Genomic DNA, 121,896 nt, shown 5'->3' with positions numbered 1-121,896 from the left:
CTTCCTTTTGCAAACCCTGCTTTCCAGCGGTTTCCTCCCCAAAACGCTCCTCGACAAAACTTCAGCCCCAACCATCACCCGCAGCAGAGCCTGCCCGGCCGGGGCCCAGCCCCGCACACCCCCCTGCACCCACGTGCTCCTTCAGGCACATGCAGGGTAACACAGGTCCCTATTAAAAACACTTTTGGGGTTTATAAACTGCCCAGATATGTGAGCGCCCCGTGCCTGGGGCTTTCAAACCCACCGAGTCCCTCTCGCACCAGCGGCTCAGGTGGTTCCCACCCTGCCCGCAGCAGGTCCCACCCAAACCACTAAGGATGAATTTTTTTCCCCTTCTTTTGGCCCCAAGGCGGTCAATGCGGAGCTGAAAACTTCCATGGGAGAAAACTGTCCTGGCTCATCCGAAATTTCACGCTGCCGGAGCGAGCCAGGTCATTCCCTACCTTGAAACAGGCTGCGGGGAGCGGAGCGGGGGCCCTGCACAGAGCAGCCGGCTCGAGCAAACCGTGCCATGGGATCTTGCCAACCTGACAGCCAGGCTGAAGGCTGCACCCATCCAGCTGAAAAAGCACCATCTCCAGCTGAAAAAGGAGCTTTTCCGTGGGTCCTTTCTGCGCTTTGGTAGTTTTTATAGTCCGTTTCATTGTTCACCTGCCTCCCGTCCCTGACAGAAGGAGGAGGACGGCAACAACCTCTGCAGAATTCAAGGTTGGACAAAGGAGGCTATAAAATTTTTTTCCAAATCAGCAGGATGAGAGCACCCTCCAGAACCAACCTACAAAACCATTCCAGGCAGGGTACAAACATTAGATGTTCCTCCCCAAACAGGGGTGAGGACCAAGCCACCTCTGACATCTCACCGTGCCCACGAAGACCATCGCCCTCGGCAGAGACCACCCTGCTTGCTCCACTCGCGTCCAGCCTTGAAATAAAAGCTCTGGACCTTTTCCACGCCCGAACAGCAGATCAAGCCCTTCCTTCCCCTTACACCTAGATGTGAAGGAACTCTAGGAACAGCTTTATTTTAGACGGATTTCAGGAGAAGGCTGTTAACTACAGTTAACCTTGGGATCTTCTCCAGCACTATTAGCCGCAGGCTGGCGCTGACCACGCTCCAGCTCCCCTGCCTGTCTTGGAGCATGGAGAGGTGGAGAAGAGCCGGGAAGGCTGCAGAGCATCTGCCACTTCATGGCAGAGCCGACCCCACCGCTCCTGCGGGTGCAGATCGATAGCGGGGTCTTGTGCAGCCACAGCTGACACCAAGCACATCAGCGTGACACGCTGGTGTCCCACCAGCCTGTCCCACACCCCGCAGCACGTTTCCTCCGTCATTTCAGCTGCTGCAGACAGGCCCCAAGCCTTGCTGCTGGCCTCAATTTGGGGAGGGCTGCTGCCGGGGACAGGGTTCAGGTAACAGCGGAAGCACCGGCAGGCTGTTGGGAGAAATCCTCCCAAGGACAGTGCCAGCCGCCCACATACACGAAATTCAAGTATTGCCCCTAAAGTCTGGCTGCTTCTTCAACAGCTCCGAAAGCCGCAGAGCCACCCCATCCACCCTGGCGGGGAGCTCCGGGGGCGGGCAGGGAGCTCCCCGGCGGGGCAGGGGATGGAGCGGTGCAGGACGGCTCTCCTGACCCACCGCAGAGCAGGGGTGTGCGTTTTCACCCCAGGCAAGCCCAGCATCAGCAGGACGGGCTTTGCACCAATTCCCAGTGCCTGGCCAGCATCAGTTTTCCCTGGTCTGCTCTCCAGGTCGGCTGCTTTCCCTTCCCAAACCCAGCCTGCTCCTCTCCATCCCAGAACGGGGAAGGAAAGAGTGAAAATGCTGTCACTACCATCACACTAGGGAGAGGACCGGCTTCTCCCCGGCTTCGGCAAGGGGAGACTCGCAGCTCCCCCATTTCACGCATCCCGCAGGCCATCACCTCTCCTCACACCCCGGCCCACGCCATCGTATCCTTGCCCCCGGGGCCTCTTTTTGGAGAGAGGCTTGACAGGAGAGCCTTCTTCACGGGCACGGAGCTGGGCACTGCAGGCATCAGACCAGGCTTGGCTCTCGGGAAGGTTTTCCCTTCCAGCATACGGATAAGTTGGAAGATTCCAATCTTCAGCACATGGACAGCCGAGATGCAGCAGGATATTCGAGTTTCACCCGCACAAGTACAGATGCTTTTTTCCGCCCCCCGGCATTCGCCCAACGTGCTGCGCGTTTTAGTCGGAGCAGATGCATTTATTCGCAGCTCCGCTGGTAACGGTGCGAGCTGCAGGTCTACAGCCGAGGGGAGGGAGCGCAGCAGCGGCTGTGGAGGGGAGAACGCTGGTCCCCGCGCGGAGGGGACAGGGTGGCTGTGGACTAGATCAGCTCCAATTTCACCACGGGTCGGGATATGCTGTTCAGCACCTCTCGGGGCAGCTCCTCCTTCCTGATAACCACTGCCCCGACAATGCAACACAAAGTCAGTAGTGAGTAGTGTCCGATGAGGTATTTCTACAGATTTTGAAGCTTAGTTATTAGTTTCATCTGGCAGCCAGATCCTTTTTAAAAAACATACTTTCTCTCCAAGACCAAAACTGAGGCCAGAGGTGATGGTGAAGAAAGGGAGGGCAGGATTTGTTAGCACCCTTCGTAGCAACGCTTGGCAGAGGCAGACAATCAGAATTTTTCCAGGCTGCTTTAAGATCCGCACGACTGTGTCCAATTCAAGGACACAGATCATTCTGCAGGGCAGGACCAAAGTCCTAGCAGCTCCTGAGTGACTGCGGCCAGCTCACAGGGCACCCGCCTCAGATCCGGAGACCCGGGCCACACGCAACGTCGCATTTTCAGACCACCCTGCGCAGGATGGAGCGTTTCCTTCGCTCGGGTTGAGAGCACAGGAACGCTTGCTCGTTTAAATACAGGAGGAAAGATGCTTCTCCAGACTTCCCAGCATCACTTCGGGCAAACTTTAAACTTCACCATGAAATGCAAACTCTTTGCAGTTGCTGCAGTGGATGAAACAGCAGACCAGCATTTGAAGGGGGGGGGGCAATATTTCAGCCCGTGCCAAGCCCAGAAACACAGCAAGAGCTCCCACCTCTCTTGGCTTTACTGTTTCTGAACTGCTGTGGTTCCATGGACATCCCAGGAAGAGGAGGAAGCAGCAAGCAAGCTCGAAGATATCAGATGCTGTTCCAGAAGAACCCTCAGTTATCTGTTTCTTGCTCCAAGTCGCCCCAAAGGTGCCTCTTAATGCCCCAGCGACTCCTGGTCAGGATCCTTCACAGCTCTACAGAAAGCCTCTTCATTCACAGCTTCTGGACGCAGCCAGAGAAAGGCTAAAAGTGCATGGCCCACGGCTCTGAAAGACTGAGATCACTATAGCAAGTACCTTTGGTCCATGGACTGCTGGAACAGCTACAGCAACAGCTTTGCCACCTTCCTTCCACGTATCGCAGAGGTTCAGCGAAATCTTCCAGTGTTTGCTAAGGGAACAACGCCTCCTCAGAGGAGCAGCCCTTGCTCCCCAGTGCAGCAGCAACCATTCCCTTTGGCAGAAGGCTCCAGGACATCCAAATGGCTCACGTGCTCCTCCTTCCTCGGACCCAACTTAAAAGCATATAGGACCATCCTGCAAATCCAGTTGCAAAGCTCAGCTGCCCAAGACTAGGTTCGGTCCTCTTCTCCCAAATCCTAGAAAGCAGGGGAGCTGTGCAGCTGCCCGCTGTTCAGAGCTCCATGCTCCCCAGAGGTTATTCCATGTAGCTGCACCTGATTCTGGCTCCGTCTGCCTCCAAGCAGCTCTCCGGCCGCATCCCCTCTTGGTGAGGGCCAACGAACAGTCTTGCCATATTGCCCGGAGCAGATGATCTTCCTAGAGTCCCCTTCTCTCTCTGTCTCTCCCCACCTTGAAGTTTCCAAGGGAGGATAATAAAATTCAGCTGATCATAAGACAGTATTTCTCATGCTGAAAATAAAAAAAAAAAAGACATCAAAAATAAAACTTTCAAAAAATTGTAAATAGTGCCATGACATTCTTTGTTCCGCAAGGAGCCTGCGAGCTGGGCTCAGCTGTCTCCGAGACCCCTCTCCCTCAGCCAGGAGCCGAGGCTCTCGTTCCCGTTCTGCTGGGCTTCTTAGGAGTCTTGAACCCTCTTCTCTGTACAAAAGAGCTTGAGAGCAGAAGCGGCACCGCAGAAGCAGGCGTCGCCGTCGCGTGCCTCCTTCCCACCACAGCCTGACTCGGGCAACAGGATGGCAACAATCAAATTCCTAGTGGGGAAGAGAGAAGGGAGAGGGATCAAACAGCCCGCTTGGTGCGGCAGGATCTGCCCCAGACTGCAGCCGGTTCGGCACAAGAGTGAGCACAGGCTTGTGTGGGCACAAATACGCACGAGAAAGCAACAGAAGCCTTGCTCCCCTCCCCAAGGAAAGCTGGGCCATGGTAAAAGACAACGGAGTGAACAGCCACGGTTTCTTCAGGAGGGTTTTGTGTTTTCTTTGCAAATCAGAGCGATTTACGTTTGACCCCACGGGACGGCGCGTGGACCAGCAGCACACACGTACCATCAGTGACAGCAACAAGGGCGAGGCAGCCTCGCTACGTGGAGGATTCGGTCTCCTGCTTCTGTTTGGAGATGAGCTGAGCCTCCTTCAGCGACAGATAGACCTCCTCCTGTGGGTCGTAGTAGTAGAACTTGCGGATGTAGGAGATCAGGGGCCTGGGAAGGTACGGGCAGAAGCTTTAACCCTGAGCCACAACCATGCGAATCTCTGCAAAGGACAACCAGAACCTCTCCCCCAGCCCAGTCACCTCCCGCAGCAACGGGAGCCTGTACCCCAAGGCTGTGGCACCGGCAGATAACACCTCGCTCCTGAGCTGGTCACCACTCCCGCATGCATCCCTGCACACCACAGGACATTTATCTCCCTGTCCCAAGGCTGAAGAAGTCAACTACTCCCCCCCAGAGCCCTTGCTGCAGATACAGACGCCTTCTCGCTGCCTGCTGCGGCGAGGGTCGGGGAGGAAACCAGAGAGACTCGTCCCCAGGCCAGTCCTCGAGACTTACTTGGGCAGCGGGAGCTCGGGGATGTGGTCTATTCGGACCAACTGCCTGATCCGAAAGCGGCAAAGGTGCTGAAGGGATTTGACGTTGCTGAACCTGGAGACTGGATACAGGAGCTGGACAGGCGTTGGAGGGAGACCTTGGGGAAAAAAAAAAGCAATCTTGGTGACAATAGAAAAGAAGGGCTACCGATTCAGAAAGGAAAAGCTGGCTCTTGGGAACCGGAGCTCTCTGCAAGGCTGCGTCCGACAGCAGATCTCCCCAGGAGCCCACCGCTTTGGAGTCGCTTGGGACTGGGGAGCCAAACCTTCCAGGGGCGATACCCCTTTGGGTGCAAAACATCTCCAGCCTTCCTCACAAGGCAACAACAGGGCTGATGTTACGGGGTGGCTGGGGAAAAGCAGAGCCTGGGACACCGCGAGCTCCTAACCACCCCCCTCTCCCAGGAGCAGTAGACGAAGCGTCACTTTATACAGAGAAGCAACAGGGTTTTGAAAGGATGCAGAAGAAAGCCAAAGGAGAAGGCAGGCAGCATGACCGGCACGTAGGCTTGGCTCTGCATAACCCTCTGGGTAGTTCTAGCAAGGCATTAAAAAGCTGGGGGATTTGGTCAGCTCAAGCTGCGCCAGAGTTGCTCATTCTTGGGGTCACGAGGCTGGGCACAAAGGCAGAGGCGGCGGCAGCTTCGCTCGAGCCAGCTCCCCGCACAGGGAGCAACCTCGCAGGGCTGGAAGCGAGTTGCATCCAGCCGCCCCCCGCCCCACAACCTCCTCCTCCCCCAAAGTTAAGAGCAACAATCGAGCCCACAGAACCGAGAGGTCGGCAGGAGCACTAGGGAGGATATTTGGGAGCTGGGTTCATTCACAGCACAAGGTTTTATCTGTCTTTACAGAAGGATTCAAAGCTAGTTACACTCTAACCCCCTCCTGCTGGCTTGCCTGTGAGGGCAACGGAGTGAAAGGAGAAAAGGGAAAGCTCTTCACACTAAGATGGGCTCAAAACTGCTCCAGGCAGCTCAGGAAGCTGCGAGCCAGCTTTTCAGAAAGCGAAGAACAGCAATCAATTGAAGGCTGGATTCTCCCCCCGCTTCTTATTCTCCCACCAAAAAGGAATTAGCCTCTGGGAGCTCAGCCAGCGACTACAGGGACGCAGCACGAGCTCCGCACACTCTGCGAGCCACACGCCTCGCTGCCAGGGCCAGATGCGAGCTGGAAACGGCCCCCTCCTCTGAGCAGCAGTTAACATTTCAGCAGGGGGACAGCACTAACGAGCACACCGGGGAGATGCAGATCCTACATATTCCCCCACTAAAAATCAGGCACCAGTGTGAGACTTTGTTTTTCAAGGATCAAGGCACAGCGACTCCAAGAAGCGGCCAGGTCCCGCGCTGCCGCCAGACGGGGAGGTGCAGGACCCGGGGCCAGCAGCCCAGCGGGGACCAGGCGGCAAGGGACTCCTCAGCAGGGGCACAGCGCTCTTTGGGGAGCATATTTTCTTTTTCAAGGATATTTTTCTAGATCAAGTCCTTTCCAAGGTACTTGCCTGGAGTCCTAAGCCCACAAGCCCTATTCTCGAGAGGAAGAGATCTCAGGATCAGGAAGGTAAAGTACCTTTAACTTGAAAGGATTTTTTGAAGGCAGGGTACATTGCAAAACCAGCTTTACATCCCTCTTCTCCCCAAAGCATGGCCATGTTATAAATCAGCTTTCCAGTTATTGGCGGTGTCTGCAGCAGAGGGCAACACTGAACAGATCTGGGCTGTGACGGCAGCGCTGCCGGGAACCCTGAGGAGGGAACATCCCAGCCCTCCTCCCCTCCAGCCTCTCTAGACCAGAAACTCTTTGGGCCGAATCCTCTCCATGCTGCAGAGCCACGGAGAGGTCGCCGTCATCATCAGGGCCTGCAGGCAGGACGGCAATAGGGACAGGGAGCAAATTTACTATAATTTCACCTGCAATCCTCACACTCTTCCCAGTCCTGCCCCTCTCCGCTGCACGGCCGCCACCCCTCTCACCATGGCAGCCTTCCCACTCCTGCTCTGTTCTGTTCAGAGCATCACTGCTCACCCGCCCTCCAAATTCTGTCCCCCACTGTTGCTCTCTCACAAGTAAGGGGCATATTTGCCTATTTGGCAGACTCTTCCCTTCCTTTCACATTGGATTTTTTGGCTAGCTTTCTGGTACACCAGGAAAAAAAATAGATACTGGTCCAGTTGCCTGCCCAGATTTAGCAGGAGGGAGATGTGAACCCATTTAAGGAAGCAGAGTTTGATGGAAGGGGAAACTAGCACTCTGCAATCCCAACAGCAAGCGTTTAAACATGCTTCAACAAAGCTTCGCTCACACTCCCTCCTTCCTTGCAAGCTCCTGCCTGTCGATGGGCTCTGGCACCACGGCCCCCCCAGGGACTCCGAATCTACAGTATCTATCGCCTGAGGCTCACTTTGAGCTCACACTTGGAAACGCTCCCACACGCTCAGCTTCACGTCTCTCCCCTCGACAGCCCCAGGTGGGTCTCAGCTAAGGGAGAACTGGGAACTGCAAAGCATGGAGCGGTTCATAAGAACAGAACTGAGACGGGGGGAGGGAAGAAAGCGGAGTTTTAGTAGCCAAATAATTGCTTGTTGAGGGAGTAGCTTTCCAGTCTCCAGCTACATTTGTCATGGTGTGAGATGGCACCACGTTCCCCTGCTCCTGGAAAGAAAGATTTGGGAAGTCTCCTTACCACCACGAGTAAGTGGTGCAGCTGCTGGGCGAGAGATCTGCTCCTCAGGATCCTTCCGAGAAGTCAGTGGGCAAGGACGCAGACCAGGGCGCTGAGCGCAGCAGAGCAAAGCCACGTTAAAGTGGCTCTCTGGGACAGACCAGCAGCTAATCACAGAGCAAAACATCCCCAGACTCAGAGCGGGAGACTCACCTGGAACCCTGGATCGGAGGAAGTAGAGAAACTTCCCGTTTTTGGAGTGCATGATCGCTCTCTTTATGAACTCCACCACAGACTGGCAGCGGTCTTCAAACTTGGGATGGCACCACAGGCTGAAGGTCCCTTCCAACAGAACAGAAAAGGTTGCACGTTATAGGAGCACTGGTGGCAAGAGGAGACATTTAGTCACGAGTCTGATGTTCTCAAGGACCAGGTGAACGCCCCAGGCTAACGACTTCTCGTAGAGCTGGGACAAGGCAGGGCACTAAGAGGAAACACCAGTGGCACCAGCTTGCAAGGATGCTGTTCCACTGGAACCAGTGCTCTCCAAGAGTTGAGGATACGCAGAAAGACACGACAACGAGACCGCTGTAACCCAAGCGTGGCCACAAGTCACGCTTGCCTGAACCTGTAAACAGCCTGCAACGACTGCTGGGTCTAAAACAAACTATCAAAACATATTTTAACAGGGCGTTAGCAGATGCCCCTGCTCCTCCGCAGTATCCCATCAGCAGCACTCCCAAAGAAAGCTAGCGCATCAGAGCGGTTAAGCCCACACACAGAGGTATGCAAAAACAGTGATCCAGGTGCTGAAGCCCTCTTCTGCCAGCCCGCTGGCTGTCAAGGACCACTTATTTCAAAGCAGGCACGGGAGCAGCTTCATGTTCTTGCCAGCTGTTTCAAACACCTTAATTCAAATTACTGTCAAGCTAGAACCAGGGTCAAGATACACCGACAGAGTCCTCCCTACGCTGCCGCCCGACACGACGTACGCACTGAGCTCGAGCGGCAAACAATGAAACTGGAGATGGGCAACACAGGGAAAGCAGGCCCTCTAACCTGTTTACAGGTCTCTAAATAGGTTAAGTTTAAGCCTCAAGTCAGACCAGTCTCACGGCCTCTTTGTGCTGCAGCCTGCTAAACATCCAGCAAGCACAAAAATAAGTAATTCTTCTTGGGAACCTCGGATCCGAACGAGCCCTTAGAAGCGGCCAGTAGATGCAAAGGACAAAGCACAAACACCAGCCTCCCCGGCCCGCTTAAAAAGAGACAAAGAAATTCTGGTTTCTTCCTCTCATCTACCTGAAACCTGAAGGTCAAGCATTTATCTCTTACCATTCCCCCAGCCTCACCATTTGTCATCATCATTGGTTCATCAAAGTGCTCAGGTCTGCAGTTTTCCTCGGTGCCGCAGCACATTCAGCACAAGGCAGCCAGTCCTGGGGGGAGCACGGGGCTGCCGACGCAGACCGAAGCACTGCACCCACAAATGAAATCCTTGATGCGGTGCCGCGGCTGCTCTAGGGAAGGTGGCAGCACCAACCTCCACCCACGCAGCAAGAGGGACAGCTTGAGGGAAGAGAAGGACACCTGGCTAAGGAAGCTCCGAGCACGGATGTATCCCGGCCCCAAAATAAGAAACCAGACCAGCAGCAAGAGAAGTTTGCTCCAGAACTCAATTATGAAAAAGTATCCACTGTGCAGGCAGCCTCACATCTCCTCCAGCCGCAAGAGCTTCTCGTAATTTCTGTAAGGACAGGGTGATGAAAATCCTTCCTTCTTACGCAATGGTTGGGGACAGGGGAACTGGCTCTAAACGGGCTGGAATTAATGCTGGGGCATCTTTCCATCAGGGGGGCTCGAGACCAGAAGTGCTGCCAGGTTTCACTCGAGGTGGAAGAAGACAACAGCAGCATCCCTGGGGCAAGAGCAAAACGGAGAAAAAGACGAGCTTTGCTCTGAAAGGTTGCAAACCACTGTTTTCTCCAGCAGGTTGGCTGGGAAGACTCCGAACCCATTATTTGCAGGCATATTTAATGACAAGGCTCTCTAGGCAGCTGTTATTAAAGCTCGTCCACTGGGCAGCTTCCCCCCGCCCCGTGCGCGGAGCCTCTCGGGCATTTTACTCGGCCTGAGGACAGCTGTCTGCACCGGGGTGCAATGCAGAAAACCACGCGGAAGATGAGCAGACAAAGCGTGTGGGCGAGGTGAGAAGCAGCTCACGCAGGAGGGGGAGCGCGGCAGGAAGAAAGGCTGTGAACAGCGGGCCAGGAGTTCTCGGAATAAAGACCCGCCACAGCGGAGCTAAAGCCTGAGCCTGGGACCGACTGCAGCTGGTGCCCCCCCCGAGCATCCCTCGGGCAGGGGGGGAACAAAGCAAGGGGACGAGCCACGACATCAAGAGATCGCTTCTCGTTTCACAGGGAAACGAGCTTCATTTTGGGAAGGACTGACAGCTACAAATGGTGACTCTTGCTGTACATCACACCTCAGCGACGCGGGATCTCAAAAACCCCACCATCATCATTTTCGAGTCCAGTTTTCCAACGCAAGGCCTGAGGACAGGCTCAGGGAACTCTTGTATTCCCCAATTTTTCAGAGTTGTAAGGAGAGTCGCTGCTTAAGGCACAAGAAACAAAGTCAAATGCAGCTTCTGAGGCCTCTTGCAGAACCTCAACACAAGAGCGAGGACACATTGCTGCTGCTCCCCCTCTTCCGCCAGCTCTGCCCAGAGCGCTGCTTTGGGACCTGGTCATCAGACTGGTCCCCAGCCTCCCTCCGCTGTCAGCAGCAGCCCCAGAACCGCCCGTGGCTCTTACCTCTGTAGTGCTCCATCCTGGTGTGGTGGGTGATGCCCTGCGACCGAAAGCTGAGGCTCAGGATGTAACGGGGGTCGGAACTGTCTCGGACCAGAAAGGACCCATCCGGCTTCCCCTTCAGCTTCATCTCTGCGTCCTCCCAGTTCATCGGTCCCCAGTACCACCCGCACTACGAAAAGAGACAGCCAGAACGTCAGCAGATACTAGCACGAAAGATTTTTATCAGCACCCAAACACAATAGGATTTGCTTATTGTTAATTCCCTTTAAATGCCAAAATGGAAGTGTCTGGTTGTATCCACCCAGGAGTATGGATGGTCGGGACTCGTTGCTCCTGGATGAGAGCACACCATCACATCCCTCACCAGCCAGAAGTGGCGAAAGAACAGATGAGACTACGACGTCCCTTCCACGCACAACAAAATGCTTTTCTGGACTCACTGGGAGAAAGGCAGGAGGTCTTTTTTTCAGTCCTATCCTAATCTTATGCTCCCAAGTCTGTAAAAGGGATGGTCAGTCCCCAAAACCAGGGCCTAGACCTGCAGCCCTCTCCTTCTGGCTGCCCACACCGTTACCTTCTCCAGCTCTCGCAAGCTGGCTGCAAAGCTGCTGGAGTCCGGGCGATAGAGCGGACACTGCAGGTGCGGGGCGGGCTGGCCGGGCATCGCCTCCGTCGGCCGCAGCGGGACAATCCGTGGGAAGGCGTCTGCAGAGGGAGAGACAGCCCGGGCCACGGTCACCCACGGGGAGCTCACCCCAAGGACGAGTCGCCCCGTCCCCCTCGCATGGCTCTGGAGATCAGGGCGGGGGGGCAGAGCTGCAGCGTGGAGGAGGAAGCTGGGCTGACCGACGGAAGGACGACGTCCTTGTGAAGGACACAGCGGGAGTCACGGCCTGGCTCTTCCAAGGTGACTAACCCAGTGCCTTCTCCTGCTAATTCCTTATGCTAGCTCGGGGGGAAGGCAGGGGAAGGCCCGGCGGCACAGGCTGGAAGGAATCAGCAGGCATCCTGAAAAAGGGGCAGTTAAAGCCCTCTGGGTCCTGAAGGAAACCAAAAGCAAAAGGGGTAAATGCAGAGGAAACATCCTCGTGTGCTGTTCAGTGGGACCGCGCGCCAGGCTGGCTGTCAGAGCCGGGGCTCCGGCACTGAGCCCTGCTCCCACGGCTCTTTTCCGACATCGCTGACGCTCATTAACACGTTATGTGACGCAGCACAAGTCGGGGCGGGCTGCGCTTCTGCTGAACCCAAGAGGAACCAGAGAAAACGGGAGATGCTGAACTGCGGATAAAGCTGGTGCAATCACCAGCTTCAGCAAAACTACCGTGGGCAAGAAGAGCCACACCACGCGGAAACCAGAGCCTTGACACAACAGTGCTGAGCACTCAGCAGCGCAGGACCGCACCTCCCCGAGCGGGCAATGCAGGCAGCACCCTTGCTGTTAAAGCCCAAAGCGCAGCCTTTAAAGTTGACCAAGAGACCCCCCAACGTCCAGATGCCTGAAGGGAAAGCCAGAGCCTTGCTGCTAAAGCTAAGCTGACCTGGGGCATGGGGCGGAGGAGGCGGAGGCAGAGGGAAAGACTGCAGGGAGGAGCCCATTGGACCCACTAGGACAGACGTAGGCAGCGTCCCACTGATATCATCTAGGAGAGAACAGAGGCAAGAGAGATTCAGAGAACAGGAAAGCCAGCGAGCGCCTGACAACGCAGCCCGAGCAAACCGGCACTCGGCGCTGCCCGGAGAAGCCAAGACGGAGCTTCCCGCCGGCAGCTCAGCATCCTCTCCTCTCGCTTCTGAGCGCGAGTGGCTGCTGCCGCTTCACACCGGCTCGGAGCCTCGCGCGCACACGGGCACGCTCACAGGCGCTCCTGGAGCGGAGGAGTCCGTTCTCCAGCCCAGCGAGCTCCTCGCACGCAGCTTGCGGCACGAGACAGGCTTTTACAGATTTCACAGACGCACGAGGGACGTGCGGTTTAAGGTGCTGCCCACTAAGGCTGATTTTACCCCCCCAAGCTGCTCCTGCTCAGAGGAACCTCCTGCAGAGGAGGATGCAGAGCAGCTAAGCCAGGCTCCTGGCGCAGCAGCCTCCCAGGGAGCCTCCACTCCCACCGACTGGAGAGCACAGGGTGGAACCGGCCTCACTGGGCGATGGGTAGGAAGGGAGGAAAGTTTCCGAAAGCAGCAGAAATGCTATGAAACCAGCACGTTACCTCCCACCTCACATTGCTCCACCACCGCCCTCCCCTCCTGGCTGACCTAAGAGAAACACCGAAGCTTTCAACAAACAGCAAAAAATCCTCTGCCAGGGAAGGGCGAGCAGGCCCGTTACGGGTCAGACGAGCGGGCAGCGACCCTCGGGATGCTCCTCCGCCATCCCTGCAAGGGCAGAGGGGCAGCTCCTAAGCTCCCGTAGGGACGCACGGCAGGGGATGCTCTCCAGGACGGTACCTAGCAGGCTGAGGCTTCTTCGTGGTGGAGGTGGTGGAGTCGGAGGGTGAGGGGAGGTCAGTCCTCGCTGAGAGATGTCCACGTCCACTAGTGACACTGTTTCACCTGAAGGTTGGTGGAGCAAGACTGTTAGTATTGCGCCTTCTCCGGGGCATGCAGAGGCGGAGCGCGGGGAGGCAGGGGGAGAGGGAAGGGGCAGGAACCTCTGCAGGGTTTGGAGGACGATCTCATTAGCTGTTTTCAAATCAAGTTTCCCTGCTGCACCGCTTTCGAGACATTGATCAGCTCTGCAGCTCAAAGGTCAGGCAGAAGGGAACGACGGACACCCGTACATGTGCCTGAGCCCCCCGAGGCCAGGAGGACGTGATGAGGAAGGCACGGCGAGACCTTTTCAGCACCGAGCTCACGTATCAAGCAGAGCTCATCAATGGTGCACAGCGCTGGCACTTTATATAGTCTTGGGAAATGGTTTCACAGGTCTACGTGGCACCCACCGGCACAGGACTCTGCTATAATGCTCCTGTTAACACCTTAGATGATCAAACAGAAATACCTTCTACCCTAAAGGCCATGAGGGTACCAGATCTTACAATTAATATAAGGGAGCTGGACAGGCTTTTATACTAAATAGCTGGAATTCACTGAAGCCCAAAGGCTCTGGATCCAGGATACCGCTTGGAGAAAATAATGACACAAACTAAGATGTCTAACTTAAAACCAGAGAAGCTTAAAATCAGTCAAAAATCATGGGAGAGAAATGAAGGCATCAAATCAAGGTCAAAGCCATCAAATCAAGGCCAGTATTGGACTGATACAGAGTCAAAAGGAAAACACCTAAATCCCAAAGAGAGACCCTAAGTGCTGTTACCACAGCCAAGGCATTTTTTTTTTTTTCCCAAAAAAATCAGTCTAACCAGGTTCTGATGAACCACCAACATAAACCAAATCACCCCGAACACCTGAACCATGGTCTCAAGGACAAGGAAATCTGGCTGCCTTAGATTTTAATTCCTGTGGGCAGGGAACTCCTCTTCTGCTCCAGATACCGTACACGGCGTCACTCGCCTCTTGGTAAGTACCTGACAATGTATTTACCCCACATTACACAGGACAATATTGACTCAGCTTCCTTCGGCTTTCAAAACTCCTATCTATTAATAAGCAATGTTAAGAGGAGTATTTAGGGTTGTTTATTATCCGAGGTACCTTCTCCCTGGGGGACTTATGGGTGTGAGCGCACACGCATGCACACAGCCACTTTTCATTTCCACGCCCTGAAAATAAAGTGGCCGTGTAGGTTGGGCTGCGTTCGCCTCGTACAAACAAAACCAAAAGACGACCAGACTAAGAGGGGTTGCAGTAACTCAGCTTTCAAATCCTCCCCAAGGCAGCAGGAGCTGCAGTGGCAGGAGTGCAATGGCAGCACTTCCAGAGGTGCCCGAGGAGCGGCGAGAAAGGCGAGGGCAGCCTTCCCAAAGACCTTCGCTCGCCCCACACGCTAACCTGAAGGCAAATCACCAAGAAAACCACGCGAGTCGGGCCAGACATTTGAATTCTGTCCCACTTTGGTGGTCCCAGACTCAGAAAATCACCTCTACAGCAGCCATTAAAGAAACCAAGTCCTCAGCTGCATAAGACTGGAGAAGTCAACAACAAACCAGAGCGATTAAAATCCAGACATTCACTCTGGGGACGCTTCAAGGGTCTTCTGCAGAGGAAAAGCTCCTACGAGGGCACTGCCAGTATTCCACCAACTGGCAAAAATTGACATAAGTCATTTTAAAAACAGTTAACATGATAAGCTAGCATTTAATCAAATCAATTTCCCAAATTTAAAGCAAAAACTTGTCAACTCCTGCAGTTTCTCTGGAGGGAAAGCAGCTCTGCACACACATCCACGTGCCCCCGTCACCAGCACGCAGAATTACAGAGTTTATACTCACCACTTCCCCCAGCAACAGCTGACAAAGCAGCAGAAGGAGCTTTTGCTTTCACCAGCCTTAATTTGCTAAATAAACGCACATGACGCTTGCAGGAAGCCAGCGGGGCTGGCACGAGGAGCACGTCCTCTGCACGCTGCCCCGCTCTCAGGACATCAGCTGAAGGGATGCGGGAATGGAGAAGAGGACAAGCAGCACCACAGCTGAATTACCCCCAAGTGACTCCACTTCTGCAAGAGCTCAATGAGCTACACGAAACCGCAGGAGCAGATCAGCAGCTTCCAGTTTCAGGCAAGTCAAACGAATGCTCTGCCTTGAAGATCACTTCTCTGAAATTTCAACCAGTTCTCAGAAAGCCCTCACCGCTGCTCTCCAAAGAGGGCTTCACCCTACCCAGGAACAAAAAAACAAACACCAGCTCCTGCACCGAGCGCTCCGGCCGCTCTCTGCTGCCAAACACCTGCACCAGCAGCAAGAGGAGGCTTTCAGCTCTACCCACCGCTCCTCCTAAGGCAGCTATCACCACACAATCATAGTTTGATTCCTTTGCCCTGCAGTAAGACCCTCAACATGGATTTATTTCGAATCTGACCTTCATAACAAGCCACATAAAACCCCACACAGCTGACAAATACTCACTTGTGACCTTCGATTCCTAATCACGCAAGTCTTGAGACGGGATTCTCCCAAGGAAGCCCCAAGCCCTGTGGCTAGGACTGTTTTGACTATGAGCCCCCACCACAGGAGGCACATGACCATGACTAGGAGCTTTTCAGTACTACAGCTTGCAGCCACCAGCAGAGCAGACTTCCCCTTCGCACCATTTATAAACCAGCCAACTTCCCCCCCCAGCAGAAAAGGGAAGGTCAGAAACCAGCAGGATGCGGGGAGAAGGGGGAAACATGCAGAAGAAGGTGGCGGTGCTCCACAAAAGAGGTTTCAATTCTCGTAGCTGTCACGCAGCAGAGCCGCTGACGTGGGTGCGCGGTCCGGGTGGGAAGCGCGGCTTGGTCTACAAACCACGGGAGGGGAGCACCGAACTGCACTTGCTCTATAGGGGATTTTCCAAACCACTTGGATGCAAACAGCCCTGCGCAGACCTTCACCTCCGAAAACGCAACTCAAACTTGCGTTTCAACAGGAGGAATTGCAAAACGCTGACGTGCAACAGCCACGTTCTTTACAGCTCCTCTTGTTCAGGGTTTGAGGCCAAGCAGGACACAGAGACTCTTCACAGAGACCCCAGTTTGCACGTGGAGGCGACATTCAGCGTCTACCGTTAAGCACACGCTGCTCTTTTCATGGCAAAATGAAACGCCATACTGTAAATCTTTCAAATCCTTACCTGTGAAGAGGGGGCTGAACACAACCGGGGAAAAGGCACTTTGAGTTCTTGTCAGTCTGTGTTTCCTATTGGAAATAAGAAAAACATTGTTAGTAGAGAGGAGGAGACTCGCTGCATCCCGCCAGAAGAAAACATCGTTTGACCTTCTCAAACCAGGAGAACTTCACCGTTCCTTACAGAAGCGCGAGACAGCTCAACGCTGCGTGTTTATTCGACTCCTAGAGCAGTGCTTTGGCCTAAGTAGGGCAGTCAACCAGTAAAGCTAGGTCTCCGTCCTGCTATGAAGCAAACCTCTAACTAGGTAATTAATAAAGTCTTTGGAAAGAAAAACCCCAAGCAAGTATGGTAACCGGAGCCAAGAAGCTCTTTCACAACAGACGTCACGCTATTTCTCTGGATCAGGCATTGCCAAATGCCTTCGACAAACAGGTTGGGTCCCTGCGCAATCAGGGGTTGTGCCTAGAGCCAGCGCGTCCAATGCCCTCGCGCTGCGTTTGCAGGACACCGTCTCCCCAAAGGGTTTCAAAATGCAGGGGAAGGGGAGGCGAGCTAAACCCAGAGCCCTTGAGATGGATGGAAACAGCCAAAAACGCACCTCTGATAAGGACCCCGGAATGCCAGCAATTCCCGCGAAGCCTGCTTTCCAAACCAGCGGTTTTATAACAACGCTGTAGCCAGCCCTGTGCTCTCCCCACACAAAACCACTCCTTCCAGCGCCTTCCCTACTGCAATGCTAAAGGGTTTTACCCAGATCCAGCTGGTAAACTGAGGCACAGAGTATGGCACCCCCAGGACTTGAATCTGTGGTTGAGGGGAGCAGAGAAATGCGTCCCTGGTGCCAGAACCTCACCCCCACCTAAGAGGAGAGCACAAGAACAAAGCTGAGCACCAGCGCAGCCCTCTCGTGCCGCAGCTTTGACAAAGGTCTTTCCAGCACCCACAGTCCGTCGCGCAACGCCCATCCCAGCACTGGGCAGTCCCTATCGGTCTGCAGGTCTGTCCTGGGTCAGACAAGGCTACTCCAAGGTAAATAGCGCAACTGCACTGTGCTGGCCAGAGAAACTGGTCCTGTTGCATCCACCAAGATCTACAGGAGCTCAGAGACCAGCTCTACTCACCACCCAGAACCCCACTTCCACTGCAAGCAGGCTGTTACAGCGCTGACACTCTTCCTCCTGGACGTCTTCCTCACCCTCCAACCTCCTCCCAGCAAGCGGTTGAACCCTGAACCTGTCTCGGGCTTCAGACCCCAGCTCTGCCCGCAGCCTCCTGCGAAACCTGGGCAAAGCTTCAGATGAAACCAGCTCTGAGCAAGGACCGCCACCCTTCAGGAAGGATTGCACCGAGCAGATGCAACTCAGCCGCCCGACAGGGAGAAGAAACCCGAGCTCCCGTCTCGTATTGCCGTGCAGAGCAGACGGGCGCACCCGCATCTTCTCACGGGGCAGACCAAATGCTCCTCTTGTTTGTGTCCAGACACATCACTGCGTCACACAGCTGTGAATAAATGTGTCATACTGTAAGTCTGCAAATCAACATACTAAGAACACTCATCATCCTGATATATAAAGTCCCATTAAAATGTTCGGAAGTGTTTTCATTTTAAGCCTCTCTTCATTTTAACCCTCTTACCTATTTGAGGGTTGGATTTTTTCCCTGAAGGAGAACAATTCACCAATTATCAGCCACACATGCACATACAAAATTACACTTCTGGACTAATATCAACTAACCTCATAATGTAGTAACAGCTCTCTTCCCACCCACTAGGCCAGACAGAAAGGAGCATTGCTGGCATTTTGCTGTTACCAAACCAGCTACATTTTATGCCAGCATTTTACAGCCATCAGTTTCTGAGATCTCTCATTTCTAGCAAGCTCACATCAGCAGCAGGGCAAGAGCAAGAAACGATTCACATGGACTGAATCCTCCGCTTCCCAACTCAATCTCCACCAAAACAACGTACTTCCATACTTCCTCCTCCCGCCCCCAGGTTCTGCAGCCATCTCCAAACGACGCTGAAACCCACGGAGAAGTAATTACGTGTCACCAGTACCTGAACGCTGCTGCATTGGATCAGCCCAGCCCTGCAAAGCTGGAAAAAGCCAAAGGTGGACATTGCCATTCAGGAACGCCACGGACAGATTCTGCAAGGATTCATGCACACAAAACTGGGAAACCCCGCAGGTTCCAGCAAATAAGGATTTTTAGGGTCCGTTACCCACCAGTTCTGCAATAGCTGTGGCTACTGCCTTAGCGGCCGGCACTTCCTTCGCTCGTCCCAAATCGCTGTCCTGTTAACACTGAGGCAAGTCTTACCCAGCCACCCAGGCCGGCTACGTGCTACTTTATGCATGTAATAATACAGAGACATGTTAAAAAAACCCAGGGTCGGCCACACAGCTAACTTGCAAGACTTGGGTACCAGCCTGGCAAGCGACTTGCAGCAGATGCCGGCTGCCGCCCAGGTATGGCTGCACCCATCCGTCTGCAGAACGGGCGCCTAACCCTGTCCCCCTTCCCTCCGATTACCTCTGCAGCACAAAGTGCTTAAAAAAAAAAAAAGCCGTTTCACTGATGCAACCTTTAAATATCACCACTCGGGCCCTGGGTGCAGCTCAGCAGAGCCCAACTATTGATTTTAGATAATGGGGCTGGTTTCCTTCCTAACTGCTGCTGCGGGCGGGAGGCAAAGCTGCACCCTGCTGCCTCCAGGACCGGCAGCACGATGGGAAGCTTGGGCAGCAACTCCAAATACCAGGAATTCTGCTTCTTGCGGATGTTTAAAAAAAGAGTCGGACTAGATAACACCCACCGCAGAGCAAGGGAGCACCCTTCACCGCCAGCCCGCAGAGAGACTTGCGAGTCAGGAACAAGAGCTCGACAGCAAGCAGAGCCATGAATTAACCCAAAAGTTACCCTGAGCCCACCTTGTCAGCCACGAGCGACTGCAGCAGCGGCTCACGGTGAATGCCAGATCCATCCTATATTGATGGGGGTTACAGGTTGGGAGGCAACAGCCTCCAGCTCTTAGCAGAACCAAGGAAAGCTTTTTTTCCCTCCCCAATCAACCAACGAAGACGGGCGCAAAGTAGCAGACAGCATTCACCAGCGTGGTATTACGTCTAGCAAAGACCACGGCAGAAAATCGAGTCACTGCAGTACTTATCTCTGAACTGGGGGACCAGGGCAACCAGGAGAGGAGAGGAAAAGAAAAGCAGCATCTGCTGAGGCCAAACGTTCACTTCCCAGCAAGCCCAGCTTAGCTAAACTGCATCTAACCTGCTCATGAGAGCGTGGGCATCCCAAACCACTCGTCCTCGCTGACGAGAGCAGGGCCAGGCCTCCGGGGCCAGCAGGGACGGTCCCGGCAACGCGCAGCCTCGGGCAGGAGAGATGCCGGCCCCGAGCACACCCGCCCCGCATCCCACCAGCGCAGGAGCTGTGCTCCACAGGAGCAAAAAGCATCGTTCAAATAATCCCTCGTCAGCAGGAGGGGACTCCTGGAACTGGAAGCAGCAAAGTCATCCCTGAACCACAAGAGTTGCTGCATCAGGCACCTTGAAGTAACCTTTGTTAAAATGCCGCCTAATTAGTGCGGCGGAGTTGCACGACGCCGGAGCACAAGAAGTGACCATTAAACTCCCCCACCAAAGGGAAGACCCGGGCAGCGATACGGTGCTCCTCTGCTCCCAACCTGCTAGGACACCGCTGCCAACTCTCCACCGCCTAATCCCAGCGCTGGGAGGTCCTGAGGACTCCTCGCTCTCATCAAGCACAAGGACCGAATAAACCACAAGCCCATTAGCAAAACATTATGTCATTACAGGCAACTCAGCTGGCTACCGTTTGAGGCCCTTTTAGTCATTTGTGGGGAATGAAGCCGTTGTACAAAACTGCTTCACCGCCCCACATGCAAAAGTGAGGCTCCCCGCGGGCACACGAGCTCTAGGGAGGACTCAAACACCCCGACCAGCTGCAGGGCTGGGAGCTGACACGGGAGCTGAGGCCGCCCCATCTCAGAAGCCATCCTCTGCTCCAAAGGGGAGGTAATTTTGGCCTCCGCTACAGCCTGGCTGCCTTTTGGGCTGCCGAAGTGCCCAGTCACCACAAGCCAGTGCTGCAGGTCGCACCTGACCCAAGGTCAGCATCTTCAGAGCAAGGCTGGAGAAAGTTTCCTGCTCGCCCATCAACAGGTCTTCAGCTGCACTGAGGAGACAACACACCCCAAAAACCTTACATGAGGTTAATTAACCCCACGGGGCAAGGACTGTGCTGTAATACTCAGAGTCCATTCAATTATTTAATGCTGCTCCCGGGCTGGCTGCACAGACCTTGGGCAGGCTCTCCCTGCGCCCTCCACGAGGAATTTCAGTTCTGCTGCTGGAAACACTACAGAAAGTGGTTTCTGGAGCACAGGAGGCCCACCCCTACCGGAGCCTGGCCCTGATCAGCCCTGTACGCTGCCCAGCTGGTATCAAGCAGCTCGTGTCTTCTGCTGAAACACGAGGCTGGGGCAGGGCGAGCAGCCGAGGAGTGCCGGAGCTGATGGAACAGGGCTGAGGAACAGGGCGGGTGCGCAGGGTCCCACACCAGCAGGTCCCAGGATTTGTCCCTCCAGCCTAACGCACGACCCAGCCAACCTCTGGCTGCCAACGCTTCCTCCAGCTATGCCCTGCCACGGAGCACCAGGAGAACATCGGGAGAGCAGAGCCCCCTTGGCAGCACCCACCACCACCAAGGCTGGAGCCCAACTGCAACGCTCGCGAGCCTCAGGAAATCATTCTGCAAGACGCAGGAGGGCGAGAGGAAACACCAGTCCCTTGGGTCTCAGCGCAGAGTCACCAGAGACCGCTCCCGGGGCACACCACTTCCTCGCTCGGCCGGCGCCTGCAGCATCCCGGGGCTCCAGCGGCTCCTCCGAGCCATGCACCGCCTCACCAGTCCTGCTCCCAGACGTTTTTCCGCCATCCCCTTTGCAGATGCAGGGCCCGGAGCGATGTGTTCCTCCTCCGCCTGCCCCTCCTGGGCTCCAGCTGTGCTCGCTGACCCCGTGTGAAAGACGAAGCCTCGGCAGCTGCTCAGAAGAGGCCTGAGCCCAGCTCGGAGCCGATGGACGGGCAAGGTGCCCAGCTGCGGGATGGCACCCGAGCCTCGCGGTCACCCTCCAGCAAGGCGTCACGGCACCAGCACCCCTTCTCCCCCTGCACCATGGGGACATGACGCACGCCCGGCTTTCGCACCCTGCCTGCCGCCAACCCCAAGATCTCCCTGGCTGCCATCAACGCAGGCGGCTGCTCCCCGCAACCCCCGACTGCCCCAAAACCACCCACCCCCGGGCGCCCCCAGGCCGGGGGGGCAGCCCCCCCCCCCCCCCGGCCGCCCAGCTCAGGATCCCCCCGTACCTGCCCGCCTCCTGCTCTCGGCCGCGGGCCCCGCAGACGTCGGTCAGGCTACCGGCCGAGACAGGCAGCTCCCCGGTGCGCCGGCCCTCGGTGGCGGCGGCGGCGTCCCCGGTGGCCGAGCCGCCGCTGCAGCTCTTGGTGCGGAAGAGGCGGCTGAGGCGGATCTTCAGCGAGCCCTTCCTGGCGCCGGGGCCGGCTCCCCCGGGGGCGGCGGGCGGCGGCGCGGAGCCGGTGCCGGTGGCTCCTCTCCCGGCGGCGCGGGCGGCCCCGCGGCCGGGGGAACCCGGCTCCTCCTCGGAGCAGCTCCCGGCCTCGTCGGGCTCCAGCGCCTCCAGCACCAGCAGCGCGTCGCTGGTCTCCTCGGCGGCGGGCCCGGCGGGCGGCGGCGGGCCGAGGCAGGGGCAGGGGCAGCCCGCCGGCCCCTTCGCGCCCAGCCCGGGCGGCCGCAGCCCCAGCGCCGCCAGCTGCAGCTCCAGCCCGCCCGGCGGCGCGGCCCCCCACCTCGCCGCCGCCTTGGGCTCCAGGGCGCAGCGGTGCCGCGGGCAGAGCAGCTCGCCGCCGCCGCCGCCCGCCGGGCCCCCGCCGCCGCCGCCGCCGCCTCCCACCGCCGGGCCGCCCTCCTCGCCGGGCCGCCCCTCCGCCGCGTTGCGGAACACCATCAGCTGCGGCGGCGGCCGCGGGCCCCGCAGCGCCCCGCCGCCCGGCAACGCCGCCGCCGGCAGCCGCCCGCCGCCGGGGCCCAACGGCCCCGCGCCCGCCGCGCCGGTAACGGCGCCGCCCGCCGCGCCCGCCTCCGGCCCGGCCCCATAGCCCAGCAGGCGGCTGAGCACCCGGTAGGAGGCCGCGGCGGCCGCCGCCGCCTCCCCCTCCCGCAGCTCGGCGCGCTGCATGGCTACGGCCGCCGCATGGCTCGCCGGGACCGGGCCGGGCCGGGCCGGGCCGGGCCGCCGCCGCCCTCACACGGCCACGGCCGCCGCCGCCACGGCTCCCTCCCTCCTCCGCGGCGACGGCCGCGCTGCCGCCACGCCCCCCCACTTCCGCCGCCGGCCCCGGCCACGCCCCTTGCCCCTAGCCACGCCTTCCCACTGCTGTAGCCACGCCCAGTGTTGAGGCCCCGCCCCCTCGCCCCCCCTCCACGTGGAGCGCGGCCGCCGGGACCCGCTCCGAGCCCCCGGCACCCACGGGCGGGGGGACACGGCTGGGGGGGCCGGTGGGCAGCGGTGGCGGCCGGGGCCCCTGGAGATGCAGCCCCGGCCGCGACCCAGGGGACTCTTCCCCCCCGGGACAGCGGGGTGTGGTAGGGGAAACTGAGGCACGGGCGCCCGGCACCTTTGTATTGCGAACCCTGCACTGCTCTGCACGGCTATGCACGGCTGCAGCACAGCTCTTGCACGGCTCTTGCACAGCCCTTGCATGGCTCTTGCAGGTAGCACGCCCCACTGGAGGAGAGGGGATGGGGACCAGCTCCCCCCACACCTGCCTGGAGGCCGGTGAAGAGGGAAATCATCGTTGCCTCAGGCCGGGAGGGGGGCTGAGCAGCCTCCCGTGCCTCAGTTTCCCCTCTGCAACCAGTGCAGTGGTGCGTGGGACCCAGGACATCATCCTGCAGCTTTGGGGAGTGAGCGTCAGGCCCTGCCGCGGGGACCGTGCTCGCGCCCAGCCCCATACCGCACTTGTCACCCTCAGCCCCACAGGGACATCGTGTGCGTGTGCTGTCCCCCCCCCGTTTCCATCCCATGGCCGGGGGGGCCAGGCACTGCGGGATTGAAGTCCGGTACCATATGGGGAACCAGCGGGCGAACTTCTCCCCCCGGCTGCCGAGGGGGCCATGGGGAGGGGGATGCCGGGAGGAAAATTCCCAGCCCCGTTGCCATGGCTTCCCATCAGGATGCGCTTGCATCATGGCCAGCCCGAGGGGGCCGGGGTGCGGGGGTCCCCACGGGGCTCAGGGCGGGGGGGCTCCCCGGCAGCGTGGCCTGCCCCAGCAGGAGCGCGGGGGCGGGCGGGGGGGCTCTGGGCAGGCAGCGCCAGCGGATCAACATGTTTTGGAGCCGGTGACGTCTGCTCCGGCATCGCCGAGGGAGGAAAACAGGCGGCAGAGCGCGAGTCCGGCCCCACGGAGCAGAGCAGGCTCCCGGCTGGCTCGGTCACCGTGCCCATCATGCTGGCCCCGGGCCGGCCAGTGGGGCCGCAGGGGGCCGGGGGGCTCCGCTGAGCCCCAGCCATGGGGCTGTGGCTGCTCTGGTGCTTGCATGCGGCACTGGTCCATGGCACCATCCTTGCGGGGGGCCAGCGCCTGCAGGAGAGACCCCCCCAGCCGACGGGATGGTCCCCGGTCCCGTCATCCTCCCGGGCGCCCACACTGGAGCCCAGAGCGTCGGGGGACCCCGAGGGCTCAGCGGTGGCGCTGGCATTCCTGCAGACAGGCGATGCGCAGCGGCTGGCCCGGGTCAACTGCAGCCGGGGTGTCACGGCGGGGGCACCCGGCCCCGGCCCCCCCCCGGCGCTGCGTGCCGCTCTGCGTGCCGCCCCCGAGGCGCTGGCCCACGCCGCCAACTTCCTCAACATGCTCTTCCAGACCAACGACATCCGCGAAGCCAGCGTGGCCGAGGACGTGGAGTGGTACCAGGCGCTGGTCCGCAGCCTGGCGGAGGGGCACCCATGGGTGCGCCGGGCGGTGCTCGCCCTCGACGCCCACCCACTGGCCGCCAAGCCCCGGCTGATGCTGCAGGCCACCAAGGGGGACGGCGAGATCCTGCTGCAGGACGTCTCCGCCGCCGCCCCCAGCCTCGGCAACCTCAGCTGGGACAACGAGTGGTTCAACGCCCTCAAGTCCCAGCGGACCCCCCTCCTCCGCAAGCGCGTGCTCAGCAATGACCTGCGCAGCATGGAGACCCCCAAGTGGCAGCGGGGCGACAGCTACGTGGGGGAGCCGGCCCACGTGCGGTGGTCCCCGCCGTTCCTCGAGTGCCGGGACGGCAGGTTCCTGCCCGCGTGGGCAGTCACGCTCTCCTCCGCCTTCTACGGGCTCAAGCCGGACCTCAGCCCTGAGTTCAAGTAAGTGGTACCTGGAGGGGCTGGGGGGGTGTAAGGGGGTTGGGGGGTGCCCCATGTGCATGCTGGAGGGGTGCAGCGGGAGGCATCACCCCCGGGTGCGGGCAGTGGGTTGCAAGGTGTGTGCCAGCCCCCCTGCAGCGTGCCAGCCCCCTGCCTGCGTCCCTCTGCCTGTGTGTGCACATGCATGCGCGTGTGCATGGGTATTTGCACATCCCCAGGCATGGAGCTGCCTCCCGTCCCCCCTCGGTCGTCCCCGTGCTGCCCACCTCAGGCTGCCACCCCCAGAGCCCCCTGCTCCGGCCGCACTGGGGGTGGGTGAGCTGGGCTGGGGCCCCTCCTGGGATCTGGGGGGCATCCCCGGGCTGGTGGGTCCCTGCTGCACCCCCAGAACCCCCCATGCAAGGAGCCACAATGGGAGGTGCTGGGGAGGGAAGGGCGCAGCCGGGCTTAGCCTCGGAGAGGAGACAGGGGGAAGCCCCGTCCCCCTCGGAGCACCCAGGGAAGAGGGTCGGTCCCGCAGGGTGAGGGGCGGCACGCAGGGGCCACCCCAGCCGCTCCTGTTTCCCGATCGGTTGCGTTAAAGCCCCTCTTGAGAGACAGAATCCACAGCCAGGAGCTGCTGCCCCTGCCCCAGCTCCAACCTCCCCCAGACGCGGCTCTGAGGGGGGACATCCCTGGCTGGGGGTCTGGGGACATTGCTGTCCCACCAGCCCATGCACCGGCACCAGCCACCCCTGTGGCTGCCTCCCCAGAGGCAGCGGTGGGGCACGGCCACGCTGGGTGGGGGCCACGAGGTGGGCACAGGGACCCCCTGGGGCCGACCCCGTCCCTCTGCGCAGGGGCGTCGTGCGGGTGGACATCGAGCTGCGGGACGTGGCCATCGACCAGTGCGCCAGCGGGCCGGGCTGGTTTGCGGATACGCACCGCTGCGACCTCAACAGCACCCAGGTATCGGCTGCCGGCACCCAGCACCTTGCACCCCATCCCCTCGCCTGGCAGGGCTGGGGGTCCCCCGCACCAAACCGTCCCCGTCCCCCCCGGCCGGGCTGTCCCTGCCGCGTGTCCCTCCCTCCAGGCTGAGCTTTATCCTCTCCCGGCCGATCCATCTGCTTCGTTCAGCTGCTCTCAGGGCCGGGTTTATTGTGCAAATCTTCCTTCCCCGCTGCCAGCAGCAGCGTGTGACCCGGCTGCTCCCTGCCCGGGGCCGCGGGGCCGGCCGGGCTCCGGGGGCTGGCGGCCGGCGGGTGAAGCACCCCGACCAGAGCCCTCTGGCGATGCCCACCCGGGCGAGACGGTGATGCCCGAGCGTGTTTCAGGGCTCGACACGACCGGCAGCATCCCCAACCGGGACAAACCCCGCAGCCCCCCAGCTCAGTGTGGATCGGGGTCCCACCCCGAAGGCAAAAAGCCGTTCCCAAGTGGGAAAGGCGTCACCAGCTTCTCCTTCCTGCCAGCGATGCCCTCCGGAGGGACGGGCTCTGCCGCCGGGCATCTCTCCAGAATACAACAATACCCAGAAAAACTGCCAGCCCGGCCCGTTCGGGGCAGGATCCGGCCGTGCCGCCCCGCAGGGGCCGGGGGGGATTAGGGCAGCGGTGCCCTGCCTGCCGCTGCCGTCACGGCCGGGCAGGATTAGTGCGCTCTGCTGCATTAGGTGTCCATTTAGGTTTTAGGGAGGGATTTGGGGGCCAAGCTTTGGCTTTTAATTCTTAAATGTTTAACCACTGATTCCTCCCAGGCGCGGGGGAGGACAGCGTGGGGGCGGGTACCTGCGAGCCGGGGGCTGCTGGAGCCCTTGGTGCAGGGGGGGATGCAGGGCCGGGGGGAGCATACGGGGTGCGGGATGAGCCCTCGCCCTTCCATGTGTCTCAGCCTGTCTCCCTCAGTGTGTCCCCCAGGAGAGCCGTGGCTTCGTCCTCGGGAGGTACCTGTGCCGGTGCAAGCCGGGCTTTTACGGGGCCGGCGGAGCGGCCAGCGGTGCCCGGGCAGGTGGGTGCCGTGCCTGGCCCTGGGGTTCCCCGTTTCACCCTGTGGCACATGGCTACAGCAGTGGGGCTGGGGGGGGGGCTTTGGGAAGCCCGAGCACGTGCCCCGGCAAGGAAAGCACCGCATCCACGATGCGGTGGCCTCACCTGGCCGTCGCTCTGTCCCCAGGCGCGGGGGGGTCCCGGCTGGCGTGCCGGCCCTGCCGCCCGGGCTGTGCCACCTGCGAGGACGACGCGCCCTGCCTGATCCAGGAGGACCGGGCGCTGCGGGCGGCCGTCCTCTCCTGCCAGGCCTGCTGCATGCTGGCCGTCTTCCTCAGCATGCCCGTCTCCTACCACTTCCGACGGAGCAAGGCAAGGTGTCCCCAGGTCCTCCCCCTCCGCCCGTCACCCCCACCCTGCTCCCCTCCCACCCCCAATGCCACGGCCTTGGGGGGCTCTCGGGGGGGATGTCACAACATCGGGAAGGATGTCACGGCCCCAAAACACCCCGGCACGCTTGGGGGGATCTCCCTGCCCTGGCTCCATCCCCTCCGGGCACTGGTGAGGCTCCCGACGCACCCTCATGCCTCTGTCCCTGCAGAGGATCCGGGCGTCGGGAGTCGTCCTCCTGGAGATGATCCTCTTCGGGTCCCTCCTCCTCTACTTCCCCGTGAGTATCCAGCCGGCCGCGGGGCTGGGAACCTCTGGGCTGGGCTTTAAGAGCGTTTGCAGCCTGGCCGGCTGCCCCCCGGGAGAGGGCGTCGAGCTGGCCCCGAGCAGGGCACGGGCACAGCTCTGCCTAATTGTTAATTTTGCTGGCGCAGCCCCAACGGCTGCGGTATAAACCCTCTCAGGAAACCAAATCCCTTTTCTCCCGCTGGCCACGGGTATTAATCCCTGCCCAAATCCCCTCTCCCTCCCGCAAGAGCTGCGGCGGATGCTGTAGAGCCGAGGGGGAAGGGAGGCGGCGGGGCTGGCCCGAAAGCGGGTGGTGTCCAAGTCTCCGGCATTGCCTGCCCCCCCCGGCAGACGGGATCCGGCCCCGCGCCGCCCGCCGACCCCCCTCTCCCACCGCCCCAGGTGTTCATCCTGTACTTCAAGCCGAGCACCTTCCGCTGCATCGTCCTGCGCTGGGTGCGCATGCTCGGCTTCGCCATCGTCTACGGCACCATCACCCTCAAGCTGTACAGGTAGCCGGGACGGGGGGGCTGGATGCTTGGGACCCCCGCAGCGGGGACCGGCTGGGGGCTCACCCCTCCGCGCCTCGCAGGGTGCTGAAGGTGTTCCTGTCCCGCACGGCCCAGCGGGTGCCCTACGTGTCGAGCGGGCGGGTGCTGAAGATGCTGGGGTTGATCCTGCTCCTGGTGCTGTGGTTCCTGGCGGCCTGGACCATCGGGATGCTGGAGAATGTCGACAAGAACATCCCGCTGGTGATCCGCACCCAGACCGCCCGCGGGCTCCACTTCTACATCTGCGGCCACGACCGCTGGGACTACATGATGGTCATCGGTGAGACCAGCCCCCACGGTGTCCTGGGGGGTCCCCACAGCCCCAGGACCCCATCCCGTAAATGCAGCACGTGGGGTTTTAATTTCCTTCTCCATTTAATCTGCCTGGAGCCTGCAAGCAGGGCTGGGGCACCCGAGCGGCCTCCCACCCTCTCCTCTGAGCATCCCCAGGACTCGCCCTGGCGCAGGGCAAATCACTTGGCGCAGGGGCGAGTCCCGGTGGCCTTCGGGCAGGCTGTGCCGGAGGATGCTCTGCACCGGACCTGGCTCCGGCCACGGCACGTGCCGACGGCAGCCACGGTGAACGTGCTGGGCTGGATGTGCCCCAGGGCAGGGAGATCCCAGCAGGCAGCAGCACCCACCCCGCAGCTCAGCACCCATCGGTGCCACCCAGGAAAACACGCCGACGGCAGCAGGGTGACGGGGCTGGATGCTCAGCATCGCTCCCCCCTCTCTCCCACAGCCGAAATGCTGTTCCTGCTGTGGGGCAGCTTCCTGTGCTACGCCACGCGCGCCGTGCCCTCCGCCTTCCACGAGCCCCGCTACATGGGCATCGCGCTCCACAACGAGCTCATGATCTCGGCCACCTTCCACGTGGTCAGGTAGGGCACGGGGCCGTGAGGGGGCTGGGAACCGGGATTCCCTTTCCACGGCGATGCGGAGAAACCGCGGCAAATCCCTGAAGCCAGCGGGTTCACTGCGTGGGTGCCCGGGCAGGCTGGAGGCTGCGGGGTCCAGAGGTGGGGAGGGGGCTGCGGGCGCCTCGGTGGGACCCGGCGCTGCCCTCCTCGCCCCTTCCAGGTTCGTCATGGTCCCCTCGCTGCACCCCGACTGGACCCTGCTGCTCTTCTTCGCTCACACCCACGGCACCATCACCATGACCCTGGCGCTGCTCTTCATCCCCAAGGTAACGCTCGGCCCAGGGACTCGGGGAGACGGGGCTGGGGTTCCCCGGCGTTTCAGGGACCCCTCGCTGAGCTCGCCCCTCGCCCCCCCCAGTTCCTGCACGCCGGCTCGCCGCTGCGGGAGGAGATCGCAGCCGAGGTCTACGAGGACGAGCTGGACATGCGGCGCTCAGGCTCCTGCCTGAACAGCAGCATCGCGTCCGCCTGGAGCGAGCACAGTCTCGACCCCGATGACATTCGGGTGGGTGGCACACTCAGGACCTTCTTTTGACGCTAGCTATGCAGCCCCGCGCAGAGTAAGAGGTGCCTTTTGCAATCTTTCTTCTGATGCAAAGCAGAGGGGGGGGAGAAGGGGGTGCAGGGTGAACCGCCACCGGCCACGGGTGGGGAATCCTGCTGTGTCCCCTGGGTTGGAGGGACGGGCAGCACGGGGGGCGTGGGGACGTGGGGACAGCCTGGCCCGGGGGGCCAAGCTGGGGCTTTGCGGGGTCGTCCCAGCCGCAGCCCCCATGCGGTCCCATTGTACGTGCCCTCCTCTCTCCCCTCTCTCTGCCGCGTCCCCCCGCCCGCGGCGCGCAGGAGGAGCTGAAGAAGCTTTACGCGCAGCTGGAGGTGCACAAGACGTGGAGGATGGCGTCCAACAACCCCCACCTCCCCAAGAAGCGCAGCTCCCGCCGCAGCCTGGGCCGCTCCATCGCACGCCGCGTCGCCGAGCTGCCCGAGGCCGTGGCACGCTGGAGCAGCGGGGGTGAGCGGGTGGGCACCCCGGCACGCCGCGGCTCCTCGGCCAAGCGGCTCCTTGACGCCGGCGGTGCCAGCCTGCGGATGCGGGGTGACGGCTCCCGGCGCCGCGCCGCAGCCCTGCGCAAGTCCCGCAGCACTGAGGGTCCCACGCGGGAGCACCGGGGAGGCTCGCCCACCCCCGGTCCCCCCGGGGAGCCTGCGCCGGGGAGGAAGACAATGGTGACGATGGCCTCGGAGCAATCCGACAGCGAGTCCCTCGACGCCGCCCCACTCGTGTGCAAGTCGGCCAGCGCCCACAACCTGGCGGGGCACGGGCAGCCCCCCCTGCCCCGCACAGCCCCCTTGCAGAGGTCGCTCAGCGTCGTCTCCGGTGCACGGGAAGAGGCCCTGCTCACCGCCAGCCGAGCTGCGCAGGAGGAGTGGCACCCGTCCGCCCCGTCCTCAGAGCACCCCACGGGCCAGGGACCCCCCAAGGAAGCCGGGAAGCCCCGAAGCCCCGGTGCAGCTGATGCCCTCCCGCCAGCCGGCTCCAGCCCCACCGAGGGGTGCTCCCAGGAGGACGCGTTCCCCCCGGGCGATGGCAAGGTGCAGAAACACGTCACCTACGCACCCATCAAGAGCATCAGCATCGACAGCTCCCACCTCCCGGGGCGGGTGCGGGTGGCGGTGAGGAAGACCCCGCCGCCGCCCCCCGTCCGCTACCAGAGCCTGGTGCAGCACGCCGCGCCGGCCGGGGACAGCCCAGAGCCAGCGCAGCCGCCCGCGGACCCCCCGGCACGGGCGGGAGAGCCAGAGAGGACACCGGAGGGGCCTGCGGAGGGAGAGCCGGGGCACGCGTCCCCCCCGGCGAGGAAGGGCAGGCTGCGGACCGCAGCCTCCATCCCTGCCCCTGTCTGCCCCTGGGAGCCGGTGCAGGAGGAGGTCCTGAGCCAGAAGCAAAAAGCCACCAAAGCAGCAGACTCGGGGACCCCTGGTGACGCAGCGGCCACCACCCCCAGCCTCAAGCCGCCCTCCCAGAAGATCTCCCTCCGGGGCCTGGGACTCGCCCTCAGAGCCTTCAACCGCTCCCGGGGGAAAAGCATCCTGAAGGGGAAGAGAGAGGGCGAGGGCAGCCTCAGGAAGAGGGGGCACGAGCGGGAGCGGGGCAGCAGGAGGGGGAGGCCCAGCCTGGCGGAGACGTCGGCCGTGTCCCTTGGGGGGATCGGCCGAGACCCCGCCGCCAAAAGCCCCGAGCGGAGCAGGCAGAGGCCCGGCAGCGAGCCCACCGCCCGCCGGTGGCGGGGGGAGACGGTCCCCTGCCAGCACAACAGCAATGCCGGCGCCGCCTGGGAAGCCGCAGGCTGGGGGTCCGGCAGGGAAGAGGCAGGAGGACAGCGGGACAGCCCAGCCCCGGGGACAGGCGACGGTGGGAAACTGGCAGAGGAACCCAGTGCTCCCCGGGGGGACGTGGATGCTGGCAGGGGCCCAGGGCCACCCTCGGGGGTGCACAAGATCCCACCCAGTGCTGGCCACCAAGAAGGAGCCGAACGTCCCCATGAAACCCCAGCGGTGGCCAGCAGCGGGAAAGCACAGATATGTCCCCGGCAAGGGGCCGAGGCCCCCGTGGTGGAGCCGGGGAAGGATGCTCCTGCAGCCATCGTGAGGCCGATCACACCGAAGGAAGGGGTGGCCGGGCTGGCCGAAGGGCTCGAGGGGGGCAGCAGGTCCATCCGACCCCAGGACCACGCGGAGGTGGAGCAGCCACGTGCAAAACCCGTCGCAGGCAGCCCCCACCCGCCCACCGCCGCAGTGTGGAGAGCAGCTGCTGAGAAACCGGGGGCTGAGGTTTGTCCCGGGGGAGCCCCGGGCATCCCAGCAGGAAAAGGAGCCTTGCTGCGCCAGGAGGCGATTGCTTCCCAGGAGGACAGCGGGGTCCCACCGGGCAGGGAGAGCCCGGCCAAGGCGCTGGAGAAGGTGGGCAGCCAGCCCGAGCCCCTCGGTCCTGGGGGGAGCCGGGGCACTGAGAGGGTCCCCGCAAAGAGCCGGAGCGTGGAGGTGACCCCGGCTGCAGCGGGGAAAGCCGGCAGCACGGCAGGCAGGCAGGCAGAGGTCTGTCCTGGGGAAACCCAGGCAGATTCCAGCACTAAAATAGAAATTCGCCCCTGGGAGGAGAGCGGGGGCGGGCGCTGGGGGCCAGGCAGAGCCCCGGGGAAGGGCGGCAGCGAGGGGGATCCCGGCCGCCCCGGGGAAGAGCCGGGCACGGAGAAACCACCAGCAAAAACCCCAGAGCTGCCCAAAGCGGCTTCGGAGACAGCGGGCAGCGCGGAGGGCAGGACGACTGAGGTTTGTCCGTGGGAGACTGGGGAAGGGGGAAGGACCGGCAGAGCAGAAATCTGCCCCTGGGACGTGGAGGGGGCTCAGCCGGAGCGAGGGAGGCAGGAAGGAGAGAGGAGGCGGCTGCCCGGGTGGGTCAAGAGCATCAGACCAAAATCCCTGGGTTTGCTGAGAGCGCAGCAGAGTGGGAGCAGCCTGCAAGCGCCCGGCCAGCCCTGGGGCAGCACCGACAGCGAGGGACCCCCACCGAAACCTGCTCCCAGAAGCTCTGAGCTGCCAGAAGCGACCTCGAGGAGCCCGGCGAGCGCACGGGCTTCGGTTTGTCCCTGGGAAGCGGCTGGAGCTGACAGTGATGCAGAAGTTTGCCCTTGGGAAAGGGGAACAGCCTTATCCAATGCAGGAAAATTAGATGACAGTGAAATTTCCCAAGTGAAAAATGGGATTTCCCCGCAGAGAGCAGCCCCGAGGGGCACGGGAGAGATGGCTCCGGCTGCAGACAAGGGGAGCAGCCAGCGAGGATCCCCCAGCCCCAGGGAAGGTGCGGAGCAGCCCAGCACAGGGCTCGTGGGAAAACACCCAGCTCTGCCCAAAACGTCATCTAAGCAAGCAGAAACCATCGATAGCAAAAAGGCCGACGTTTGCCCATGGGAAGCGGAGGATGAGCCGCTTCCTAAAACTGAAATCTGCCCTTGGGAAGAGCCTGCGGCTCCATCAGGGAAGGAAAGACCAAGTCAGGACACACATGGGACTTCCAAGGGGGAAAACAAATCCAGAGGACTTGAAGATATCAAAGCAAAGCTGTCAGAGCTGGGTGGCCGTCAGCCAGAGCGCAGGGACACCGGGATCTTTGCAAAGCTCGTTGGGAAAAGCCTGGAGTGCTCAAAAGCGGAGTCGAAGAAATGGGAGAGAGTGGAGAGCACAAAGGAGGAGGTTTGTCCCTGGGAGAGCCCGGGCTCGGAGCAGCCCCCAGAACAACCTCGTGCCAGGAGCCCAGCGCTGCCCAAATCGCCTTCGAGGAAATCCCAGAGCGCGGAGGCCCTGAAGGCGGAGGTCTGTCCTTGGGAGGCTCCGGAGGTCGAAGCCACTGATAAAGCAGAAATCTGCCCCTGGGAGGCGGCTGCACCTCCCCCTGATCAACCAAAGGCGAAGCAGGGTCCTGGGGGGGCTTCAAAGGGGGACAAGCGCATCACGCGCCAGGCAGCGCTGGCCAGCCCGGTGAGATCCCTGGAGCAGGGCAGCAGCGAGCGAGAGGCCGTCTGTCCCTGGGAGAGCCTGGGCATGGAGCAGCCCCCAGCAAAACCCCGCGCCGGGAGCCCAGCGCTGCCCAAATCGCCTTCGAGGAAATCCCAGAGCGCGGAGGGCCTGAAGGCGGAGGTCTGTCCTTGGGAGGCTCCGGAGGTCGAAGCCACTGATAAAGCAGAAATCTGCCCCTGGGAGGCGGCTGCTCCACCATCAAATAAAGAGAAATCAAGACAGGACAAAGATGCTCCGTCCCTAGTGAGCAAAAGCCCTTCTACAGGTCAAGGTCTCCGCAAAGAGACTGGAGATAGCACATCTGGAAAGGAGAAAGCAAGCAGAGACCGTGAGTCCATCTGCCCCTGGGAGAGCACGGACACAGAGGGTCCCTCCACGGGGCATGGCACAAGGAGCGCAGAGCTGCTGGAAGCCACCACCAAGAAATGGGAGAGCACGGGGAGCGTGAAGGCTGAGGTCTGTCCCTGGGAGAGCCTGGGCTCGGAGCAGCCCCCAGCAAAACCCCGTGCCGGGAGCCCAGCGCTGCCCAAATCGCCTTCAAAGAAATCCCAGAGCGCGGAGGGCCTGAAGGCGGAGGTCTGTCCTTGGGAGCTCGAAGCCACTGATAAAGCAGAAATCTGCCCCTGGGAGGTGGCTGCACCTCTGCCGGAGAAAGGAGCACCCCCGGGCAAGGCGAGCCTCCCACCAGGAAAAGCGGGAGCCTCCGAAGCACTGGAGAAGAGGAATAGCGAGCGCGAGGCCATCTGCCCCTGGGAGAGCCTGGGCACGGAGGAGCCCTCCCTGAAAACTACAATGGGAAAAGAGCCGTCCAAGTCTGACAGCACGGAGAGCAGGAAACCTGATATTTGCCCCTGGGAAGCAGCAGAGCCCACCGGCTTGGAGAAGGAAAGCTTTAAATCAGGCGTGCACCGACAGGGAGATGACAGAGCATCCCCCACGGGGACGGGAAAGTCAAAGCCGGTGGCAGGCGCCGGTGCCGTGCCTCCAACAGCCCTGCTGAAAAAATCCAAGGGCAGATCTGACGGGGGGGCTGAGCACAAGCCCCTGTGCCGCATCCTGCCGGGCATCCAGCCCCCGCGGGGCCCCAGGGCAGAGCCACTGCCTCGGGGAGCGAGCACGGCTCCCGCGGCAGGCAGCAGCCCCAGCCCAGGCACCAGCATAGCCGAGGTTTGTCCCTGGGAAGCAGAAAAGGCTCCGCCAGCATCTGACAAGACCAACACAGACACGAGGAAAACCTCCGAAGCGTGTCCGTGGGAGGTGGAGAGCGTGGATCCCACCCCGACCCTCCGCAGGCAGGACAGAGCCGGGGCGAGCCCCCAGGACAGAGCCAGGGGTGCGACTGAAACCAAACCCCACGTCTGCCCGTGGGACCACGAGTAGCTCCCTCCTCTGTCTGGGTGCAGACACGGCTTTCGTGATCAGGAAGGCTGCTGCCCACCTGCACAGCCCCCACGGGGACAGAAGCGTCCACCAAGTGGCACGGCCGCACTCCCAGGTGGTGGCCATCCACCAGCCAGGCTTGGGGACTAACGCAGCAAGGGGACATCTCCTGCCTTCATCGAAGCACCCGAGCCAGGCAGTAGCCTGCAAACGCCCCCCATCATTTACCCACAGGTACCCGGCCTGGCGCAGGGCCCCCTTGCTCCAAGCAGGGCACCTGAGTACATTAAAACACCCGTGGTGCCAGCCTCGCTCGCCCCCACCAACACAGCAGACACCAAGCTGCGGCTTGCTGGCTAGGGAGGCTCAACCGCAAGCTCTCCAGCGGTTGAATGTTCTCCTACCAGATGGGGAGGTTTGTGCCTCCGGCACAGCAAGGAACGGCTTCCCTGGCACCCCGAAATAGGCAGTCCCGCAGCCTCAGCAAGCTGGACACTCGGAGGACCAGGCGGCAAGCTCTCCATCCTAAGCCAAGTCAAACCAGGGGCAGCTAAATGATGTAACTGGGGAGGAAAGCAGCTTTCCAGGGTTTTTCCACTGCTGTCACCTCCATTTTAAGCCACCGCTAGGACCGGGCAGGTTCTGAAGCCTGGGATAAAGAGCCGTTGTTCCCAGCCAGCCCCACACAGCTTCCCTGACACAAAGTCATTTATTTTTAAACATCCTCTGAAGTCACCGAGCCAGCCACAGGGCTTCCACACACACCAAGCAAAACTTTCTGCTCCGTTTTGGTCCAGCGACGCCGGCCCGGTGCTTGAACGCTGCACTTTGGCAATGCCCACCACCACCTCTCTTCCCAGATGCCTTTGCCTATCGCTCGACCTGGGTGGGATAAAACCAGCCTTCAGGCCACCCCCCTGCTCTGCTTTTAGAAACCTCCGCATCCACGAAAGCCGGGATGGGTGTTCCCGCTATTAACCTCCGCTCTGATGTAACTTTACGGCACTGCTACACTTCTAATTCTTGCAGCAACTCGGCTGTAAAGGTGTTTGTCTTAACTAACAATGCCACCAACTTTTCAAAGTACTTTGTTGTTACTGGTTTCTTCTTCACTTGCACCGTGCGTGCAAACACGTCCAGCGCTCCCCTTCCCACCACAGGAGAGTTTTTTCCATCAGCATTTCCACTGTCCCTAGCAAGCCTTCACTTTTACAGCCCACCTGTAGACGCCCTGGATGCCTTTAACATCCCACATTTCAACTTCTCCCTGTATTTGCAAGACCCATTCCTTTGGGCAGAGATGCAAATAGACCCTGTCTGACAGAGAAGATGCTGAGACCACGGAGGCACCACGATCTCCAGAGCACCAGACAGGGCTCCCGGCTTTGCCATTACGCCAGCCCACCCGCTCGCAAATGCACAAGGGAAGGGACGCGGCCACACGCATGGGGAGAAGCCTCAGGGTCAGGAAGGCAGCAGCTGGGAAACAACACAGCCTCCAGTCTCCTCGGGTTTGTCCCTCTGCTCCACTTAGGTGGAACCAAATAAAAACAGAGACAGCAGAAGCGAAGGTTTCGGTTCTCCCTCTGATCCCCGCGAGGGCTGGGGCTCGTGGCTCGTCCTGCCTTTCCTTTGTCATTTACTTCCACTCTCCTTAGAAAGTGGCGTTGCTGTAGCGTGCTCTCTGTGGTCTTCAGCGCTGAACGTCAAACGATCATCCAATTGTGTAAGTAAGTGTACAGACAGAGAATAAAAAGTATTAACTACAGTGCACACTTAGTAGCTGATTTATGGGGTGTGGGCAAGATACTAAATATGCTCAAGGAAGAGATACCTCAGAAAGCAGCAAGGCTGTGAAGGAAACCCGGGAACAGAAGTGGTTTAGTTGCAGAGGTTTGAGTATTGGCAAAGGAGAAGGGGAGCCACACGCTGCTACACTGGAAGGAAAGGCCATTCTCCCAGAAAAACCAGCCACTCCACTGGAAAACACGCTTTTCATTCCGAGCCAAAGCTGAAGAACCTTGTCTGTTGGTCTTGGTTGAGGAGTCACGTCCATACCTGCTTGTAAGCTGCCTGAGTCACACCAGACACAAACCAGGCAGCTGACACTAATTTATTGTAGCTCCCAGCCCAGCTCGCGTATGCTGGAGCACTTCAGCTCATGAATGAAGCGTAGGCAGAAGGCTCAATATAGTAGGTTCTTTCAGGAAAGGCAGACAGATTGTGACACCCCTCTGATTTCCAAAAAGATGAAAGGGATTCCATCGCTGGCTCCTCTCCCAACAGAGCATAAAGATGATATTCTGCCCTTTCAAAGGAACATCATTCACAAGAAACACTGAACGACTCTGCAAGCATAAGGAGCCATAACTCTTTCACTGCATTCTCTGTAAAATCTCTTTCAAGGAAGAAGAAAAAATGCACTTAACTCTCACAAGCTCTGGAAAATGGCCAAGTTAAAAAGCAAGACAAGGTTGAAAAAGAAAATGTTCTGTTGTTTGATGACTACTGAATGTTTTGCTCTGTGACTAGGAGTAAATGGAACTTACCTGAGCAAAACAGAGCAAGAACAGATTAGCAGAGTGCAATGGTTTACTCCCAGTCACGGAAAAAGCTAACCTCTGGGTACGTGTTTTCCTGACCCACAGAGCCTGCAACACCAGGGGACCTGATGCGAATGTCATCATGTCCACAGGATGGTGCCAGCCACTCACTAACAACATCCCGTTGCCGAATTCATGAATGTCTGTAACAAACGCACCAAAACTCATCAGCTATGAGAAATGCTGCCTTTCAAGAAGGCAGTGGTTAACACAAACGCTGACCTTAGGAGTCAAAACATTTTATTAAATCATCAGCGCTGGGCTGCAGCCCCTTTGGGAAGCTTGGCCATCAACAAGCACCCGTCCAGCAGGAGTCCAATTGCAGTACCCTCTTAGGAGAATTTGATTTAAAGTGTGCTTGCTGCTCTTCCCCGTTTTCTGTTAAAAAAAGAAGCCGGGGAATCAGTACAGAGAGGGAAAGAGGACGGGAAAAGAAAGTGCCAACACCTACGGCTGCAAGTTTTAATGAAAGCCCACCAGGTCTATGACACTTCCCATGGAAGTGCCGAACATCCCATGTCTGGACAGCCTTCTGCTGCCAAGGGCTCTCACGATGCACGTTCAGGACAGAGGGAGCAGACCCGAAGAGAACTTCTCGTCTTCACAGAAACACAGAGAGGGTTAGGCTGCAGCACACTAAATCTACTTGGACAGAGTAAAGCTCTTCTCAGAGCTCGTCCGAATCCCTCTCCCGAGCCCCTCTCACTCCTTTAAAGGCAAATTCTTAGTGACTGGAGTCCATTTCTGAAGCCGCTTTGTTTGTTGACTGCTCACTGGAAAGGCCCAGGCATATCCAACCCCCTAGCTCCACAGACATTCTCCACTTCTCCCCTCCAGAGCGGTTTGCACTGCTGTCTCTGTACAGGCTCTGGAACTTCCTACTTCATTTCTTCAAACTCTTTTGAGGGATCCAAGGTTGGGCCAGGAATCATCACAGTCTGAAAAAGGAAGGAACAAAATCAGCACGACACAGAGCAGCTCTGAACTGCTGTAACAGGAATTTTTCATGTTACAGAGCATGAGAAAAGGTGAGCAGGGGGTTCTGGCAAAGCAAAGGCCTTGCAGAGGAAGATGACCAGATGGCAGCAGCCACGTGGGGCAGGACACAGAGGGGGAATGGGATGACATGCCTTGTACTACGCTATAGTTCTCACCTCCTTCCTCTCTAGGACCTGTTTTTAGTAACACAGGAAGACAGAGCACCTGCATCACTTTGCCAGGCTATGTTCAGGGAGCGGTAACCCTCTAAATTACCACATACGTGTCAAATACCATCAGCCTCCTATTACAGCTTCCAGGTGCTAGAGGCTGATAATCCCACATGAATAAATAGGTCTGCTTGCAGACTAATACACCACCTTCCCGCTACAGGAAGCTCAGCTTTGGTTTTGTCCAGGATTAACTAGGGACCTATGTTTCACAGACACAGGCCACGCTGGTGCCTTCTCCTTGTGGCATTACCTTAACAATGGGCTCCTTCGGTGGTGCCCACTCTGGAACGATCTTGCCGTGCATCCTCCATGTGCCGTATGGGTTGACCAAGTACCTCTCAAACACGACATACTCCAAAACATCCTTGGGCACCTGCTCCCCGCCATACATCAGGCGCCCAAAGCGATCATAGATTGCCAGAATCTGTAAACAGAGCCAAGAAACTTATGTCGGGCTGGCAGCTGGTTGGAGTCAGCTGGGAAACGCAAGGGGATGTACCTGCCGCGTGTGCATCCGCACCGTCACCTGGCCGTACAGGTTGCCTCGATTCACAATGCTGTCGCATCGAACGTGAACCACTCTTGGAGGCTCCAGCGACTCCACAAAACTCCACCGGATGGTCTTGTACCTGTTCCCACGGACCATTTCCTATAAGGAAAAATAAGCACCCACTTAATTAGGATGTGAATTGAATGACAAGCAAACTACTATATATAATGAAGCATTTAATCATTAGCTATTACTTAGACTTGTGCTTCTCCTCCCAGCTCTCTTTACCGTATCCAGAAAAAATGAGACAGAGGATCAGGTTTAGAGAGCCTTAAGAGACCACGGAAGGCATCAAGGACACGCTACATCCAGATAAACACTTACCGGGTAGCAGCGCTCTGTCACCAGGGAGTGAAGTTTCTGCTTGTTAAAACTGCAAGTGACACACAACCAGTTACTTGAATACACGTTGTAAAGAGACTTACTCACAATTCCTGCTTCCCCAGAAGACACACAATCTACTGGCAAAACAGAAAAAACTAAATTCTCAGCTGTGATCTCAGCACGAAATCAGAACATGAACGTGAGCTGGTTGACAAGACTTCAGGGAAAGACACAACATCCTTTGGAAGCCAGTTATGACCTAAATGTTTTATTGATGTTTGGAATTGTAACCAAGAATGATGCAGTTTTGAAATCCGTTCTATTCCTGGAAAGTGGAGCAAGCCAGTGGAGTATCATTTCGTATCCAAACAATTCCCTGCAGCGTGATCCTGAACAGCACCAACCACCCACTCATCTGCTGATAACACTAGTGGTGCAACAGCTCATCTCCTTTGCAGGTCAGGTCGAGATGAATTTTCTGCAACCTGCTTTTCATTATCAAAAGCAAGAGGACACTGACCGAATCTGCAACACTCTGCTCTTCACAGAGGTGGGGGCAGGAAAAGATAACGTACTCGTTGCAGAGGAGGTACAAGGATTAGAAGGACAAGGAAGAACCAGAGCAGATAAGCAAAGAGAAGCAGGTCCTACAGAACGGCATCAGTCAGAGAAGGGGTCTTACTTTGCCAGGTAATTGTTAGCTTCGATAAATATCTCCTGCGCCTTCTCCGGGAAGGTTTTAATGCTGAAATCCGGATCATGATCTTTTATCTTCCGCAGACTGAAAAGACAAGAAAAGCTCTACTGTGAGTAAAGAACAACTCAGAACCGTCTTGCACGTTTCAGATGATGACAGCGATCTTATCCGGTCCCAGCCCAGCTTTTACCAGGGAGCAACTGAGAACTGGAGACTCCCCACTAAGACATAACCTCTAGGTGCTCGTAAAACAAACACAGTGCTGCAAACCCAAAGAATCCTCAAGAAAATGAGTGCACACTGTATCCATTCACGCCAGGAGAGGTGCCTTGCGTTCGTTCTCATACCAGGGACTCCTGGTTAAGTGGTACAACAGCAACAATGGAAGCAGCGAGTAGAAAACAAAACACACCATCTCACCACTGCAAGACAGAACCGAGCAAAACTTCTGCTAATTAATTAGTCCACAGACTAATTAAAAAGGAGGTACGTACGCTAGCTGAGAGGCAGCAGTCTGCTTCAGCTTCTCCATCTTTTGCTTCAGCCCATCTTTGGATAGGGAAGTCAAGCGGGCATCGCCCTCAGGAGGGACGTAAGGGTCTATAATATCAGCTGCAGGAGAGAGAAGAAAGGTCAGGAGGAGGCTCAAAAACAGCAAAATGAAAGAAAAAGAGGCAGCACCCTGGCTGCCGGGGGCTGGAGTAGCAGGATTCCTCCCTGAAAACGTTTGTAAGACAAAATATGAGTAGGCAAACAATTGCTATTCTAACACAGCTTGTCAGCAGTGACGGGTGCCTGCTCTCTGCTCTCCTTTTCCATACAGCCCAGGATAGGAGGAGAAGACACATTCAGCAGCAGGGAACATGACCTCCCTTGCTATTCCTTGTTCCTAGGTACGAAGGGGCCAACAGTTTGACACGCTTCGGAGGTAAAGCAAGACAGCTCCTACCCCTCACCAGGAGGCAGAGTGTGTAATTCAGTCTGTTGCAGACAGACGCTCTCTGTCAGCATGGTCATACCGCTTAGGCTAATTGCTCCATGCTGCTACTTTGCATTAGTTTTGCCCTTGAGAAGAGACCAAAGCAAGCTTTCCACCACCTGTGCAGGCCAAGTAGAAAGTCCGTTCTATATGTTCCTCAGGAAATACTGTCCCCGAAGACTTGAGTCTCTTCTCCTTCTCTTCAGGAGACAGTTCTCTGGCCCATTCGGGGACAGAAAACCTCTTCTTTGTTCTCACTGGGACAAGACAGGCTGGAGCCGCTCCAGCAGGACGGAGCACAGACTCTGCAGTCTAAGGAAGAGAAATAACAAGGCAGTGGAGCCCAATGGCCAAGAAACAACACCAACATCTTGATTTATTTCCCTTCACGTCTCCCAAACACAGAGCAGCTGTAAATACACCTCACGCCACTCCTTGTAGCCCTCCTTGTCCCATGGCCCTCCCCATCTTCCCTCGTCCCTGACTCCCCCCATCCCTTATCCCGTGGCTCCTCAGCACCTCCCCACAACCCATAGCTCCTCAGCCCCTCACAGCCCCTCAGCCCGTGTCCCTCTGTCCCTCCTGCCGGCCCCCCCAGCCCCGCTCCCGGGCCCCACCTGCCAGCACACCCGCAGGCCCAGCCGGCCCAGGCCCGCCTTCATGGCGGCCGCCATCTTCCCGCCGCACAGCCCGCCGGGACGTGGGCGGAGCCGAAGCGGAGAGGGGTGGGGCCGAGGGGGCGCGCGCGGAGGGGGCGGGGCCGGCGGGAGCCCGCGCCGCGGCGGCGAGTGGAAAATTCCATCGGCTGCGGGGGCGGGCGGGGGCCGGGGGAGGCTCCGCCCCGAGCGCGCGACGGGGGGGACCCCGGTGCGGGGTGCGGCGCGGGGGGGGGGGTCCTGCAGCGTGCGGCAGCGCCCCGGTGCACCGAGAAAGGGGGTGCGGGGGTCCCACCCCGCCACGCGCAACAGGCGAGGGACCCCCCCGCACCGCCCCATGGCCCCCCGGACCTGCAGAGCCCCCCCCCAGCCGCCCCGGGGGCCTGTGCGGCGCCCCCCCCCCCACCCGCAGCTCAGCTCGGCTCCGGGCGCAGCAGCAGTCGGTGCCTGATGCTCTTGGCATTTCAAATCGCAGCAACACTCGGGGCTGCCGGCGGAGGGGGGGCTCGGGGGCAAGGGTCCCGCCCGAATGTCCCACGGGGCAGCCTGGCACGCCGGGATGCAGCAACCCCGATGCCCTAAAGCAAACCACGCTTCTCCCAAAACCCTTTCCCTTGAAATTCCAGCTCCAGGGAGCCCCAGGGACACCCTGGGGATGCTCAGCACCCGCCCACAGCTGCAGGGTGAGGCCTTGGTCCATTTTGCGGACCCAAAAGCAAACACAACATGGGGGTGCGAACCCCGGGGCGGCCCCGCGGGAGCGGGGGGCTCGTCGGGAGGCTCCGGGGTGTGCTCGCTCCGCCTGGCCGTGCTCCCAGTTTGCTTTGGGGACTGTTGATCTTGGCTACGAGGAAGCGTTGCTCCATCGGACAGCTGGTTAATGTGTAGTGACGGCTCCGCTGTGCTGGAGACCGTTGATCCCAGCCCACGCTGTTATCTGTGCTGGCGCGAGTGGGGCGAGCCGGGAACGGCCTGCGGGGCTGTGCCGGGGGGCACGGGGGGAACCAGACACCCGTGGGTGGGGGGATTGCATCTGCATCCCAGCAGCGGCTCTGAAAGACTGGCATGATGCTCATGGGGGCTCAAAAATAGGAGAGGGGGGATCCTCCCCGCTGCAATCCTGATGGGAAAACTGCAGCCGGTTTCCCCTCTGGAAAACAGGGCTGAAGCCCCGGGGCCACGGAGCCGGTCCTGGAGCAACAAGGGCTGAGTCACCGGCCCCAGCGCCCCATGGCCCCGGCACTTTCCCACAGCTCAGGACTCGTGGGGCTGGATTTTCCCAGCCTGTCTGGCTTTCCTGGCTGCAGAGCTGCCCTGTGATGCCATCTCAGCCGGTTTTACCACCGTGGGCAACCGTTTCAGGGCTCTGGCACCCCCCTGGGGCCACATCCTCGCCATGGGGGGCTGCTGGGGAGCACGGCCCTGGAGCAGCCCTGCCTGCTGCGGTGCGGGCCGGGGCTCGCCCCAGCAGCGGTGGCCTCTGGGGACGCCGCTTGACGGTGCCCCCAGCCCACACGTCACCTTTCCCTGTGGAAAACTACCACGCTGGGATTTGCCCCATCAGAGAGCGGGATCAGGGCTGGGATTTGGAAGGACCTGAGCATCAACACAAGTGGGACGTGCTCAGCACCCGCCCAAAGCTGAGCTGTCCCCAGCAGCTCCAGGCAGGGGCTCGGCCACATTTGCCTCCGTCCTTGTGCAACTTGCCCCAGGTACACGGTGAGGCAGGAGGGCGACGGGCAGATCCGCACGCATGCATCGCCACGCAGCGAGAAAGGGAAGCGATGCAAAACGCCTCCCAGCCCCCCAGGAACAGCCTGCGGAGCAAGAGGCCCCGGGAGCCACTTTGCAGCTTTGAGCACGCCGTTGTCCCCCTGCTCCCGAATACCAGAGATTCCTGCCCTAAGCCGCCAGCCCAGACCTGCGAGGCAGGATTAGCCGGTGCCCTCCGGCTGCTCCCGCTCTCGGCAGGAACAGCAAAAACTCCAGCAAAAGAGAGAAGGAAAGAAAAGCCTCTCTTGGGATCTTTCTTTTTCTTTTCTTTCCCTTGTTTTCTTAATTAAAATGGTGCAGCACTGACAGCGGTTGGTGGCTGCAGAGACTCTGGGCTAATTAGAGCTCCTGGCTGCCACCCCGTCCGTTTGTCCCCGGACCCTCCCCAGTCTGGCACTGCAGGAGAACCCGGTTTGGTCAGGACATGGCAGAGGAGGCGGCTTCCCCCCGGCTTTCTCGGCGGAGGCTCTTTCTTTCTTCCTTTCTTTCTTTCTGGATTCTTGCTGACAGCAGCATCTGTCATCTAACAATATCTCCCGTGCGGCCCAGCAGCCGCAGAAGGCACCCGGAGCCCTTTGCCGAGCACAAGCCCTGTAGCCGGTGTGGCCACCGAGCCCTCTCGCTGCCCCCAGCACCGGGCGCACACCGGGAGGGCACCCAGTGACCCGCGTAGCCATCGGGGGCAGGAATTAAAGCTCAGAAGAGACAATCCCCTCCGCCTCCCTCCCGCAGCGGCCAGCAGCTCTGCTCCAGGAATAGGTTTATCCTGCCCTTGACCTTGCGGCTCTGCCCGGGGAGTCACCCGTGGCCACGAGCTGCACCGGGGCATCGAAAGCAGAGGCGAGGCAGGAGGAGAGGGACTTTTTGCTCTGGTGAGGTCTCTCAGCGCGACCGTGGCACGGCTGGGCTGAGTCCTCCTCTGTCCAGCCTGGCTGCAAATCACGCACGGCGGCTCCCACCCAACCCACGCTGAACCGCGGGGTCACCGCCCCAGCCCTTCCCTCGCTGCGGGGCAGACGGGACTTTCTCCCCAGCGCCCCGCTGGCATCGCAGGCGTGAGCTCACTTGCAAGAACAAGGATGAAACTCTCCCTGGTCCCAGGTCCCAGCACCGACATGTCCCCACCGACACCGTCCGTGTCCGATGGGGCTTCGCACCCCACCAAGGCGGCAGGAGGGGATGGTGGCAGGAGCAAGGGGAGGGCGGCAGCGGCCCGACCTCCCCGCGCGGCTCCAGCTGTTTCCTTGTCTCCCTTCCTCTCCTCGGGGCTCTGCAGCACAATGCGGCCCCACAGAAACCCCAGATGAACCCAGGCTCATCAGCCATTTGGTTTTTATAACGACGTGCTAAGAGCTGTCTGTACTTTCTCCGTGCCCCAGTTCGTGCTGGCGGCTCCTCCAGGTCTCGGCGAATCCCCGCTCCCTCTCTCGCTCGGCGCTAACTTATATTTTAAACAGCGAGGTACCACTTTTAGCAAAAATAAATCTCTTTGGGGAGTGGGGGTAAGAAAAATAGGAGCAATTGCAGTTTCTAGTGGTGGAAGGCAATTAATGATTTCCTGCCTCTGCCAGCTTTGCTTCCTTCTTAAAACGAGGGAGGTTGTGGCACCCACAAAGACGCAGCACGCTTCCTTTCGGGGGCTGAGACTCAGTCAGGCCCGTGGTTAACGCCATACGGAGCCAGGCAGGAGCAGCGGCGGAATTGCTGGACCTGAGTTTGCCGTGGCAGGTCGCAGGGCTGAGAGCAGGGCTGGGCTGCGGCTCTCGCCCCGCAAGCCGGGTGTGGGGAAAGCCACCGTGGCCGCCGGCGCAGGCTCTCCTCTTCCAGAGGAATTCAATTTTTCACCCTTCTTTTTCCCATATAAAGTCTTTATTAAGAATTTTTAAACTTCCTGCTGGTGTTTGTCACTAACCCAAACAGCAATCCAACATCACCCACTTGGGACATTTATTACCCTGTAAATACTGCTCGCTGTATTGCCTACATAGCTTTTTAAGACGGATTCCTTACATAGCATCTTCCAGAAGCCTCAGCGATGCTCTGCAGCGCTGCTGACCCCGGGCGAGCAGGGAAAGCCCCGAAGGGCTGCGGTACCCCGGGGTGGGCAACGGCAGCCACTTGGCTACGGGAAACGGCAGAGAAGCCCCTTTTTTGCTCAAGAGCTTAAGAGGTTTTTTTACTCATGAGGACGTGAGCCTGGCCACGCAGGGCTGCACGCGCGTCGGCAGCCCTGGGGTTTTACCAGGAACCCTGCAACACCCAGGTTTCACCTTGATGCTGCGGTTCAAGCACGGGGAGGAGGAGGAGGAGGAGGAGGAGAGCAGCTGTTAGCTCAGGGTGGGGAGAAAAGCAACCCCACGTAGCTGTCTGGACAGGTAAAGCAGGCCTGGAGGACAGGACACCTTCTTTCTGCTCCACACGTGCACATTGCTATATTTTTGCTGCAAAGTCCAAGGGGTTTTAAGCTGATTTCATGATTTTTGAACGCTGGAGGTTAGCGATAGAGATACCCCGAGCTCTGTGAGCAGCACTGCCTTATCTGGACCTGGGGACCACAGAGGTGACCGAACCCAGGGAGAAGGGGACCTGTGTCCTCCAGATACAAGGGCCAGACGCTGCATGGTGCCGAGTGGGTGCTCAGAGGATTGGGATGGGGTGACAAGCAGCCTGGGAAAAACCCAAACCTGCAGAGTGTGCACAGTGTGCTGCTGGCGTGGGACCTGCCGGCCGCTCAGTGCTAGGAAAAAGTAATCCATAAAAAAATCCTCCATGGAGGAGAACCAACAGGAAAACCCGGGACAAGGTATTGGAGCTCATTAAACATTTGCAGAGGTGAATCCCAGCTTGGATCTGGGCTGCTGTGGGCGGCCGGGAGCTGCCGCCGGCCAGCCCGGGGCTTAGAGCTGCCACCGGCACAATGCCACGGAGCAGCAGTGGCCACGGAGCAGCAGTGACAAGTCCCACGCTGAGGCCAGCTCCGTGGCAAGGCCGGGCAGGACACGCTCCTGGAAGACGTGGGACCAAAGAGACTCTGAGCAGCCCCCAAGCCCTGGCTGTACCCATGGGTGCCACGAGGAGACCGGGCCCTGCCCTGCTGCTGGGGGACAGAGCCGCCACGCAACGCTGTGCCCTTGGCCCGAGCACGGGCGACCGTCCCAGTCCCCTCCGCTCGGGGACACCGGGCTGGAGCCCCCACGCAGGGGACACCCCCCCGGGAACCCCGAGCCCCGGTGCAATCCCGGTCCCCCCCAGGGCTGCCAGACCGCTCCACCGCGGGCACGCTGGGAGCCCCCACGCAACCCCTCAGCCCCCTCAGAGCACCTTAAAGGGGTGCGCTGTGCCAGCCCCCCCCCGGGCTGGGTGACCCGTTAACGGGGTGCACCGTGCCAGACCCCTCTCTACCGGCTGCACCATGCAGCCCCCTCCGGGCCGGGTGACCCGTTAACGGGGTGCCCCGTGCCAGACCCCCCCGGGGGGGGGGGGGTGTCCCGTTGCGCCGCACGCGCCGGGCGCAGCGCGAGCCCCGCTCCCTGCAATCCCGCACCGCCGGGCGCGCGGGGCGGGGGCGGAGCGAGGCGGGACGCACGCGCACTCCCCCGCGCCGCTTACGCAACGCGCTCGACGCCGCTCTACGTGCGCGGCCGCGTGGCGCCGCCGCCGCGCGCACGCGCACGCGCTGTTCCTCCTCCTCCTCCTCCTCCTCCTCCTCCTCTCTTCCTCCTCCTCCTCCTCCTGCCTTCCCCCGCCCCCCCCCCCACCGGCCACCTCGTGCCGGGAGCGCGCGCGCGCCCCCGCCCCTCCCTCCTCCTCCGCCGCCGCCGCCGCCGCCGCCGCCGCCGCTCGCCCGCTCTCCCGGTGTGTCGGTGCGGGGCCGCCGCGTCGCCGGCAGGAAGCCTCCCCGCTCCCGCCCCCCGCCGCCGCCGCCCCCCCTCCCCCGCCGCCCCGCCGCGGGGGGGCGCAGCCCCGCACCCCCTGCCGCCGCCCCGCCATGCCGGAGAAGCGGCCCTTCGAGCGGCTGCCCGCCGACGTGTCCCCCCTCAACTACGGACTCTGCCTCAAGCCCGACCTCATCGACTTCACCTTCGAGGGCAAGCTGGAGGCCGCCGTGCAGGTAGGACCCCGGCCCCTCCTCCTCCTCCTGCCGCCGGGCCCTGAGGGGACCCCTTCCCTCAGCCCGCTCCTCCCGCCGCCGGGCCCTGAGGGAGCCCCGTCAGCCAGCGGGGCCCCGATCCCACCCTTTCCCCTTCCCCTCCTCGCCGCCGGGCCCTGAGGGCCTCCCCGCCCCCCCACCGTCAGCCCGCCGGGGCCCGGCCCTCGGCGCGGTGGAGCCGGCCAGGCAGGTGCAGGGAGGCCGCTCGGATCTGCCGCCCCCCCCCCCCCCCGCGGTCTGCGCCCTCCCTTTCCATTCACCCTATACATATATATGTATATATCCCCCCCCACCCCGGGGCCAGGCGTCGGGGAAGGAGAGAGGGCAGCCCGCGGGCCCCGCCCTGTCCCGCTCCGTCCCCCGAGAGGGGCGGGAGCGGCCTGGGAAGGGCTGGGGGCCTCGCCCCGCTGCCGCGGGCCCCGCGGCTCCCCCTCGGGCTGCGCGGGGGGTGCCCGGCCCGCTCCCTCCCCCCCGGCTCGGACCGTCCCCGGCTCTTCTCCCGCTGCCAGAACGGCCCCGGAGCGGTCGGAGCCACGGGGATCTGCCTCGCTGGTATCCCCGGCTTCCCCAAAGCCGTAGTGAGCACCCTGTTCCTGTTTTCAGCCTCCAGCGTGCTGCTTTTATCTATATCCAGCCATTCAGATGGCTCGGGATTTTGCTGGAAAGACAAACTACCACATATGCAATTAAATGAGAACTCCCCCGGTGTAGTACGGTAAGCTGGTAGGCCTCAGTGTCATGCAAGCGCTTGAAGACAGTGAGGCGAGAGGCTCGGTTAACAGTGGGAAGGGGTGTGCAAACTAAAAACGCCGGGTCTTCTGCTTTTTCTGAAAGGCAAAAGCTTCCCCGTGTTCATGCTTCAAAGCCAGAATGTTTGATGAAAGCCCTGAAGTCTCATAGTCATTCTCAGGCGGCTGTGCCAAGATTTCCTCAATTTGCTTTCATGTCTTTCCTTGTGCAATGATTTGAAATAGATACAGAATTGTACGGGCTTACCAGACTTTTTCTTAAAATGGGATGACTGTATCGAGAGCTCAAAAATATTTGAGGGAGATTTTAAATACTGAGATGTGTACAGATTTAAATCTTGGTCTAAAGAGGTGGTTAAAACCTTGTTTTAAAATGAGGTAACATCAGGGTAACGAAACTGCTGAATCTGAAGCACCGGTACAGAAGAGAGCGAGTGCCTCACTGGGCAAGTCTCTGGTGTCTGTGGAAGTTGGGGAGGGCAAAAGGCTGTGGATGATGGTGAATCTTGTGACTTTTGGGATCTGGAGGAAGACGACCAGAGATGAGTAAGTTTGTGTCATGTGGAAGAAATACTGAAAACGTAAATCGCCTTGCAGACTTCATTCTAGCTCAAGTCCTCAGGCTGCTGCTGCCTGTGGGGTCACTTTGACGGTGCATCAGCCTGGATGAAACTGCTAGCTTGAGAAATTCCCAATCTCTTCCATCTTAATCCTAGCCACCTATTCCTGTCTTCGCACCCAAGTTGCTGCTCCTCAGTCCTGTTACAGCTGTGGGGCTGTGCTGTAAATGGGATCACTGAAATCATCCAGGTTAAAAATAACGCTCGGGGGGAGGGGAGTAGTGGCTTTTTAAGCCAGCATTGCTACCGAGGAGAGAGTAGTATTGAGCAGCAGCCTTGGAAACTTCGTTTCAATCTAGGAATAACGAGGATTTGGAGGCTTCTTGTGAAGATGGTAGTTGGTTTGCAGATTTTAGTCCTATTGAGATATTTTTAATATTGTTTGCTGTTCAGGAGATTGCTCAATGAATTCCTAGAGCAATGGATACCACCTGACAATGCGAAATCCTGGACTTGCCTAGCAGCTGAGGGCATGTGTTAAGGAAGAGTACTGACCTGGCAGGTTCAAGGTTGTAAAAAACTCTTGTTTCACATCATGAAAGCTGATCTGATGTTCCCATGGTAGAGAGAATTAAAAAAATATAGGGCAAGGTTTTAAAAACATATCTAAAGTATATATCTTTATTTTTAAATAACTTGTAACAACCATGGACTGAAGAATCATGAGGCCACATCCCAGCTGCGTGCAAGCAAGTGCAGGAGAGGTGCAGGAAGGTGTGTGGGGTGAGTGTTCGCATGCTTGTCTCGAGTTAGAAATCTGGAGAAGTTTGCTGTGGCTGTCAGTGTCCAAAGCACAGTAAAGGCACATTCCAGAAAATTAGAGGGTAACTATTCCGCAACCTTAATGGAGAGAAGAACACCCAACTCACCTACAGTACTAGGTGGACAGGATACTTTTTGTACAAGGGAACGGCTTACTTGAGAATATGCTAACATTTACTAGTTGTTTGTTATTGAGCTGGGATTGAATCTAGAAAATAAAAAAATCATTTGTGTGCTTTTGGATATAATTGGTTCAATTAAGGACCTGTTGGCCATTTCTATTAGCATCTTGTAATAAGGTGGAGTGGAGCTCATCAGAGGCATTCTGTTTTCAGCATACTTGAGAACTTTGGCATACATTGTACAGTTGTCGAGGTAAAAGGGATTTTATCTTAAGACACGACTTTGAATTTTCCAGATTTTGTGTAGGGAAATACGCGCACTGCCTCCTGTTGAAGATCCAGGTATCGTTTTTTATAACCAATCAAAAATAATTATTAGTCCCTCTGCTCCATTCCAGTATTATAATGGCTGGACAAGCAATAATCCACGTCAAGTACTTAAACCAGTGATGCTTTCTGACCTGCGGGGTGAGTACTGAAACTTTGACACCAGAATAAATCATGGTTAATCACAAAATTAGGAAAATTTTTCATTACATACATCAAAAGTGTTTGTTTGCTTTGTTATTTTGCATCTTTAATAGCAAACTGGAATTAGTGAAGGCTGTGCTATTTAGTCAAGATATTTCACTTCAGTTTGTGTTTCTCACTCACAGCCATTAAATAGGATTTAGCAGCCCTCTGTGTAGAATTTTGGTAAGTCTTTTGACTGGAGCACCAAGCCCTAAAGAAATGTTAAATGACCTTCCAGTCTTGGCTTTGGGGCAGTACACTTGTGTTGGCTTTTGTACATATTAATAACTTGACAAAAAATTTTGTCTTTATGCCACAGTAATAGATGTTACACTTATATGGCTCCTTCAAATAAGCTTCGAAGGGTAAAGCCTTTTATGATTCAAAAGATAAGGCTGTTGCTTCAGTGTCAGCAGTGCCCAGATTGATTTCAAAGCTTTAAAAAGAAATGATACGTGTTTGTAGTTTATTCTGGCACTTCCAGTTTTCAGGTTAGGGAATTGTCCCTTTGTCTAGTAGTTGCTGTTTCTTGATAAAGGAACGATACTGAAATGTGCCTCTTTGATAGCTTAATTTCTTAATAACCTTTTGAAGCTGCGCTTGTTAAGTATCTGGTAACCTATATGTTAAGTTTTGTCTGGTTATTCGAGATTTTTAAATAATGTAATTTGTGGTCATGTGAATGTTTTTGAAGTCTGTAGAATTGTGTAACTATTATATAAACTGGCAGTATATAGTTGCCATTTATCACAGTTAAAAAACCAAAAATCCTTAAATGAACTATTTCACAAGGAACCCTTATCACAGCTAGGACAAAACGTGGTTGTGGGAGAATCAGACACTGCGTGTCGGTAGCAGATCTGGAGCTGAAATAGTCGCCTGCTCACAATCCTGTGATCACTCTGTCAGTTATGTCATCTTTTAGCATTTTAAACTGTTGATTTGTTGGGTATGTGGGGATATTTCTGAATGAGCACAGCTAAGATTTTTTTTTTTTGGTGGAAATAGCTCATCTACTTTATTCATCTGTTAGCTTGAGATTTAATTATTATAACCCTGATTCTCAGGGTCTAGTTATCAGTGCAGTGCACTCATATTACTCAGTGTCTAGGTCAACTTTTTTCCATTTTGCTTTTGACTCCTGGGAGGCCTAACGGAGGGCTGGAACAAAGAGGGGATGTGTGGCCGTTCTGTTTTCTTCAGCATCGTGCTGAAAAGGCAAACATGAGTAACTAGCAACAGAAACAAACATCTGGCTCCCAAAGTTCAACGGTTGTTTTAAGCTTCTACGTGGAAGTTCTTAACACTGTCACGGCTCCACACGATCACCTGTCCGGCGCAGGGTGTAGTGGTGCAGAGCTTCAGAAAGGTGCATGGTTGTCTTCTAACTTCCTGGTACTTGCCTCTATATAAACTGCCTTCTTCGGAGGGTGTTGTGTGGCGATTCATTTCTTTCATTGCAAACTACACTGAGAAGTTTCTTGGTTGCAAAGCAACCTATCTGTACTTTAAAGAATTTACAACCTGAGGTAGATGGCTCTTTTGAATATCTTTCCCGGTGCCTTCAATATGTCTGAAGGATATTCTGTTATATTTAGCAATGTTTAACCTGTATCTGTTGCTTTTTATAGGTTAATTATGCAGTATCTGCTAGACTAAAGAATGTGTAGTCTTCTGATCCTGCTGCATGCCAGTTAAAGATTAATTGTGACACTCTTGTATGTAAACCTTGAAAAATTAAGCTTAATGGGTGTAGTATTTGTGACCAGTATCTTTTGGGGGGGGAGGTTGTCTAGTATAAATACACGGTCATGTTATCAGCATTGTAACTTACATTTCCAGCGCATAAAATTAGATCTGAATTTGAGTGTTAAAGGTACCATACTGAGTGTTCAAGTCTGGTGCTTCAAAGTCAGGACCTCGGGGCTCTGTGTACCCTTATGCCACCAGCTTCAAAAATAGGAATGCCTTTGCTCTTCTCTCCCACAGAAAGGCCTCTTTCAGTTCTGTAATTCATAAGGCTAAGATGATTGCATTGATCATAGTTACAAAGGGATTTACTTGTCTCTGTGAATTTGACACTTTTGAAGTATGTGCGACTGCTACAGATGATGTCGTTGGGTGCTCTTTGGAATGAAGGGAATTTTTCCAGTGGGCCAATTAGTCGTGGCATTGGTAATTTTACTACTTGGCTACCATAATTTGTTCGAGATGCATATGAATAAAACTTTTTATTCCTTTTCTCATTGAAGTTTGAAATTCTTAAGAAGATCTATCCTAGAACAGAACTGAGGTAATTTTAGTTGTCTATTTTTAGAGAGTAAAATGCTAAAAACATACATGCGTGTTATAATGCTACATTTAGAAAAGGACTCTGAAGCCGAGTGATGAGATTTTAATTATCTAGTCTTTCGAATGGCTCTAGAGAATTAGTTTTGACTATAGAAGATGTCTTTTGGTGCACCTCATCCTGTATTTCGGGTAGGCTGGCATTCTACTGAAGCCATTCAAATTCTTGTCTCTAATGTTCTTAAAAGGTTTTTCCCTCAAGTCCTTTCCTGCTCTGATCACCGGTGAAAATCAAAAGCTTTACAGCATCTTCAAGTCCTTTTTAGCTCTTCTTCTGTCAAATGATGTTACCTTGGAAAACTTTTGGGTGGAACTTAAGCTGTTATCTCCTACCAGGTGAGGTTTTCCTTCCCAGAAACAAGTGCTGAGCACGAATGTGAATGTGTAGGGGGTTGGGAAGTGTGTGTCATCTTAGTCTAACGACAGGTTACTGACACAGTTAAAACATCTTAAAGGTCTGCAGTTTTATTGCAGGGCAGACCTGCTTGTGGTATGTATGTCTGCCTAATCTCAATAGCTATTTGAATTGTGATTAATGTTACTAGAGTTTCGTCAAAAGCAACAGGTTTAAAGTTTTGAAACATTCCTTCATTCCAGATGCTGGTCTTAGTTCAGCTGCTGCTTCTAAGCACGTCAGCCTTATGGCAAACTACTTTCACTGTGGGCATTTGTAGCTTGCTCTTGCCTTGATTAGCCTCCTCTTGTTTATATTACAGAGCAAGGTGAAGCAGGGTGACAGCTCGCATATATATAGCTTTGTAATTGGTTATACCTTATGCAGTGAGATGCTTTTTTGCCTTTTAATATGATTGCATTCATGAAAAGCACTGCATGAGCAGAATATCTGTCTTGCAGAACATAGTATTAACAGAAATGTAAAAGCAGTTTCAAGGTATCACTTACAGTAAAACATTCATTCACGTTCATGATATACATGGTGTCTGTAAGCATTAGGCTATAGGTTCTGGTGAGATAAAATGGTCATAAGTTAAGTATGCTGGGCGGTTTATAGTTTTGTTTTGCCTTTGTTCTTGCAGGTGTGTCTGTACTTCATTATTTTTAGTGGATCAGGGGGAGGAGGCTCTCATGCTAGAGCCTGTGTGCCAACGTGAGAATTTTTTTTTTCCCCACTGAATTAAATTATGAGAGCCTTAGAAGTGTGCTGTACAATACACTGTCAATATTCATACCTGTATGCTGAATTTTTGGGGAGTTGGAGGGTAAACATTTTTTAGGCTACTGGTTCACTAAGTCCCTTTAAACGTTTTCTAGTATGTTGCACTCTTTTGTAAAACTGGCTTGATATTTGTAAGAGGTAAGAAAAAAATGTAAAAATAGGCAATTGCCTTTCTAAGGAGCCTCTGAAGTTGTCTCCGCTTAAACCTAAACTTTCTTATTTTGCAGGCGCAGTGCTACACTGAAAATTCTTCTGTCCTCAGAAGGGGTTGTTTTTTAAAGATCAAGCCTATTGTTAAACCCAGTATTGTCTGCAATTTGGACAGCTCTCTATGCATCTTGAATTCTTAATCCAGAGAGATTTGGATTTGTAGATTGAATAAAGGTCTCTACTAGACATTTATAAAAAGCTTTTCTCATTCTGATTTTTCTGTGTTTTAGAAGACCTTGAAAAACCCCAAACCCTAATATTGTGATGAAAATTGTTGGGCTTTGATCTTGGGTTTTGGGATGTGTTGTAATCCTTTAGTTTCATGCACACCAAATTGAAAAAAAAAAACAGATTTCAGATTGTAAATCTTTACTAGAAGCATCAATGCTAACCTCTGTCACTTCAGCTGTTACATTTGCTAGTTTTATGCTTTGCAAGCTTGTTTTTTTTAGAGTCAGGTTAAGTTTATTAGGTAACATTGTTTTGGTTTTATTACCATAAAGAGGCAACATGGTGAAAACAACACAGCTCTTCTGCACTGTTCTGTAGGACACGCTATTGCAGGGTGACTGACAAGCAGGATTTGGAAAGATTCACTAATAGTTACGCTTGTCAAAAAGTATAAGCCCTTACATAATACTTACTATACAAACAATTCTGTTAATAGGAATAAGCCATAGACGTTTGCTTCAGAAGCAAAGTTGGTGACTGAGGTTAGAAAGAAACTTCTGAGTTAGGTTTGTCTTGTGTTAACCATCCGCTATGGGGGTTGGCTTTCCTTGGAGTATCTGCTGTTAGCCCTTTGGTTCACAGATTATTAGACTAGGTGGACCCTTCTTATGATGTGGGTACGCCTGTTAAGTTTTACATTTAAATTTCTTAAGCCTCTCTTATCACTAGACTTGGATTTGGTTTTTATATACACAGTGACTAAGGAACCATTTCTTCAGTGAGCCTAGGTAGAACAGCTTAAGACTGAATATCTTGTGTAGATACCACCTCCTTTATGGCAGAGTGATAAGTGTCCATTTCAAATATGACACTTCACAGCTTATTATTTCGGCATTACTTGTAATAAATGCATTTACACTCAGATGCTTGAATGGTGAGCTGGCGTGCACATGCAGAGCGCTTTGCTGATTTTGCTGCAAGGGCGAAGGAGCTCTTGATTCATGGGAACCAGTTTCCATCACAGGCAAATAAGTCCAGTAGTTTCTGCTGTCTTCAAACATGGATAGCTAGGGTGATGGGTACAGGTGTTAACAGGGCATTTTAAGGTTATAATAGTGAAAAACCAAGAAAGGGATGTAAGTCCTTGTGCTTTAAGGAACTCGCTGTCTGGGGTGGGAAGCAGTTCCTTTGTGTATACGTTAAACTCTGGTTGGCTGTTATAGAAATCCTTACTCTTTTATTGAAAGAACTGGTGTTGCCTACTGCTAGAAATTGTGTCCTGGACTAGCAGGATTACCAGCTCAATCCAGTGTGATGATTCCTAGTGGTTTCAGCCATAAGTTTCTAAATAATTCCTAGTTTAATTCCCAAATATTTTACCCCTTTGTAATTAATTGATATTTAATTTGAATTCCTCTGTATTCAAGCTCCTGCATCCAAATAGAAAGCTGGCACAGTGAGACAGTTTATTACTACGCTGGGAGCTGGCCACTTGTTAAATAAAGCAAAGTGCATGTAGCAAGAGCTGGCAGAAGGAAAGCTTTCAGGAAAATGTAAAGGCGAGTTTCTTGGCAGATGTTTTTAACCTAAGCAGTTCTTATAGTGTCGACAGTTTAGAACACAGGACCGTAGGTTGTATTTCTGATCATCTCTGAAAGGTGTAAGTTTGTGTTCAGAGGCTTTTACTATAGTCTCCTGTAGGTCATCTCTAAAAGGAAGTTTACAGGCTTTTTATCTATTTTTATTGGTCTTGAATTCCCAGGCATGTACAAGGGCCCTATTGTCAAGTTTACATACCAATTTTTAACAGGCAGTCCATTCCCTTAAATAATTTACAGCCTTGATAAGTAGGCCTAGATGGCTTGAACATGATTCAAGTTCTGGAACGCATGTTCCGGAACAAATGAGAGCAGTCAGTGGAATACCTTTTTCTTTTTTACCACTCTTAAGCACTACATTTTATTGCAAATACTTGATGATGGAGGGGTTTTTAGATTAAAGGGAGGTGGCAATGCCTACCTAAGGGAGCTCCAGGCAGTAGGGAACACCATTTCTTCTTGATGCTCATAAAATTTCTCTTCCAGGTGAAACAGGCAACCAACCAAATTGTGATGAACTGTGCTGACATTGACATTATTACAGCTTCCTATGCGCCAGAAGGAGACGAAGGTAGGATTGCTTTTTTGCTGGAGTTTTTACATGTTAATCCATTTCATTTCTGACGTGAGGTGCTGTTGCCAAGAGTTAACAACTTTGCAAAATTACATAATGGTTTGATAAGCTAACCTACCCCTAGAAGCAGAAAATTAATTATCTAACCTTCATTTTCTTCTCATCACTACCATTTGAATTATGTTTAAAAAAGTTACCTCAAGCGTCAATGAAATCTACGTTCAACTCCATCGTGCCTTAGTGATGTAGGCAAAAGGATGTTTGACTGTTTTTACATTGTTATTTATCTTTATACCGGATAACTGTGTAAGAACATGATCTGTACCTATGGACTTCGCAATATTGACAAAATCTGTGACAAGGGCTTAGGTAAAGAATGCATCAATGATAGCCTGCGGTAGAAAATACTCATTAGGAAGGATTTGGAAAAGTACAGAAGACACTTAATTGACATTTAGCAGGATGTTCCGAGTGTAGGGCAACACGGAAAAAGGTGATTGTGTGGAGGAGACAATGGTTGGGATCCAGTTCAGTGAAAGGCTGGAAGTTACTGGAGAAACCGAGGAAGCAATACCTGTTTCTAAGACAAAGTTAGAGTTGTTGACATCTTTCCCAATTATATTTTGAGGAGATTTAGCAGACACAAAAAAAGTTTTAGCAATTGAAGCATGAAATGATTGAGGTGTGGAAAATAAGCTCCTTGAAACAGAGCAATGGTCTAACAGTGTGGAAAGCCTTCCTGATTTTCTTATGGAGCCTTTGCTATTTCAAACACAGTAGCTATTTGGTCCACTGTGTACGACTGTTCCTTAAGTCCTTCAGACGAAAACAGGCTCTGCGGAGCTTCCCTTTCTGTAAGAAAAATGCCACAATGATGTCATGAAGCACTTTGTTGAAACCGTGATTGTGAATGAAAGGAATGATCTTGATGGATAGGAGAAAGGTGTTCCTTTCTCTAGTATGCTTATGCAACAGCTGAAGGAAGTTGGAGAGAAGGGCTGTGTTTGAACACCTGAAGAAGAAAAGAAATCTTAATTTTCTGGATTGGGTTTGATAGGGACAATTAAAATTCTTGTAGTGACGTTATCCTATGGCTAATAGATTTGTATGTGGCAAGTGGAATGTCTGCAGTGAGTCTTTGCATTTAAATTGGTTTGACTTTTTGTTTTTAATATAGTATTAAAGAAACCAGAGGGCTTCTTAAGTGCAGTTGTGAGCAGCCGAGCGGTGCTTAGGTGGATGGGGAGCTCTGTCCTAAGGAAGTAGCATTCGGTGGGTATGTTGTGGAAAAGTAGAGCTCAGTGCAGGAAGTGCGGTCGCAGCGAGAGCGGGCGGCAGAGAAGAGTATTACCAAAGAGCTTGGAGTCTGGCCACCGAGTTTCGATAGTGAAAGAATAGAGCGCTGTTTCCTACGTGCTTGATTTTTGGGCTCCCGGGTTGTACCCTGGCGCTCCATTCCTGCGTGCCTTTTGTATGCTGCCGTTGGTGATCTTTAGTTGATTGGATGCACTGTGTTGCTAAGCACTTCTGGAGCTATTTCTTATGCTGAGTAATGAGGCGATAACGAGAGTGGTAGTAATAGCAGAGTGTGTATGGAGTCTGTTCCGCCTACCACTGTGCCATAGGCCCAAACCACCTATTAATTTTTTATTTTGTCATTGAGAAAATGAAAACAAATGGAAAAGGTACCTAGGAATAAAGTCTCTTTCCAGTCAAATCAGGAAAAATACATAAAATAGAGAGGATCTCTATTTTAATGTATTCTCTTTGTTGTTTTCAGAGCTGATTTCCCTCTCATAGGGGTCTATTTTTCTATTCTTTAACAGTGATAGACTCTCCTTGTAACTTCAAAGTATTCATAGTAGAGCTTAAGGGAGACTTAAAACCGTGTACACTGTGGCTTAAATTCCTTCATTCTGATTTTTCAGATAGCCTTGAATGTGGCGCTCTGGACACACAGGAATATGAGTACAGCACTCTGGCTGTAGTGTAGGCACTCACCTCTCAAACTGTTGTATCATAAATATTTGAGGTGCAGCTTTGTTGCCTGTTTACTGTAATTATACTCAGGCTTCGTGGGGTTAAAACATATCTTTCAGTTTGGTAAACTGCCAACTGGTATAATGGCTTTGGAAGTAAAATTGCATGAAATTGGCAGGCTATTTGCTGGCACCTGTTGATACAGATCAAGTCAGTCTTACTAATGCTTCTATTGTGCACAGCTTTTGGATCGTAATTGTATAACTGGTCTCAAAAACAGAGTACGAAATATAGTCCAATGAACCAACAGAAACATCAGCCAGATCATTTGGATTTAGTTACTTAGGTGAGCCTCGTACCAACTGCCTATGAAGTATGTTTGGAAACGAGTGAGAAGTTAGTGACGTTTTCTCCTTTAAAGGCTCTAGGGAAGAATCGTTACCTCTTTTAGTTCTGTACCTCAGTGGGGAAGAATTTGTCTCACGCTTGTCTGTAAATGTGAGACAAAAGATAATCGGTCACTTATCTTCTTTCAAGTGTGGTTCTGTTTCGAAAAGCAGCTGTGTGAAAGAGAGACCTTCTTGTTCAACAGATACCTTTCCCTTGTTTGTGGAGGTGATCTGTTGACTTTTGTGCAGAATAGTTTATTCTTTTCTTAGTAATTCTTGTTAGTCTTGAGTGCCTGCAGCGCTGTGGCTCGTACAACAACAGAAATCTTAGCTAGAACCATGGGCCGTGTTTTCCCTCCCCTCCTATTCACTCTTCTAAAGATGGATACAGCAGAGAGTAGAACTTGGTCTTTGGAATTTTAATGCAGATTTGCAGGGAAATCAGATTATTGCCCAATATTTGACAGGAAGCTGAGGGTGGATCTCTGAAGCTTTAAAGTCAAAGTAAAAAATTTTGCTGCGTAATTCACAATTGAGTGATAATGAATAATAATCCAGGAAAGATTGATTACGCAGTACTTTGGAGTAGAAAAATTCTCTGTTTCATCATAAAACTAGTGTAGTGATTGTAACTGGAGGTTGTGGATTTGGTGTTTGTGCCAGGTAAGCTGTAATGGAACAAAGCTACTCAAAAGACTGAGTTTTCCATTGCTGAAGTTATGACTGGCTCCTCCCACTAATGAGGAGCTTGTTTTTGTTTTTTTCCAGAAGCTAGTTTTTAGCATTTGTAGTCAAATGTTTATAGTGCAGCCTTAGCGTGCTGTACTACTTGTCCAAATGGTTGACTTTGCTCAGCTAAATGAAGAACTGAAAAGGCATTCCTAAGCAAGTTGGTTCTTAAGTTAAATTTTAGGGGATTGAGTTTCATACTTACTGAATGCTAAGCAGTTTGAGCTTCGTGTGAATCTCTCTCTTAAAGAGCTGTGAAATTGTGATGGAGTCATAATCAGTGAATTACATTGTCTTTAGCTTGGAAAGCTTTCGAGATACTGGGGGACCTAAAGCAGCTTCTTAAATTTAGAGATGCTTGGAGGATAGTAGTTGGCAATTTCGCATAGAAAATTACAAGCAACCATAGTGATGTTTGTTTAGCAGAAATAATTGATTTGTACTTCAACCTTTAAAAGGTTTTAAGGCCAGAAATCATTATTTTAGTCTTTTCCTGCCTAGTATGGTAGGGACGTGCTTGGATGCTAGTGCTAGATGCTGGTTAGAGAGCCTCAGCTGATGTTTAAAAACAACAACAAAAGATCACTGGCGCTTATGGAAAGCCAGCAATGTGACCCAAGTGTAGCTAAGCAGTGCTTTCCCTTGGCCTGGAGCGTACTGTTTCACGATGATCCTAAGGCAGTCTGAAATCATGCTGCTGTGGAAAGGGGCAATGACACTTGTCCTCGCTCCCTTCCTTCTGCTGGCATTCAGGTTTGTACTGTTGAGCAGCCATGTGGATCAGGAAACTGCACTGGCTGAAAACTGCCTCTACAAGGGGGGGGAAAAAAGGCAGCTTGGAGACAGATCATCTTCCTGATCCTGATGATTGTATGTGAATGCCAGTGGAAGGAAGGGAATGAGAACACACAGCTGGAGCCAGGTGGGAAAAATGAGACTACTGTCTCTGCCCGTAGCAGACTAGATTTGTTTAAGCCAGTTATGAAACCTTTCTTTGTTGTAGAAAAGCTCATCTTCATCCTTTCTTCTGGAGAGGACTTGATGTGACAGAATTTTTAATGGTAGGTTTTTTAAGGAGGCCTGGGCTGGGTTGGCATGGACAGTTTGGGAATATCTGATACGCGAGAATACTTCTGACTCCTTTAAAGGATTTTACAACCACTGGTTTGAAACACGTGAAAAGATGTGGAAGGGCTTGAAAGCATTAGCATTCTCGGGAATTGCATCGGCATAGTTCAGTGGCTAATGCTGTAGGAGGACAGTGTATGCTATGTCAACATGTAGATGTTTTAAGCCAACGTGTTTAATTTGCAGATAGAGTAGGCAGAGTGTACACAGTCACTGCAGCTCAGTTGATGAATGCAAGTTCATTAAGCCACACACCTTAATTGTCTGTGACTTTTCCATGCCATGGAATGAGGGCTACTTGAAAAAATTCCATCTCTTGCACTTGGCTTAGCCTTCACTTTGAAATACATGCACATTTGACGTTGCTTAAAACCTTTGGCTAGGATCCATGTTTATAAGCATGTAATACAGAAATTGGGATCATTAATTGATGTATCCATCTGGTTACTGTGCAATTTCAGGAAGTACTCTGTAGAAGGACTGTAATTTATTTAAAATGCTATTGTAAAATTTGATACGTAGCGCTCTGAGTTTGGGAGGATTGCTAGATCTGATTTTTATGCATTTTTTCCAAAGACATGGAGCACTAGCAGCTTTTTATTTTCTCATGCGACTTGGTCCAGACTGTGTACTAATGTGCTAGTGATTAACTTGCAACCTTGCAGTGCCAAACTCTCCAAAGTTAGTAGGCTGCCAAAATTGTGTTGTTCTCTTCAGGAGCTTTTGTATTCAACACTGTTAGGAATTCAGACAGCCTTTTACTGCAATTATATCTTTGTTATAAGCATTTCTCTTAAACTCTAACAAAAAGTATTGTTGATGGTTTTCCATGGTTCTTTTGCTCTGGATTAAATTATTGGCACTGAATAGTTTAAAAAAAAAATGTAACTTTGAATCTTTCGTTTATATTCTGCTTTTTCGGAAATTGATATATAAGCAGCCGCTTTGAGAATTACAAAAATTGCTGGAGTTGAGCGTGGAAAGACACTCTCCTAGACACCAACTCCTCAGTGAGTACACGCCTTGTGGAATGAGCGTTGCCTTTCGTGGGAGACGTGCTCTTGCCATTGCCTTCCAGTGCTCGTCAGAGGCTAGTTGTCCTGGCAAGCGGGGCAGTCCTGGGCTACCGCAGGGCGCTCGGCCTCCTGCGGCGGAGATTGCGATCAGTCTGTGCTGGGAGCGCACAGCTCCGCTGGTGAGGTGGCTGCTTCCAGCCTATTTCGACTATAACGTGTTTAAACATTGTTTCTAACCTTAGGGTGATTGGGATCTAACACTGTAAAATTAAGGTTGAGAAGCTGTTTGAAACAAGGTTGCTTTCTGCAATGTGTTAATATGCTTTCCCAGGCTGTTGCAGGGGAAGAAAAAACCTGAAGGTCTTCACCTTCTTCTAGCACTGGTGAAGTTTACCTGTGTCTTTCCTATGGCTTTCCCAGTACAGGTTAAAAAGGTTATAAAGTAGTGGAGCTACAAATTCAAATACACTTAGAAGGACTTCACATTTGGGAGAGGAGGAGGGGGAAATTTAATATTCATTGTCAACTTTTGGCAGAAGATCTGCATAACACGCATTCTTCTGTATTTCTCAGTTTCAGTAGGTTAAAACTATGATCCTGAAGTCATGGTATTGTTTGTCTTTGGTATCAGATTGTTTCCATTAGAAGTTGTAAAAAGATACAAATGTTTTTGGTTTGCTGTGGTCATTTTAAAATACATGGGGGGGGAGTGTTTCTGCATTCTTGTACTGATCTTTATCAGAGGTTTCTCAGGTTTTCATTTAGCCTCTGACCACAGGCTGACAGCTCAGCATCTGCAGGTTGTCCAGCAGCAGGATTCCTCCCAGGCAGGCTAACATAAATTTCTGACAGGTATTCAGCCCGTCCTTCCCTCTGACCGAGGTCACTAACATGCTATCGCAGAACAACAGGTTTGTTGTCTGTTGGACTCTAAAGATAGCTGGGGTCAAAATTCACTGGATCTGAACGATGTAGTCAGCACTCAGCTCCACTCTCTGTTCCTTGGAAGCCCACTTTCAGACTAGTGTGTTGGGCACTAGTTGTTCCCCTGAATGCCTTCTCTGCAACTCTCTTATAATGTCTCCTTTTCTGCCTCAGTATTCTGCAGAGTTATAAGAAGAAAGGCTAAACCTTTACTTCTCGTTGCTCATTGCCCAACGCTGGCTGGCATTGTGATGTCCTTGGCATGTATTCTGTTTAAATGGTCTATCTCATCCCTCTTACAGTTGATTTTAAAAATCTTGGAACTCCTCAGTACAGACTAGTAGCCTAAAGTTCTTCTACTTGATCCTGTAAAGAACTTTTTTCCCTTGAATTTATTTCTGTACGGTATTTTTTTTTTTACAGCCAGAATTCTTTTATTTTAAGCGTTTATGTATTATGTACCCTAGCATGGTGGTTAACTCTGATTAAACGCTGAGCAGAGCACTGTGAAACCAGTAGTTAAGACTAATGTATTCATGCAGTTTCTGCATTTATGTTCTCTGTGAGCAGAGGTTGGTATTAACTCTAACTTAAGGCTGAAATCATACTATTCCAGAATAAATAGCACTTTAAATTTTATAAAAACATGTTTCCAGTTACTTTTGTCACATATGGAACAACTTAGCTGAACATCTTGCGAGTGTGCTTAGGCTGCCTCTGAAACCCAATACCTGGATTCTTGTAGTGATACTTGAGCATGGAAGACAGGTCGTTCTGTAAATTAAATTGTTGTTTCAAACAAGCTTTGTCATTCAGAATTCCAGGTAATGAAAAAATTGATATAGTGGTACTTTTTTCTTTTAGAATGTTTGCCTCTATGTATCAGCACTTTCCAGTATTCTTTTTAATCCTTTTTTCTGTGACCGTTCAAAACTATTACCTACTTCAGTAGATAACTGAAGCTATTTACTGAATCTTTCTTCCTAGGTCAATTTTGAAAGTACCTGAAAACGTTGCTAGACCCTTGCTAGCATTTCAATATCCTAGGTGTGTTTTCACTTTGATTTGAGTGATGTAAGTGGGATGGGACAGGCAGCCTGTACTAGGAATGCTGTTACTTTAAACTGGGCTGTGCATTTCCCGTATCTTTCAAAACTATACTGAACTGCCGCATGTTTATTGTATTTATAAATCTAGAATTATACATCAGTATGTCTGCATAGAAAGATGTATTACTGTGTCCAGGCTTACCAAGTTTGGTAGTTCAAGATGCTGATGTGTGGTAGAAAGCATTGCTCATTTGTTTTGGTGCAGATTTGCATTCCTTAAAGATAGCTAGTTATTGCAGTGGTTAAGTATAGAGTGACATAGGTAGCAGAACTTGCACAGTGAGGTCCTACATAGCTATTTTAAATTTTTGGTTGAAGGAGCATAGGTGTACATCACCTTGGATGCAGTGAGTGGGACTTGATGAATTAGGAAGGAAGAAGCAACACCAGGTGTTCTCTCTGGGCTCTGCTAACTCTAAGCTGCAGGACAGTTTAATTCCTGTGTACCGATTCCCTCCCCCCATCTATCCAGCTTGGCCTCAGAGTTCGGATGTTTGCATCTACAGATAGATCCAATGCTGTGTAAATGCCATAGTGCTTAATATTCTGCTTGATTTTGGATGCTCTTGCTGAACTGTATGTAAACTCCAAGGTAGGTCCCTGGTTCTGAAGGCAATTTTTAAATAAAATCAACATTGTGTTTTTCTTTGTGGTTGAAACCAAACAAAACACCTTGCTGTGGATATTAGTGTGCTTTTCGAAGTGAGATCCACAAATTAGTTAAATAAATCATAAGCATCCTGTTTGGAATAATTAGTAAGAATCCTGCTACAGTGATGTAAGCATTTAATATTGAGGGGAAGTTTTGTGCAATATTTTACCATTTGTCAGGATTGCAGTAGTTGTAACCAGCATTCCTGGTGGTGTACAGGATACTGTTCTTACTGCAAGTTTACAATTTGACAGTAAAGTTTCATTACTGGGCACAGCAGACGACTTCCCTGCCGTGTATGAGTGCAGCGTTCTGATGGACGGGGTGTATGGCAGAGGTGGAAGGAGCACGGAGGTGGTGCTTTGAGTCTGTGGCTGTATAGTCTGATGTAAATGCGGTAGATTTATTTGTCTGAAGCGAGATAATACAACATGGAACTCCGATAACGGGTGATGTTTCTTTGGTTGCTTGCATTTATATCATTCTGGATTATTCAAAATCTTCATTGATTTGTTCAGTAACTACAGCATGTTGTTGGATTCAGCCGATTCAGTTAATTTTAAATGTTCATGAGTTAGAAAAACATCTCTGGGGCTTATTTTGAACAAAGTAGTCTGTTTTTCTGTTTCAGAGGTACACGCCACAGGGTTCAACTATCAAAATGAGGATGAAAAGGTTACTCTCTCCTTTCCCAGTACTCTTCAGAAAGGTAAGAGCTATTTTCATGCTTTCTGCTTGCTTCAACTGTATGTTTAAGACGTTTGCACTTGAAAAAGCTGGAGTGGGACAGCTCTGTCTTCCCTGCAGTTTCTGACTGCGAGTGTAGTGCTCCCTAGGGAGTCTGTCCACTATGTCACTTTGTGAGCCTCTGGAATTGAAAATGGTGTTTCACTAATGGTTTGCTTCTAACACCTGAGGTGACTCTAATTATTTACCTGCTATTGGGAGTTAGGCTCAGAAGCCATTTATCTGTTTTCCTCTTACCGAGAATGAGCTAATCTGAATTACTGCGGTATTTTCCTAGGTGTGAATGTACTAATTCTTTTGAAACGGCTACAGTTTTTTGCTCTGAGGACTTTATCAATGGAAACTCAGCTCCTCAGTTTGAATAAAGCAGTTTTATTTCATCTTGACAAATACAAATATAAAGATTCTAGGTGATTTAGCATTTCATTCTGTGGGATATTGGCATGCTGCCTCTCTGATCAAGATCAAGGTTTCCCCTTTTGCACTGAGACATCAAGGGCAGAATAAATCCTGAGACTAATTGACTTACAAGCTTGAATGCAGCCAGTGCTCCATCTTGGCTTTGGTAGTAGATTTCGTAGGATGCTATTATTACTGAGTAGCCACCCTATATTTTGCAAACTTTACTCAAAGGTAAGGATTGTAGGATCAGACTTCTCCGATGGCTTAAGGTGGGTCTCTCCTGGTTATTGCCATCGTGTTTAGAAGATGAGAATGAATACTGCAGCAGCCTTTGCCGATCAAGCGCTAAAATGCTGTGGTGAGTCTGGCTTTGCCTGCATTGCTCTGCTGGAGCTTATTTTATGTAAGGAGAGTGAAGGGTTTGAGGGAGGCTGGCAAAAAAGTGATGGGTGGAGATGAGTTGAAGGGACATCTTATTTCAGAAGGGCAGCGGGCCAGCTGAGTAGCCTGGCCTGAAGGTCCAGACCAAATAAATGTTCTGTTTGGCACGTGCAAATAACAATGCCCCATCTGTTTCTGTTACAGGGACAGGAACACTAAAGATAGACTTCGTAGGGGAGCTGAATGATAAAATGAAAGGTTTTTACCGAAGTAAATATACCACCCCTACTGGAGACACACGCTATGCTGCTGTCACTCAGTTTGAGGTATGGGCTATATTTTTGTTTTCAGGGAATGTCATTCTTAATAGAGGATTTATGCTTAGAAGAAGCAAAACCATGATTTCCTAGCTTTAGCTATACCCTCTGGGTAAATTTCAAAAATCCATATTTATTTGCTTCTTGCTCTTAGTGTGGATAGGTAATACTAAAAGCAGCCTTTACGTTGCAACTTCAAGGTCAGTAAATTCTGGATCTGGCAAATTCCCCAGCCAAGGATCATGCTGATGTCTGATGCATCGTATATATACAATTGCTGCAATGTTTAAGAACAGCTATTTATTTAGATGTGGTCAAATACCTCTGTATAATTTTCCTTTATGAAGTATATTAATTTTTTTAATAGAACACTCTGCCTTTGTCTCAGTATCTTAATGACATCCAAAATGTAAGCCAGATACTGTCTCAAGTATTATGTAAACCCTGGACAGAATGACAGAATTTTATACCATATTGTAATTTCATAGTTATCTGCCTGGTTACATAAAAACATGGAGTACTTGCCTCGTACAAATAGAACATTTCTTGGGTGCAGTCTACTGACAGAATATAAATAGGTGGTCTTATGTGTACGGTCTGTGAACGCCTGGTTGCCCTCTCTGCTTTCACATGACTGAGCTTTGCTCCTGTCATGACTCTGCTAAATTTTGCTCAGACTGTAGAATTCCACCAGAGCACAGAGTGCTTTTCAGCTGCATTTTTTTTTTTTAAACCAAGAGTGAAATAATTAAGAATAAAATGCTATAATGCAGAAGTCAAGAGTGTCAGTGAGGAGACTCTATACCAATGACTAGCCATCATTCTCCTAACTTCTTGCCTGTAAAATATGCTGAATTTTTGTGTGTGTTTTATTGCCATGATCTCTTGTGATTTATTTGTTTAATGCTCTTATTTCCTTCAGGCTACTGATGCTCGCAGAGCTTTCCCTTGCTGGGATGAGCCTGCTATTAAGGCAACATTTGATATTTCTTTAGTGGTTCCTAAAGACAGAGTAGCTTTGTCAAATATGGTAAGTTCTTGATGGGCAAGTAAACAGTGTTTTAAATAAAACTGTAATAATGCCAGCTGATTATTTGATAGTTAATAGTGTGTCTTGGTAACAGACAGAATTAGGAATATAGGCTGTCTTGCTAGCTATTACTAAGCAGCTCTAAATTAAGAGAGCTTTTTAAGAGATTATATTGCAATGTCAGATGCTAGCACAAAACCTAAACAGGTTGTACAAACCACAGTGCTGTTTGTTTTTTTTAAAAAAAAAAAGTCTTAGCATATGTCACGCCACGTGCTGCTTGATTAAGAGTGACTGGGGGAAAAAAAAGTGCCTTTGCGTGTTTATATAGCTGTTATAGCTACATAAGCAGACGTAGCACTTGAGATAAATAAGCATGTTTTCTGCCCTAGAGAATTTTTGACCAGAACTGGGGTACAATGTGCAAGTAGAAGTACCTCTGTCACAAATACAAGTGCGTATTTTCAGGTTGTTACTCTAAATATGGTGCAAATATTTCTAGAAGGTGTTGCTGGAGAAGAGCAAGTCAGTTTAAAAGTAGACTGTTTTATTCCAGTAACTAACTTTCATAGTTACCTGTAAAGTCTAGCCTTGCCCACTGACCACATGGTTATGGTTTCTGTTTCAGAATTTAAAGTGAAAGCCTGGTGCCTTTTTGGGATGTGGGTAATATTCCCTTTGAAGGACAGCAGCTGATAGCTGATGTGTTCAGCTGCCTTTGCAGTAATGGAATATAACGTATATATTATAAAAGTACACCTCCATATGTGATGGGGCATTTTTTAGTTAGGAGGGGAACTACATTGTGGTCTATATTTTAAAATCGTAAAAGAAGTCCTTTCATTTTAAACGCGTGACTCATAGTGATGGAATAGTTAGTCAAATGTATTGTGTAATACAGTTTCACTTCCATGAAATTAACTGATTCCCTTTCATGTTGAAAGAATGTCATTGACCGGAAGCCGTACCCAGATGATGAAAATCTGGTGGAAGTGAAGTTTGCTCGCACCCCTATAATGTCAACGTATCTTGTAGCGTTTGTGGTGGGAGAATATGACTTCGTAGAGGCCAGGTCCCTTGATGGCGTCTTAGTGCGTGTTTACACTCCTGTTGGCAAAGCGGAACAAGGAAAGTTTGCATTAGAGGTAAATGCGCTCAGGGTGACTTAATTATTGCTGTAGCAATCTCGACAGGCTGGACATAGCGCTCTCCTCTGTTCAGTCACCGAAATCCATGCAAAGCTCATGAGGGTGTTTTTTGCTTTAATGGCTTGGAGCGACTGGGCTTGATATTAAACAGCATTTCAGTTGCGGACAAACTAATGTCTATAATGACGAAAACACACAGCTTAATTCAGTTCTGGTTTGGTGATGCAGACTTTGGTCCAAAGATGATGAGAACTACTGAAGGGTAGGCTACAGCCTGGGAGAAAAAGGGGATGCGAGTCTTCCAAACCGTTGTGCTCTGGAAGCTGGAAATGGGGCTTCTGGAAGAAATCCTGTGCACGCTGCTTTCTTAGGCTAGTTTCAGTCATAAATTTTCAAGTTTTACTAATTGTTCCAAGTTAACATTTCTCCTCTTGTTTCTTGCAGGTTGCTGCTAAAACTCTGCCTTTTTATAAGGACTACTTCAATGTTCCTTACCCTCTTCCTAAAATTGATCTCATAGCTATTGCAGACTTTGCTGCTGGTAAAGTAACTCACTTTATTGATGAACTGTATTTTATTTGAATTTTAAACATTTAGGAAGAGGTGTGTATCAATATCAATAAACCTTTGTATTTATTTTATAAAGGTGCCATGGAGAACTGGGGCCTTGTTACTTATAGGTATGCTGTTAAAATACTGTCTTTCCCCCTCTTTGTTCACTAATTCTTGGAAGTAATTGGATTAGTTTTAGGGAACTGTAATTATTGGGTATCATCCCAAATAAGACTGAGTAAATACCTTCAACTCTTGCTTCGGTTTGGATAATTTTAACTTCTGCAGCAGCGTGCATTGTTGTACAAATCTTAGGAAGGCAAGAATGACCTATTACAACTACTGTCCAAGGGTGTGAGATTTTTAAGTGTCTGGCAGCACTGCCTGTTCTACAAGAGAACTTTCTTGGCCGCTTTTTTTCCCTGTAAAAGTTACGTACTTACTGACACAGCTGGAAGAGTTTCTTATTTTATGTTATAGGCAAGTTGGTAAAATTAACAACCACAGTATAGCCATGTGGATATGAGTATATCAAAAATATTAACTTGCCTTTCTTTTCAGTTTTTTTTTTGTTCATCTGATCAAGCTTTTGTACTTTTGCTTGATATTATTACGTTATCTGTGCTCATTGTTAGAATGATTTTCCTTCATTTTGTACAACATTGGTCTTGTAAGCTTTGGACTTTAAATCCTGAAATAGTCTGCATTTCTTCTGCTAAACTTTTAATTTGGCCTTAAAAAATTTAAATGGAAATTTAAGCCCAGGTTTAAAATCTACTTGTCTGCTTATTGCAATTCTGATGAAATCTGATATTTTACTCCCTGTGGAAAAAAAATATTTGTCCTGGATGAGTAGAATTTTTGGAAGCCTTTCTTAATTGTGCTGTTAATTCCGCCCCCCCCCTTTATGCTCAGTTTGGCACGCTTGCTTTATCCCTTCGGGGACAGAAGGTTGGCATAGTCGGCAGGCACCATCTATGTTTTGAGATGCATGTTTTTCCCCTTTGAGTTGCAGCAGTCCAGAAGTCCTTTCTGACTGACCCACTAAGTCCTGATCGTGACGGGGTGTTTATAGCAGACGGTTGTGTGCCTGACCTAGGGAGCACTTGCGCGTGTATGCGTGTGTGGAGAATCTTGTGCATCTGCAGTGGCGAGTGTAACACGGCTGGTTGTGCACTCGGAAGAGTTGGAATTCCTTTGGGGATGAGGGAGGCAGAGAAGACTTGCTGTGCATACATCATGCAGTGCAAAGGGAGTTACAGTTAAGGTTCCCAGAGTATGTAGGTGAGCTATTTTATAAATAAAGGATAAACTTTCTTGTTCCTGCCTGGGTTTTTGCACTTGTCTTCTTGCATGCCATGAGGAATTATTGCTCCAAAGCATTCCAACAGCTGTGGAACTTACCAAAATAATTTAATGTCTAAACTGAAATAGCTTTTGGTTTTTTCCAGTTGTACTGATCACTTTTTAGCTTGCTTAGGTAATTTAACCTACTTTTGATTGTGTTTTTTCCCTAGGCATGTACCACTCTCTTCAGTTATCTTTCTCTCTTAAATACAGGGAGACTGCATTGCTCATTGACCCCAAAAATTCCTGTTCTTCATCTCGCCAGTGGGTTGCTCTGGTTGTAGGACATGAACTTGCTCATCAGTGGTTTGGAAACCTTGTGACCATGGTATCTAACAGTTACAAGTTGTTCTAGTTTTCTTTGACATGTGCTTCATATCATGTGTGTGTTCAAGTGCCCCTTAATAGCAGGCATGCTATCTTTAAAATAAAAAGATTAAATATTTAAATAGTGCGTTATTACTACTTTCTTCTTTACTAGTGTGTTCTTTAGAAGTATTCCTAGATCTTTTCTATGTGAAGTAATGTTCACTTCTTTGAATATAGTCCTAGCTAGGGTTGAGCAGGTGTTCCATGGAAATTATTTTGGCTAGTCAGATTACTTAGAAGCAGTAATCCACTGTTTTCGTTTCAGGTAGGCGTGATTCACTCCTCAGGCTTTCATACCAAGCAGGCATATCAGTACCTGAATGGTTTGATGTTTAAGTCGTTTTGGTGGGAATAAAAGTATATCTGAGGCAGCAAGACTGAAATCTGTAGATAAATTCCATTTAGCGCTAAAAACTGGAACCTGTATCTGTCAGAGTTTCTGCTGTTAACAAATGGCTTCAGCTTACTCTGTTAATTAGATCTGACATTCCTTTTCCCAAAACCCTGCGAAGAGATGCTGGAATCCAAGTATTTCACAGGTTAGGAAGTTTCTTGTATTGTAAGAAACCAGTGTGTTTGGTAAAAAAGCATGGCTTCTGGAGCCCCAAATCTGCATTGTTCTGGATTTTAGGCTGCTTAAATGAAGTGTGAGTGGACGGAGGGAAAAACCCAGTGTAAATATTAATTATAACACTAAGCAAAGTTTGTCAAATTCTTCTACAGTGCCATGCCTCTTAAAATCTAGCCAACTGTGTCCATTCCTATTTCTGGTAGCACAGGTAGCTTCCGTGTGAGAGCAACACAATATTTACATGGAAAAGCAATATTAAAGTAATATATTTTTAGCTTTTAGTACAGTTGAGCAGCTGGAAGCAAGGCGAGCTAGCATGATGTGACTAGACAACACTGTAGGATGCCAGCAAGTGCCTTGGAGACCATTAGTGACCCACAAACCATTCGTGATCCTTCTGACCATTCAGAACTGTGGCACTAAGCTTGAGAAAGTATCGTTAACAAGAATGTCTAAAATTTTGATTGAATTAGCTTTTTATTTTCCTTTTGAAGTTCTAGGTCTTCCAAAAATTTTCTTTAAGAATTTTTTCTCTCATTATTTTATGTTCTGTGATGCAGCTGTAAAATATGAAAAGACATTCCAATGTTACTTCTCAATTTCCAGAAAGTCAGCTTTTTCTCCTCTGTAATCTGAGGTGCGTACAGCACAGCAGAAGGCTCAGCAGCATCACTGGTTTAGTTTGCCAGTACCAGATCTTACTGGCCAGCACAGTATACCAGTTCTTCTGTAGCAAAGATAAATGAAATCAGAATACTTGCAGGGGAAGAAATAGATTCGTGAGCAATTAGGTTGCCAGTGGGATAAGAGAGAAAAACAGGGAGGTGAAAAGATTTAGAAGTCTAACCTAATTGCCCAAGAATCTATTTTGCAGTTGCATTAATCCTTTGGCACCAATCTGTGTGTATTGGAACCTTGTCTTGGAAACAGATGCGACCAGAAATGTAAAAGAAAATTGGATAGTCTCCACTCTAAAAATAAAGCGGGGCTTATCTGTGTAGAGTTTCAGTAACAGCTTTCCTTATTGAAATTCCACCCTCCCTGGGGTAAATGTTTCATTCATAGTAGAAGCAGTAGTTCTTTGTAGAACAGCTTACTGGACTGATTCTACATCCTGTTCAGTTTCTTTTACTTAAGGGCCCGTATCGTCATAGCCATGCTGCTCTGAGTTAGCCACCCCATTTACTTTTAAAGAATGGTTGGTAAGAGCAGTTATGGAAAAGGGTGTTTTCTTCCTCTGTATCCGTAGCTTGTTTCCTTATCTCGCCTACTTCAGTTAAATATTAGAAATGAAAGGAAGAATTTTAAAATGTCAATGTAACATTCTTATCTTAAAAAAACAAAGCCCACCTTTGGCTGGTGAGAAACAACTTTTAATGGTTTAATACATTTCAGGTTTCCATAGTCTAGAACACTTTTTCAGATTCCAGGTTTTCTCCTCTATGTAAGCATACTCTTTAGCAAAAAACCAAACACAAACCCAAACAAAATCAATCTTCTGCAGCTGCTGCTATTCAGTTTGGAAAAGACACTGTCGTTGTGTTGCCCACAATTCTTCTGTTTCACTGAACCATGGCCTTGCATGTCACTGACCCTTTTCCCTAGTCTAGCTGACATTCTTAGCTGTTCCCTCAGTGGTTCTGCTCTGACCTCTAGTCTAGTCTCCGGCAATTTCATTTGTACCTGATGCGGTTCTCCTCCACGCAGAGTTTCTAAAACTTAAGACAGAGGAGTGGACAGTTATTGGGTGCTGATTACTCTTCTTGGGCTGATGACTTCTTTATAGAGAGGAATTTGGGCTTGCAAGTGTTACCTGTTTCTCTCATTTGTACTAAACTAGGCCATTAACAGCTTATCTTTGCTGGAAACTTCTTGTTGATTAAATGAAGCTCTTGGAATTTTGTTCTTTATTCTGCCTTCTTGTCTTTCCAGGAATGGTGGACCCATCTCTGGCTGAATGAAGGATTTGCTTCCTGGATTGAATACCTATGTGTAGATCACTGTTTCCCAGAGTATGATATCTGGACTCAGTTTGTTTCTGCTGATTACACACGAGCTCAAGAGCTTGATGCCTTAGACAACAGTCATCCTATTGAAGTAAGTTCTGTCATTGCTATTGATTGTCCCCCTTTTTTTCCCTTGTCAGCTGGGTATAAGCTTTTTTTCCTATTTAGAAAAAAGGGAACTTTGCAATCATTCATGACACAAAGGAAAATCTAAGGTTGCATTTACACTTTGTGGATTTTCCTTTACTTGAATTAGTATTTCAGAAGTGAGGTTTGAGAGTCTGAAGATGGCTTCTTCTGGAGTTTTTCTGCTCTACTGACTTGAAATGGCAAAGTTGTGATCAAAACCCATAATTATTTGTGTTTTGTTTTGGTTTCTGATGAAAGAGGGTAGTTTTCTGGCCCTTGAGTGCAGTGAAGTAACTACTGACTTACTCCAGTGCTCAACAACATAAACCAAAGTGCAGCATAGCCCAGAGCCCAAGCTACAAACTTTGCTGGGCTTGTACTGGTTTCTGTCTGAGGCCACCTGTTTCTGCGTTGTACTCCCAGAACTGTGAGTGTTATGCAGACAGTCTTGGAATAAGTAGGATCTAGCTGGGCTTGCTGCTTTGGAAACAAGGCAGTAGTTCAGTGACGAAGAGAAGGCAGCAGCGAGCTCAATTACAGCAAAACTGGGAGCTGTGCTAAAAGAAAATTCCTAGAGATCACTGTGGACGAGTTTTCAGATAGCTTAGGAAATGTTTATATATATAATAGACGTTGGGAGATGACCTTGGTTTGTACAACAGGTCATTTTAGAGTGACTTTCTCATTGAGCGCATTTCCTGAGTATGTATTGTTCACTGTCCCAGAATTAAACAACTTCCACTGTTTTTTTGCTTTTGGGTAAGTGTTGAACCAAAGGATTGAAGCAAGATCCCCAAGTGTATTTGATTAAATACCAAAACCCAAGTTCAAGTATGTTTAAACCAATCCTAACCCAGCCATATGTGAATAAGTTTAATTGACTGGGTGCAGAGATTCCATGAAGACAATTTAGTGATGGATATGCGTGTGCTTTCTTCAGTGAGAAAAGTCAGGTCCTTAAACACTAGAACAAGCAAAATCAAAATCTTTTATGGTTAAAATTGTTCTCACTGTTAATTATCCTGTTTACCACAGGTTAGTGTTGGCCATCCATCTGAAGTAGATGAAATATTTGATGCTATTTCTTACAGCAAGGGAGCATCTGTAATCCGAATGCTACATGACTACATTGGTGATGAGGTAAAAGGATTGTTATTAAAAAGCCAAATGTAGATTGTCAAATCTTTTTACAGTTAAAAATACCGTTTTAAAAAGAATTTAAATCTGTGTATTCTATATTTGAAAACTTTTCTCCAATTTGTATTTGGGATCTATTTGAACTTACCTAGGAGAAATAAGATAGTGGGAAAATATGGAAGGAGTTACAGATGTACATACTGATCCTAAGATTCCTTGGCCAATTCTTGAATATAAATACAGTGCAGAGGGAGGATAGAAAGGACCTCCATTCTGGTGCCATTACATATTCAATTGTATGTTCCCAGGACTTTCGGAAAGGAATGAATTTATATTTAACGAAGTTCCAGCAGAAGAATGCTGCTACAGGTAACTGGTGGTTATTACATGCTTAAGAAAAGTGATTTCTGGAGACAAAGTTTTTAGTGCTAAAGTGATGGATCCTTAAAGAGCTGTTTTTTCCACCTGAGATAGCTGAAACGCAAGGAAGTATTTGGCTTGTTTCCAGTTTCATACAACGTGTCCCCTGCACAGCCAGAATTCAGGATCCTCTAGGGGTTCTGTATCTCAGGAGTATGCGGCAGAGGTAATCTGAAAGGGCTGCATTTACCATTGATAACCACATCTGCGTAGTAATCTAATTTAGAAATAGAGTATGTTGATTTGCCATGTAAGCTTTTTGCAAGCTTCCTTTTGCAGTATTGATTGCATGTGTGATTAAACAGTTCAAAGTCTTGTCTAATATTTCACAGCACTTTCTTTACTTAAGCCTTTTTTGTGTATCAGGCATAAATGTGGAAGTGGAACATCATGCTCTATCAGCCAAAACCAGTCCATGTTTGGTCAGCTCTTTTGACGTAATATATGAAAAACTTATAGGAAAAGATTCTTCCATTTACCATTTTGAATATTTAATGCTCATTTTTATTATACTCTATCGCAGTGTGTATTGACTGCATTTTTTTAGTAGTAAAGGAGCTTTCTTCTCCCCTCTCTCCCCCATGAGTGGTTTAAACTATTTCCTTTTTCTTGCCTATCATCCGTTACAATTCGATTAAAAACACAACCCAAAATATGAAGGGCAAACTGGAGTAATAATACAGCCTCCCACCCTCCAGTGCCCGTATAGTGTCCTTAATAGCATCTCACATGTCAAGACCCTGGGAGTCCTTAGTCAGACTTTTCTTCTGCAGAGGACCTCTGGGAAAGCCTGGAAAAATCTAGTGGTAAACCTATCGCTGCTGTGATGAATACATGGACCAAACAAATGGGATTTCCGCTCATTTATGTGGAAGCTGAACAGGTAAATATAACTGTGCATTTTTCAGCACTTCAGATCAAAAGTTCTGCCTTTAGCTGTGTTTTAGGATCAAATTTAGTAGTATCCAGTTATTTAAAAAATTCTCTTTGATCAGGAGGCAGTACAGTGGGTTGCTTTGTTTAGTGACAATTCTGTTTCTGAAGGGAGGGGAAGTGCAGCTCACTTGAGGAACCTAGTGCAAAGCGATATGGAGTTATTCCACAAGCGCTCTAGATCATGTGCTTGGGGTTTGCTGACATAGCCCGTTTGCTCTTTGTGTGTGAAATGTGTGTTGGGGGGAGGGAATATCTGACTTAGCTCCCCTTGCAACACATTTTGCTTCTCACTCTGGTTCAGTTATGCTTATTCTACAAGATTGCAGGGTGAGTGGGGATTACTGGCTGGAAGCTGAAGTCAGACAACAAATTCAAATGAGAAATAGGGCATGTGTGTTTCAACAGTGATTAATGCATTGGAACGATTCTTGAGGTAACTCCTTTTTCTGAAGGAGAATACAAGTTACTCGGTTTAACAGAGGGCATGCGAATGTATTGTGATATACAGAAGCTGAGATTAGATGTTCTGAGAATTCCTTTCTCTCTCTCTTTTTCTTGTCTTTTTTTTCCCTCAGCAAGAAGACGACAAAGTGTTGAAGTTAGTCCAGAAGAAATTCTGTGCCAGTGGACCATATACTGGTAAGATGAGGGCTAAGAGCAAGAATGGAGTGTTCGTTGCTTTTCATGCAATGGCAGCAATTTTGAGAGATGAAACAGCTGCACTGCAGAGCAGGCAGGTGCTCTGCTTGGATTCAGGTGTTTAAGTATTTGTTTAAACTTCAGAAAATCTAAGGTTGAATGCCCTCACACCTGTGGTTTCCATGTCCTCCTTGCATGGAGAGCGGGCATTCATCTGCAGTCTTTGGTACAGTTTTCATTCTGAAATGCTTCTCTTCTGATGTCCAGTTTAAGGCCAGTGCTGCCATCTGAGGAGCTCTGTAAGCTGATGGTTTTATAGTAGGGCTGAAATAAAAATGCCTTATATGGAAGCCAGCTCTATCTTAAGACACAGATTCCACCCATCTTCCATGCTTATAGAAATTAAAATGTTTGGCTTGAAAGGTGATTTAGAGATTCTTAGTTTTTAACTCTAGAACTGCCATTTTCCCTTAGATTTGTGCCTTGCTTAAACTGCTGCTGAAACTCGTTTGAACATCAGGCAGAGTTTCTCAGTGTTGTGTGCATACTTTTTTTTCCTTAGGCCTTCCTTTTTATTGTTTCTTCTTTTAGGGGAGGATTTCCCCATGTGGATGGTCCCCATAAGTATTTGTACAAGTGATGACCCCACGTGTGCCAAAATGCAAATATTGATGGACAAACCAGAGCTCACCTTGGTTTTGAAAGACATCAAGCCAGACCAGTGGGTGAAGGTGAGTTGTCACAAACGAGAACATATTGCTGGGAATAAATTTGATTGTCACTGTAACGTTCCCTTGCATTTCATTTTCCTCCTTCTCTTCCTCCCCCGCCCCCTTGCAATCTTGTATTTCTTATGGAGGGGCCTCTCTGTGCTGCTGTTGAATGTTGGCTGCTCTCTATAATGCTTGCTTAGTGTAGTCCTTTGCCTTCCAAGAGTAGTCTAGACAATGTAAACTTGAACCTTTTGGGAGTCCAAGCCCGGAAAAGCAGTGTGCAATTAGAGGCAGCTTTTGAATTGAAATGTGGTGGCTTTTTTGGTATCCCGTGGCAACCGCAGTTTAGTTAAAGTCCATCCTGAGCAAAAATAGTCTTGTTTATCTTTCATTAGTGTGAAGGTTTTCTACTGGCTATTGCCAGACAAGTACAAATCTGCAAGTGAAAAAATTCACTGTTGCGGTCTCCTGCAGACACCAGTCAAACTGAATTTAAAAATTGAAAGACAGCAACTGGCTGGGACTATTGCTGTATGAACTACTGAGTTTCTAAGCTGGAGCTGTACTCGGAGAGGTGACTCCGTGAAATAACATTAAGGGTTAGTCTCTTTTTTTAATATTAATCAAATCTTCCTATTTAACTAACATGAGCCTCTGGAATCCCCATATCTATCTGGGTCCCTCCCTGGTAACAGAGAGGGGCGTGAAATGAATGAACAACTCTGAAAATGCCCTGTCTAAATGAGGGTGAAGTTTGACATTTCTGCTTGAGAAGGCAACAATCCAGCTCAGTCCAAGGTGAATTTGTGAGACTGCTGGCTGCAAAGGTTGTCAGTCTGAAGTTTTTAGTTAGTGCCATGGTCCTGAGGACTGGCAATTGCACTGACCAAAATCATAGCAGCATCAAAGGGGGTGACTTCCTGATGAGCTCAGCAATGTTTTTGGTTTATGCCAGGTACTGTTGTTCACTAAGCACAATATTTGACCATCTGCACTAAAACACTAGTAGGTAGCAGCGTGTAGCCAGTGTAGCTCATCAAGCTTACTGACCGTGACTTGCTTTTACGCTGGGCAGAGGTGCTTGCTCTCCTTTCTTAGGAAAATGATTCTCTCCATCAAAATTGAATGAAGCAGATTGTGGGAGAGAGGTTACAAAAGTTAAGATTCTAGCACCTGCAGTCTCCTGCATTTTATCTTCTCAGTGCATGACTACCCTTACTTCAGCTAGGAGTTACCCCTAGAAGAGAAGTTTCTCTTTTCTCCTTCTCCTAGTTTTAGCTCTAGCCTCTGTTTCTTTATGTCAGCACGCTCTCGTCTTCTATACTTCTTAGTGAGCATTTCTTTGAAATCTTAAGTCTTTCTCCCTTACCTATGATTTGTTTTTTCTTTTTATGTAAATGATAGTGACTGAATTCTCTGAGCTGTGATGCTTTGAGAAATTTCTAGTGGTTCAAAAATAAAAAAGCATTTTCTTGTTTGTTCCTTACTTTTAATTTTTTACTCTTTTGGTACATTTCAGTTAAACCTTGGAACAGTAGGGTTTTACCGTACTCAGTATAGCCCTGACATGCTGGAGAGTTTAATACCAGCGATCAAAGACCTTTCCCTACCCCCTGTGGACAGGCTTGGCCTGCAGAATGATCTTTTCTCTCTGGTAAGCAACCCTTTGCTATTCGGTCTAATAATGAGAGCTACAGTAACTGCAGAAATCGGTGTCTGAAGAGTCAATCTCACTTTCTGGAGGCAAAGTGCCGTTGGGATTACTGCATACGTCTAGCTATTAATTAGCTTGACAAGTTCTAACTTGTATTATAAGACTTAAACCCTATGGAAGCAGTCTGTCTCTAACTCCTGTTACACTGTTCTCTGTAGGGGTGTATTATACTATAGTTTTTTTTACAAAATGAAGTGTTTTGAGAACTTGCTTTCTTTTAACTCATCAAAATAAGGATATTTTAATGATCCCCTCAATGACTTTATCAAATACTATCAGCACCATGTACTTTATTCAGTTGGGCTTGTTAAAACTGTCCTCCACTGGAGGACATAGCTGTTGGGGATTCTTATTGTTTAAAAGCAAGGGATTACCCCCAAAGCAGGTGTTGTTAGCTCTGAACAATTAGTTACTGTACTCTGTATTTCAGGTTGCACTTTCTTATTCTTGCTAGTCAACTAGTATATGGAAACTTTTAAAAATGTGGATTTGATACCCTGCCTCTCCAGCTTCAAAGCTTGTAACTCTTGTCATTAGTTGGCTTAGTTGAAGGGGTTTGAAATTGTAGGCTGAGTCATTTTCCAAATATTGCAAAACCAATGGGACAAAAAAAATGAGCAAATAATACACGTAGGAACACTGTGTTAGACTCCTATTTTGGTTTCAGTTTTAATCATGTTTTTATCATAGGTGAATATAGCTTAGGTAATAAAAATTGATCTTCACCTCTTTTCCGGTACTGGTCTGGTTTGAGATTAACAAAAATCTGAGCAATCTGGTTGGAGATACCTACTGTAGGTATTATCAACTGCACTGAGCATAGAAGTGTCCATGACGCTGTGAAGCAGTTAATATAAAATTTTCCTGGCAGAAGTGGAAAGGCATTACTTCTTGTACTAATTCACGGGAAGCAGGAAGCAAAAATTACTTCTGCAGTTTTACACTCTCAATTTAATGAAGAGCAAAAATTAGATCTCTAAATCTTTATAGTTTTTAGTTAAAATAAGATTTTGGTGGATGTAGTATCTGGCTGGGAATAACTCTGGGGGTTTGCTTTTTCTTGCCAGCATTGCTGCAATTTAGTTAAGTCACTTAATCTCCTTGTCTGTTTCTTGTTTGCAAAATGTGCTTATAATTACATAGCTGTCTCCTTGTAAAGTGCTTACCTGTGTATAAAAAGCATTGTGTGCCGTGAGCAGACAGCTAAGGTGCTTTGACTAGCGTTAACTCACCTTGGCAGAACCCCACAACAAAGAAAATAGAGTTTATGTGCAGGCTGTGCAAAATTAACAGGGACAACTGTAAAAATAATGTGATGAGCTATTAGACATCTTAATTCTGTTTGGAAGTAAGATTAATCTGTGTCTTTTCCTCTCCCAGGCCCGAGCTGGAATCATTAGCACTGTAGAGGTTCTAAAAGTCATGGAAGCTTTTGTGAATGAGCCCAATTATACTGTGTGGAGCGACCTCAGCTGTAACCTGGGGATCCTCTCAACTCTCTTGTCCCACACAGACTTCTATGAGGAAATCCAGGTGTTCGTGAAAGATGTCTTTTCACCAATAGGGGAGAGACTGGGATGGGACCCCAAACCTGGAGAGGGTAGGAAACTTATGCTGTGAAATCCAGTAGTGGTTTTGGAAAACTCATGTGTAAATAAGCCATCAAGATTTTGGGAAAGGGGAGAGGAGGGAGGAAGAGGAGTCTGAAGTAGGCATTCAGGGGTATTTTTGTACTTAAAAACAGACAGACAAACACAAAACCCCAAAACAACCCTCTGTTATCAGGCGCAAGTTAAAATGGTAAAACTTTTCCCTACCTGGTCACTGACTGATAAAAATGCTCTAGCTGTGCATCTATTGGAGTGCGTGAAACTTGTTAGACTACATGAATGGAAAGCCATGTACATGCATGTTTACTTGTCCTAGTCAGTCCTGTCGTAGACGCAAATGGTTAATCTTACTGACTTAGCTCAGGTTACAGGCCTAGCCTGTTGTGTTTGGGCTGGAATCATCTTCTGACTCTCTTGCTATAAAAAAATCAGTGTATTCTCCAGTTGGCACCAAGCATAGTGAGAAAAGGCCTAGTTTCTTTAGATATCCTCAAGCATATGGAAGGATTGTTAAACAGCTCTGCCCTGATCACTCTAGGTGGAAGAACACTTAATTTAATTGCGGAGTTGTGTCTCCAAATAATTATTTTTTTTCCCCCTACTCACTCATTAGGTCATCTAGATGCCCTTCTGAGAGGTCTGGTCTTGGGCAAACTAGGAAAAGCTGGTCACAAGGCAACATTAGAAGAAGCCCGACGCCGATTTAAGGACCATGTGGAAGGAAAACATATGCTGTCAGCTGATCTGAGGAGTCCTGTAGGTTATTGTAAATTTTGGTTCCCAAAAGACTGTCCCCACTCACTTGGCACTGTGTGCACTGAACTCTCGTATTTCCAAGAATAGGGAGGCTAGAGGAAACCAGTGTCAAGGTGTGAGAGCAACTGGTTTTGGCAGAGGTGGTGGGAGCTTGGATAAGTCCAGTTATGAAGAAAATTATATTGGGGAGCATGGTACAAGCATCCCTGTGTGTCTTGAATCAAGTAAGCTTCATCCGTCATGGCCAATACTTAGCCATAACTAACAAGCTCAGCTGTACCCACGTTGACTGCCACAGAACAACTCTGGTCTCTAGATTGTGTTGCGTTTTGGGTTTTGAAGGCTGTTCAAGTGCAGCGCTGAACCTGAGCTGACTTCTACTCATTTACATCCATCCGTGACCAGCCTACATCCTCCAGGTTTAAAAGCAATGTGGTAAAATGCAGGGATCGTGGAAGAGCTCTGCAGGTGTCAGCTTGGCACAAAGTCTTCCTATGGTGGATACCAACGGAGTGTATGTGAAGTACTTACTGGCTAGGTGTTGTGTGGTACAAAGATTTCTTGTTCTGGCGTTTTGCTGTGGTTGAAATTCCCAAAATTATGCTGAAATTGAGGAAGAGGTAAAGGAGTTGATGTGTCTTTAAAATCCAGTCTTAAAACATAGAAGGGATCAGTGCCGGTATCTTCCAGATCTGTTCACTTGTCTGAAATCTAACCCAAATATGTAGAAATTGATTGTTGCATTTCCAGAAGTGTGGGTTTTGAAGGACCTTCCTTGTTTATGCTCTATCTTAGGTATATGTAACTATTTTGAAGCATGGAGATAGTACTACTTTAGACACTATGCTGAAGGTGAGTGCACACTCTGTTGTTAACATTGCCAGCTTATGCAATGAAAAGCTAAATATTCCACCCTACAAGTTCCTCTAAGATATAGTTTATCTACACACAGGCTCAGTCCGACGTTTTACAGACAATGTGAACGCTAGGGCTTCATTACGGTGTTCCTTGGTCCGTGTGTAGTGTGAAATTGCCACCTAGTGGATTGTTGCATCCCTCATTTTAGGATTATTTTTCATTGCTTGGAGGCACGGTCCTACTTGACCTTATATAAACAGTGGTGAAGATCAGTTCATTACTAATGGTACTTTCTGCTGATGTATGTGTAATGAGGTCCGTAATGTGGAGAGCTGCAGGATGATTCATGAACAAGTTCAATTTGTCACATATTAGGCTTGAAGACTAATCTAGCAGCTCTAGCGCATACAGCAAGTTCGGTAGTGCTAGGTAAGAAGTTGGCATTTAATACCATGTGCTAATATTATTCACTTTGGCTTTGAAGCTTCACAAGCAAGCAGACATGCAGGAGGAGAAGAACCGAATTGAACGAGTTCTTGGAGCCATCTCTCAACCGGAACTGATTCAAAAAGTTCTCACCTTTGCACTTTCAGTAAGTTATTGGAAAAGCTGCTGATTCCTTACCTCGTGAGAATGACAAGTGCATTCAGGGTGCTTGGTGATAGAGCACCGTGCGCATATGATGCGCTAGAATAGGAGCAATAGTCTTAACGATTACATCTTTGAGTTGTATCTTAAAGTTTGGGGGGGAAGCTATCATTGACAGATTTGGCGTAGAAATGTATAAAGCCAATTCAGTGCAGAAATGCGTAAAGCCACATGCTGTATTTGTTGAAACAGTCTTGAATACCTGTCTACGTTTTCATCTTCAGGAAGAGGTACGTCCCCAGGACACGGTATCTGTTATTGGTGGAGTAGCTGGAGGCAGCAAGCAGGGCAGGAAAGCTGCTTGGAAATTTGTAAGGGACAATTGGGAGGAACTTTATAATCGATACCAAGGTGGATTCTTAATATCCAGACTAATAAAGGTATGTGTAGCTGTGAGAAAAGTCCCGTTCACATACATGACCAAAACTAAACTGTTATATTTGAAATGCTAAATGCTTACCCTCGGTCAATATTTCTTTCCTTCAGCTAACAGTGGATGGATTTGCAAATGATAAAATGGCCGCAGAAGTTAAGGTAAGAAATTTTAATTAAAGAAGTGATTAAATTCATCTGTGACAAACGTTGTGTGTCTAGACTGTAAGCACCTGATGGAAGAGCCATGGGTTTCTGTGCGGGTTTTTGGTTTTGAACTGTGGCTTTGCCTCTAACTATATTGGCTGTTGCCTAGAATTGTACTGCTTTAGGTTGAGTTATTTTATTGAAATGTCTTAAATTAGCGTTTTCACAAAGTGATGTCCAACTTCTAGTGATTTCTATTTCATTAGTTTCACTCATTTAAACTTTTATAAAATCCAGCACAGTTTGTGGCAGTGGTTTTGAGACTCCCCAAAAGATAACCTTTAAAGATAATTGTAGCAAAATTCATAGTTGTTACAACTTCCATAGTAAGCTGAGGCTTACACCAGAGCCTTCTTCCTCCCCAGGCTGATATGGCACATTTGGGGCTGACTGCGTTAGCCCCCAGGGACTCCTGGGGGAATTAACAAGGCAGAAATCGGCTAAATTCCATCCTGTAGGCCCAAGCTTCGTGTGGTCATTTGTGCTGTGTACCGAGAGCAAGGCTGTGACGCAAGGCAGATTAATGTGTCTGCAGAGAGCCTGTCTTGAAGCTGGTGGCTCAGGGTGATGGGATTTCATTACTGGACTCGAGCATCCCCTCTCACTTGGGAGTGTAGGCACTGGTCTTGGTAGCGTTTTAAAATGTGTGTAGGTTTTATTATTTACTCTTTGCCCACACTTTTACAGGGACTCCTTCTTGGAAGAAGAAACTTAACAATATGGCCCTTAATTACCACTTCCCTGTTAGGAAAACGCTCGGGAGGAATTGTTATTTCAAAGATGTGCTGAGCCGTGAGCTCTATCTATCTTTTTTTATCATCTAGTGATCTCTTCTTAGCAAAGATTCAGTGGCATAAGTGATTTTTACAGAGAAATCTTGCCCTATAGTCAATTTTTTTCATAAAGAACATTTTCCAGAATATTTACCAGAACAATCATCCATAACTAAATCATAACTACTTTCCAAGAGAACTTCCTGAGACAGTATACCTAGCTTTTAGCTGGGGTAGCTAATGTGTCTGATGTCACCTTGTCGTGCTCATTAGTGTGAGGTGATCTGCCAAATACTGGGAAAAGCCTGCTTGCGTGAAGACGGGGGATGACTCCCGGCCACGCCAGCTTATTCTACCCTTTAACCAATTGTAAAGTGCAAAGTCACAGCAGCCTCTGGTGCAGTTTCTTCAGCTATTTGCAGGGGATCAATATTGTTGATTCTGGGAGAAGAAACGTGAGAATATTCAGCAAAACTCTTGAGTGCTGCTGGTGCTTGGAGGTCATTATGCAGCTTGGAAAGAGGCCTAGGTAGAGTGCTAAGAAACCTGATACCTAGACAAATGCTTTTGCAAAATGGCCTTAGGCTTCCATTAGTGTCTTCTTCCAAGTATCCAGAAATACACACTTGATTTGCTGCTCATTTGTTGCCTCCCAATGAGAGACTGAATTAATCTCTTCAAGTGCCGCTTGCTGTCCCTGGCAGCAAGGACGAGACAGGACAGGAGGCAGCATTTGGGCTCGTTCGTAGAAATGCTACCGTGGCTTTCCGTTAGCAGAGAAATGGAGGCATTTTGCTGTTCCCCCTCTGTACTTGGGATTACACGACTTGCAAACGCGGGCAAGCACCCTGCAAATTTTTCAGTGTCTGTGATGTTGATGGGAGCAGATAGTGTGAACTGTAGTCAGACGAGGAACATAATTCACAAAAGCGTTTCTATATAACCTAGGGAACTTGGCGACTTAAAAATATAATCTTGCCTATGCCTGTTTATACCCTTATGGATGGTTCTCTGCTTTTTAAACAGGCCTTCTTTGAGAGTCACCCAGCTCCATCGGCAGAACGCACTGTCCAGCAGTGCTGTGAAAATATTCTGCTGAATGCAGCTTGGCTGAAGCGGGACGCCGAGAACATCCACCAATATTTTCTGCAGCGCAAGGCCCCACCAGCCATGGTGTGAATCTGTGCATGCCACTGCTGCAGTCCTGCTGCCGCCTCATGGGGAGAGGGAGGAGCGACCCAACAGCTGATTCATATGCCAAGAATTTGGAGTCTTTTTCTCAAACCAATGGGGATTGGACAATGAATGTAGTTAACTGGTTCCTGCTCACACTCCAGATTTAAATTCTATTAAAATTATCAGCAATTCAGCAAAAAAAAAAGAGAGAAAAATCTGTAAATATGATAGTAATAAAATAGAGCATAACAAAACTGTGAAACTTCCTCAAGCCTTGTCAGTGGTTAAAATATTTAACACCCCCCTCCTGACACTCTTATTGACAGATGTTCTGTTTTTTACACCCTCCCCCAGCCCTCCCCAAAAAAAGGAAACCAGTGGTTTCTAGGTCAGTGGAATTTTGTGGAGAGTCTGGGGCAAGAATGGGCTAATGCCTCTGAGCGTTGTGTGGAACAGGTCACTCGGAAAGGCAGGTAGCTGGTATAACATAGAGTCTGTGCATCATGCTAAGTGCAAGGTTTTGGGGAGATGTTCCTGCAACCCCCCCCAATCCAAGGACAGTAGGTTCCCTCCCTTTTGTGTTACCTCTCAGCAAAAAGAAAAATGTTCTGTTGCTCTTCGGTTTTTCTCCTTGGTTCCACTTGCTGATGTCCTTCTTAGAGATAATGGAATTGTAAGGAAACATCTTTCATAGCCACATTAAATAAGAGAAAGATTCATGCAATTTATTTTTTTTCTTACTAAATTGCACCCTCAAAATGCATGCAAGTGAGGAGATAACTACTGTGTGACTGGTTCTCCTGGCTGCTGTTAGGGCAGGTCTCTTCTATTCAAGACACCGTTACTTGTCTAAAAGATCCAGCTTGTTCAATCTCCTCATGGCCGTAGCAACACTAGCTTTTCGTTCCTTTCTGTGATGTTGATGGTAATTTGATTCAGAAGCCTTAAATTAGTGATGACTGGCGTGATGATGAAGTCTAAGCTGTGTGCCATCATTTACTTCACAAAGCAGCGTGGTCTACTAACCAGACACAACACCCTCTAATACAAAGGTTGGAGTTCCATATATTATTTCTTTTTCTTTAACAGGAATTCGTATTTGGTGTGGCTTAATTGTATTTCAGAAGGTCATCAGACTAACTGTCAGACTGCTTCCCTGAAACATTTTTGTGCTATTGTTTAAAAAAAAACAATTAAAACAGTTGGCGTTAATAAAAATGTCAATGTGAAATTCATGTCCTGATCTTGTGTTCTGTTTGAAGCCTGAAAGAGTGTTGCTGCTTTCCAAGGACCTAAACCTCTGAGGGAACAGCGGAGGTCCCGTGTCGATGGTGTGTTTAACAGCCCCAAGGAAACCCTTGTTCTCAGCCTTCTCCTCTTCTGCTATCAGTGCTAGGTCTTAGGGCAGCTGAATGAGCACATACCATACTGATCGTAAGTAGATCTTGTGTAATCTGAATAAAGATTGTAGTCAAGCACTAAAGAACTAACCAGGACAGAATTTGGAAGGTAAAGGAAAGGGAAAATAATTGTGAATAAGCAAATTTCTGTTGAACAAACACCTGAAAAGTTGAGGGACTCTGCAAGAGGGAATAGTGCAAATGCTGCTGATGCCAGCCACGAAGAGCCAGGGCAGGGCTACGCACCAGAAATGGGCACATATATAGTTAGTGGAGGTGCAGTGCTCTTGAACAGTATCGCTTGGTTGGTATCCCTAGGGCTCGGGGGGCTACATGGCCAGAAATGAGGCTGAAACAGGAATTCTGTTTGTCCTGAGTCATATCTGTTAACTTGACTGATGTTTTTTCCTGCTGTCAGCACTGCAGAGCCAATGTAATTTCAAAAGAGTAAGCTGCTTTCTCTTCTGCTTCTTGCACATTGACAAAATAACATGCAAAGTTGTGATTCCAGCATGACTGGTGATGTATGAAATGAGAAGTACTGTAGCTGCAAGTTGAGGTGATCTTGTTTTGACTTTAAACAATGCAAATGACATGCAAGCAGTTGAAGGAGAGTGGCAAAAATAACAAGCTTGTGGTCAGTGAGCAAACTGAATAGCCTCAGCAGACTGACTAGTCCTAGTCTCTTCTGCATGCAAAGAAAGTAGATTTTAATTGTTCATGAAAGTGAGTTTGGGATTTGTCCACTTAATACGAAATCTTTTTTTTCCATTGGAGACAAACTGATGCTCAGGAGAGGGTCAGGACAAGAACAGCAAGAGTTATTGTGGATGAGGAAGGAGACAAAATGGGGTTCACGTGATGATTAGAGAGGATATTGCCCATAAGAATTGAGTGTATTTGCTAGGGCTGTTGAGGGTGCAGTGTCCCAGCACACGACAGGAATACCTAAATGATACAGAAGCTAGCTTTTAGCAAGGACTCCACTGTATCTGTTCAAGTTAATCACGTTTGAAGAAACCTTGATATATTCTTTCTTCCCTCTCGGGCAGTTTCTCTGGTTTCTGTGTCAAACCTTAGATAAAGACCTAACCTATATAGGTAATAGTGGGGTCCTTTATTCCTAGTACAGGCTTATAATGGAAATAAAAGCAATACAAGTTTTCCCAGCAGCAGTAGGAGGGGTTTGCCTCCATGTCTCTTCTATCACTGTCAGGCATAATGAGATAGTCCTGCCTGGATGAGTCCTGGTGATTGAGTGATGAAAAAAATCTGCATTGATCTGTGCTCACAGAAACATTGGGGTGAAAATCTCCTTCAGTGTCTGGAACAGAAAGGTTTTCTTAACGATTAAACTTACTGCGTGCACCCACTTCTTCACTGGGAGGGTGGTCAGCCACTGGAACGTGCTCCCCAGGGAAGTGGTAGGGCACCAAGCCTGTCAGATCTCTAGGAGCGTCTGGACGATGCTCTTGGTCATATGGTTTAGTTTTAGGGAGTCCTGCGAGGAGCAGGGAGTTGGACTCGATGATCCTTATGGGTCCTTCCAACTTGAAATATTCTACGATTCTATGATTTAATCTTGGCATTTACAAGTAAGTAACCTTGTCCTTTTGCCTTCTGTTTGCCTCCCTATCCCCCCCCCCAACAAAACCACAAAAAGCTTTCTTCAGTGAGCATCCCCCTGCCTAGGAGGCAGCAGAGTTGTTCCAAAATAAATGACGTGTTGCTGTTACCCTGCCCTTCTCGCGTTCTTCACGGTTTCAGGTAAACTTACGGAAACAGTACTTTTTGCAGACCTCGCTTTTGGTTTCTGTTGCAGACAGGCTGGCCGTGCTGTGTCCAAGGTACTGCCTGGCCATAAAGATGCCCATTTAAAGAAGTAGGAGCTTGATTCCTGCTAAGGTGGAACATTGGCCAGATGCAACGTGGATCGATACAGCCGGGTTGCAAGGCAGGCTTTTGCCTAGCGAGCTGCCTTACTGCTGTGCCAAAGCTGCTCGCTTGAATTTCAGGTGATCAGGCTTGGGACGGCTGCTGCCCTTACTGCAGGGGCTGCTTCCTGCTCACGTGTGAACGGAGGCAGCGGTTTATGAAGAAAAATGTATCGAAGCAATGGAAATTACTTGACCTTGAGCAGAGGATGCATGAGTGATTTGTGCAATGTTCTTTTAGCCTTGATTAAAGGGTTAATTCATATTTTAAAACCATTTCTGAAACAACTCCATGCTACAGATTGTGGGGAAGGGGGCATGGTTGGGGGATAGTTCATTTTTTACCTGTCCTTTTTTTAAATTGTCTCCCTAATCATCTTGCATTGGTCATGATTAGATGTAGCAGCCTTGGCTAGGTGGATCTTCAGTTTGAGACGTGTCCTTTTTTTCTACCCCATCAGCTTTAGATAATTGAATCTGAGTGTTAAGGAAATCTCAATGTGTTCATTTGTTCGCTTTTCTTAGCAGGGGCAGTAAAAATAATGAAAGCAGTTGAAATCTGGTCGGTGTTGGTTGCGACTAGAAGCTGATACGAAGCCAGTTTGATACTGAGCCAGTATGGAATGGTCAGGCACCTGCACTGCGTTTGGCCCCATGACACCGAAATGCTGAGCTTTAAATAAGCTGGAAATGAGTTTTTTACATTGTTTTTGGGAACACTTACGGTGGGTGGAGGACTGGTGGCCTCCTGCCTTGCTGTTGCTGACGCAGATCCAGTCCTGCCGCTGACACAGCCAGGTTTGCTCGGAAAGCGTCCCCTCTATTTAAAAAATAATAATTGCACGTGTGAACTCTCCAAAGCAATTTGGAAAAGGCAAGTTTTGTAATAACAAAAATATACATTCCTATATATAGTCATTGCTTTGATATTTGCAAGACTCTTACACATGGGATAGAGTAATATTTAATCTGTCAGGGAAAAAGGCACAAGCTTGCCAGGAGGATGTGGAATTAGCTGGGAAAGTAAGTTTCGGAGTCCAGTTTACTCTCCAAAAATACCCAGATTTCAGACCAAAATTTTATCTAGCATAAGTGGAACTGCAGCATCTGGAAAGACATATTATGGCTTCCCCAAATGCGAGGCTCTTTTCCCAAACATACTTGCGTTAAGAATATGCTCCATATTTTAAATTATAGTAAAATTAAAATTATAGCAAAAAAAAAAAAGCTTGTGAACCCTTTGAAAAACAATCAAACCAACAAAACCCCAAATCCTTCTCTAACATGTACCTACTTGTTTCTGTACAGGGTCACGAGATGCAGTGAGGTCTTGGTGCTACCCACCATTGACTGTCCCTGTGATTAGCCGTTATATCGCTGTGTTTCAGAGACTTCACACCCATGTCCTGTTAAAGGTACCTTAACCCCTGCAAAATACCTGTACGAGTGAAAATGCTCCTGACAGGCAATGGATAAATGAGTCTTGGCCACCGGGATCAGAACAAGGCTCACGGCAGTCGTCGGATGGATACCAACTTGAGTGAAGCCCTCTTCTGTTGCCGAGCGGATTCTGGTTAGTGAAGGAGGATCCTGTGTGACTTGTCCTTCAGTGACAATGTCAAGACGAGTGGAGGAAAGACCAAGCAGTAACAAGTGATCAAAAATCAGGCTGAGCAGTGGCTGGCTCAGTGGCTCTGCTTGGGCTCTTTCAGACTTTCTTTTTATTACAGGAGAGCTTGATTTTCTGTGCTAAATTTGTGGTATAAGGTTAAAATTATTCACGTTCAAGTGAAAATGTTGGGGAAAATACACACATGTGCCAAAACTCAGAGCCAAAGAGGACAGTGTGCTGTGCTCCACTGTAATCTTTTTCACTGGGTTGATATTGTGGACTCATTAACTTTTCTCTTACAGGGGCTCAAACCAGGAAAGAAAAGTGAGGTTATTTTAAGACTGAACATAACCAAAGTGCTCAGAAATCATTCCCTCTAAGCAAGGAAGACCAGGTGAGTGTCTCTGCTCAGCCTTGTGTAACTTAGTCATCTGTGCCGGCTGGATTTCATCCAGTTTTTGGGGTTTTTTTCAAAACTGGATTTCATCACCTGACTGTTAGGAAAATGCATCTTCTCTGTGCAGCACCTGAGTCAGCCTTCAGGCCGCTGCAGCAAGGTGAGACAGAGCGCGCGGAAATTCACCACGTTGCTGCAATTCAGTGTTAGAGAAATGTTAAGTGTTAAGCAGCCTTTAACATTTTGCTTCCTACAGAGGAAGGGCCACACCTGGTGCACGTGTGGTCCTTTCAGTGCACGTGCTCGTTCGTGTAAATAATCTTATTCTGGATTCTTGTCTTAAACTTTTTAAACTTGGCGTCATCTAAACTCTGCTTGATTTACGGTGGTTTCTTAGAGGTTTCCACTGAACTCCACGCTCTGGATAGATACAAAATCACAAATAGTTCCTGACCATTGGAATTTATGTAGGATATTCCGAGAAACCTGAAGGTCCTGAGCAGCCTCAATAGACTTGGGAAGGGGAACCTGGTCACCTAGTTCTTGTTCTAACCGTTTCACTTGCCGAAATAACCCCAAGTACCCTGACTGTCTCTAGAGTTGTTCCAAAGGTCAGCAGCTTTTCAGCGTTTCTCACCCGGTTTCTGTAGCCAGTTTATGAAAGCAGGAGATGAGACAAGCCTCTGTAATGTGAATGTTGAGTATGCCATTTATGGCAATGAGGAGAAAAACACTGCATCTAGCGCAAGTTTACAGCTCCAGCCCAAGCGCTACCGGGGGGAGCTGACTCCGCAGTCTCACTTACTCTGATTTTACACTGGGTTTTCCGTCTTTCATTGCTACTGAGGCCAGATTTGTACAAAATTCTTTAATCCTTCTCTCTCTCTCCCTGGCTTTCTTACGGGAGCAGTCCCCTGGGGAAAGTCGTCCCGGTCAGCAGCACGGAAGGGTTGTAACGGCCAGTGAAACTGCACTTGCTGAAGCGCTGGGCGCTTCTGGGTTGTGTCTTAGGGGTGGGGAGGGGAAGAGAGGAGCGTGTTGGAGCGGGACAGTGTTCCGCTAACCCCAGCAGCAAACTGCAGCTGCGTGAGGCTCCCCCGTTCCTGTCTTGTCCCTCCTCCCCTCTGGGGAGCTATTCAGCTGCAAGAGAGTGAATTTCAACCCAAATGCCGCTCAGTGAGTTGACTTTGATCTGCTAGCAGAGGCGTACTACAGAGCGGCGAAGAAGTCTGTACGCGAAGTGAACTCCATTCCTTCAGGCTGAATAACGTGTCCGTTCTGTTCCGTGAGTCAAGCTGTAAATACTAATTGGTCTTAAACAAGTCAACGATGTGAACTGTTTACAACTCTGCCCATCCAGACTCCTCCGCTGGTGCAGGTTTACCAGGGAGCAGCACCCTCTCTCCTGCGAGCACCGCGTGCCACGGTCGTGCTGTCCGTGCCTCCGCATCCTGCGCTCCCTCGCTGTCTTATCTCAGAGATCTCAAAGCTTTGCAGTTGCCAGTGAACGCAGTCCCTGCCCACCTTCTGGAGGTTAGTCCCAGCTTTGTTTTTCCAGCTGGAGTGGCTGAGACAGATGCAGGGGAGACACCGTAAGAACATGCAACGAGATGATGGCAGCAGGACAAACAGGATTCAAATCCCGATGTATGGACATTTTGTAGCCCTGCTTGTAACTGCGTTAAAGCTGCCAGCGTGATACTTAGTCCTCCTCCAGAGATCTCAAAGCACTTTACAAAAGAAGCTGATCGGGGTTTGTCCCCATTTTAAAATTTGAGACTCAAGGCATAGGTAGACAAAAGAGGTTTTCCGAGATTCTCCTACAGGCTGCTGGGAAAGGTAGGGACGGTATCTAGGTCTCCTGAGCCCCAGAGTACCGGTCTGTCCCTGTAACCTGAATTTCTTTAGGGGAATGATGAATCTTTTTTGTGTGGCACAGCTGTGGGTAGGAGTCCACTTCCTCAGCAATGAATAAGACCAGTCCTCGGGGGCCAGCACTGGCGTTGCTCTACAGCATAAGACTTTCCTCAGCCAACACTTGTGGGGGGGGGGAAGAACAGTAGTAGTGTGGGACAGGAAGGCCTGGAGACATCAAGGATGAGTTAGACTGCTTCTCCCCATCTTCCACTTTCAGCTGGGTAGGGGAGAGAAGCCTGCCTGGGACTTCAGCCCCCGGGAGGAAGCAGCGGTGGTGATGCTGGCCGCGGGAAGCTGCTCCACCTCTGCGTGTCCTGGGCTTGAGAAGGTCATGGAGCACCCGAAGCCTGGAAGGTGCTGGTGTGCTCACGCGTGATGTACCTTTCTTGCAGCCGGTTGATAAATGCAGGTGTTTGCAATGGAAATGAAGGTGTGCCTTTAGCTGCAGGACTGACTCCGTGTATGCTGCATGGTGCAGAATGTGACCGTCAGGACAGTCCGTCACGCTGATGGTGTCAACTGTACCCAAGTATTCGTAACTCAAGAGTTCTCCCCTCATTTACCCACTCAGAGACGGCTGCATTTGATCAGATCCCGTTTCTGGAGCGCATCCCTTTCCCAGGAAACCAAAATCTATTCAGAGCAAAGAATGATTAATCAAAGAAGTATGACTGCCAGGGAAGAGCAGAGGCTAGCGCACGTCTGCCTGGAGCGGAGCTTGCCTCTCCCATGGCAGCTCTTCCCCGCGTCCTCAGACTCCTGCCCGCAGGAGAGGACGGGGCTGGGTCGCCAGGTAATTGTCCCTTCTCCCTGTGGCCTTTGTATTTAGTCCCACAATGCAGCCTGATTGTGTTACTAATTGCTCTCTCCTGGTGAGCAATCTAGAGCCCTGCAAGTCACGGAGACTTTAATTATTCAGCTACACCTTTGTCCTGCCCTTTTTTCCAGCTATTCCTTTTCTTTTTCCCCCCTCTCATACCCTGCATCCCTGCCCCGGGATGTGCGGCTGTGTCTTGCCTTTGGCCAGGCCAGACGGGTGCGGCGGGACCCCCCTGCCCCCGGGGGGAGGACACGGGAGGGGCGGTGGTGGCGGTGCTCTACCGTCGCAGCCCCCCAGGACCGCGCTGGCCCCTGGTCTCCTTGGGGAAAATAACGCGCCCTGCGCAGCAGCAGCCCGGGCCGGGGCTCTGCCCCGTCCCCACCCCGCAGCCTTCATCTACCGGCACCAGCCTGCGCTACCGCACCGAGCCGCGGCTGGCACCGCCGGTTCCTGCGGGATGCCCGTCCCAGCGCGGCTCTCCGCGGCCGGGCAGCCGTGTGTGTGTCCCTCCCCGCCCCCTCCCTTACACGGTGCAGCGTTAAACTCGCGGCAGCTTCGGCGGGGCCGGCAGCGACGCGGGGCCGGTTCCCTCCCAGGGCTCCGGTTCCCTCCCAGGGCTCCGCTCCCCGATCGGGGCCCAGCACGTGGCTCCCCCCGGCTCCGGGGGCGCTCCCCGCGCCTGCTGCGGGCGGAGCCGCCGCCCCCCGGGCCCGCCGGCGCCGGGACCCGCCGGCGGGGCCGTGCCGGTGCCGGTACCGGTGCCCGCCCCCGCCCGCGGCGCGGCCCCCACGTGGCCGCCTGCCCCAGCGCCGCCGGGGCGCCCTTCCCGGCACCGCCCAATCAGCGTGCGCGCCGCCGGAAACCCCGCCTCCGACCTTCCTCCCCGCTGCCCGCCAATGGCCGCGCCCCGACCGCCGCTGCCAATGGGAGCGCGCGCCGCCGAGCGCCGGCGACCAATGAGCGCGGCGGCGCGGGGCGGCGGGCCGCGGCTGGTATCCCTCCGCCGCCCGCCCCGTTCGGTGTGCGCGCGCGCGCCCGCCCCGCTCGCGCGGCCCTTTTCTCCCTCCGCCGCCCGCAGCAGCAGGAGCCGCCGCCGCTGCCCGCCGCCCCCGCCCCGCCAGGCCTCCGCGCGGGACCCCTCCCTCGGCCGCGTCCGCGGGGCAGGCCCCGTCTTTCTTCCCTTCCCCTCCCTCCCCTCCTCCGGCCCCGGCCCGCCCCGCATCCCCCCCGCCGGCGCCGGAGCCGCCACGCCGCCGCCATGGAGCTCATCACCATCCTGGAGAAGACGGTCTCGCCGGGTAGGGCGCGGGCGACGCGGCGGCGGCCTGAGGGAGGGCGGCGGGTAGGCCCGGCGGGGCCGGGCGGGGCGGGGGCCGCGCACCCCTGGGGCGGCCGAGGTGGCGGCCCCGGTCCCGGGAGGGCGTGGGCGGCGGCGGGGAAGGCCGCGGGGCGGCTGGGCCGGGGGTGGGAACCGGGGCGGGGGTGGGGGGCTCGGCCGCGGTGTCCGCCTGAGGGCCGGGCGGTTGGGCCCCGCGCGCCCGCTGACTGACGCCGGTTTCCTCCCGGCTTCCCCCACCCTCCTCGCAGACCGCTCCGAGCTCGAGGCGGCGCAGAAGTTCCTGGAGCAGGCGGCCATCGAGAATCTGGTGAGCGCCCGGGGGCGGCGGGGACGGGCCGGGGGCGGCGGGGACGGGGACGGGGCCGGCGGCGGGCGCTCCCCTCCCCCCCTCCCCGCCCCGCCCGGCCAGGCCGAACCGCCATGGAGCGCAGCCTACCCTGCCCGCGCCCGGCCGCCGCGCCCGGCCAATAGCAGCGCGTTCTCTGTCCCCACCAGCCAATGGGAGAGCGGCGCCGGGTGAAGGGGCCGCGCCGGCTGCGGGAGCGGCCGCGGGCCATGTGCGGCCGCGGCCATCGCTGCCCCGGGCGCCGCCCGGCCCCGCGGCCTCCCCCGCCCGCCCGGCCCCGCCGGCGGCCGCCTCCCCGCACCGGCATCGGGCTATCCCCCTCCGCACAGGCGGGCGGCGGCGGGACGGGAGCACCGGAGCAGCCGCGGAGCCCCGCCGGCCCGGGGAGGGGGGGTCAGGGGAGGTCAGGGGCTTGTGGCTTCACCCCGAGCGAAGGGAGGGGAGCTCCGCGGGGCAGCCGGGCCTGGAGTTCTCCCTGTGACCTTCTTGAAAAAAAAAAAAAAGGGAAAAAAAAACACCAAAAAAGCAAAAAAGGAGGAAAAAACCCCAAACCTACATCTTATCCGTGTGCTGGGTCGGGGGCGGCGCGGGGAAGTTGAACTCGCAGGTGTCGGGGTAGGGTTTTTGCTTAGTCAAGGTGCGGTGCCGCAGCTGCTCCGCGGAGGGGAAGGGTTTGCGGCGGCACTGGGCTCTCCTGGAGGGCGGCTTGTGTTTGCGGGGGGTGTTGGCTCCTGGCGTTTCGGCGGTGGAGTTGGCACGCACACGTTATCATCGCAAGCAAAACTGGCATCCTTCATTTTTTAAGCAATTACATACACTGGTCTCCACTGGTGTAAACTGGGAAAGTCACAGAATCTTTATTTACGTTGCTCCATTTTAAGGTGTGTGAAGCATCCCTCAGAATCAGAACTGATGTAGCCGTTGCGCTAAATGTCGGTTTTGAGTCAAAATTCTCTGAATTGCTGTTTGTTAAGTCTTAGGAATCCCCCCCGCTAGACTGAAGCTTCCTGGGCTGTGTTACACGAAGTATTTCAGGGCGATGTACTTGAGCTGCTCGCGATCCTGGCTTTCAGGCTTTTAAAAACAGCCGAGGGACATGCCAGTTTTCCAAGGTTTTGTTTATACTTGCTGCCTTGCGAGAGCCAGGTCAAGGTAGCAAGCGGAGGAAGCAGAGCTTTTGCTGGGGCTAAAATTTGTGCCCTGGTGTGGGATGGGGACGTGGAATGGTCCAGCCATGGAAAGGGCAGAGGCTGAGGAGCTCCACGTAGGCTGCGAGGGCAGTTAAAGGCTCGGCTTTGCAGGAGGATGGGGCGGGAGAGCGAGGATGTGGGGTTGAGGGCTGTTCCCATCGCCGTACGTGGTGGGTGGGCGGTGGGAAGAGCTGGCCCGGGGAGAGGGAAGGGGTAGGAGATACGGGGTCGAGCAAGAGGTTTTGTGCCCAGGGCCGCAGCCGAGCACCCAGAGCTGGAAGTGATCTCCCAGTTAGTTAATGGAGATGCACCCGCAGGGCGGCTTGTTCTTCCTCGTTCCCTCCTCCTCCCCGTAGTTAATTTAGACCCTTTTTTGAGATTTTCATTGACACTTCTGTAGGTGTGAGAGCTGAGGTCGTATGCATCTGCATTTGCTTTGAGTCTCAAGTGTGGAACGCTTAATGTAATGCTTCTCATTTTTAGCTAGAATTATTCTTAAAGCTCTATGAAAAGACAAATCTTTTTTGCTAATTTATGAGTGAGAAATCCAAGGATGCTTCCTCACCTTTGAATTTTAGTACAGTTTTCTTCTCAAAGGTGGCAGCAACACTTTTATTTTGTCCTGTGAACTTTTTTTGAATGGTTCCTCACTTTGAATAAAATCAGCGTATAAAACGTGAGCAATCTTGATGATTGGAAAGTGGTTTAGTGTGGTGTATTTGTAGGGTTTTTGTCTATTGCATTAAAATTTCAGAGTATTTCTAATGGCTTACACTGGTTGGTTTAAGTTGTCCCACATTTTTGTTTCCAAATTCTGCAGTTTGAATGTTGAGGAGTACTGGATAGCCCAACTAAAATTTTTTATTGAACAGCTGCGCTTGGTCATTGAAAATGTGGAGTCCAAGGTACTGGACTTATTCTATGTTTCTGTTGAACCTTTGAAAGTTAAGTTAGTTTTAAAAATGGCTATTTTGGGTGCTCTAAAATCTTTGTATATATCTTAAATTCTATTATAGAGATTTTAGATTACGTATAACTGTATGTTAAACGTTTTCAGGAAAACCATGTTCCTGCTTGGTGTGAAACGGTTTTGAAAACAGTGCAGCTGTTTGCAGTATTTCCTAGAAAGGTTTTCTTAGTAGGCAAAATGCTTCGCAGGGCCAGCGAAATGAAAAAGCTTCGCTGCTGAAACTTTAGCTGTATCTTGTACACAGCGGAAGTCTCTGAAATGTAAAGCTGTCAAACCAGGAAAGGATTTAAACGTGGAGACGTTTCTCACTAGCTCTCACCAAAAGCAAGTGGCACGAATGTCAGATATTTTTACCCACACGTATGCGCTTTTTGTGGGGGTAATCTTCATATATGTCTATGTACTTTTGATTGCAGAGAAGCAAGTCTGTAATCTTACAAACCTATTTGTAATGCACCAGAGGAGCATCTGATTTCATATTTTAACAATTCCTGTGTAAGATTATAGTTTGGGTGTTTGCCTTGAAGCAAGGGAATAAGTAGCAGAGAGTTACTCTTCGCCATGTTTGATATCCATCCAGAAAATACATATCTTGGCATCAGTAGTTTATTTAAAGGGATACTTAAAGCAGGCAGGAGCACGGAAGGTAACAGTTTCTCAAGCAAGCTGAAAAAAATCCAGCAAAGTCAACGCCTACTTACGTCGCTTTCCAGCGGTTCTAATTAGGAGCTTAACGCCCCTAATCTCGGGATAGAGCCGCCGTCGTTGCCCGGTGGTGGCGGTTTGCTGTTGGCCTGGTAGGGAAGGAGCCTCAATGAGTCGTGGTCTCGTTTTGCTGGGTGAATGGGGATATTTTTTTTTTCCCCCCCTCATTAGTGGGGAAGTGCAGGCAGGGGGAGGGGCAGGTGCAGGCAGGCGCGGGTGCTGAGCCCTCCTCTCTCCCCAGCCGACCTTCCTGGTGGAACTGTCCAGAGTGCTGGCAAACCCCGGCAACAGCCAAGTTGCCCGCGTGGCGGCCGGCTTGCAGATCAAGAACTCCCTGACGTCCAAGGACCCCGACATCAAGGCCCAGTACCAACAGAGATGGCTCGCGATCGACGCCAACGCCCGCCGGGAAGTCAAGAACTACGTAAGTTTTGTGACTTCGGGTTCTCCGCCTGTTGTTTTCTGGCGGGGGGGATGAGCGATGAATGTCTTGTCCGTCCTTTTCCACCTGAGGAGTCTTCCGTTGGCTGGCTGCTCCCTTTCGTGAGACAAGCAATGTCATCTGCACTTGCTTGGGTGCTTTTTTGCTCGTAGCGTATTTAATCTGTAGAAGTATTAGGGTAAAAACGAAGAAGCCGGTATGAGGTTGCTGCTTTTGCATTCACACCTGTAAATACTTTCACAAGGAGCCTCTGACCAGTCTCGTGTGATCGCGGGAGCTAATGGGCATGGCTTCCCCACTGGGTGATTGCAACTGGGTTGGTCTTTGCTTTTTCTTATATTTGAACAGTTTCCTCAACTGTTTTACAATCCACGTCAGCATCTTTGAAGCATCCTCTGTGTCTGAACACACGTTTACAGAGGCCTAGCAAATTTTAAGAGCAGAATATGGGCAAAAATTTGCAAGTTCCAAACAGGACATTATGTTCTTAAATTTTTACACAGATAGGGAAGTTGCCTGAGGACTCCTGTGCTCTTTCATAGTTAAAGTTCAGGATTTGCAATGGCAGAACTGGTGGCTTAGTGGTTTTTGGCTAATGGGAACAAAGGTGTACTTGGATGTATGCAGCATTATGTAGTTGATAGAAGCTGGCCATACACTTTATATAACGTTTTTGTGTTAACAGAATCTGTATATAGCAGAATAAGGTTGGGCGAGTGATGATGATACACCTTCAGTCTTTTATTTACATTGATGATAGCTAAAGGGGAACTTACGCTGTTAACAGGAGCTGTCATATTGTTGTGGACTGAAGCTTACAAAACCGGTTTATGTCTGTTTTCTGTCAAGTGCCATTAGAAATACAGTATTTGTTAAGTGGATGTATGGAAAATGAAGATGTATAACTGGAAATGCTGAAACAAATGCACACCCCTTCATTTTTTTAAGAAACAGTTATTGAAGTATACAAAAAAACCATTCTTCTGATTGATTGCAATTAAAAGAAAATAAAATTATTCAGTCCTATTCGGATTATCTTGGCATAAACAGTCCTGTATTTGGGGGGGATTTTTAAAGCACAATTTGTTCAGCTTTCGCAATTTTACTTTATAATCCAAGCCGGGAGGAATTGTTCAGTGAGTCATTGTTGCACGTTATGGCGCATAGCATTGTGTACGGGATTTAAAGGATGTGGTAGAAGTACGTGTAATCACACAGCTGTATCTCACTTCCTGAAAGGGGCAGCCATGACCAAGTTCATTTCAAACATTATTTGTCGGTGGTCACGGCCTCGTTTGCAGCGGGAGAAAGCAGAACAAGCAAACTGCTTCGTTGAGGAAGGGGTGTGTTTGGAATAACATCGAGCGAAGACTTTGGTGGCAAGCCAGCACCCATCTCTTCGGTGGCTGACATCAAACCGTCGCCTGCTAATCTCTCCCGCAGGTTTTGCAGACCTTGGGTACAGAAACATACAGGCCCAGCTCAGCCTCGCAGTGCGTGGCCGGCATCGCGTGTGCGGAGATCCCCATGAACCAGTGGCCCGAACTCATTCCCCAGTTGGTAGCGAACGTTACGAATCAGCACAGTACGGAGCACATGAAAGAGTCGACGTTGGAGGCCATTGGATACATCTGTCAGGATATCGTGAGTATATTTCAAGTATTATTGGAGTATGTTTTAAGTGCTGGCCCAGCCTCTCCCCAGCACCTTTTCTCTTCCAGCCTTTCCGTTCTCACACCTCTACCCCTAGTAGGCTGTAGTGCTTCCTCGTGGCTGTCTGTTCGTGCTTGTCCGGAGGACGTCTCCGCTGGCAGCGCGATGGGCAGTAAACACGCAAGGATGGTATCTGAAAGGACTGACCTCCTTTCCCAGCATAAATCCAGGTCATCTTTCGTAAGGTGCAGGTTTAAGTCTATATGTCGCTGCGGTCAGGCGATGGTGAGGGGTGCTGTTATAAAACTTCAGCTGAACGTCCAGCTGTGTAAAACGTTGCAGATGAGTGATAAGTGTTTGATTCCTTTCTGTGTGGGGGAAACCTGACAACTACCCTCGTCTTGCGTGAGGAGTCCCTTTCTTCTTAACTTAGGAATTTTTGATGCGCAGGCAAGAATATTTAGCTCTTTGAAGCACCTTCTGCAAAAGGTCTCATGGTTTTATCAGCGCAGTTTGCAGTATCGCGATGTGTTGCATCAAGTGTTTGATGTGAATTGCTTGCAAAAACCCTGTGCGCTGTCTGACCTACCGCTGAAAAACAAAATTAGCTGCTGCTTTTTTGGTACCACTGAATGCCTTAGAAAATGCACATGCGGCGTATCGCTGGTTGAACCTCGGTATAGTGAGGTAGAAAGAGAAATCTTCTGTTCGGTGCTTTCGTCAGGCTGCAGGGGATTGGTTTCACTGGGGAGATCGGTTGCTTCGTGGAGGGTCGATGAAATAAAAGAGGAAATCTGCAGCTGCATGGGGGGAGTGCTCCAGGTCGAGCGTTGTTTGTTACAAGTCCTTGCAAGATTTGGGTGCGTGTTCATTGTTTCTTTGGGTGGTGGTATCGTTGGCCTCTGGATTTTTTGGATGTCCCGGCTTGCTGGTTGGGTATTTTGTAACCAAGATCCCTCTTAGAGTTTTGTAGTTTGTCAGTCACATTGTGACACAGTTTGTGACCGTAGTTTGGGAATCTACTGCTGGATAAATTCTGATGTAACAATTAATACAGTTATTTGGGGATCTTGCAGTCTTTAAATTTACCACAAAGAAAAAACAATCTTTAGTCTGTGTTCACAGCTTTATTCTTTAAGCCTTGAGTGCTTAACAGTTACCTGTCCTTGCTGCTGGTCCAGGCAATATGTTTTTGCCCTACATCTAAAAAAGATTGGCAACTTTACCAATAAAAGTATCAACTGCAACTGCTGGCGTAGACCTCTGCCCAGTACATAAAGGAATTGAAAAATAGTCAGTGTTCTTTAACTTGCCAACTGAATGAAGTCAAGCAGTCTGAAGCTTGTTGACCTGTTATTTGAAACAGTCGGGTTTATTTGGCATTTATGACTTGAATATCTGGAGTATTTGTGCTCAGTTCAGTCTTCTCCCAGAAGCTGTGAAGACATAACGGTGCGTGAGTTCCTTGTACTTGCGTTCCAGTCCTCCCGTTGAACAAAGGGCTTCTTGGGCTAACGTCTTAAAACTTCTGCTTGTACATTTCAGGATCAAACTTTGAGGTTACTTTAAAATATGGAGAAGGTTGTTCAGCTGGCAAATAATTTTACCAACACTTCTTTTAGGATCCAGAGCAGCTTCAGGACAAATCCAATGAGATCCTGACAGCCATTATCCAGGGAATGAGAAAGGAAGAGCCCAGCAACAATGTGAAGCTAGCAGCTACTAATGCACTCCTGAACTCTTTGGAATTCACCAAAGCAAACTTCGACAAAGAGGTGAGGGGGTAACAATTCTTGGCCTAAAACGGAAGGCCTGAATCCACGGTCTATGATGAGAAATCATGCACCACGCTGAATTTTGATGCATAATTCTCTTGCAACTGAGACTTGGATTCATTTCTGTAAATCCGGTATGTTCTTGTTGTAATGCAGAAATACTGTGGAAATCTTCAGAGATTCATCAATGGAAAGGAAGCGTCATTGCCTTTTTTTGGATAAATTTGAACTGACCTTAGGGTTTAGCCTATTAGATGCTCTGCTTCCTAATCAAACTCTACTCTATAATGCTGCTGCAAGAGTACAAGCTTGGATCAGCACTTTCTTTCAAGTGGTGTGGCAGCAATCCAGATTTAACTTTGCCTCTGAAAATTGTTGGGGGAGGAAGGCCTGTAAGAGCCTTCAGAATAGGGGCCTCAGGATGAGTCTTTTCAGAACAGACAAATCTATTGATTTTTCTTTTCCTTTCCTTCTTGCATTAAGTCTATCCTCTAAGTCTCTACCAGGGGGAGTATGGGGAGGATGGAATTAATACTGAACCTTCAGCTTAGAAAGTCTTTTAATGAAAATTCTCCCTAGTCAACTATTCAGTGGATGTTGATGGGGATCAACTAGAGTCTTTCAGAATTTGAGATGGGAGGTGCACGATCCGTTCAGATAGTATTTCTGTTGGGCTTCAGTACTGTAAATAGCCTGGGCATAAGTCTGTTCCTTTCTACTAAAATGCAAGTATCCAGGAACTGACCCTCAAGAAATTTATGTCCTGAATGAGTTTTGAGGTTTCTTGGAGCAATTGCTGAAATAGTTCAGGAAACAGCAGGGTTTTTTTCTTCTCCCCCTGAAAGGCTAGTGCCTTTAGTTCTGCTGTATCTTTCTATTTTGGACAGCCTATTAAGCACTTTTTAAAACGGAAGCTTGAGATTCCCATTTTGGGGAAGAAACTATTTAAAATACTGCAGTGAATAGTAACCTGTACTGTTCCTTGATCTTTAGAAGTGCTGCATGAGGGTTTGTACTAGTCCAGACTCAAAGTACAGCCTCCACAGGAAGGGTTGCAAAGACTTTAATGCTTTTGTAAGGCAGTTCTAATGTTCTTTTATTTCTCCTTCTAGTCTGAAAGGCACTTTATTATGCAAGTAGTCTGTGAAGCAACGCAGTGTCCAGATACAAGGGTGAGTGAAATTAAATGCTTAATTTGTCACTGCACCTTTCTGGGGAAGCTGGCTAGAACCTCTAGCATCGACAAACAGGTGAAAAGTATTACATAAAATAAACAGTATTCTGTTAAATGATTGGTGCATATGTAAGTACCCAAACAAATGAGTTTTATACTTAAAGTTAGAAGTAGTAAACTAGTAGGAGGATTTATGTCGCTTGTTGTGAAAGACCTTATTAGGTATGGAGTAAACTACATCAGCAGAAAGGCTGGATTATTATGCTGTGGTAGGCTACAACTGTGCTTGGTTTTCAAAGCACTCGGAAAGGTCACATCTTTGATCCATTTTCTACTCTGGCAGGTACGAGTGGCTGCCTTACAGAATTTGGTGAAGATAATGTCCCTTTATTATCAGTATATGGAGACATACATGGGTCCTGCGCTTTTTGCTGTGAGTACTCAGGTTTCTCATATATAGTTGTCCGATCTTCCTGTATTGCTTTGTCCTAATCCAAGAGGAAAAATTTTCCTACGTTCCCGATTTGTTTTTCTTTTCTTTGGCTGTGACCGCATGCTGTGAATCCCCCTCTCCCAGCAAAATCTGTAAAACCAGCATTAGGTGTTTCAGACTTGAGACTCCAAAAGTCAGGACAGTGCAGATTGCTTGGCTTGCTCTGCAGTCCTCCCGAGGTGCTGATAGCTGATAAACTTCTAAATGAGGAGACTGTCTTCAAGAACAGTAACTCTAATGTGGCATCTGATTTCAGGCAATCTCGAATCTCGTACCAGTTGGCCAAAAGTTGGGGCACATATTTCAGGAGAAATAACGTGCTAAAACATCCTTCTCTCCCCCTCCTTTCTTTCATGTTTCTAAAGATCACTATTGAAGCAATGAAAAGTGACATAGATGAGGTGGCTCTACAGGGGATAGAGTTCTGGTCAAACGTCTGCGACGAGGAGATGGACCTGGCTATAGAGGCGTCTGAGGTGAGCTTGGAAACGGCTGCTGAAAAGCGGTCAATGCCTGTGATCATGTTCGGGAATGCTGAGCCTCATGTCTCTGAACCGTGTCTGTTCTCCCAAGTGGAATAGCGTAGGAGAGCCCGTCTGAGCCCCTTGCGCGGCGGTCGTGGGTCCACGATGAGACATCGCGCGCGCTCTGATGTGACGTGATGCATGTCTGTACAGAGGCTGAGGCTGAGGCTGCACAAAGCCCGCGAGGCCGGCTGACTGCGGGTGTTACGTGCGCTGCAGACATCAGCACGGTGTTGCGGCACCCAGCTTAGTTTTTAGCTGCTAGCTTGGGTAGGAGCTGCCTTAGCCAGGGCTCAGCTATGATTAATTTATTCTGCCGTTCAAGTTAAATGCGAAGCTTGTAGCTAAGGTTGCACAGGGGCCGCCATTTGGAATTCCCTTTAATAAGTCTTCGGGTTATTTTCTAGGCTCTGTAGCCTAATGTAAAGTTCTTAGTGTAGCTTGAGTGTAACCCCTTTCGCTTACTAGATTAGATTAGGATGAACTGCCTTTTTACATGAGCAAAATGGTTTTAATGCCAGCCTGGCTGGGAATTGAAACTACTTGAGATAAAGATTCTCTGACAGGTTTGATGAGAACACACTGTGACATACAAGTGCTAGTTTTCTGCAAATGGTATGTGACAGCTACCTGATTTCTTTTTAGCATTCCAAAGTCAACTCAAGCTACTCCTGTAAGGTTAACCTAAATGAGGATTAAGCATGTATACTAGGCACAGTATAATACTAGAAAATTCTCAGTACCCTGAAGATCTTGGAGCTGTTGCTTCATTAAGACGACATCTCAAATTGTTGAGATATATGTACCGCATTGAAGGGAGAGCATTTCTTGAATTCCCTGCTGTCTTGGAGGCCTGGTGGGCTCTGTTACACTGACATGTAAGATTTTGGGGTCTGTTACAGGTGTGAATGACTTAGTCCTACCCCAGTGCGCAAAAAGATTGCTCACATTCTATATAATACATTATTTATGAGTTAAGTATAAAATTATGGGATGAAATAAAAGTGATCATTATCCCTTACAATGGATGGGACTGGAGATGAATTTGGGGTATTGTTCTGCATGCAGATGCTGTTTGCATAAATTAGCTGTAGAGATCAATAATAGCTTAAACTTTGAAGGGCTCTAGATGAATCATATGCATCTTTAAAAGTAGCTAAATATATATTTATGTTGAATGCCCAAAAAAGCAAGGATAGCAAGGATAAAAGGACAGTCAGCAGCACATAGGTTTAGTTTATATGCTGAAGACCTTTTGCTGCTTCTACTTGGGGTCACTTGTTAATTATACATAACTGGAAACTGAAAATAATTATATTTGTAGCATGTGAGGAGGGGCTCTATATGTCTATGGAATGACAAATCGAACTTGCTTATTGAATATTTAACTGGGATTGGTGCAGGGTGTCCTTGAGGTTCCTGTGTGTTATGGTAACTTAAAGTTTGTGTTGGGAAGGAGGAAAGCATGCAAAAGAGAATTTGTATCTACTGGCGTTCATAATTCAGAGCTCATGCCTACGTAGCCACTGAGAATCATTTTGTAACCTTTTTTTCTAGGCAGCAGAGCAAGGAAGGCCTCCAGAGCACACTAGCAAATTTTATGCGAAGGGAGCACTACAGTATTTGGTCCCAATTCTAACACAAACATTAACAAAACAGGTGAGTTACAAAATCCCTGCTGCGTGTCAAAAGATATGTACTGTGCCTGCTTTCAAGTTCTGGGCCAGCGATGCTACTGTGGCCTGGAGGAGCAAACTGTCGGTGGTCGTCGCTCCTTGCATAGGTGACTTGTTGCTGTGCTTGGTCCCAAAGGTGCTTTAGGTCCCCTCGGGTCGTTTTTAATGGTGCGCTTGTTCAGGGCACCTGTAGTGGCAGTCCTTGGTCTGTGATGAGACATCATGCACCACTCTGACCGAATGATGCATCGTTTTTTAGGGCTGAGACTGTGAGACTGCATGCAGTGTCATTTTTATGCTGAATTCTGTTAACACATGCTTGTATTTATGGTTTCTGAAGAGGTTTGTTCGTTATCGGTATTCCTAACAAAATGTTTGTGAAACTAAAACCAATATACAGTCTGTGCATCATTGGAGATCCAATTTCTGGAATTCTTGAGCTTTACTTTTTGAACTGTGAGGCCCATGTTTATTTAGTACCTATTAAGCATTTCACAGGGACTTGTTTGGACTGTGTTTCACAGTCTAATCAAAATTAATGGAATCAGTTGCTACAGCAGGTCTAATTATAAAATAAAACTGTTAATTAAGCCATATAGGATGGAGTTCATTTGGCTTACTGCAGTGAACGGGGAAAATGCTTGGTACTCTTACCGAATCCAGGGAATTGTTTCCCTGTTTGTTTTGTATCGCTGTCCGCTTGGATGCGGAGAGTTAAATTGCAGGAGGTTCTAAAGTGCTTGTTAAAACAGGAAAGATAAAACAGTTAAGAGAATCACAGGTACGCAGCTTCAAAGGAATTTGGTAAGTGGCTGAGCTAAGTCAGGGGGAGAAGCTATTTAACTGGTACAGCGGGCCACTCTGCAAGGCGATGGCATGGATCAAAGGAACAAAATCTCAACCTAGATGAGAGAGAAGCAGTTTGGAAGATGTATGAGGCTACTGTAGGTGCGTCAGTAAAGAGCTAGCGGCCTTGCACCAGGATGGAAAGGCACAGATGATGCAAGTAACTCAGGTTGCTTCTCTGCCAGAGATGTAGCTAGTACTTCCAGACCTAAATTAATTTCTAAATATAACACCTGGTAATAAGGCAATGTTACTTGCAGTAGATCCAACAGGATGCCACTGCCTGTGAGCGGGAAGGGATGTTTTCCCCCAGACTGACCAGGGGTGCTGTTCTCCTCCTAGGATGAAAATGATGATGACGACGACTGGAACCCCTGCAAAGCAGCAGGAGTCTGCCTCATGCTCCTGGCGACCTGCTGTGAAGATGACATTGTTCCTCATGTGCTGCCCTTTATTAAAGAACACATTAAAAATCCCGATTGGCGATACAGAGATGCAGCTGTGATGGCTTTTGGGTGCATTTTGGAAGGACCAGAGCCTAACCAGCTCAAACCACTAGTTATACAGGTAAGATTCATTGTGTTTTCTTGGAGGCTTGTAGAGCAAAAACTTTCTGATTTAACTGGAGGAGGATGCATGCTTTTTGCATGTTGTTCTTAATCTGAGGAAAAGCAAAAGGATGCCATCTTTTAATCATGTTTTAGAGAGATTTGGTAAGCCCAGGGCAGGTAGTTGGGTCACATAGCTCTGAGTGACAGGGACATGCAGGACTTCAGAATACCTGACTCCAGATGCGTCAGTTCTCAAGTCTTCCGCCCTGGGAAGTAACTTGATGAGTCTTCAAATCTGAAAACAATGGCCTGACTGGATCTAGACTGTCCTCCCCTCCCCAGTCTTTCACTCTCTCATAGGGAATAGATTAAAATCAGAAACAGTGGCAAACTCGTATTTCCATATATTGCATTTGATCACATCTTTCTCCTGACCGCAATTATGTTCTAGGCAATGCCAACTTTAATAGAACTAATGAAGGACCCCAGTGTTGTGGTTCGAGACACAACTGCTTGGACCGTGGGCAGGATCTGCGAGATGCTTCCTGAAGCTGCCATCAATGACATTTACCTCGCGCCGCTGCTGCAGTGTCTGATGGAGGGCCTGAGCGCTGAGCCCAGAGTGGCCTCCAACGTGTGCTGGGTAAGGCAGCCCCTTTGCTGTTGGACGTATGATAAGTTTCTATCAACAAGGGGAATGCAGCTCATTTTCATCTATATGAATATATACGGATACATAGAGATATATATATATATACACGCACATACGTATATATACTCACGCACTTAAATGGATTTCAGAGGTGACTCATGGCTTGGTCACCCAGCACACACAACTGTTGTTAACTGTAAGTTCTCTCAAATCTGTTTCGTGGCTCTGGTAGGAAAGAATAAAGGAAGAAATGGATTTTTAAGGAGGAAAAATGCTAATATTCAGTGAATGTAGAAGTTGCCTTCCGTTTGAAAACGCTGTGGAAACTGTCCATGGTAACAGATGTGATAGCTGTTTAAAAAAGGCATGCTGGGATTTAGCTTCTTCCTTGGGGGCAGCTGAATTGCCTTCTTAATCTTAACGGAGAGACAAGATACCTTGTTTCCCGTTACCTAAGCCTGCTTCTGTGGGTTCCAGAACTAAATTGAGGAGCATGAGATTTTTTTTGTTCACTTACAGAGCTGCAGTCCCTTGGATTGGCTTGCTAACTTCAGTTGTATCACCGTCTTGATGCATGTCTGCTACCAAGTAGCATATCTGATCTTTCACTATAAAGGGGATGTGTCCCTTACTGCCTTTTAAGAGAGCTGCTCAATAAGAATTGAGCTAGAGATGAGTATTTGCATGTTAAAACAAGTTTTAGAAATGACAGAACTCATTCTCTTCGTATTCCAGAGGTTTGAAGACTTCCAGTCAGCACAGAAGATTTTCCACGATACGTTGATCCTGGCAAAAGTCCATGTAGCTGTGGCTTTTGTCGTCTGATGATGATGACTACTATATGTTTTTAGATTGAAATGAAAATGAGGAGGCTTTCAACTCTTCTAATCCACCTGTCTCTCACAGCAGTTACAATTGCTGTGCAGTTGAGAATTTGAGCAGTCTGCAGCCTTGTGCAAACCAGGCTTTTAACTTGGGGTGGTGATGCTGGATAGTCGGTAGAATCTGTTAATACCCTGCGAGGTTCGAGCAGTCTGCCTTCATTCCGTTTGATTCTTGACAGCTACCAGTTATTGAGACCAGTAATGCTGTGCAAACATCTGACTGCAGACGGGGTGACTGCCTTGCGTGTTAATGTTATGTTTTAAGTCTTTGAAATTTTCACCGCCGTTGCACCAAAGTTCAGTGCACTGAACAATTAGCTGCTCATGAAGGGCGTTGTTAATCCTGCAGGTTTGGGGTTTTTGGGGGGTTATGTTGTTAGAATGACAACTGTTGGAATACATGTTTCTGGACTTGTGAGGGTAAACTCATCTGAGTAATAGCAATGGTTGTTCTGTGTTTCAGGCCTTCTCTAGTCTTGCTGAAGCTGCCTATGAAGCTGCAGATGTAGCTGATGATCAGGAAGAACCAGCAACCTACTGTTTATCCTCTTCGTTTGAGCTAATAGTTCAGAAACTTCTGGAGACCGCAGATAGGTAACACTAAACCGGCTGGCTTAAGCTCTGCAAAGATGCTTTTTTTTTTTTTTTTTTTTGTTACTTCAGACTGTTGGTCCTCTTTCTCTTGCAGCTTAGATCTGAATGGTGTTTTATCAGAACTGGGCTTTTTTGGTATCCCATGGAATATAGAATGCTAATCCCCAGGAAGAAAGCTATTCACACCGAGTAATTTCTCAGTATTTTGTCCATATCTGATTTTAGTAAGTCTGGGGTTTCCTCCAGGATTGGAAATGTTTTACTTTGAAGCTTCTGAGCACAGTTTAAGACTGTGCATGTCTTTGTAGTGATGAGACTCTTCAAGGTTGGCTACAAGGCCACTGAATAATCAGGATTGCAGCAAGAGATAATTAGAAATCTGTGTGTACTGTACAGTTCGTTTTACTGTGATTGTTTTATGCTGTGGTTGTTGCTGTAGCGTTACATCCATTTACATTAGCACCAGGTACTCCCAGAAGAGCTGAGAACCCAGTTAGGCTAGATATTGTCCTTTTCCCAACTAAGTTGAAGTATAAATAGATGAGGCAAAATATTTTCTCAGTTCTGCAGATGCAAAAATAAGGGTAATGCTGAAGCCGTATTCTGCCTTGAAGGTCGCATAAATCTTGACAGCTCAGAGTTCAATCCTTGGATCAGTTCAGTTGTCACTTGAAGCTTTTTGCTGTGGGACTGCTGCTTCTTAAATGGTGTCCCTGTCTGAACAGTTCAAAGTCTAAACTCTTCCTGTCTGATTTACATCCAACCAGAAGTGTATTGTCTAGCTCAAGGCTCTGAAGTCCATCCGTCATCTTAGCATAGATCTCAGCTGTCTTTATTTCAAATTTAACACCCTTGCTAACATCATGGAAGGATGTTAGAGAGCTAGTAACGTATGCTGCTCATCTCTTGAGACCGTCTCTTCCCAGGCGGGATAATGGCACACTGGAAGATGTGGGTTTGAGGTTTTTTCTGCTCCTGTACTTGCTGCCAGTAACTGAAGATATTGGAAGTCATTATTAATAGCGAATGAAAAAATGTTCCAAAGGTGGCTTCACAAATTTCGTTTACTTTCTGGTCTTGGAATACAGGAATGCAAGTGCTTCTGCTTGTCATAACACTAAAATTTAGCTGTTACCGATTTACTAAAAAAAAAAGTCTGTTTCTAAGCAAGCCTGAGCACTGAGAGCTGCAAATATATTCCTTCTGTTACAGGCCTGATGGACACCAGAATAACTTGAGGAGTTCTGCATATGAATCTCTGATGGAAATAGTGAAAAACAGTGCCAAGGACTGTTACCCTGCTGTCCAAAAGACAACTCTGGTCATCATGGAACGACTTCAGCAAGTGCTGCAGATGGAGGTAGGTAAACCCGAGTTTTAAACCCCCGTTACGGTAAGGGGTTTAAGGAAACTAAGTAGGTGTGAGGTTGCCGTTGTGCTGTGGCTTCATCTGGTATAGAAACATGAGTTTTGTTGCTGACTGCATATATTATGGTGTAATGTGTTTTTATCTTTTTTATAGATAGGTAGATATATTAAGCTTCTGAAGTATCTCTTGTCTTAAATTGGAAGAAACAAATACTTAAATTGAATTTCTGGAACTGGTACTGCTGTCAAAATCCGCTGGGTTTGCATGGACTGCGATGCAGGCTTTTCACGTGTGGGGTTTTGTTCTTTTTCAGTCTCATATCCAGAGCACGTCTGACAGAATCCAGTTCAATGATCTTCAGTCTCTTCTTTGTGCTACTCTACAGGTAAGTTCCTGTCTCCTGTGTTTGTGGTTATGGGAAGGAGGTGGTTTTAGAGACACTTCTGTGCCCCTGAGGATGCAGACTTGGTCCTGTTGATGAGATCTGAATGAGGAAATTGGATCTTGTGTCCCAGCTGACACGTGGGAGGTGATACAAGGTTCAGAAGGCTTCAGTAGAGTACGACTTACAAAATTTAGGGCAATATGAATAAAGAACACTGTATGTGGCATGTTAAAGATTGTATATGCTTTCAGATTGGCTCTTATGTTGGCTACAGGCTGAACAATCAATAGCTTTGGTTGGCACAGACAAAAAAGCTTCATAACGGCTTTAATTCGTTCATCTGCCTCTTGTGGTTGGTGTTCTTATTTAAAATGGCACTAATTAAAATGCACTGAGTGTCCTTGAAATTAAACATCTGGTAACGAACAGGCCGTGTGACTTGGAGTACTAGCGCATTTCAGTTCCTTCCTTACTCCTACAAAGTCCACTGAAAACAGCCACGTTTTTTCCCCCAAAACTCCTTCATCAGGCCATCCTTCCGAAATACGTGGTATCTGATATGGAAGCTTTCCGTTTGCGCTGCAGGAAGGGTGGTACTGTGCTGTCACGCCTAGCTTATTAACAGTTACAAGGTGCTGCTTTAAAACTCTATAATAGACTCTATAATTCAGCATCAACGCAGTTCTGTGCGGCTCAGAGAAGAAAGGAGCGTTTTCTTCCGGAGGCGTAACAGAGTACTATGTAATCTGAAATAAAAGCAGAGCAGAGTATCTGTCCCTACTCAGATTTATTCCTTTGTTGGGGTGTTACCTGGTCTCTGCAGTTTGTTTCTTCCATTCCTATTAGCCCAGGAAAGGGAGCCTTTTCCTCGCCCACAGGTAACAGCCTGTTTCTGTCGGTTTTTGCTTCCCGCTCTCTTCAGCGAGCTTAGGAGGTCTCCTGGCTGTTGTCTCCAGGTTGTTTTGAGAAATCATTAACTTCATCCTTCGTGTTCAAAAGCCCATAGCATCAGCTGTTACTTTCACTCTCTAATTTTTAGGGTAATTTTTCAAATAATGGGTAGATGGGAATAATCTGTCCTTATGGTGGGCTTTAGTGGGGAGACTTCAGTATCTAAAATTTCTCCTTTTGGCACAGTGTGATCACTCATCTCTCTCAGGACACCTCTGCCTGTGGGAAGTGTAGTACAGGTGGAATTAAACTGCTAGTTTTAATTCGTAAACCTGTGTTTCTTCATTATCGCAAAATCTGAACCTTAAGTATTTACAGTAGTTGCAGCAGATACTTAAATACTACTAAGTAAAAATCAGCAGGAAGATTATTTTCAGTGTTACATAGTCAAATATACTACTTTGTTACATATGTTTTCTCTTCTGCGGGAAATACAGTCAAGAACATCCAGCAGAGGAAAAACATTTGTTAATATTTAAATGGAACGAGAAAATCAAGACCAATTATTTAAACAGTCGAAGTCAATCTCTTTGGAGTGACTCAGTTTGAAGAGTCAGACTTGAAATAATTATTTTCCTCTGCAGGTTAAGGAATCGGTCTTTCTCTTTTCATAGGAAATGCAAATTTATTTTAAATAAGGATACATCAAAGCTGTGTTCTGTAGTTCACGTGCTGAAAGGGACGGTCAGAACTGTACAGCAGGAGCAGAGCATAGGTTAAGCTCAGGTATTTACCTGGGGTGTTTCCTTGGCCCTTCCGCTCACTGTAACGTGCCGGAGAACACCGAGCACATGTGTGCTCACCAGCCTGCTCTGCGTGTATGTAAGGCTGCCTCTGCTCTCTCCAGAAATCAATTTTGCTTTTCAAACACCTCAGTGCTAAACACGTTCCTGTAAACCTATTTTGCGTTGGTTGTATGTTCATTTATTCTCTGCTCATCCTGGGTAGGAAAGGTTTGACTGCAGTAAGGACATTCTTATGTCATTTCTGAAGTTTAATTCTGTGGTTTAGAAGCAAAGCTTACGTGCAGCCCATACTTGGCAGTAAGAGATTGCGGTCGCATTGCTGTGATGGAAAAGGGCTTTTTTTACAGGGCCAAATTTGGGCTGGTCACATTTAATGCCAGCTTACAAATGGAAAGCCCGGAGAATAGCCTATGCAGCAGGAAAGGTAAATTCAGCTTGTTCTGTAGCTGGAAAATTGAATGCAGCTGAAATGAATGGGACTTTGCACTTGCACTGACAAAGCATATTTTTGCAGCAACAGAGTTCAAACAGCAGCTTCCTTTTTAGCAGCCCAATGTGGTCACGAGTGTTCGGAGCTAGTGCAGGAGATGTAAAGGCGCGATTCAGCTTTGCATAGATGGAAGCAATTACAATCTCTTTCTCCGTTCCCACCCAGAACGTCCTCCGGAAGGTCCAGCACCAGGATGCTTTGCAGATCTCCGACGTGGTGATGGCGTCTCTGCTGAGAATGTTCCAGAGCACGGCGGGCTCGGGGGGCGTGCAGGAGGATGCCTTGATGGCAGTCAGCACCCTGGTAGAAGGTCAGTCTTGCGCTGCAGAGCAGGGTTGTGTTTGGGGGGAGGCAGAACTGGGACAGAACTGGTTTGCTTCCTTCTCTTTTTGACTATATGGCGAAAAACATTATTAGCTCCTGGTTTTGCTTGAGGTATGGTTTTGACCACACATCTCACCACATCTATCTGTGAAGCTCTGAGACTGGTTACGCTAGATTGTGTTTTGTGAACGAATGGTTTGTTTTCCGTTAATAACATAGCTACAATGCAAATTCTGCCAGGAAAAAACCCTAGTGCTACTTTGTACAGTGCCCAGGACAATGAGAACCTGGTCTCTTTGTGTTGCTGCAGGACAGATTTAACGCTGTCTTAATGATTTGTACTTGCCGCTGCCTGTGACCAGTGGTTGTTCTGTGGAGTTTTGTCAGTGGTGGATTTACAGTCATTGTTCTTGTTCAAAAGAAGTCACGGTGGCAACGATCACCATTGGGTGATCAGAATGGGTGAAGTAAAATAAAATTTGGGTTGTGGTATTCCAGGCAGTTTGAGCTTCATGGTTCAGGTTTAGAAGGTGGTGGCTGTGGCATCATCTGGAGCTCTAGGAACACACTCTGTTGTCAAATGCTACGTATGAGTGTGAAGGTTGAGGTGCTGTTGAAAGTCTACGTGTAACCTCATTGCCTAACACCCCAGGCACGCATGATTTGGAAATGGGTCTTCAGGGAGATCTGTTTGTAAGGAGGCTCGTTTGAGTCTTCCCTTTTTCCTGAGGCTGTTACCCTGGCTAGCTGTTGAGGGTCTGAGCAGGTGACAGGCCCTATTTCCAGCAGAAATCAGTAGAGCCTGATTGCTCTGAGAACACAGGACACCTGCAGCAGAGTTCATTTTGGCTTTTTGGAGTAGCCCCTTCTGACACTAGCGTGTTTTGGAGAGCAGGTCTTTGGTGGCTACCCCTCTGACTGCTCTTGGGAATGTTTAGTGGAATTGCCTGAGGAAGCTGGGAAGTGAATGAGAAGGTTGAGTGGGATGATTGCAAGCTAACCAGCAAGTAAAAATGAAGGTGTATCCTCTTGGGACAAAGGCCTTTTCACTTTTGGATAGATAAGTCTGCATGCACCATCTTAGTAATGCAAGTGACTTGGGGAAGGTAGGAGTTAGTGGAGAAGAGCAGAAATACTTTACTTCAAATATTGCTCAAATATAAACATACTGCAGAGCGCCCTGCTTGAACTGCATGGCTCTGAAGAGGTGGAGCAGCTGCTTCCCAAAGGAAGACATTAAGAGCTGTTATGGCAGTAAAGCGATGTGAAAAGGCGTAGAGTTTTCAGCTGATGCAAAGCGATGTAAGGGTGCCGAACCCTGTCAGAAGGGTGCCACCGCGTCCCTCTCCCTCTGATGGGTCTGCTCAGTCAGGAAGATCTCAGCATCCTTTCTGAGCACAGGAGGGGGTTGTCTGTCTTCAAAGGCCTGCAAACAAATGAGGTTTTTCAATCTCAGTTCAGTCCAGATGGACATATTTCACTGATGCTCAGTTTTTGTGTGAGAATTGATTTGTTGTGCTTCGGTGGAACATACAGGTACTGGTTTTGGATGGAATATAATGGTGGGTTTCTGTTTTGTTGCACTCCAGCAAATATGTCATAGGATTTTTTTCTAACTAGAATATTTTCCATGCACAGTCTTAGGTGGAGAGTTTCTGAAGTACATGGATGCCTTCAAACCGTTCCTTGGCATTGGACTGAAGAACTATGCTGAGTACCAGGTAGAGGTCAAACCAGGCAGCCCTGTGTTCACAATCTCTAAATTCTCATCTGCTGACAGATGCTGAGTTCAGCAGGTGTGCATCTGTAAAATACCACAGCTTCTGGTGATGAGACCAAAGTTGGAGCCCCATAGACTTTTCTCTAATTACTGGCCACATGCACAAATTTAGACTCTCTTCTATTCAATTCAGCAGAAGACCTCATTGACTTGACACTTGTGTTTTCACAGTGGCTGCATATTAGTTGGCCTTGATGAGGAAAGAGGTCGCTGCTGGCTGTGAATTTCCGTTAGAAGGTCAAGTCGTGGTACTTGCTGTGGGGTGGATGTTTAGACCGCCCGGCTGCTGAATTTGGTAGCGTTTGTTCAGACCAAGTACCTGTCACTTTGCTGGCATCTGGATCTCTTGCCCTCCCCCTTGGTGAAGCAAGCTCAGCTCTTTGCAGCTTTGTGATGTAAATGGTTAACGAAGCAGGGACTCATCAGCTGCTATATGAGGGTCATTATTCTTGGTGGTTTAATGGCTCAGACTCTCACTGCAACTTAGTGCTTTAATAAGCTGAAGCTGTAAGGGGAGAGTGTGGAAGACTGACTCACTGGTGGGTGTCTTACTTGCTGTTCTATTTGCAGGTTTGTCTGGCTGCAGTGGGCCTGGTTGGTGACTTATGCAGAGCCCTGCAATCCAACATCTTGCCTTTTTGTGATGAGGTTATGCAGCTGCTCTTGGAGAACTTGGGGGTGAGTGTTTACCTTCTCATTAGCCAGTTAGTAACAGTTGGCTTGCATGCTGAGAAGACAGTGGGAGGTGGGAGAAGCAGAAGTGTTAGGCATGCTCTGAAGATCTCATGTCTGACAACTATCTTGCTTACTAGTTGAATGGAATCCAAATTTATTGGGGGTAGGGTTTTACATTTCAAGTAAATGTCTTAATTTATTAGCTCCTCCCCCCTTAAAAAGAAGTGCAACTGAATGTCATGGTGCTGAAATCTCTTCCAGAATGAAAATGTTCATAGGTCTGTGAAACCTCAGATTCTCTCAGTGTTTGGCGATATTGCCCTTGCCATTGGAGGAGAATTTAAGAAGTACCTAGATGTCGTACTGAATACCCTCCAGCAGGCTTCCCAAGCACAGGTTGATAAGGTAAGGCAGCGGTGCGCACTCCAGTTCCTTCATCAAAATCATAAACGAGCAAGGGCTGTGCATACGTCATCAGGGAGTTTGCTGAAGCGTGCTTTCCTGTCGCCTTTCCAGTCTGACTATGACATGGTGGATTACCTGAATGAGTTGAGGGAGGGCTGCCTGGAAGCTTACACTGGCATCATCCAAGGATTGAAGGGAGACCAAGAAAATGTGCACCGTGAGTACTCTGTCCTACTGTGGTGTTTCTGTGCCTGAAATGACAAAGGCATAGGAAGAACTCTGCTTGGACAAGCTGTTTCACGGTGGTTGTCACGTCCACGGGCATATCCTTGTTCATTCCCGTCTGCGTGGGAGTGAACGCTCTGCTGCCATGAGCAGGGAATGGGTTTAGAGCCCTTCACTGTGGTTCCTCTTCCTCTGGCAGTTTTTCCGCTCCCGATCTCGGAGAGCTCTTCTGGGGTCGAATTCTGGCAGTCTGGGGGGGTACACTGGAATCCATTTTGAAGGACAGGCTATTAAACATGAACTGTGTTTCACCCTGCTATAATAAAGCTGTTTTCTTTCAGCGGATGTGATGCTGGTGCAGCCCAGAGTAGAATTTATTCTGTCTTACATTGACCACATTGCTGGAGATGAGGATCACACCGATGGAGTAGTGGCATGTGCTGCTGGACTGATAGGGTGAGCATCCCGATCCTATTTCAGCTGACGGCACGCTCATTAGATAGGTAGAAATCTTTGTACAACAGCCTCAATATTTGAACCTGCATTTTTACGACTGTCTGAAGTATTTAACATCAGTTCTGGGTTTTTACAGTCTAGCGTTGGATGTTTAACCCAAGGTGTGAAGTGGTTACGCGGGTGAGGTCCTTTAACTGACAGGGTGAAAACCAGTAGGTAGAAGTGAAAGTTGGATGTGTGTTACAGAAATTCCAGAGCTAGGGTTTTTCAAGGATGACCTGGGCTTAAAAACAAAACACCCCACCCTCAGTTTCCTGGGTACGGCGGAACTCGGGTCAGGGTGTTTTAATCTTTTCGATTGCATTTAGGGAGAGCTGATGGGAACATCGGGGAGATCAGGCTTTGGACAGGAGATTGAATGTCTCCGGGTAGTCACAATTTCAGAAAACTGTTCAGCTCTTCTCCTGCTGAAATTAGTGACCATATGCAGCATTTTAAAAAGGACATTAGCTGTGAGTCAGATTTCTTTTTGCTAGCAAGAGCTGATCAGAGTGGTACTGGCACATCTGTTTGTGGCACTCAGCCTCAAAGCCTCTCTTTCCTCTTCTTCAGGGATTTGTGTACAGCATTTGGAAAAGATGTACTGAAATTAGTAGAAGCTAGACCCATGATACATGAACTGCTAACTGAAGGAAGAAGATCCAAGACGAACAAAACAAAAACCCTCGCTACCTGGGCGACTAAAGAACTGAGAAAACTGAAGAATCAAGCTTGGTAAGGGATTACACCCACCTCCTTTTCATGTTGCATAATTATGAAATTGGCGAAACTCCTGAGTCGGAAAGTGATGCTGCACAAAAGCCTTGTTCTCTAGAAGGTTGTTTCTCATTTATTTTTCTGTAAACAAGCCCCATCTGTGGTCTTGTATATCAGAACAAATACAAACCGAGAAACGTGGTGAACTGCTTGGCTTTCACAAGACCAGATGCAGGCTGGAGGGCTTCTTGCGTTGTGAAATGCGTCACCCTTGCTGGTCGGGGACGATCCTGCGCTCCTCCAAATGCGGTATAATTGAAGCCCGTTGACTCCTCAGTCCTACTTGGAGTTCAAGGAGCGTCTGGACGATGCTCTGGGTCATATGGTTTAGTTTTAGGGAGTCCTGCGAGCAGCAGGGAGTTGGACTCGATGATCCTTATGGCTCCCTTCCAACTTGAGATATTCTATGAGTCTGTGATTCTACTGAAGCGCCTTTTAAAAGGAGCAGGTTGTAGAGCGGGGCATGATGGTGTATCTGCGTTTGGGAGAACAAGTCTGTTACAGCTTTGTCACCCCACCTCGAGAAGCTCCTTCGTATCCCTGTTATTTGTCTTCTAGTCCTTTTTTTCCACTTACCGCTAGTTTTATCTCCCGAATGTGGGGTTTTGTGGCGTTGGGGGATTTCTTTGATGGATCCTTTTTGCTTGCAGATCTGTTACCATTGGGATGACACCTGAGACCCCCACTGGAAATCTCCAATCTTTTGAAAAAACCCGGAAGTGAGGAGTGTGCACGGATGCTGAATGTTTGGGAATGAGAGGATGAGTGAGTGAGGCTTGAAACACACCACATTGAAAATCCCGCCACAGCAACAGCAGCAGCGCTGTTAGCGAGCTGAGCACTGACTTGCGTAGAAAACCTGGCATCGGCCATCTTCGGGAAGAGGGAACGACCGATTTCTGTCCAAGTAACGAGCAAGTCTCTTCCGACAGACCAGGACTAGCTTCCCTGTCGTGGCCGGCGCAGAAGGGGAGTGGCCGGTTTGGAGGAGAGGAAGCTGGGTTCAACTGTGGTGCTCTTTGTCTGAGGTCTGGCTTTGGCTGCTGGAGGGAGATGGAGCCTGGGTCTCCAGCCGCCTGCTGTAACCTTTGCCGCACGGTGCTGTCGGTGCATGGGATAAAAGGAGGGGGTGAAGGATTTTCAGTCTAGGAGTGAGTGTGTGTGAATGAGGCGGTATCCACATTCTCAACTTCAAGTCATTGCAGTTTATCTTTTCCCAAAAAAAGGGTTAGCTGTTGCATTTCATAAACTAACCGAAGTTCAGTCTACTGATGCAGCATAAGAGATGTAAAAAAAGAAAAGAGGAAAAAAAAAAAAAAAAGAAAAAAAAAAAAGGAAAGTCGCTCTTTAGGGCTTTTTATTTTAGGGAAACACTGACGAATGTTCAGAGCTCCCGTTCTGAGTGACGCTTTTCATGATCTCGTTTCATCAAAGCGCCTTTCCTTCCTTAATATTGTTCAACTGTGAATGTAGAAATGGGGGAAAAACAAAACTCTTGCGTTAGAGGGAATAGAAATAAATTGTCAAACAAGATTTCAGGCTTAAAAAAAAAAAAAAAACAAAACAACAAAAAAACAAAAACAAAACAAAAATGCAAACGTTAAGTGCTCCGAATTGGCAGTGAGAACGCAAAGGGAAAGATCTCTCCTGACTTGTACTGTAGCAGCCCGAACACCCACAAAAATTGTGCCAAAGAGTTGAAAAACAAAATAAAACTTCAGGTAATATTTTGGATTGCAAAATGAGGATAAATTCAATGTTCAAACAAAATCTGATAAAATGCCATTTGGAAACTGCTTGGCCTTTTGTGCTCTTTATTTGATCAAATTTAATGTGGTATTGGTCTCTTGCTGCACTTCAAAAACGAAAAAAGGAAAAAAGAAATTTATATAAAATATATATATACTGACTTGAGCTTACACAAGACGGCACTTGTAAAAGGTTATATTTTTCCACTGCAGTTGAAGATTAATAAAATGGTGTCAAACATTCCCCAATACTTCCTTTTTGTATTCTTGGTCTTTCCAGTAAAAGGGGAACCCATTAACGATTTTTTTTTTCAATAGAGTAGTAACAGTCTGATGGGCAACTCAGAAATGAATTGGCTGTTTACTGCTTCCCCAATCATGCAACGTCTTATTTTCACATGAAGGATCAGAATCTCTCGTTTCCTCTTAAATGAGACTTTTGCTTTTGAGGAATAGTCCCTTGCTTATCCTAGATTGTCAGCAATAAGCCAAGAAAAAACGGAGGAGGTGCAGGGCTTTGAGACTATTTTTCATTTCATTTTCATTAATGCAGCTGTTGATACTACCAGCATTTGAATCTGCAGTTTAACATGGGCATTTTTAAAAGCTGCTTGTGGGAGGGAGAGTAGAAAACCTTAGCCAGTATTTTTTTCTTTTTTTTTCTTTTTTTTTTTTTTTTTTTTTTCTCTAAAAAGCAGGCAAGGATCTGCTTTATTCCCCAATTTCCTTTTCCCGGTCTGATCCTCGGATCCATTACAATGGAGTCCACTTTCGTTGCCCATCTGCACTGCAGCATCCACAATAGCTCTTGTACAGGGTATCAGATATGTGCCTTTCAGTGCTGGGTTCAGATTGCAGTCGAAGTGCCGACTTTGAACCAGTGTACAAAAAAAAATAAAATAAAATAAAAAATCCCAGGTGTTTAGAGGAGAGGAGGAGCTCCGTGAACTGGGAGCGCCAGCCAGCTCCGGAGCACGGACTAGGGAGAGGCCTGGGTCACGTTTCTAGTAATGCCTTTTCTTTTTATTTTGTTTCTCGAGGTGGGGTGGGATTTCCTAAAAAAAAAAAATATAAAAAAAGAAAAAGCCATTCCTGAAGTTGGGGAGGGGGCGTGGAGGGAAGAAATCTGATCATTCCTCAGTGCTACCTGTTTCTGTCCTGTGTGGCTGTTCAGCTGTAGACAGCAGGAGAATAAAGTACACTGAGACAGTAGTGGAAACAAACCTTGTGTCTGTCCTGTTTGTTTTGGGGCTTTTTGTTGGGGCGTTTTTCCTTTTGTTTCAGGGAACCAGTTCTCAAAAGTAATTGCAGCGGCGCAGGCTTTATGTGAGCGATGTAGCGGTGGGCAGGAGCTGGTCCGCACCCCCGTGCCCGGTGCCTCCCCTGCGCCTCTTATCCCTTAATCCTGTTACTGCTGTAGAGGGAGAGCCAAATACCTATTTTATATATATTTTTTTTTAAGAGCTGGTTTCACTGCTTGGCAGATTTAATTAATAGAACACATCCTTGATTTTTTTTTTTTTTTTTCTTTTCTAAGTGCCATTTCAGCACTGGAGTCAAAACGCCCTTGTCTCAGCAGAGCCCGCCTCAGCTGGCAGCCTGGCCCGGGCATCGCCTGTGCGGCGCTGCCGGAGGCTCGGCGCTGCCGGAGACGGCTGCGAAGGTGTTGGCGCCAGCGGTAGCCCCGCTCTGGCACTGTGCGTCGTGCCCTTTCCTTCTAAACTCATCTCTCGGTGCAGGGGGGGGGAAGTTTAATCTCTAAAAGTGCCCATTAATGCAATCCTGAAATTTTAGCTCCGAACCAAGTTCCTTTTATTAACTTAATTTTGTCAATTTGTCAGCCGTACTAGCAAAGGAACCGGCGCTTCGGTGCTCGTCTGCCTTCTGATCGCAAAGACTTTAACCCGCCGTGGCACGCCAGCGCCGTCACCGCACCCCCTCCCCGCCGGCTGCGCCCGCTCGGTAATAACGAGGGGAAAGGACCCAGTTACTAACAAACGGGTAGGACCGATTTATTTACCTTCTAAATAAAAAAAAAAAAAAACCAAAACCAACACAACAACAACCCAAACCGCTTTATTTTTGTTTTCCTGACTTTTTTTTGCTGCTTCATTTTCCCAGAGCCCGC

The 121,896-nt window shown here is 49.9% G+C and overlaps 5 protein-coding genes and 1 long non-coding RNA gene across 10 annotated transcripts; 4 read left to right on the top strand and 2 right to left on the bottom strand.

The window, feature by feature from the left end:
• Positions 1 to 333: 333 nt before the first annotated feature.
• SOCS7 (suppressor of cytokine signaling 7) lies at positions 334 to 22,708 on the bottom strand. Of its 2 annotated transcripts, none has more exons than XM_075171519.1 (10): positions 21,704 to 22,708; positions 16,299 to 16,363; positions 13,014 to 13,118; positions 12,107 to 12,208; positions 11,143 to 11,273; positions 10,569 to 10,737; positions 7,963 to 8,091; positions 5,050 to 5,185; positions 4,547 to 4,701; positions 334 to 4,252 (listed from the first exon to the last, which is right to left on the bottom strand). In XM_075171519.1, the coding sequence occupies exons 1-9, from the start codon at positions 22,591 to 22,593 to the stop codon at positions 4,581 to 4,583; spliced, it is 1,848 nt and encodes a 615-aa protein (XP_075027620.1). In that variant the 5' UTR covers positions 22,594 to 22,708; the 3' UTR covers positions 334 to 4,252; positions 4,547 to 4,580. The 2 variants fall into 2 exon arrangements, with proteins under 2 accessions (XP_075027620.1, XP_075027621.1); XM_075171520.1 differs by having other exon boundaries at positions 334 to 3,947.
• Positions 22,709 to 23,927: 1,219 nt separating this feature from the next.
• GPR179 (G protein-coupled receptor 179) lies at positions 23,928 to 35,910 on the top strand. Its single transcript, XM_075171148.1, has 14 exons — positions 23,928 to 24,760; positions 25,600 to 25,708; positions 26,647 to 26,758; positions 26,915 to 27,099; positions 27,329 to 27,397; positions 27,808 to 27,917; positions 27,998 to 28,236; positions 28,699 to 28,837; positions 29,037 to 29,142; positions 29,235 to 29,381; positions 29,720 to 31,880; positions 31,935 to 33,810; positions 33,931 to 34,527; positions 34,567 to 35,910. The coding sequence occupies exons 1-14, from the start codon at positions 23,928 to 23,930 to the stop codon at positions 34,829 to 34,831; spliced, it is 6,948 nt and encodes a 2,315-aa protein (XP_075027249.1). The 3' UTR covers positions 34,832 to 35,910.
• Positions 35,911 to 37,657: 1,747 nt separating this feature from the next.
• Positions 37,658 to 41,893, bottom strand: MRPL45 (mitochondrial ribosomal protein L45). Its single transcript, XM_075171521.1, has 8 exons — positions 41,813 to 41,893; positions 41,315 to 41,507; positions 40,711 to 40,828; positions 40,202 to 40,300; positions 39,520 to 39,568; positions 39,145 to 39,294; positions 38,896 to 39,069; positions 37,658 to 38,372 (listed from the first exon to the last, which is right to left on the bottom strand). The coding sequence occupies exons 1-8, from the start codon at positions 41,867 to 41,869 to the stop codon at positions 38,313 to 38,315; spliced, it is 900 nt and encodes a 299-aa protein (XP_075027622.1). The 5' UTR covers positions 41,870 to 41,893; the 3' UTR covers positions 37,658 to 38,312.
• Positions 41,894 to 47,537: 5,644 nt separating this feature from the next.
• NPEPPS (aminopeptidase puromycin sensitive) lies at positions 47,538 to 86,917 on the top strand. Of its 3 annotated transcripts, none has more exons than XM_075171516.1 (23): positions 47,538 to 47,735; positions 56,532 to 56,616; positions 65,178 to 65,255; positions 66,281 to 66,402; positions 67,316 to 67,423; positions 68,368 to 68,568; positions 69,016 to 69,112; positions 69,218 to 69,251; positions 70,684 to 70,798; positions 73,343 to 73,507; positions 74,581 to 74,685; positions 74,991 to 75,051; positions 75,876 to 75,985; positions 76,614 to 76,677; positions 77,269 to 77,408; positions 78,910 to 79,044; positions 80,485 to 80,704; positions 81,328 to 81,470; positions 82,266 to 82,322; positions 82,813 to 82,920; positions 83,201 to 83,356; positions 83,463 to 83,510; positions 86,775 to 86,917. In XM_075171516.1, the coding sequence occupies exons 1-23, from the start codon at positions 47,613 to 47,615 to the stop codon at positions 86,898 to 86,900; spliced, it is 2,601 nt and encodes an 866-aa protein (XP_075027617.1). In that variant the 5' UTR covers positions 47,538 to 47,612; the 3' UTR covers positions 86,901 to 86,917. The 3 variants fall into 3 exon arrangements, with proteins under 3 accessions (XP_075027617.1, XP_075027619.1, XP_075027616.1); XM_075171515.1 differs by lacking the exon at positions 86,775 to 86,917 and adding an exon at positions 85,355 to 86,739 and having other exon boundaries at positions 47,541 to 47,735; XM_075171518.1 differs by lacking the exons at positions 82,266 to 82,322; positions 86,775 to 86,917 and adding an exon at positions 85,355 to 86,739 and having other exon boundaries at positions 47,539 to 47,735.
• A 1,568-nt stretch (positions 86,918 to 88,485) lies between these two features.
• On the top strand, positions 88,486 to 93,804 carry LOC142091929 (uncharacterized). The gene is made up of 3 exons (XR_012676904.1): positions 88,486 to 90,411; positions 90,753 to 90,844; positions 92,982 to 93,804. It is a non-coding gene; the product is annotated as an uncharacterized LOC142091929 (long non-coding RNA).
• An 826-nt stretch (positions 93,805 to 94,630) lies between these two features.
• Positions 94,631 to 119,816, top strand: KPNB1 (karyopherin subunit beta 1). 2 transcript variants are annotated; one of them, XM_075171512.1, is made up of 22 exons: positions 94,631 to 94,882; positions 95,172 to 95,230; positions 98,376 to 98,558; positions 100,020 to 100,220; positions 101,852 to 102,004; positions 103,117 to 103,176; positions 103,522 to 103,611; positions 104,037 to 104,147; positions 105,753 to 105,854; positions 107,060 to 107,284; positions 107,720 to 107,911; positions 109,268 to 109,398; positions 110,611 to 110,758; positions 111,081 to 111,152; positions 113,505 to 113,649; positions 115,302 to 115,384; positions 116,014 to 116,121; positions 116,380 to 116,523; positions 116,635 to 116,740; positions 117,090 to 117,204; positions 117,817 to 117,978; positions 118,671 to 119,816. In XM_075171512.1, coding segments are annotated over exons 1-22 (2,631 nt in total). In that variant the 5' UTR covers positions 94,631 to 94,842; the 3' UTR covers positions 118,672 to 119,816. The 2 variants fall into 2 exon arrangements, with proteins under 2 accessions (XP_075027613.1, XP_075027614.1); XM_075171513.1 differs by lacking the exon at positions 118,671 to 119,816 and having other exon boundaries at positions 94,647 to 94,882; positions 117,817 to 117,982.
• Positions 119,817 to 121,896: the final 2,080 nt, after the last annotated feature.

Source organism: Calonectris borealis, chromosome 22, assembly GCF_964195595.1.
Source record: "Calonectris borealis chromosome 22, bCalBor7.hap1.2, whole genome shotgun sequence".
Taxonomy (NCBI): Eukaryota; Metazoa; Chordata; class Aves; order Procellariiformes; family Procellariidae; genus Calonectris; species Calonectris borealis.
Note: the sequence above shows the minus strand (reverse complement) of the source record. Positions and strands in the feature narration are given on the sequence as shown.

Coding starts and splice junctions, on each gene's coding strand:
- GPR179 (XM_075171148.1), top strand. CDS start 23,928: ATGGGGCTGTGGCTGCTCTGGTGCTTGCATGCGGCACTGGTCCATGGC. Junction 25,709..26,646: donor GCGACCTCAACAGCACCCAG/GTATCGGCTGCC, acceptor TGTCTCCCTCAG/TGTGTCCCCCAGGAGAGCCG. Junction 31,881..31,934: donor CGGTCCTGGGGGGAGCCGGG/GCACTGAGAGGG, acceptor CCCCGGCTGCAG/CGGGGAAAGCCGGCAGCACG.
- KPNB1 (XM_075171513.1), top strand. CDS start 94,843: ATGGAGCTCATCACCATCCTGGAGAAGACGGTCTCGCCGG. Junction 94,883..95,171: donor GGAGAAGACGGTCTCGCCGG/GTAGGGCGCGGG, acceptor CCCTCCTCGCAG/ACCGCTCCGAGCTCGAGGCG. Junction 117,205..117,816: donor TGTGCTGCTGGACTGATAGG/GTGAGCATCCCG, acceptor CCTCTTCTTCAG/GGATTTGTGTACAGCATTTG.
- SOCS7 (XM_075171519.1), bottom strand. CDS start 22,593: ATGCAGCGCGCCGAGCTGCGGGAGGGGGAGGCGGCGGCGGCCGCCGCG. Junction 16,364..21,703: donor CGAGAGCAGGAGGCGGGCAG/GTACGGGGGGAT, acceptor TATTTCCAATAG/GAAACACAGACTGACAAGAA. Junction 4,702..5,049: donor CCCGAGCTCCCGCTGCCCAA/GTAAGTCTCGAG, acceptor GTACCTTCCCAG/GCCCCTGATCTCCTACATCC.
- NPEPPS (XM_075171515.1), top strand. CDS start 47,613: ATGCCGGAGAAGCGGCCCTTCGAGCGGCTGCCCGCCGACGTGTCCCCC. Junction 68,569..69,015: donor AAGGAAAGTTTGCATTAGAG/GTAAATGCGCTC, acceptor TGTTTCTTGCAG/GTTGCTGCTAAAACTCTGCC. Junction 81,471..82,265: donor CAGCTGATCTGAGGAGTCCT/GTAGGTTATTGT, acceptor GCTCTATCTTAG/GTATATGTAACTATTTTGAA.
- MRPL45 (XM_075171521.1), bottom strand. CDS start 41,869: ATGGCGGCCGCCATGAAGGCGGGCCTGGGCCGGCTGGGCCTGCGGGTG. Junction 41,508..41,812: donor GCCTGCGGGTGTGCTGGCAG/GTGGGGCCCGGG, acceptor TCTCTTCCTTAG/ACTGCAGAGTCTGTGCTCCG. Junction 40,829..41,314: donor TTTCTACTTGGCCTGCACAG/GTGGTGGAAAGC, acceptor TCTCTCCTGCAG/CTGATATTATAGACCCTTAC.